The 144,179-nt window shown below is 47.2% G+C and overlaps 1 protein-coding gene across 1 annotated transcript; it reads right to left on the reverse strand.

Annotated features, from left to right (window-relative positions):
• Window positions 1-5,636: 5,636 nt before the first annotated feature.
• Window positions 5,637-115,757, reverse strand: LOC119957676 (solute carrier family 43 member 3-like). The gene is made up of 17 exons (XM_038785752.1): window positions 115,634-115,757; window positions 97,571-97,776; window positions 87,607-87,672; window positions 79,834-79,932; window positions 78,695-78,781; window positions 74,103-74,349; window positions 71,083-71,215; window positions 68,295-68,341; window positions 44,392-44,468; window positions 39,981-40,073; window positions 39,503-39,642; window positions 29,586-29,920; window positions 17,493-17,654; window positions 12,493-12,600; window positions 11,567-11,759; window positions 7,816-7,939; window positions 5,637-5,783 (listed from the first exon to the last, which is right to left on the reverse strand). Exons 1-17 carry the CDS (start codon window positions 115,755-115,757, stop codon window positions 5,637-5,639), a joined length of 2,388 nt encoding a protein of 795 aa, XP_038641680.1.
• Window positions 115,758-144,179: the final 28,422 nt, after the last annotated feature.

Here is a 144,179-nt window from a genome sequence, read left to right on the forward strand (position 1 = left end):
TACATCAACTATTGTTTCCCCCCCCCCCCCCCCACGCACCCCCCACGAACCCGGAATCAGAGCATCGAGACATCCAATTAAATCAATGATCCAATTTTATGTTAAGGTATTCAGGGAAGTTTAGAATAGCTTTCGGGTAAAGCAATTTAAGTAAATGTGTCTCATCTAGAATCGCAGACGGAATTGTTGAAACATGCACGAAATGTTAAAGATCACCTTGAACGCCTATTGTCAGATTACCAAGCGAATTGGGATATCGGAATTCAATTTGTGCTAATTGATATTGATACAAGAGGTTTTGTTTCAAATTAGTCAGATCCATGCAGATTTAAGCCACTGAAGTTGGCACAGGTATAAAAGGAGATTAAAAGCATGCTTCAGAATTATATCATTGAAATGACTTGCAATGGCTGGAGCTCACCAGTCATGATGGTAACAAAGCCACATGGAGCGCAACTTTCGTACAGAGCACAGAAATGTCAATGCAGCAGCAAACTCACATACGATTTATGCTTTAAAAGGCGGTATTAAAATGTTTGTGCAATAAAATTGCATTACTCTGATTGACATACGTGAGGAACGCTGTCAGACACCTTTATCAGGAAGGTTGACGGTAGCTTTGGCTTTTGTAACGCCAAATCGTCAATTGTAGTTTAAAGATATGCCATTTAGTATGCGAAATGTATCCTCGAAAGACAATAGGTCAAGTGAGGACCAGTGCTCCACAGACTTCAGGCGTTGCTATTCTAAGCTGTCAAGACAGCAGCAAGTGGAAGTGTGGCCTCTAAATCCACATCTCGGACTGGCAACCCATGACCTTAAGACATGCAACTCATTACCTAATGACAATCTGTAATCATGTGCGCAAAGTATGGATTGCAGAAATGCAAGTTACTGTGCAAAGAATTTATAGCTATATATGGAATGGACTGCGATATTAAGAGAATAAGAATTTATAGCTATATATGGAATGAACTGCGGTACAAAGAGAATTGACTGGATCAATGTTAATGAGAATGCCAACAAATTCTGTTTTCGAAAGGGTATATTAACCCACTTTAAGCCACAGCTCAATAAGAAAGTGTACCGGCAGGGTCGAAGAGTCCAAGACTTTCTCACAGAGCTCTGTAAACAATAAATAGATTATTTTGCTCATGTTAAGGTCTACTTGCGAACATTTTCACCCAATACTGGTGTTTTAATGCGCATACATGTATATATAACGAGATATGTTTCATACGTATTAGTAATGTTTATTAGTGTTTGGTAATAAATTTGAAAAGCCATTGGAAAATAAGCCCGCTTTTTAACTTGCTTATTAATGTGTGATTGTATTTATAGAACATAGAACATAGAACAGTACAGCACAGAACAGGCCCTTCGGCCCTCAATGTTGTGCCGAGCCATGATCACCCTACTCAAACCCACGTATCTACCCTATACTCGTAACCCAACAACCCCCCCTTAAGCTTACTTTTATTAGGACACTACGGGCAATTTAGCATGGCCAATCCACCTAACCCGCACATCTTTGGACTTTGAACGTTTATGTTGTATACATGTTGCTCTAATGTCATTCAAACGAATTTAAGATGCATGCATCACGCCTATCTGCCAAAACTGTGTTATAACAATGATTCTTGATTTGCATCCTTGATTTTGCAGGACGAGTTTTCTGGATCGATTTGGGAAGCAGCTACTTGTTTGCAGATAGGTGGCTAACGGAAGGTTGTTTTGGTCTGGAATTCCGGAGGGTGCATGTTATTTAAAAGATATATATTTTATGTTGTCCTGGCTAATCGGATCCTGGGGCATCTTGTGTGAGACGACAGAATGAGGCCTTATTGAGGGATAATTAAAGGGAGGAGCCAGGTTTGTCTGTATTTTTCAGAATGCCATGAGATTTTCATATAGAACATAGAGCCCTTCGGCCCTCGATGCTGCGCCGACCCGTGAAACCACTCTAAAGCCACCTACACTGTTCCCTTATCGTCCATATGTCTATCAAATGACCATGTGAATGCCCTTAGTGTTGGCGAGTCCACTACTGTTGCAGGCAGGGCATTCCACGCCCTTACTACTCTGAGTAAAGAACCCTACCTCAGACATCTGTCCCATATCTACCCCCCTCAATTTAAAGCTATGCCCCCTCGTGCTAAACATCACCATCCAGGGAAAAAGGCTCTCACTGTCCACCCTGTTAACTGATCATCTTGTATGCCTCAATTAAGTCACCTCTTAACATTCTTCTCTCTAACGAAAACAGCCTCAAGTCCCTCAGCCTTCCCTCATAAGATCTCCCCTCCATACCAGGCAACATTTTGGTAAATCTCCTCTGCACCCTTTCCAATGCTTCCACATCCTTCATATAATGCGGTGGCCAGAATTGCACGCAACACTCCAAATGCGGCCGCAAAAAGTGGCCTCCTGAAAGATTCTCTCCAACATCCTTGCACAGAGAAAATTAATTAAACTTGATTGCTAACGTTTTTGATCTGTGCCAATTGAACTATATTTGTTTATTTAATGCGTAACATTCGTCACAATTAAGAAATGCATTGTGATGTCCTTCTTTCATTTAAGAACTGTTAACTGTAAGCTATTTCGTTGTTGTTAATGGTGGTGTCAATTCTGTGTTTAAATTAATGTTGTTTTATCAAAAAATATTCCCGGAGGTCATTGATTAAACTCGCCCATAGTTTTAGCGATTCCATATAGTAGAGTTCTCACCCTGCATCCCACAACAATCCTTCAGAGTACCGCATACAATCTCTCACAACTCTACCGTAGTTACCCGACAGAGTTGAACTGTATAAAACCTATCAGACTTCAACCTTAGTAAACCCATCACAATGCGAGTGGCTAAAACCCATTGCAGTTCAGTCCCATACAACTCATTAGACATTACGTGTATACAACTCATCACAGTTCATTCGCATTCAGCCTTGTATAATCCATCTCAGTGCAACCACAGACAACCTATTGCAGCTCAATGGTATATAAAAGATCACCATCCAATAGCATACAACTGATCGCATCTCAACCACATTGCGCCATGACAGGCAAACCACATAAAGCCCATCACAATTTAAACGCATGCAATCAATCACAGCTGTGCCGCATACAACCCACCAAATCTCAACCACACAACCAATCAACCTTGCCCTCTCTTCAGCACTCAAGACGAGTCAAAGGAACTCAAAACGTTACCTGTGCTTCCCTCTCCTCAGATGCTGCCAGAAATGCCGAGTTTTTCCTGAATTTCAGGTTTTTATTACAAAGTGCAATGTTTCATAGCTCTCAGCCACAAAGAAGAATTTAGAAATAGAATCCCTGCCGAAATATTATTTATTTTAACAACCAGAAACAAAAACGTCATTTCATTTCAATACTCTAACAAAGCAAACATTATTTTTAAACACAAAAAAACACTACAAATTAATTTATATATCCCAAACCAACATTTTTATTCGGTCACTCCTACAAGGATTTCAGTTTTCTCCATTTTGACCCTGAAGATTAAAATTGATGTAATGGACTGCAAATCGATATCCACAAATAATAAATACAATTCATACCTAAATACTGCAACATTTTCCAGCGACAATATCCAGTATGGCAGCCTTCGAATGGAAATATACTCCCGCCGAACAGCAATAGAGTCGGGCTCTGCAAATTTATACTCATTAAAAGGGAAATACTTTCAAGAAGCACAGTATAGTGGCACCGTAGCTACCAATACTTCCTCACAGCGCCAGGTTCAATTCCGGCCTTTGGTCGCTGTGTGGAGTTGCATGTTCTCCCCGTGTCTGTGTGGGTTTCCTCTGGATGCGGCACGGATTAGGTGGACCGAAAGGCTTAATTCTGCCCTGCAGGGATTCTATTGTAAAGATTTTTAATTTCAGGGAGGCACGGTAGCATAGTGGTTAGCACAAATGCTTCACAGCCCCAGGGTCCCAGGTTCGAATCCAGGCTTGGGTCACTGTCTGTGTGGAGTCTGCACGTTCTCCCCGTGTGTGCGTGGGTTTCCTCCGGGTGCTCCGGTTTCCTCCCACAGTCCAAAGATGTGCAGGTTAGGTGGATTGTCTATGCTAAATTGCCCTTAGTGTCCAAATTACCCTTAGTGTTTGTTAGGTGGGGTTACTGAGTTATGGGGATAGGGTGGAGGTATGGGCTTGGGTAGGGTGGTGCAGACTCGATGGGCTGAATGGCCTCCTTCTGCACTGTAAATTCTATGTCAATTCTAATTCCATGTAACAGTTGGCAAAAGCATATAGCAGAAAAATCACTGGTGGACTATGAAAGGACAAGTGAGGGCAAAGGGAAAAGGGAGAGAGAGAGGAAGAGAAACAGACTCTAATTTTAAATAATGAATGTGAAGGAGTCAATAGAAGTGTACGAATGGGATAGCGGATACGATGAGAAAGGGGGAAATAAGAAAATAAGACAGGAGATTAAAGAGGGGAAATAAACGATATCAAGTAGAAAAGGGCCAAAGGGCGAGTGAGGTAAGGAAGAAGCGAGCGCATGGGAAGTGAGGAAAACTGAAAAAGGAAGGATAGGGAGCAATAGGCAATTTAAGAACCGGAGTGTGGAGAAAGAGTGAGATCGGACAATGTGGGGGTTGGGTTGAAACATCTGAGGTAATGGAGTCCAGGCATGTCGGTACCATAGGAAGGTTATGCCGAAGGGGCCTTGGTAAGTTCCTGCAGTGCAGATTAGATATGCTAATAACGGTTATCACTGTGTGCCAATGGTGGAAGCGCTGCATAGTTGTTGAAGGGACAGCAATTCAGAGGGATGATTTGTCCTGTCAGATTTAGAGCTACATGGGTGTTGTTAATACTGCACTCTTCCAGGAAAGGGAAGAGTATATGGGGGACATTATACGATAACATTATTGACTTGAGCCTGTTAGATGATGGACAATCTTTGTGGAGTCTAGAATAGAGTTGTTTGCCGGAAACGTCCGTCCTTTAACCTGCTTTTATACACAATCTATTGACATGACGGGTCTAGTTAAGTTTCTGGTCAGTGGTAACCACCATAATATTTATACTGGAAGGGTCAGCGATCGCCCTAGTGTTCTGTGACACTCCTTTGTAGCTCTGTTTGCTCCCGGGGATCCCTGGAAAGGGAGAATGTGGGCTTCGTCGGCACGATGGATTCCTTCGGCCTGGCAGCAGACCCAGCAAGAACTGGATAGTTTTATCTACTCCATGGATCACATTGGTGTTGATGTTTTAAGTTTGCTTCGATCATAATAATAATAATAATTGCTTATTGTCACAAGTAGGCTTCACTTAAGTTACTGTGAAGAGCCCCTAGTCGCCACAATTCCAGCGCCTGTTCAGTGAGGCTGGAACGGAAATATGAACCGTGCTGCTGATCTTGATCTGCATTACAAGCCAGCTTTCTTAGCCCACTGTGCTAAACCAGCCCCTTATACCGTTGCCTTTGATGCAATATCTAATTATTGGTCTGCCTTGTATATTTCACCCCTTGATTTGTTGAATTAGTTTATTCAGTTAATGCAAAATGCGCCAACCCTTCTCAGTCTAACCCTAAACACACCCTTCACAAACCCAGCTCAGTACACTCACACTTCAACTAATACCATTAGTTGAATCATTTATTCATTCGTCCTGCTTCCCTGGAACTGGAACTGCGCCGAGGGGTGCCGTGAGCTCACTTTTCTTCTTTTTCTCTTGTCGACAGTACAGGTAAACGTTGATGGGATGGATGCAGGCCAGAGATAAAAGGACGATGAAGCCAATGTTCAGCTGTACAAATTGAAATAGTTTATATTCAGAAAATGAATATTTTCTGATAGATTCATCGATTCATACAGTGTAGACTGCAACCATTCAGTCCGTAGTGTTTGTGTGATATCCGGGGAGGAGAAATCCAATTGGTCCCGCGCTCAAGCTTTATGCTCACACTCTTGCATCGTAATTTTGAAACAATTTGGCTTTGCAATTAAGTTACCTTATTGGAATCCCAATCAGGTAGTAATTTATAAATCCCAAGCATTCGTTGCATGAGGGTTTCCTAATTGCAACTCGACATCTATTTCCCAGTAAGTAAATGGTGGCATCTTCTTATCCAGACAATGATAACAAAATAAATAGGAGCAGAATTAGGCGTTGCAGCCCACTGAGTCTGCTCCTCTATTCCATCATGGCTGATTTGTTTTACATCCCCATTCTTCTGTCTTCTCTCATAATCCCTGATCTACTTGGAACATAGAACATAGAACAGTACACCACAGATCAGGCCCTTCGGCCCTCGATGTTGTGCCGAGCATTATCCGAAACCAATATCAAGGGTATACCACTCCCTGTCATTCTGAAGTGCTCCATGCGCCTATCCAATAACCGCTTGAAAGTTCCTAATATGTCCGACTCCACTATCACAGCAGGCAGTCCATTCCACATCCTAACCACTCCCTGAGTAAAGAACCTACCTCGCACATCCCTCCTATATCTCCCACCCTGAACCTTATAGTTATGCCCCCTTGTAACAGCTACATCCTCCCAAGGAAATAGTCTCTGAACGTCCACTCTATCTATCACCCTCATCATCTTATAAACATCTATAAAGTCGCCTCTCATCTTCCTTTCCTCCAATAAGAAAAGCCCTAGCTCCCTCAACCTTTCCTCAAAAGCCTACCCTCCAATCCAGGCTGCACATTATTAATCAAGAACATATCGATGCCTCTCTTAACTAGAAAAAGACAAATTATGTATTGCTCTTGGGCTGAAAGGAATCTACGTGGGGCAGGCGGCATCACAATATTGAACTTGATGGTCAATCATGATCACAATGAATGACGGAGCAGGCTTGAAGGGCAGAATGGCATCCTCCTGCTTCTATTTTCTATGTAAAGTCATTCAGTGACTTGGCCTCCCCAGACGTCTGCGACAATGATTTTATGGTATCTCGAAACCTGGCTAAGACATTCTCCTCGTCTCTGTTTTAAGGGATCGTCCCTTGAGCCTGAGGTGGTGCCCTTGGGTTCTAGTCTCTCCTGCTGTTGGAAAAATTCTATCCACGTCCACCCATTCATTTATCACTTCTCAGACGAAACAGCATATGATTAGTGTCCCTAAATAAAACAGCCTTATTTTGAACACGTCCATGAAAAAAGCTCGTTCAGTTTATGCCACCCACAGAGAGTAATAACCACTCAAGGGTAATAATTCCTCACAGGGGCCATTCCAGTATATCTGCAATTCTAAAGACTTTAAAATTCGTCCCAATATTGGCTATATTGACCACATACTTAACTATTGAGTAGAATTTGTGCAGGTATCAGAAATAAAAGCTCGCTGCCTTTTTTTCGTTATTACTTCATGGGATGTGGGCGTCACTGGCTGGGCATTTATTGCCCATCCCTCAGGCCATTTAAGAGTCAACCACATTGCTCTGGGCGGGGGGTCACGTATTAGCCAGACCAGATGAGGAGTGCAGATTTCCTTCCCTGAAGGACATTAATGAACAAGTGGGTTTTTAACGTCATTAGACTTAATCAAATTGCAGATTTTTAAACATTAAATAAAAGTTCCACCAACTGCCGTGGTGGGATTCGATTACTCTGGGTTTCTTGATTACTAGTCTAGTGACCACGCCACTACGCCACAGCCTATGTAGTAGCCGCTGAACCACCTGCTCAATCTCAATTCATATATCCCTCCATCCAAAATTGTAGCCGGAAATCTGTTGTATGGTCCAGAAACTCCTCTCGCTGAACCTATGACTTTTAGGTATATTTATCTGATCGATGGGAAATGTTCAATATCAGCTGATACTCACATACAGAGGATCGTGTTGCAGAGGTCTCTGAAGGAGAGCGAAACAGGCATACTGCAACAAATTGACAAATGCTGCGATAGCCAGGTCCAGACCATATATTTTCCCAAAGTGGCAGCGTGGAAACCTACAGGAAATAACACGGCGCAAAAAGCAGGGGTTTTAGTGAATTGCATTGGGTCATTGATTCAGAAACTGTTTCAGCGTCACATATTTACATCCCGTCCAAATATTTCTACCTCAAATAGTCTTCCAATATTCCGAATAACTTTCAGAACTCGTCCTTTTCTGAATTACTAGTTTTCACAATATATTCGATCCCACATTATAAAACATAGAACAAACAATGCAGCAGAGCATTCGGCCCATCGAGTCTGCACGGATCCACTTAAACTCTCACTTTCACCCAACCCCGCAACCCCTCCTAATCTTTTTGGACAGGAAGGGTAATTCAGCATGGCTAATCCACCCAGCAGAGTGCAGCAGAGCAGAGCTACGGATTGGTTGTTCCGGGGAGATTTGCATACGTGCAGTGCGGTCAGCCTAATTTGGAGGTGTACCTGCGATAGAGACCCAAGGAGTTCGAGTCCAAGCAAGCATCCGGAAGAGGGCAGCAGAGCTGAGCTACTGATTGGTTATTCGGGGAGATTTGCGTACGAGCAGTGCGGTCAGCCTAATGTGGAGGTGCGATAGAGACCCGAGGAGTTCGAGTCCAAGCAAGCATGCAGCAGAGGGCAGCAGAGCGGAGGTACTGCTTGGTTGTTCCGGGGAGATTTGCATCCGTGCAGTGTGGTCAGCCTAATTTGGAGATGTACCTGCGATAGAGACCCGAGGAGTTCGAGTCCAATCAAGCATCCAGCAGAGCGGAGCAACTGATTGGTTGTTCGGGGGAGATTTGCATACGTGCAGTGCGGTCAGCGAGCATGAAGTAGAGGTACAAATATGCAGAGAGATTATAGAAAAATGTAGGAGCAATAGGGTGGTTGTGATGGGAGATTTTAACTTCCCCAACATTGAATGGGATTCGTGTAGTGTTGGAGGCGTAGATGGAGCAGAGTTTGCATCCAGGAGAGTTTTTTAGAGCAGTATGTAAATAGTCCAAATCGGGAAGGGGCCATACTGGACCTGGTATTGGGGAATGATCCCGGCCAGGTGGTTGATGTTTCAGTCGGTTATTACTTTGGGAATAGCGATCACAATTCCATAAATTATAGAATACTCATGGACAAGGACAAGAGGGGTCCGAAAGGAAGAGTATAACAACATTCGGCAGGAGCAAGGGAATGTGGATTGGGAGCAGCTGTTTAAGGGTAAATCCACGTTTGAAATGTGAAAGTCTTTTAAGGAAAGGTTGATTAGAGTGCAGGACAGACATGTTCCTGTGAAAATGAAAGATAGAAATGACAAGATTAGGGAACCATGGATGACGGGTGAAATTGTGAGACGAGCTAAGATGAAAAAGGAAGCATACATAGGATCGAGGCAACTCAAAACTGATGAAGCTTTGGAGGAATATCGGGAAAGTAGGACGAATCTCAAACGCACAATAAAGAGGGCTAAAAGGGGTCATGAAATATCTTTGGCTAACAGGGTTAAGGAAAATCCCAAAGAATTTTATTCATATGAAAGGAGCAAGAGGGTAACTAGAGAAAGGATTGGCCCACTTAAAGACAAAAGAGGGAATTTATGCGTGGACTCGGAGGAAATGGGTGAGATTATTAATGAGTACTTTGCATCGGTATTCACAAAGGAGAGGGACATGACGGATGTTGAGGCTAGTGATGGATGTTTAAATACTCTCAGTCAATTTGTCATACGGAATGGGGAAGATTTTGGTATTCTAAAAGACATTAAGGTGGACAAGTCCCCAGGACCGGATGGGATCTATCCCAGGTTACTGAGGGAAGCGAGGGTCGAAATAGCTGGGGCCTTAACAGATATCTTTGCAGCATCCTTGAGCACGGGTGAGGTCCCGGAGGAGTGGAGCATTGCTAATGTTGTCCCTTTGTTTCAGAAGGGTAGCAGGGATAATCCAGGGAATTTTAGACCTGTGAGCTTGACGTCAATGGTAGGCAAACTGTTGGAGAAGATACTGAGGGATAGGATCTATTCATATCTGGAAGAAAATAGACTTATCAGTGATCGGCAGCATGGTTTTGTGCAGGGAAGGTCATGTCTTTCAAACCTAATAGAATTCTTTGAGGAAGTGACAAAGTTAATTGATGAGGGAAGGGCTGTAGATGTCGTATACATGGACTTTAGTAAGGTGTTTGATAAGGTTTCCCATGGCAGGTTGATGGAAAAAGTGAAGTCGAATTGCGTTCAGTGTGTAATAGCTACATGGATAAAGAACTGGCTGGGCAACAGGAGACAGAGAGTAATGGTGGAAGGGAGAGTCTCAAAATGGAGAGAGGTGACTAGTGGTGTTCCACAGGGATCCGTGCTCGGACCACTGTTGTTTGTGATCTACATAAATGACCTGGAGGAAGGTATAGGTCGTCTGATTAACAAGTTTGCAGATGACACTAAGATTGGTGGAGTTGCAGATAGCGAGGAGGGCTGTCAGAGAATACAACAAAATATTGATAAATTGGAGAGTTGGGCAGAGAAATGGCAGATGGAGTTCAATCCAGCAAATGCGAGGTGATGCATTTTGGAAGACCAAATTCAAGAGCGGACTGTATGGTGAATGGAAGGGTCTTGGGGAAAATTGATGTGCAGAGAGATCTGGGAGTTTAGGTCCATTGTACTCTGAAGGTGGCAACGCAGGTTGATGGAGTGGTCAAGATGGCATACAGCACGCTTGCCTTCAGCGGACGAGGTATTGAGTACAAGAGTTGGCAGGTCTTGTTACAGTTGTATAGGACTTTGGTTCGGCCACATTTGGAATACTGCGTGCAGTTCTGGTCGCCACATTACCAGAAGGATGTGGATGCTTTAGAGAGGGTGCAGAGAAGGTACACCAGGATGTTGCCTGGTATGGAGGGTGCTAGCTGTGAAGAAAGGTTGAGAGGATTAGGATTGTTTTCGTTGAAAAGACGGAGTTTGAGGGGGGGACCTGATTGAGGTCTACAAAATTATGAGAGGTATGGACAGGGTGGGCAGCAACAAGCTTTTCCCAAGAGTGGGGGTGTCAGTTACAAGGGGTCATGATTTCAAGGTGAGAGGGGAAAGTTTAAGGGAGATGTGCGTGGAAAGTTTTTTTACGCAGAGGGTGGTGGGTGCCTGGAACGCTTTACCAGCGGAGGTGGTATATGCGGGCAAATACCATCATTTAAGAAGCATCTAGACAGGTATATGAATGGGCGGGAACAGAGGTAAGTAGACCTTGGAAAATAGGAGACAGGTTTAGATAAAGGATCTGGATCGGCGCAGGCTGGGAGGGCCAACGGGCCTGTTCCTGTGCTGTAATTTTCTTTGTTATTTGTTCTTTAACCTGCACGTCTTTGGACTCTGGTAGGAAACTGGAGCAACCGGAGAAAACCCACGCAGACAATGTGCAGACTTCGCACAGACAGTGACCCAGCGGGGAATCGAACCTGGGATTCTGGTGCTGTGAAGCCTCAGTTCTATCCGTCTGTACCGTGCTGCCCGAAACGAGCATTGTTTTTCGGAATGAATCGTAATTCCTACATTGAATCTCCAGGATATGATAGGATATGAATCTGAATCGGCTCAATGCTATGACAATTCCAGTCTAAGCATCTGAATTTAGCTGCATGAAATGAGGTTTCCTCTGTGGGTATCGACTTACGCAATGGCGATGAATGAAGCGTTTCCCCCTAACAGGAATGAGCGATCGATCACCTGCAGGGCGAAAGTCAGGTACTGAACCTCTGTCACAGGGATCGAGGCGGTTATTGTGTACACAACACACAACATGACAGTGATGGCGAGAGACAGCACCGCTGATTTCATATCAGCCAGTCTTTGGGAAATGGGCGAATCTGAAAAATAATTAAAGAGAAATTCAAACATTTTAACGTCTCAACATGGCCGAATGAATCGATCAAAATGCATGGGGCACAAAAAAAAGTCCATTGAGACAAAATAGACTACCACACCACAGCCTAACCAGGCCCAAAATCACACATTCAATTCCATTGTTCAATGAAATCCAGCACTATTTAATCCTTGTGTAATGAAAGACACAGTTACATTCTTGAATATCAACGGAGTCAAAGGTTTGCGTTTGGCGCAATCTGGAACTGGAGCAATAATCAGATAATAAATCAATGTGGGTGAAAGAACAGTTTCATGCTCCGACTTAATTTCTCACTTTCCGAATCCATACATTTTCCATACAGTTCCTTTGTTCATAGAACCGTAGAATTTACAGAGCAGATCAAATTTACATTCAGCCCATCGAGTCTGCACCGGCCCTTGGACAGAGAGCTCGATCTCAGCCCACACCCCAACCTATCCCCGTAACCCTACCTAAACCTTTTGGACACTAAGGGCAATTTATCATGGCCAATCCACCGAATCTGCACATTTTTGGACTGTGGGAGGAAACCGGAGCACCTGGAGGAAACCCACGCAGACACGGGGAGAACGGGCAGACTCCGCACAGACAGTGGCCCAAGCCGGGAATCGAACCTGGGACCCTGGATCTGTTAATTAGATTACCGATTTTGGAGAGGAGCTGACTGTTAAAATGCAGATTACCTGACAAGACGCCTGACGATTTTCCTCTGCGTTTGTGTCGGTCCATGATCAGACCATTCCAGGGAGCACATAAGATGCCACCCAACTGGGCGAAGGCAAAGGCATTGGTCAGACTGCTGACTGTTAAAAACAGAGAGAGTGAGGGAATTAGCATTATCCAGGTATACACATGACTTTTCTTTATTTCTCCTAAAGCTTCTCATGAAACGTTAAGTAAATGGTTCGGTGACTACCTCTAAAGTGTTTCACTGGGACAGGAATATTGGTTTCCATGTGCATCAGATTATGAATATTTGTACAGATCTCAGTATGAAGTTTGGCAAATTATACTGGGAGTCACGTCAAGTTTGGGATTCCCACAAACAAACAGACTGACAAATAATAACTCAAGAAGCGTATGCGGATATCTGCAGATGGGCAAAGAGAAAGATAATTCATCAAGCATGCTCAAATAAATCGCAGGGAAAATTTTAAGCCTCAGAGACAGGGAGGCACAGAGGCAACTGGTAATGAAGACCGCATAATCCCGACAGTACAGAAGGAAGTCATTTGGTCCATCGAGTCTGCACCAATAGAATGAGTCGACAAACAACATGAATCAAGCAGACCAACTGTCTACCGGAGGAAAGAAGAAAAGCAAACACACAAGGATACGCAATGAATCGCAGGCATAGAGATTTTCAGACAACAACGTCGGCAGACGCATCGTCATAGAGGTGAGACAAGAGCCAGAAGGACTGTCAGAGAAATACGATAACAGGCAAAACTACAGACGGACAATTAAAAATATACCTGGATCTGCAAACTCGAAGACAGACAGAACAGTACAAAGGTGGAACCACAAATCCCCAATCAGAAACAAAGACAGTCAAACAAAGAGGCACGAAGAGGGAAATACCCACACATTGGCAGGCAATAAGGAACACCGAAAAGTACATGCAGAGGACATTAGACACAGAGAACCACAGATACAACAGATATCGGGAAACATCTCGGGCATTTCCTGTTCTGTAATTTAAACAACGTTGGGTTCCAGAAGTCTTCCTGTCTGACAAAATCCAGAATGTAGTAAGGGATATGAGCTGAACGGAATTATTGACGAAATTGTGCAGCATACAAGGGAAGCATATACAGAGAAGTAAAACTGTAATGAGGAGAGGATTGAGAAAATTAAGTCTTATGACTTATTTATTCCATATGATGGAGGCGTAAGTTATGAGGGGCAGAGACAGAGTAGACGTCACAGGCTATTTGCCAGGGTAGTGGGGTCAATTACTAGGGTCATAGCTTTAATGTGCGAGGGGCAATGTATAGTGGAGATGTACGAGGCATGTTTTTTACACATCGGGTAGTGGGTGCCTGGAACTCGCTGGCAGAGGAGGTGGTGGAAGCAGAGACGACAGTAACGTTTAAGGGGCATCTTGACAGTTACATGCATAGGATGGGAATAGAGGGATACGGAGCCCCGAAGTGTCGAAGATTTTAGTTCAGAGGGACAGCATGGTCGGCGCAGGCTTGGAAGGCCGTAGGGCCTGTTCCTCTGCTGTACTTTCCTTTTCTTTGATCTTTGTTAGGTAATATTATATTTCTCTGTGGGACACTGTGAAACGGGTTGTGATGTGTTTGGCATTTGTGCGTGTGTGTGTGTGTGATATATATACAGAGAGAGAGAGAGAGAGAGAGAGTAGAGGGGGGAGACAGAGAAAGAAAGGCAAAGATAGAGAGAGAGAGAGAGAGAGAGAGAGAGAGAGAGAGAAAGAGACAGAGACAGAGGCAGAGTGAGACAGATAGAGAGAGAGAGAGTCTATAATGTTTAAATTGTCAATCGGTTTTGTGTAAAATATCCGAGAACATTTAAGTTTAGTTGTTGTACTTGAAAAACGGAAAACTGACAACGATCATTATACATTAAAGAAAGTAGTAAATGTACTTCTACCCCAAACTGTACCCATAATGCAACATGAAATGTAATTTATATTCGAGGAAACTATACATCAAAAGGAGCTTACGTGCAATGAATTTAAAGATGAAATGGAACATCGTATTAACACGGATTGAACCACCCTGAGAAATCTATTTGTTTGTTTCATGAAGTAAAGTTTCATTCCAAGGCATAAAGTTCATTTCAGGAAGAAAGAAGCCTTGTGATGTGCCTTCACACTGGGGAGACTGTATGTCTTGTATTGTTACTGCTGGATGTTTTAAATAATAAAAAAGTATATCATTCGTTGCTTAAAATTATTGTTCATATGTGAGTTTAAATAAATAGATCAATTTGGAATCTAACCGTGTGTTTAAGGTTGGATTTCTGTTGTTAATCAGGGAGTAAATACACATTTTATAGTGGTATTGGGTTAATAGTGGTATTGGAATTTACACTTTTCATTTCAGTACATACACTTCTTGGAATTAAAAAATGCAAATTGTTGTGATATCTTGGCCTAGTTTCGCAGAAGGCATTGGTAGACTGGCAATTATCGCCGGCTGTAGTATAAAACTCTCCTTAGTCATTCTCCCATCATTAATTCGTAACAGACTTCAGGAAGCAAAGTACTGTACACACCCCTGTCAGCATCAACGGAGCCGAGGTGGAAATGGTTAGCAGTTTCAAATTCCTAGGGGTGAACATCACCAAAAATCTATCCTGGTCCACTCACGTCGACGCTATCACCAAGAAAGTACAACAGCGCCTCTACTTCCTCAGGAAACTAAGGAAATTCGGCATATCCACATTAACCCTTACCAACTTTTACAGATGCAATATCGAACGCATCCTATCGGGCTGCATCACAGCCTGGTATGGCAACTGCTTGGCCCAGGACCGCAAGCAACTTCAGAGAGTCGTGAATACCGCCCAATCCATCACACGAACCTGCCTCCCATCCATTTATTCCATCTACACCTCCCGCTGCCAGGGAAAGCGGGCAGCATAATCAAGGATCACTCCCACCCGGCTTACTCACTTTTCCAACTTCTTCCATCGGGCAGGAGATTCAGAAGTCTGAGAGCACGCACGAACAGACTCAAACCCAGATTCTTCCCCACTGTCACCAGACTCCTAAATGACCCTCTTATTGACTGACCTCATTAACACTACACCCTGTATGCTTCAACCGATGCCAATGCTTATGTAGTTACATTGTATATCTTGTGTTGACCTATTATGTAGTCTCACGTATTTTCTTGAATTTTGTTTAATTCCCTTTTCTTCCATGTACCGATTGATCAGTTGAGCTGCTTGCAGAAAAATACTTTTCACTGTACCTCGGTACACTTGACAATAAACAAATCCAAATCCTCGCCATTCCGTCTCTTTCTGCACTGTCGTTCGCTCCTACCTTACACTTTCCTCACGCCATTTATGTACATTTGTTCTTTCCCTGTCATCTGACACTCTCTCTTCCTTGACTCTTCCTCTCTTTCTCCACAGTCGGCAGCTGCGTAATCTTTTGCATTCAATATCTCTCCACAGGGATCCTGTACCCTCAATCCATCTCGCCTCACTGACAATATTGCTCATCAGAAACTCCCACTAATCTCATTCTGTCCTCACACTCGTTCTATCTCTTTCGCAGAAGCTCCGGCTTCACATCCAACGATTCTCCACACGTAATTATACGAAAATTCTCTTTTTTTGTGGATTTTTTCCCCAGTTGCAACCCACCCACACTGTGTCGGTATTCTCCAAGCTCATTCTCAAGGGGCTTCAAACGGTTAATGCTGAGATTCTGTTTCTCGAAGCGGAAGAATTATGGGGGGAATAGACGCATATCGAAGCAGTGTCATTTTAAGACTAGCATGAGGAGGAGTTTCTTCTCCCAGAAGGTTGTGAGTCTTGGATTTATTTTTAACACAGGCAGAAAACTCTATTTAAGGCTGCGATAGGTACAAATTGCTCATTAACGAAATTAGTGGTTACGGGAAAAGGACACAGATGTATAGGAGAGGAAGATCAGTCTCGAGGGACAGGAGAGTCTACTTCTGTTGCTATGTTTTATGGTCAATCTATTCCACACTTTTTCACTCGCTCTCCAGAATTCCGACCACCGTCAACAGTTCCACAGAACTCCCACAGAACTCCTGCAGTGCAGAATGGAGCCGTTGGGCTGATCTTATCTGCACCCACTCTCTGAATAAATACCAAGGTCGAGCCCCCACCCTGTCCCTGTAATCAAATATCCTTGGAAACCGACTGGCAATCAGCAATGGCCGATACATCTAAATTGCACATGTCTGGTCTCTGGGAGGAAACAAGAGCATCTGGAGGAACGTCACACAGACACGAAAGAACGCATAAACACCACACACTGTTATCAAAGTCAGAAATCGAACTGGATTGCGTGGGGCTAACCACTGTTCCACCGCAGCATCCTGCTCTTTCATTCGCTTCCCCACTCATTATCTGTACAAAGGCACACCCCATCCCGCCATCCATCTTTATTGATTGAAGTTATTCTCGTTTTCTCTAGTCAAGTCTCCCAACACAAGCATCCTCTCCCGGCTTTCCACTTCGGATAAAACGACATGTTTCCACTCCGTCTGAGACCTCAAGTCAGTCTCTTCTCCACATGAAGTCAGTCTGTTCTTCACATTTCCTTCCTCGCATTAATTTCGTCATGTATTTGTTAAGACTTTTCCTTAATTTTCCCCTTCATCTCTTTCCATTTAGCTCCCGTTTTTCCCTTCTGCTGGCCCGTTTCTTATCCCACCATCTACAAACCTTCTTACCCAAGCTCCCTCTCTCTGCTGCACTATCTATCTCCTCCTCTTCCCTCCAGTTCCCTATGCAGATCTCTAACGTCACCCCTCCCTTAATCACTTTCTTATTCAGTATCCAGAGTTCCCTCCATGTGCATCCATGACTTCCTTACTCACAGTAAATACACCCTTTGTAGCCATTAATAACAGTAACTTCTCTCTCCCTTCTCTTCGACATGCTTCTGCCACATTCCCTCTACTGTCACGGTCGTAAACGCTCCTCAGCAATCATTGATGCTGTTTTGTCCAGTTACCTTTTTTAGTATCACCGCCTGTGAGCTGTGTGATCATGGGGTTCAAGGTACCGATGAACAGATTGTTTCGGAGAAGCATCACAGAGAACCAGTACAGGTGTGTCAAGAAGATCTTAGAGGAGATACAGCTTCTGAAGGAGGGAATCTGTTGCTCAATCCACTCTGTGTTCAGAGAAAGAGAAAAAAACACAGAAATTTAGCAAAGTAGGTGGTGATTGAGAGCCAGGGCAGTGATGGAAACACGGGGTAAAAGAGCGCGTCGACAGTGCCGCAGACACAGGATAAAAGAGCACCAGGACAGAGGGGGAAACAGGGTAAAAGGGGATGAGGAGAGCAGCAGAAACACAAGATAAATGAGCAGGAAAAGAGCAGCAGAGCCACAGCGTAAAAGCGAAGAAGGAGAGCAGCAGGGACACAGGGTAACAGAGCAGGAGGGGAGCAGCAGGGACACAGAGAAACAGAGCAGGAGGGGAGCAGCAGAGGCACAGGGTAAAGGAGCAGGAGAGGAGCTGCAGATTCACAGGGTAACATGCAGAAGGGTAGCAGCAGAGACACAGGTTAAAGTTGCAGGATGGGAGCAGCAGCATACAGGGTAACAGAGCAGGAGGTTAGCAGCAGGGACACATGTTAACAGAGGGAACCAGCAGAGGCACAGGGTTAAGGAGCAGAAGGGGAGCAGCTGGGACAAAGGGTAAAAGAGCAGGACGGGAGCAGCAGGGGCGCAGGGTAACAGAGCAGGAGGAGAGCAGCGGAGAGACAGGGCAACAGAGCCGGAGGCGGCAGCAGAGACACAGGGTAACAGAGCAGAGGGGAGGAACAGAGACACAGGGTAACAGGGCAGGAAGAGATCAGCAGAGACAAAGGGTAAAGGGTCAGGAGTAGAGCAGTAGCAGAGACACAGGGGAGCAGAGCAGGAGGGGACCAGCAGGAACACAGGGTAACAGAGCCGGAGGGGAGCAGGAGGGACACAGGGTAACAGAGAAGGAGGGGAGCAGCAGAGACATCGGGTGAAGGAGCAGGAGGGGAGCAGCAGAGAAACAGGGTAACAGAGCAGGAGGAGAGCAGCAGAGACACAAGGAAACAGAGCAGGAGGGGAGCAGCAGGGACACATGGTAGCGGATCAGGAGGAGAGAAGCAACAGAGACACAGGGGAGCAGAGCATGCTGGGAGCAGCACAGACACTGCATAACAGAGCAGGAGGGGATCAGCAGAGACATAGGGTAACAGAGCAGGAAGGGAGCAGAAGGGACACAGCGTAACAGTGCAGAAGGAGAGCAGCATCGACACAGGGTCAAGGACCAGGAGGGAAGCAGCAGGTACACAGGGTAACAGAGCAGGAGGGGAGGAGTAGAGACATAGTGTAAAGGAGCAGGAGGGGAGCAGCGGAAATACAGATTAACAGAGCATTAGGAGAGCAGCAGAGTCACAGGGAAACAGAGCAGCACGGGAGCAGCAGGGACACAGGGTAACAGAGCAGAAGGGGAGCAACAGGGACACAGGGTAACAAGGCAGGAGGGGAGCAGCAGGGACACAGAATAACAGAGCAGGAGGGGAGCAGATGGAACACAGGGTAAAGGAGCAGGAGGGGAGCAGCAGAGACAAACGGTAACAGAGCAGGAGGGGAGCAGCAGAGACAAACGGTAACAGAGCAGGAGGGGAGCAGCAGAGACACAATGTAAAGGAGCAGGAGGGGAGCAGCAGAGACCCAGGGTAACGCAGCAGGAGGGGTGCAGCAGAGACCCAGGGTAACAGAGCAGGAGGGGAGCAGCAGAGACACAGGGTAACAGAGCAGGAGGGGTGCAGCAGAGACCCAGGGTAACAGAGCAGGTGGGGAGCAGCAGAGACACAGGGTAAGAGAGCAGGAGGGGAGCAGCAGGGACACAGGGTAACAGAGCACGAGGGGAGCAGCCGAGACACAGGGTAACAGAGGAGGAGGGAGCAGCAGAGACACAGGGTAACAGAGCAGGAGGGGAGCAGCAGGTACACAGTGTAACAGATCATGAGGGGGACAGCAGAGACACAGGGTAACAGAGCAGGAGGGAAGCAGCAGAGACACATGGTAACAGAGCAGGAGTGGAGCAGCAGAGACACAGGGTAAAGGAGCAGGAGGGGAGCAGCAGAGACATGGTAACAGAGAAGGAGGGGAGTAGCAGAGACACGGGGTAACGGAGCAGGAGGGGAGCATACGGGACACAGGGTAACAGAGCAGGAGGGGAGCAGCAGAGCCAAAGGATAACAGAGCTGGAGGGGAGCAGCAGAGACCCATGGTAAAGGAGCAGGAGGGGAGCTGCAGAGACAAAGGGTAACAGAACAGGAGGGGAGCAGCAGAGATACAGGGTTAAGGAGCAGGAGGGAGCGGCAGAGACACAGGTTAACAGAGCAGGAGGGGAGCAGCAGAGATACAGGGTTAAGGAGCAGGAGGGAGCGGCAGAGACACAGGTTAACAGAGCAGGAGTGGAGCAGCAGAGATACAGGGTAACAGAGCAGGAACGGAGCAGCAGAGACACAGGGTAGCAGAGCAGGAAAGGAGCAGCAGAGACACAGGGTAACAGAGCAGGAGGAGAGCAGCAGGGACACAGGGTAACAGAGCAGGAGGTGTGCTGTAGAAACACAGGTTACCAGAGCAGGAGGGGAGCAGCAGGGACAATGGGTAACAGAGCAGGAGGGGATCAGCAGCGACACAGCATAACAGCAGGAGGGGAGCAGCAGAGACACAGGGTAGCAGAGCAGGAGAGGAGCGGCAGAGACACAGGGTAACAGAGCATGAGGGGAGCAGCAGAGACATCAGGGTAACAGCCAGGAGGGGAGCAGCAGAGACACAGGGTAACAGAGCAGGAGGGGGAGGAGCAGATGCACAGGTAAACAGAGCAGGAGGGGTGCAGCAGGGACACAGGGTAACAGAGCAGGAGGGGAGCAGTAGAGACAGCAGGGTAACAGAGCAGGAGGGGAGCAGCAGAGACATACGGTAACAGAGCAGGAGCGGAGCAATAGGGACACAGGGTAACAGAGCAGGAGGGGAGCAGCAGAGCCACAGGGATACAGAGGAGGAGGGGAGCAGCAGAGACAAATGGTAAAGGAGCAGGAGGGTAGGAGCGGAGACACAGGGTAAAGGAGCAGGGGGGAACCGCAGGGACACAAGGTAATAGAGCAGGAGGGGAGCCGCTGGGACACAGGGTAACAGAGTAGGAGGTTAGTAGCAGAGACACAGGGTAACAGGACAGGAGGGGATCAGCAGAGACACAGGGTAACAGAGCAGGAGGGGAGCAGCAGGTACAAAGGGTAACAGAGCAGGAGGGGGACAGCAGAGACATAGGGAAAAAGAGCAGGAGGGTAGCAGCAGGGACACATGGTAACAGAGCAGAAGGAGATCAGTAGAGACACAAGGAAAGGAGCAGGAGGGGAGCAGCAGTGACACAAGCTAACAGAGCAGGAGGGGAGCAGCAGAGGCACAGGGTAAAGGAGCAGGAGGGGAGCAGCGGAGACACAGAGTAACAGAGCACGAGGAGAGCAGCAGAGACACAGGGTAACAGAGCAGGAGGGTAGCAGCAGGGGCACAGGGTAATGAGCAGGAGGATAGCAGCAGGGACACGGGTTAACAGAGCAGGAGGGGAGCAGCAGGGGCACGGGGTAACAGGGCAGGAGGTGAGCAGCAGAGACACAGGGTAACAGAGCAGGAGCGGAGCAGCAGGTACAAAGGGTAACAGAGCAGGAGCGGAGCAGCAGGTACAAAGGGTAACAGAGCAGGAGGGGAGCGGCAGAGACATAGGGTAACAGAGCAGGAGTGGAGCAGCAGAGACACAGGGTAAAGGAGCAGGAGGGGAGCAGCGGAGACACAGAGTAACAGAGCACGAGGAGAGCAGCAGAGACACAGGGTAACAGAGCAGGAGGGTAGCAGCAGGGGCACAGGGTAATGAGCAGGAGGATAGCAGCAGGGACACGGGTTAACAGAGCAGGAGGGGAGCAGCAGGGGCACGGGGTAACAGGGCAGGAGGTGAGCAGCAGAGACACAGGGTAACAGAGCAGGAGCGGAGCAGCAGGTACAAAGGGTAACAGAGCAGGAGGGGAGCGGCAGAGACACAGGGTAAAAGAGCAGGAGGGTAGCAGCAGTGACACATGGTAACAGAGCAGAAGGAGAGCAGCAGAGACACTAGTAAACGGGCAGTAGGGGAGCAGCAGAGCCACAGGGTAACAGCAGGAGGGGAGCAGCAGAGCCACAGGGTAAAGGAGCAGGAGGGAAGCGGCAGAGACACAGGGTAACAGAGCAGGAGGGGAGCAGCAGAGACACAGGGTAAAGGAGCAGCGGGGAGCGGCAGAGACACAGGGTAACAGACCAGGGGGGGAGCAGCAGAGATACAGGGTAACATACCAGTAGAGGAGCAGCAGAGATACAGGGTAACAGAGCAGGAGGGGAGCAGCAGAGACACAGGGTAACAGGGCAGGAGGGGAGCATCAGAGACACAGGGTAACAGAGCAGACGGGGAGCAGCAGGTACAAAGGGTAGCAGAGCAGGAGGGGGACAGCAGAGACACAGGGAAAAAGAGCAGGAGGGTAGCAGCAGGGACACATGGTAACAGAGCAGAAGGAAGCAGCAGAGGCACAAGAAAAGGAGCAGGAGGGGAGCAGCAGTGACACAAGCTAACAGAGCAGTAGGGGAGCAGCAGAGGCACAGGGTAACAGAGCAGGAGTGGAGCAGCAGAGACACAGGGTAAAGGAGCAGGAGGGGTGCAGCGGAGATACAGGGTAAAAGAGCACGAGGAGAGCAGCTGCGACCCAGGGTAACAGAGCAGGAGGGGAGCGGCAGAGACACAGGGTAAAAGAGCAGGAGGGTAGCAGCAGGGACACGGGGTACAGAGCAGGAGGGGAGCAGCAGGGACACAGGGTAACAGGGCAGGAGGGGAGCAGCAGAGACACAGGGTAACAGAGCAGGAGCAGAGCAGCAGGTACAAATGGTAACAGAGCAGGAGGGGGACAGCAGAGACAAAGGGTAAAAGAGCAGGAGGGATGCATCAGGGACACATGGTAACAGAGCAGAAGGAGAGCAGCAGAGACAAAGGGTAAAGGAGCTGGAGGCTAGCAGCAGAGACAGAGGGTAAAGGAGCGGGGGGGGGGAGCAGCCGGGACACAAGGTAACAGAGCAGGAGGGGAGCAGCTGGGACACAGGGTAACAGAGTAGGAGGTTAGCAGCAGAGACACAGGGTAACAGGGCAGGAGGGGAGCAGCAGAGACACAGGGTAACAGGGCAGGAGGGGAGCAGCAGAGACACAGGGTAACAGAGCAGGAGGGTAGCAGCAGGGACACAGGGTAAAATGGCAGGAGGGGAGCAGCAGAGACACAGGATAACAGTGCAGGAGGTTTGCAGCAGGGACACAGGGTAACAAAGCAAAAGGTGACCAGCAGAGGCACAGGGTTAAGGAGCAGAAGGGGAGCAGCAGGGACAAAAGGTAAAAGAGCAGGACGGGAGCAGCGGAGACACAGGGTAACAGAGCAGGAGGGGCAGCAGAGACACAGGGTAACAGAGCAGAGGGGAGGAGCAGAGACACAGGGTAACAGGGCAGGAAGAGAGCAGCAGAGACACAGGGTAATGGATCAGGAGGAGAGCAGCAGCAGAGACACAGGGGAGCAGAGCATGCTGGGAGCAGCAGAGACACAGGATAACAGAGCAGGAGGGGATCAGCAGAGACATAGGGTAACAGAGCAGGAGGGGTGCAGGAGTGACACAGCGTAACAGAGCAGCAGAAGAGCAGCATAGACACAGGGTAAAGGACCAGGAGGGGAGTAGCAGGGACACATGGTAACAGAGCAGGAGGGGAGCAGCAGAGACACAGGGTAGCAGAGCAGGAGGGGGGCAGCAGAGATATCGGGTAAATGAGCAGGAGGGGAGCAGCAGAGAAACAGGGCAACAGAGCAGGAGGAGAGCAGCAGAGACACAGGGAAACAGAGCAGGAGGGGAGCAGCAGGCACACATGGTAACGGATCAGGAGGAGAGAAGCAGCAGAGACACAGGGGAGCAGAGCATGCTGGGAGCAGCACAGACACACGATAACAGAGCAGGAGGGGATCAGCAGAGACACAGGGTAACAGAGCAGGAGGGGAGCAGAAGGGACACAGCGTAACAGTGCAGAAGGAGAGCAGCAAAGACACAGTGTAAAGGAGCAGGAGGGGAGCAGCGGAAAAACAGATTAACTTCAGTTGATAATCATTCAGGACCGCATGTTACTGTGAGGATGAAGGACAAGTATGGGATGTTTCGGGAACCTTCGATAACGAGAGATATTCTGAGCCTCATCAAAACCTAAACTAAAGCACTAGTAAGGCCAAGAAGTCTGGGAAGAGACAAATTCCTTGAGAAATATAAAGAAAGTAGGAAGAAACTTAAACAAGGAGCCAGGAGGTCTAAAAGACGGGATGGAAACTAATTGCCAAACAGGATTAAGGAGAATACCAAGGTTTTTTTAATATACGTGTACAAAGAGCAAGATGTTAGCGAGGGAAATAGTTGTCCTATGTAAGGACAGAGGAAGAAATCTATGTGTCGAGGAAGAGGAAATTGGAGAGGTGACAGATGAGCCTTTGCACCAGTTTTCGCCAAAGAGAAGGACGAAGTAAATGGTGAGTTTGGGGAAGGGTATAATGATAACCTGGACGTCTTGAAAAACATGAAGGTACTTAAGTCCCCAGGGCCTAACGGGATCTAGCGCTGAATAGTGAAAGTGCTAAGGTAGGATATTTATCTGGCCTTGACAGAAATCTTTCGATCCCCATTGCCTACACATGAGGTCCGCTTGAGATGGGTGGCAAGCATGATCCAGGATAATACAGGCAGGTGAACCTTACGTTGGTTCTATGAAAATTATTGGAATGTTTCTTTGGAACAGGATTCACCCCCGTTGGAAACAAATTGACTTATTAGTGAGAGGCAACATTGCTTTGTGAGGCGGAGTCCGTGCCTCATTAACTTGACCAAGTAAAATGTGATTGAACTTTTATTCATTGAGGAATATAAAGAAAGTTGGATGAAACTTAAACACGGAGTCAGGAGGTCTAAAGGAGGTCATGAAAGTAATTGGCGAACAGTATTAAGGAGATTCCCAAGCATTTTCTTTTATGTGTGCATCGCTGGTTACCACAATGTAGCCATTTAAAATGGCCACCTGCAAAGGACTATGGGAATTTTGGTCAGTTTGGTACACAGACAGGTACACAGCCTCTGTGTATTGTGCAAATACACCAGACCTCGTAAGAAACTCCGAGTTCATTAAAGGTCGATCACCATCTCCCCCAATACAATAACTTTTGCAATAAGTACCATTCAATGATAGCAGACTAATCAGCGTCACCCCACCTGATTTGGAAAGGCCTACGTTCCTGGGACAAGGATAGCAAGGACACGCCCAGCCATCGAGGTATCCCACGCCCAAATTGTCTCAGATCGATTTTTCAAAACTCTATCGATTCATTGGACCTGGAGTAAGGACCGCCCAAAAGGGTGCGAATGAGATGAAGGATAAAAAGCCCTGCACACCAGGGATCGGCCTCTTTTTGGACCGGCCTGTGTGCCACCAACTGTAGCAGAACAACCAAGTTCAAGGTCCCGCAACCATTTCCTGAAGGACGAGCCCAGCTGAGACGAGCCCAACAACTTCAACCGACCACGTGGACCCAGATAAAGGCCTTAACCCGCACAGTGCCAGTCACTCGAAGTCATCTGACTTGTTAGGTGTAGTTTAGTATGGAGCCGCGTATGTTATTGCATAGAGATACAAGTCCTGTGTTATTAATAAACTGTGTTTTTGAGCTAACATACTGGCTGTGTGGACATTTGGTCAATATAAGAAATAGCTTGTGATTCACCTAAAGGGTAAAAAGGCAACAGCAACATATAGTGCCGATCCCTAGTTGGCCTTCAGATTATGGTGGTGGGTTACCTTCTTGAACTCTGCAGTCCATAAGGTATGCATCAATTGTGCTGTTAGGGAGGGATTTCTAGGATGTTTGTCCTGCCCATGAAGGAACGGTGATATATTTCCAAGTCACGGTGGTGAGTGACGTGAATGGGAACCTTCTGGTGGTGAGATTCCCAGTATCCGCTGTTTGTGTCCTTCGAGATGGTTGACGTTGATTTGGAATGGGTTGCCAAAGGAAACTTGGTGAGTTACTGCAGTGCACCTTGTTGATTCTACACACGGCAGCCACTGTTAATCGGTGGTAGAGTGTTTGAATATTGGCAGAAGGGGAGACAATCAAGCGGGGTTGCTTTGTCTTGGATGGTGTGGAGTTGTTGTTGGACTTGCGCTCATCCAGACAAGTGGAGAGTATTCCGTTGCCCACCTAAATTGGGCCTTGAAGATGGTGGATAGGCTTTGGTGGGGGTGAGGAGGAGGTTTCAGGAGGTGAGTTATTCGCCGTAGGATTCCAAGTCTTTGAGAAGATCTTGTAGCCACATTACTATTCTGGCTATCACAGTTCAGTTTCCAATCAATGGTTAACACCGGGATGTTGATTATGGGAGATTCAGCGAGGGCAATTCCACTGAACGCCAAGGGAGGTGGTTAGATCACTCTACATAAAAGCAAATTACTGCAGATGCTGAAATCTGAAATCGAAAGAAAATATGCTGGAAAATATTAGCAGGTCTGGCAACATCTGTAAGGAGAAAAAGTAGCTAATGTTTCGAGTCCGGATGGCTCTTGGTCAAAGCTAAAAGACCTAGAAAGTGGGAGATATTTATATTGTATATTGACAGAATGAACGATCAGTCACAGCCTCATAAATCAATGGAAAAGAGTACTAATTGCTACAGAAACCAAGGGAATGACAGTACCGAGAGAATAAAAGATGTGAAAGGCCAAAACGCCTTTCCCTTGGTTTCTGAGATAATGGCTCATTTTTAGTTCCCTCACCCTACAGTATAAATATCTCTTACTTCCTACGTCTTTTGGCTTTCACAAAGGATCAGTCGAAACGTTAGCTAATTTATCTCCTTACAGATGCTGCCAAACCTTCTGAGATTTTCCAACATTTTCATTCATGTTTAAATCCCTCTTGTGGGAGATAGTCATTGACTGGCATTTGTTGGCGCGAATGTAACCTCCCAATTGTCATCTCAAGCCTAGATATTTTCAAAGTCTTGCTGCATTTCGACATGGACTACTTCATTATCTGAAGAGTCGCTAATGATCCTGAACATTTTGCAGTCATCCGCAAACATCCTCACTTCTGACATTATGATAGAAGAGAGGTCATTGATTAAATAACTGAAAATGTTTGGGCCAAGAACACTAACATGAAGAACTACTGCACTGATGTCCTGGGACTGAGTTGGTTGAACTCCAGTCACCACAACCATCTTCCTTTGTGCCAGATATGACTCCAAAAGGGGAGAGTTTTCCCCTGATACCCTTTGATTCCAGTTTAGCTCGGTTTCCTTGCTGTCACACTCGGTCAAAGCTGCATTGATGTCAATGGCAGTCACTCGAACCTCACCTTTGGCATTCAGCTATTTTGTCCATGTTTGACCAAGGCTGCCATGAGGTCAAAAGCCTGGCGGAACACAAATTGTGCGTCTATGAGCAGATTATTGCCGGGAAACATCAAGTGATGCTTGATAGCACTGTTTATGACTCCTTCCATCGCTTTGCAGATGGTGGTGAGTGGACTGATTGGACTGTAATTAACTGGGATGGATGTGTCTTGTTTCCCGTGTACAGGACACGCTCGGGCAATTTTCCACATTGCTGGAGAGATGCCACTGTTGTAGCTGTATTGAACAGCTTGGCTAGATGAGCGGCAAGTTTTGGAGCACAATTGTGCAGTACTATTTCTGCGGTACTGTTAGGGTCGTTAACCATTGTACTTCATGAAGGAACGGCAGTAGATGTTGACTACATGGACTTTGTAAAGCTTTTCGCAAGATCCCCCGTTGCAGATTAGTACGAAAAGTGCTGTGACACGGGATCAGAGGTGAGCTGGCAACATGGATACAGAAGTGGCTCGGTCATAGAAGAAAGCGGGTAGCAGTGGAAGGGAGCGTTTCTGAATGGAGGGCTTGGACTACAGGTGTTCGACTGGGACCTTTGCTGTTTGTAGTAAAAAAAAAGTTTTGGAGGAACATGTAAAAGCTCTGATTGGTATGTTTGCGGACTCATCTGTGTTGGTGGAATTGCAGATTTTGATGAGGATGTCAGAGGATGCAGCAGTATATAGATCGGTTGGAGACGTGGCAGACGTGGGACACATGTGACGTAATGCATTTTGTAATGTCTAATACAGGTGGGAAGGATACAGTAAATGTCAGGACCCTCAGAAGTACTGACAGACATAGAGAGAGCTGGGTGTATAATCCACAGATCACTGAAAGTGGAAACGCCGGTGTAGAAGGTAGTCAAGAAGGCCTACCTTCACAGGCCGGGGCATTGAATATAAAAATTGGTAAGTCATTCTGCAGCTTTATAGAACCTTAGTGGGTCCATACTTGGAATATTGCTTACGATTCTGGTTGCTACACTACCAGAAGACCGTGGAGGCTTTGGCGGAGTGCAGCAGAGGTTTATCAGGCTTTGCCTGGTCTGGAGGAACAGGCTAATATGAGGACAAACTCGTATTATTTTCACCGGAACAACGAAGGTGGTGGGGAGACCTGATAAAGGTTTATAAAATGATGAGTGGCATGGACACAGTGGATAGTCAGAAGCTTTTTCCCAGGGTGAAAAAGCTAATTACTAGGGAACATAGCTTTCAGCTGTGATGCTCACAGTTTAGAGCAGATGTGCGAGGCAAGTCTTTTACATAGAGGGTGGTGAGTGCCTGGAACGCACTTCCGATGAAGTTGGTGGAAGCAGGTACATTAGTGACTTTGAAGATTTATCTTTGAATAGAGGAATATGATTCGAATAGCGGGGCACGGGCTATAGAATTGCTGGGGATTTTAGTTTAGACAGGCATCGTGATCGACGAAGCCTTGGAGGGCCAAAGGGCCTGTTCCTATACTTTATAAAATCAAATTGCTGCGGATGCTGGAATTTGAAACAAAAGAAAATGCTGAAAAGTCTCAGCAGGTCTGGCAGCATCTTTAGGGAGAGAAAAGAGCTAATCTTTCGAGTCCAGGTGACCACAGCTTTGACAAAGGTCATCTGGATTCGAACCGCTAGCTACTTCCTCTCCCTGCAGATGCTGCCAGACCTGCTGAGATTTTCCAGCATTTTCTCTTTGGTTTCTGTTCCTATATTGTACTGTTCTTTGGCTTTTCTTTTCTTTCTTTGTGAACAAGAAAATAGATGGATACTTAATTCATAGAATCCATATGATCCCTCGAGCGCAGAGTGAGGTAATTCTACCCGTCATATCTGCACCGACGCACTGAAAGAACAGTCTACCTCGGCCCCCTCCTCCATCTTAACCCGAAATGCAATGCTTTGGGCATGGCCAATCCAGGTTTCTGGATACTAAGGGGAAACTTTAACATGGTCAATGCAATTCTTTGATTATCCAATGAATAATTTCAATAAACATAGTCTACTATCCATTATCTCACATTCAAGCATAGAATGAGACAGTCCGGCCATCATACACGATCTCCCAATGTCAAATAAGCTTTCTGATGACTTCCGAATCCGTCCCTCCTTCCCTACATCTATGAAAATATGTCTTCTGATTACGGTTAGCCCCACCAGTGATTTGACTTTCTTTGATATAAGAATGTCAGCACCAATCTCCTTTATTTGAAAGTTGCTGCCTCTCTTCGTAGAACTGCGGGCCCCAAATTCAAAGACAAGGGAGCAGCAGGTAACAGAGAGAAGGGAAGTCAGAGGGAATAAAGAGTAGGCAGAGGGATAATTCTGAAGTGACTGCGTGGGTATTTGGAGAGATAATTGGAAAGAGAATGTGGGAAAACGGAGCATTGATCAGAAGGTTATAAAGTGTATGACTGGAAAAGGCATTGAAAATAATGGCGAGAAGGAGAAAAGCGGGCATTCTAAAGTGAAAAGGTACAAACAAGGGGAGGGACTGCGATGGTAAGCATGCGCTGTGATACTACGAAGAGCAGACAACACGGAGGGAAGTAGACAAGCAAGGAAACGTCTGAGATAATCTCACCTTCTGATCCAACAGCTTGTGGATTTACAACATCTTCGTTCTCTGCATCGTGCTGTCCCTCGCTCCGCTCTTTTTCTTCCTCTTGGTTACTCTCTCCCGTGGCTCCTTCGGTCTCTTGCTCTCGTACCCCGCTTATTACGCTCGCCTCTTGCGACGTCTCTCGGGAGACCCCATCTGCTCCGGATTGTGGATGTGTCTGGCTCGCAATGTACGACTCACGGCAGAATGACACCAATTCTAACTTCGCGCAACTGAAACTGACCAAACAAGCAAGAATTTCCGTCTTTAAACACGATGGCCACTGGAACATCAGGAATTCGCCGCCCATGCAGCAACTGAGAAGGGGAACGAAGCAATGCAGCTTTTGCTTCGTTATGATCTGACGTGTGACTTGGAGATGATGGACAGGCTTCGGGGAGGGGGGGGGGGGTCAAGTGGTGTGTTGCTCCCTGTGTTATTCCAGGCATTTGAGCTGCACTGGTAGCCACAGTGTTGATATGGCTCGGACAGTTTAGTTTTTAATCAATAGTAACTCACCAGGATGTTGATTCGCCATCGGAAGAGACATTAGAGGCATGGTTGCACAATACAAAAGAGCAAATGAGAAATTTGGGACAGCCCAAATATGTAAGCACCATCTTGACTTGTCAACCCAAAGAAGTACCTTTCATCAAGGATTTCAATTATCAAAAATTGGACTTGAATCTAAGGGCCATGATCCGAAAGTTAGCAAATTACACCAAGGAACAAACGAACTGTTGAAAGAGGAGGACAGCTATAAACATCAAAGAGTTATCGAGAAGATTGAGAAGATGCATTTGCTGTGGCCAAAAACGGAAAAGAATAGAGAATAAAAGATAGATCCTTTATGTTTTCGATAAAGTCTGTGGGTTGCACGTCCACAATACAAAGCAGGATAGTTCAATGAGTTGCCTTCGGAAACATTTGGAACCCTTCCCTTTATTAATCTAGTATGAGGATAGTTTATGTGTTTGGGGAATATGTTATTATCCAGAGAAGAATGCTTGGTGTGTATACGTGCTTCAATTATTCTCGGGAAATATTAGGTTGAGACATGCTGTCGGGGACAATTAAGAAATCAAAACATTGGACGTGTTAACTGCATTTGCAACGAACCTATCGTAAAGCAGGTATAGAAATAAAGAAGAGTTCAAATATTTGCCTGAACAGATAGATAGATACATTATTTTTCAACTGGTGAGTAACGACCATTGTGAACTAGGAAACATTTCGTAGAAAATCAACTTGGACGCACAGTGACACAGTCGTTAGCACTGCTACCACACAGCTCCAGGGACCCAGGTTCGATTCCGGCCTCGGGTGACTGCGTGGAGTTTGCACTTTATCTCCGTGACTGCGTGGGTTTCCTTAGGTTGCGGAGGTTTCGCCCCAAAAATATGTGCATGCCATGTGGATTGGTCACGCTAAATTACCTTCAGTGTCCAAAATGTTAGGTATAGTGACCGAGATAGAGTGGAGGAGTGGGCTTAAGTCGGGTGTTCTTTCCAGCGCCCGGTGCAGACTCGATAGGCCGATTGGTTTCCTTCTGCAATGTAGGGATTCTATGATTTTGTGTAGAAAGAGTCAAACGTGAAATGTTTATTCACTTTCATTGTACCCTAAAGTGGCGGCATAGCAAAACAAAGATGATCGGCATCATTTGGAAATACTGAGTTCAAGCAGGTTTTAAAGACTATGGAATCAAAGATGCTTGGGAAACACGATGCATAAGTAGAGGTGTTGAGCTGACGTTTTTATGGCTTTGTGTATATAAAACAGTTTTTGTTGGTAGAACATGGAAAGTCTGAAATCTCCATCCAAAAAAATCGAAATTTAAATTGAGTTTCAGGAATCAATATTGCATATGTTCTTAGGTTTCCACATCAGGGCGAAGTAAGCTGTTGCAGTCAGCTTGCGCACCTTTAAAATCGTAACGTATTTGAGCAGTAGGTAATGTTACTGTTTTCTTACTTGCTATTTATTTAAAAAGGCGCATTGCCAGGACGGTTTTTACTCGTAAGCCTGACTGAGTATTTTTTACAACACCAGGCTAAACACCAGATTACTTTTAAACAGTAGCTTTCGGAGCACTGCTCCTTCCTCCAGTGAACAGTGGGCACAGAAGGAGAAGTGCTCCGAAAGCTAGTGTTTGGAAAAAAACCTGTTGGACTTTAACCTGGTGTTGTAAGACTTCTTACTGTGCTCATCCCAGTCCAATGCCAGCATCTCCACACCATAAGCACTTTTTGTGTGTGGAGAGTTGATGTTTTACGAGACTATTTAATTGTGTAAATACCTTCTTCTGTAGTTATGATTTATTCTGTGGTTATGACGAAATCTTTGTCTTGTTTCAATTCCAAAAGTGTTACTGTGACTCAACGCTCGGACGCTCGCTTTGGGACGGTTGTACAGGAGCCTCACCCAGGTTTGTGAATCTATGGAATTGCCTGCCCAGTAAAGCAGCTGAGCCTCCTTCATTGAACGTTTTTTAAGATAAAGAGAGAAAGTTTTTTGAAGAATTATTGGATTAAGGGTTGTGGTGTTCGGGCCGGAAAGTGGAGCTGAATCCACAAAAGATCAGCCATTATCTCATTGAATGGCGGAGCACACTCGAGGGGCCAGATGGCCTACTCCTGCTCCTAGTTCTTATGTTCTTTTGAAAGTGGAAAGAAACTTACGCAATGAGTCAGGAACCCTGAAAAGGTTCACGAAAAGCCCTCGGTTAGCTTCGAAGGCTTCTTATACATATATAAAGAGAAAGTGGGTAGCCAGTGAGAGGGTTGGCCCACTCAAGGATAGCAGATGGAATCGATGCCTGAAGCCACAGGAAGTGGACGAGGTAACACATGAGTATTTTGTGTCGGTATTCACCAAAGAGAAGGAACTTGTCAATTATGCGTCTGGGGTCTGTGTGCAGATAGTTTGGGTCACGGTGAGGTCATATAGGAGCATTCGGGGTGTTGAAAAACATGAAGGTAGACACATCACCAGGGCCTGATGGTATGTGCTTCAGAATAATGAGATAGGCAAGTGAAGTAATTACTGGACCTCTGAGATAAATATTTTTATCATCACTGGCTGCAGGAGAGGATTGGAGAGTAGCCAATGTTGTTCATTTGATTAAGAAGCGTAGCAAGTATAATTCAGCTAATTGCAGGCCTGTGAGCTTTACGTCAGTGCTGGACGAAATAATGGTGAGGATTCTTCCAGACAGGATTTACTCCCACTTGGAAATACGTGGACATATTGGCGAGATGCAGCACGGTTTTGTGAAGGGTAGGTCGTGCGTCAAAAATCTGATCGAGGTTTTCGAGGAAGACGATTGATGAGGATATGGCAGTGGATGTTGCTACTTGGACTTTAGTAAGGCCATTCATAAGGTCCCTCATGGCATTCTGGTCCAGAAGGTGAAGTCACACTGGATCAGAGGTGAGCTGGCATGGTGGGTCCAGTAGGCGGAGGGTTGTAGTGGAAGGGTGCGTTTCTGAAGAGCGAGCCATGCGTAGTAGCGTTCCTCAGGAATCAGTGCTGCGGCCCTTCCTGTTTGTAATATATCTAAATGATTTGGATGAAAATGTAACTGGTCTGCTTAGTAACTTTGAGAATGACACAAAGGATGGAGGAATTGTGGATAGCGATGAGGACTGCCAGAGGATAGAGAAGGATGTAGATCAGTTAGAGACTTTGGTAGAGAGATGGCAAATGGATTTTAATCAGGATGAATGCGAGCTGATGCATTTTGGAAGGTCTAATAGTGATAGAAATAAGACAGTAAATGGCAGAACTCTTAAGATGTTGATAGTCAGAGGAATCTGCGTGTACCGTTGCACAGGTCCCTGAAAGTGGAGAAGGAAGTCGAGAAGGCATACGCAATGCTGGCCTTCATCGACCAGGAAATTTAGTTTAAAAGTTGACAAATGATGTTGCAGCTTTATTGAACCTTAGTTTGGCCACACTTGGAATATAGTGTGGATACTGTTCGCCAGAAAAATGTGGAGGCTATGCAGAGGATACGGAAATAATTACCAGGACGTTGCCTGGTATGGAGTGCATTAGCTATGAGGAGAGGTTGGAGAAACTTGGTTTATTCTCATTGAAACGAGGGAGGTTGAGGGCGACCTGATAGAAGTATACACGATTATGGGATGCATGGACTGAGCGGTGGCCAGAAGCATTTTCCCAGGGTGGAATAGTCAATTTCTAGTGGGCATGGATTGAAGGTACGAGGGGTAGATTTCAAGAAGATGTACGAGAAATGTTTGTTACACAGAGTGGTGGGAGCCGCGAACTCGCTGCCAGGAGAGGCAGTGGAAGCAGATACGAAAGTGACGTTTCTGGTCGACTTCACAAATGCTAGAATAGGATCGGAATAGAGGGATATGGTCCACGGAAGGTAGCGGGTTTCAGTAGATATCTGGAACATGGTCAGTGCAGTGCAATTCCCTTCTTTATTTGTTCTTTGAATGTATATCAGAATGTCATTACATTAGAAATAATGCATTAATGAGACAATTGAGATTTCCAGGCTGATAGCAAATGGGCAGAAGTTCATCACATATTATTACCGATGGGTAGCAGCAAAAACGTTTTGCGGGTAATGTATGAGTTTACAGTGGGTGTAATTTGGGGATCAGAGCAACTCACTAAAAACGACATTAACCGTCTTACTGACCGGGAATGCATCAGGATACAATTGAAATAGACTGCACAGGTGAAGTGATAGCGGAACCTCAGGTGGTAATCAAACCAGCAGCTGTGTTACGCATTCCCGTTTTCGAGGAACCATTAGAGGACCTTATCAGATAGAAAGCAAACAGAGGGAAGTAAATGATTGCGAATAATGCCAGATCGAAGAAGGACTTACTTAGTGAGTCAGGTTACGATGCAAAAATGTATTTTGACACAGATGGAAAGAATGAGAGGTGTTGGTCCCTGTAACTTCGGGAGAATAGATACATGAAGACAATTCTGAATCCGGCAGACCTCAAAGTAAATTCGACATAGAGGACACATTACAAAATTGGGATAAAATGTTGAGCAACCTTTCAGATGAAAATCAAAATGAATTGAAAGTGTCATTACTTGTAAGGCTCAAAAGTATTTAAGCAAGATCTAGCTATCGGAAAGATGTTCCCGTGAACAACACCAATGCAAACTCAATCTACTAAGAAAGGTACAGGTACAAACAGAGATAGCTGATTTACGTGATTTAAAAATAGAACTGCATGCCAGAATGAATGGAGAACTGAAGGTGCAGAAGCAGCTGGCAATGGGAACTTTATCCAGAATAAGTCAGACATGATTGTTGCACAGAACAAGCATGGGGGCAGCACGGTAGCATGGTGGTTAGCATAAATGCTTCACAGCTCCAGGGTCCCAGGTTCGATTCCCGGCTGGGTCACTGTCTGTGTGGAGTCTGCACGTCCTCCCCGTGTGTGCGTGGGTTTCCTCCGGGTGCTCCGGTTTCGTCCCACAGTCCAAAGATGTGCGGGTTAGGTGGATTGGCCGTGCTAAATTGCCCGTAGTGTCCTAAAAAGTAAGGTTAAAGTGGGGTTGTTGGGTTACGGGTATAGGGTGGATACGTGGGTTTGAGTAGGGTGATCATGGCTCGGTACAACATCGAGGGCCGAAGGGCCTGTTCTGTGCTGTGCTGTTCTATCTATCTAACAGAAAGCTAGTACTGAAAAACAGATTGGGAAGAAAGCAGAGATCTGGCATTAGATTGCACAGTAACTCCTGCATACCAGCAATCATCTGCATAAGATCAAAGAGGAACGACAGCAACATCAACAAGGGCGAGAGATATTCACAAGGCAGCAGATAGTTAGTGAATAAACTGCGGGCACTGTGGAGCTCCATGAGCAGTACAATTCTTGTCATAATGTTTACACAGGAAGTAGTGGCACTAGGCTCTTGCCAGGAGGAACAGATGAAGGACTAAAATTGTCTCACCACTTCACAGAGAGCATTGGCCTTGACGTAATACAGAATTTGGAGGCTGAAGGGTTGGTAAAAATGTAACCAGAGTAGTCAGCCATATTCAACATGCAATGATGACTGAGACGGTCCGAATGCACCATCTGTTACCAATTATTTTGGCAATCTTCAACAGACAGCAAAAGTAGCGCAATACAAAACTCTCGATCAATGTGGCTAACAAAGCATGAATGATGCAACAATCTGTCGAACAATCAAAAGAAAACCCTTGTTGGTAAACTCAGATAATTGCATCTAACTGAATTATTATTAATACTTTACAATTCAGGGGCAATTTAGCGTGTAAAATCCATCTATCCTAAATAGCTTTGGCTTGTGGGATGAGCCCCAAACAAACACCGGAGAATGGGCAAACTCCACACAAACAATAACCCGAGTCTAGTGTCGAACCCGGGTCTTCGGCGCTGTGCGAAAGCAGTGATAACTACTGTGCCACCGTGCCTCCTCGTGCATGGCGACTGTCGTCAATGCCACTGGTAGGTTTGAGAATACCCGTACTACTTTTGCAGAACTAATGCAAAAGTGTTCAAAAGATAATGTGATTGCTGATTTCCTATCACGAGTGTGGTATGGGAAAAGACTACAACAGACTTTATAATTTGGTGTTTGCTTGCTTAACATTGAAAACGGTATGTACCGTGTCAGATGTAATCTGTGTGTAATCTTTGGAAGTATTTAAAACAGGAAAGCATTTTAAAATGAAGCCAGGTATGTAAATTGATGGATCTTTCTTTTTAATGAGGGTCGCACGATAGCAGAACGTTAGTCCATTAATGGGATCCAGAGAGGCTTTAAAAGCCAGTGATTTAGCCCGGTGAGCTAAACCAGCCCCTGGACTTCACTTGTTTCAATGGGTGTACCTCCTGCAAAACAACGGGTACTCCATTCAATCTACTAAGTTGTCCAAGTGATTGCGATCGATATATCACAAGACACATACACAGCGACAACTACTACCATACATGTGAGCAATGTGTACGTGCTAGAAAATGTAACTAAGGAACTTAGCAATGCTCATTCGACAGTCACGTTCCAAATTCGCCGAATTTGACCACCTATAATGACAAGTGCACGGGATGCGCGTGGAAACCAGCGACTAAACTTTCCTTCCAAACCACAGATCTAATTTCATACTAGACAGCCGTCCAGCCATTGCCCTTATGTTAGAATTGTGGAACCCGTCTGTGTAAGCACCTGCGTAAACATATTCCCCTGCCGGTATTTTATATTTCCCCAGCATCCTGTGGGTTTCCTGGCGACTTGGGTTGGCCATAATGTGAAATCCCATTGGTTGGTAGCAGGAATGGAAAATCCCACTGTCGGCCTGGGCCCCCGTCGAGGAACATGCGGTGGTCGGAGTGCGAATCCAGCCTTGCGCAATGTAAAAGATCAAGAAGGCAGCTCACCATGACCGTCTCTGGATTAATAAGAGCTGGGCAATAAGTGGTGTCGCAGGAATAAGGCGTTCACCCGCATACTAATAATAACTATACTAAAGCAAGTAATAAGAAGATGATGTGGAAGAAGCCAAAGAAAAATCAGGAGACCAGGGGAAGATGAAGGTGGAGAAGGAGAAGGATGAAAAGGAGGATGAGGATTATGACCAGTAAGAGGACAAGATAATGAACATCAAGAAGAAGAACGTTTTGTGTACGTACCGAACGTTTTAATTCTGCGAGTAGACACAATTTTGTATATTACCCCTCAATATTTTGCTACACCACATAAAAATCAAGATAACTCCGCTATTCAATTCCAGACTCGAAATCTGTCCACTTTGTTCTATAGATTAACCAACCCTGAAACCTTGCATTGCATTTTACCCTCTACCTTCCTCCTTGTCCGAAACTGACGGACAAGTTGAAGTAGGTTCGAGCATCTATGAAACAAATGATTAGTTTGTCAGTCAAACGTACCTAATGGCGCTGGGGGATCGGCGAGAAGTTGCCCTCTTCCTCTTCTTATTAAACCATCCAAACGCATTGACTGAACTTTGTCATGTGACTCATTCCCACGGATGTGTGACGACCAAAAGATATAGGAGCCGAAATAGGCTACTCGGCCCATCGAGCCTCCTCCGCCAATCAATCATACTGATATTTTTCTCTTCCCCATTCTTCTGCCTCCTCCCGATAACTCCTGACCACTTATTATCTGTTTAGTGTTGGGTGGGGTTACTGGGTTATGGGATAGGGTGGAGGTGTTAAAAAAAAGAAAAAAAGGGGCAGCACGGTAGCATTGTGGATAGCACAATCGCTTCACAGCTTCAGGGTCCCAGGTTCGAATCCGGCTTGGGTCACTGTCTGTGCCGAGTCTGTACATTCTCCCCGTGTGTGCGTGGGTTTCCTCCGGGTGCTCCGGCTTCCTCCCACAGTCCAAAGATGTGCAGGTTAGGTGGATTGCCCTTAGTGTCCAAAATTGCCCTTAGTGTTGGGTGGGTTTACTGGGTTATGGGGATAGGGTGGAGGTGTTGACCTTGGGTAGGGTGCTCTTTCCAAAAGCCGGTGCAGACTCGATGGGCCGAATGGCCTCCTTCTGCACTGTAAATTCTATATCTACCTCTGTCTCCAGACACTAAATGATCTAGCCTCCACTGTCTTCTGCGGCAAAGAGTTGCAGAGATCCACCACCCTCTGGCTGAACAAATCGCTCCTCATCTCAGTTTTAAAACATCGTCCCTTCAGTCTGAGATTGGGTATCTGCTTATAGTTCTTCGAGTCCACGTAAACTCTATCCAGGCCTTGCAGTACCTTGTATTATTCCAGTAAGATCCCTCCTCATCCTTCTGAACGTCAAGCACTGATCCAGACTCCTCAACAGTTCCTCATACGATAAGCTCTCCATTCCAGAGATCATTCTTCTGAAACTCCTCTGAACCCTTTCCAAGGCCAGCAGATATGTCCTAAGATACGGGCCCAAATCTGCTTACAATACTCCAAATGGTGCCTGACCAGAGCATTATATAACCTCAGAAGTACATTCCTGGTATTATATTCTAGCCCTCTCGATATGAATGCTAACATTGCATTTCACTTCCTAACAGCTGACTGAACCTCACTTTAACTGTAAGAGAATCATGAACAATGACTCCCAAGTCCCTTTGTGCTGTTGACTTCCTCAGCATTTCCGTATTTTTAAAATAGTCTGTGCCTCGATTTCTCCTTCCAAAATGCATAACCTCACACTTCTCCACATTGTGTTCCATCTGCCACTTTTCTGGACAACATAATAACACTCCCGCCAAAGCGATATCGTCCAAAGGATAATGATGTCAATTTCAGTCAAGCTTATCGACGACTGTATAGGCACTCACTAGCAAAAATGGATTTCATGGTAGGTTTTGAATGTTTCTGCTTTTTCACTGATAGTCTGCAAGAGACACCCGCATCCGTCAGTTTGTTTCCAGCCTGCACACTTTGTTACGATATTATTATGCATTAATCTTCCAATAGTGAGGGGATAAATTGAAGTTTGGAACTAATTCCAAGATGCCTTTCCACTAAACATACCTCTGGTGCATACGGGTGTCCATTATTTAATGTATTTTGTATTTTATTTAATGTAGAATATTTTGACACAATTGCAACCGGTAAATGACTCCTAAGTCTAACAGCGCGAAATCATTCTATTAAAGCTGAAAGGTCCCCCAAAATCTGTGTTATTCGCAACAGAAACAACACTCTGAATTCTTCGATTATCTTCCAAATTGAATATCACCCGATACACTTGATTATGGTCTAATCTACTCTGGATTCTCAATGGTCCTTATTCCATGCTAAGTCAACGAAAGCCGAAGCTTGGTTGTGTTAATTCAATATCGAAAAGCTTTTCTTATCTGCAAAAATATATACCCAGGCACCGAGATCAGATTTAATATGCAACTCTTCTCTTCCACTTACCCATATTTGTACCCTTCTGGCAGAGGGTAGGGAATGTGTGCCCGGGGAAGGAGCAAGAAGGTCCGCAACACATGTATGGAACTGAGGGAACTGATGAACAGGAACATGGACTTCAGTGAAAATCCAGCCTCGTATAAAACCTAATGTGACGGATTGGCGATGGAATTAAATGAAAAGATATGTTAAAAATAAAATTGTTGCTCCTGTCGCAGTTTTGAATAAGTATATCTCCGCTTCCTGCCCGAACAAATCCCCTCCCTCTTAAAACCTCAATCTTGATCCATCGTAGTCATTTATTGCTTTCTCCCCAACCTGTCTCTCTGCACTCGTTCTTTGTGCAGTCAATCAACCTCCTCTGCTATAGCTGTTCCTCAAGCTAACGGCAAAGTATCAATCCATTCTCCCTTTACTTGGTCACTACCTGGATTCGTGCACTACCTCTAACCCTTCCCACCTCTCTCAACCTTCCGACCTTTACCTTAACCAGCAGCAAGATGGCTGATGATGTAGCGAAGGCTCCATAGTACAGAGTGATGACTGTGGAACGTCGGTTTCCAAACAAGTTTCCAATCTGGGGATTAGATGAGAAAATCGTTGCTGTATGAGAAGTTGAGGAGAGAGAATAATAGTATTTGAACCATCTTTTATGTGAACGGAGAGCTGTCGAGCCCAAATGTACATCACTGCACCTATTCTGTAGTTCTGTAGCTTTTCTAACAGATATCAGGTTTTCATTAATACTAAAATTTTATAATGTGTTGACAGTTTCTGACAATAAAAATCACTCATCCACTGATTTTCAATTCCGTATTATGCTTTGAGTGAACAAATATTTGCCTCTTCAAATCTATCTCCTTACAACTTGGCATCTGAGCCCAAGAATTCTAATGGCTCTTCATATGCAAGTAGCACTTTGCTATTTAGCCTATCTGTGCCCGGTATTGCCTCCATTAAGTTGCTTACCAGATTACTCTGCTCAAAGCCAATAAATTAGTAATTTTTCAGCCTTTCCTCAGGAAAAATGCATTTGTTTAACCCTTGGCAATATTCCAGTTCACCTTTACTGCACAATACCCAGTGAAACTACGCTTTTCGTTGAGTGTGATGTGCAGAACTGTATGGATCACTTAAGACCTGGTCCGACTGCTGCAGCACACTGTTCCCCCATGACCTTGCTGATCTTCTTTTCTATGATGCTCCCATTAGGTCAACCCATCGAACCTAGGACCCTGGAGCAGTGAAGCAACAGTGCTACCCACTGTGCTTCCGTGCCGCAAATCATCATCAGTGTACAGACGGTTAAAAGCTTTTGCCACAAAGACGGGAGAAAAATAAAGGTTGAGTTGATTAGAAATGTAATTTATCCTCATACCTTGCGGCATTTCACCAAATAGACCAAAATACACCTTCAGTAATGAATGCCATGTGTAAAATGTTTGCTCAACTGAACATAAGACCAGAAAACCAGAAGACATCGGAGCAGAAATTAGGCCACTCGGCCGTCAAGTCTGCTCCGCCATTCAATCAAGTCTGTGTGGAACCAAAGGTAAATAGGGGGCAGATCGAGACAGGAAGAGGCAGCGGTCCCGGCCTGCACTGTGTTTGCCTGATCGAACTGATATATCACTGTTACACAGGAACAGGGCAAGCTAGCCTTAGGCGTAAAAAAAATATATTTTTCTATTTGTTCCACATCATCACTTAATTCCACCGAGGTAAGATAAATGTCAGACGTATCTAAAAAAAAATAATTTTTGCATGTTAATGATATTAACTAAATAATATAGTATTCTCAGACTTCGTTTCACCATCTCAGGACTTCCTGAAGTGCTTTATATCCAAATGAGGTACATTGGGAATGTTGGGATCGTCGTCATGTTGTAAATTCGGAAGCAAATTGGCGCGCATTAAACTTCTACCAACAAATAATTTATAAGTGACCACAGTGATGTGACCATCAATTCAAACGACACGTGGTTGGAACTGAACAGTGGTTTCAATAGTCTTTCAACAGAGCCTGCCTGCGAAGAGATGAACTGGCAGGCAGGCTCACGACTGCCAAGCTTTAAACTTCCGGATAGTGGGAGGAACCATGGGCGGAGCCAAGGGTGGAGCCCAGTACAAACTCATCATCTCCCCCTATGGGCAGAGCCGCGCAACTGCTCGTATACCGAGCTTACATGGACAAAGTACATCATATATAATAACAGTGTGAATTACACGGACTGTGATTCACCACATTCAACCCCTGTAAAACATTGAGTCCAGCGGGGGTGATGTGTCTACAAAATCCAAATTACGTGTTACAAGTTACAATTTACAGGTTATACGTCACAAATTAAGTCGATCCGGCGGCTGAGTCGTCCTCTGGGTTCGGCGAAGCACCGGGGTTGCAGCCTCTTCTGGTGGCTGGGCGTTGGCGGTCGGCAAGGGGACCATGGCGGACTCCGGGGGTGATTCGGTCAGAGGTTCATATCCGACTGGTTCGACTGGTGATGGGGAGCGCCGGAAACCCAAGGGCGCGGGGGCGCGGAGCACTGGGAGCAAAAGTGCAGGCATGGGGGCGCCGGGCGCGGGGGGTTGGGAAGGGTTGGGATAGTGCAAAGGGTATCTCAGTGGAGGTAGTGTCGGAGTTAGATCCTGCAGGCGCCAGGTCCCGGAGAGAAACAGTGTCCTGACGGCCGTCTGGGTACTCAATAAATGCGTAGTGTGGGTTCGAATGGAGCAGGAGCACTCTCTCTACGAGTGGGTCAATTTTGTGAGTCCGGACGTGCTTCCGGAGGAGAATCGGGCCCGGTGTCTTCAACAATGCTGGGAGTGAAACCCCCGTGGTAATGCCCCTGGAGAAAATAAATTGCCGTTCGTGAGGGGTCTGGTTGGTGGCCGTACCTAGGATGGACCTAATAGCATGGAGCGCATCGGGGAGGACTTTCTGCCAATGGGAGGTCGGAGTTTCCTGGACCGGAGGTTCAGTAGGATGGTCTTCCAGACCATCACGTTCTCTCTCTACACATTCCCTGGGGTTGTAGCTGGTAGTCCTGCTCGAGGCAATGCCTTTTTCGGGCAGGAACTGACGCAGATCGTCACTCATAAAGGACGAACCCCTGTCACTGTGTACGTAGCTGGGGAAACCAAACAGGGTGAAGACACTGTGCAGGGCCCTAATGGCTGTGTGGGAGGTCATATCGGGGCACGGGATAGCAAAGGGAAAACGAGAGAACACGTCGATGATGTTCAGGAAGTACACATTCCTAGTGCTCGAGGGAAGTGGCCATTTGAAATCGATAGCGAGGCGTTCAAAGGGGCGGGAGGCCTTGACCAGGCCTCTGTCTGGTCTACAGAAGTGCGGTTTGCACTCCGCACAGATCGGGCAGTCCCTGGTGATGGCTTTTACCTCCTCAATGGAGAAAGGCAGATTTCGGGCTTTGACGTAGTCGGCGAGCCGGGTGATCCCCGGGTGGCAGAGGCCATTGTGGATAGCTTTCAGGCGGTCGTCTTGCACGCTGTCGCACGTTCTGTGGGACAGGGCATCTGTGGGCTCGCTGAGCTTCGCCGGTTGGTACATAATGGCATACTTGTAGGTGGAGAGTTCGATCCTCCACCGTATGATCTTATCATTTTCGATTTTACCACTTTGAGAGTTGTCGAACATGAAAGCAACCGATCTTTGGTCGGTGATGAGGGTGAACCTCCTACCTGCGAGGTAGTGCCTCCAGTGACGTATAGCTTCCACGATGGCTTGTGCTTCCTTTTCGACCGAGGAGTGTAGAAGTTCCGAAGCAGAGAGGGTTCGGGAGAAGAAGGTGACTGGTCTCCGTACTTGGTTAGTGTGGCTGTGAGGGCGACCTCTGAGGCATCGCTCTCGACCTGAAAGGGGATGGATTCATCCACCGCCTGCATGGCCGCTTTGGCGATGTCCTCCTTGATGCAGATGAAGGCCTGAAGAGCCTCATCCGATAGAGGAAAGAGTGTGGCCTTAAATAGTGGGCGGCTTTGTCCGCATACTGAGGGACCCATTGGATATAATAAGAGAAAAATCCCAGGCACCTTTTGAGAGCCCTGGGACAATGAGGGAAAGGGAGTTCTAAGAGTCCGGTCCGGACTCAGCATACGGTCCGGGACGGGGCCCAGGACTCCGTTCTCCACGACTTAGCCGAGGATGGCTAGCCTGGTCGTGCGGAAAACGCATTTCTCCGTGTTATATGTGAGGATGAGCAGAAATCGATCGAGGTTAGCGTCGTGGTCCTGCTGGTCGTGGCCGCAGATGGTGACGTTATTCAGCTACGGAAACATGGCCCACAGCCCGTACTGGTCCACCATTCGGTCCATTGCTCGTTGGAACACCGAGGCCCCATTAGTGACGCCAAAAGGAACCCAGAGGAAGTGGAAGAGGCGGTCGTCGGCCTAAAACGCCGTGAAGTAGCGGTCTTCTGGGCGGATTGGGAGCTGGTGGTATGCAGACTTCAGAGCCACCGTGGAGAAGATTTTATAATGGCCGATCTGATTCACCATGTCTGCAATTCTGTAGAGGGGATACGCGACAAGGAGCGTGAACTGATTAATGGTCTGACTACAGTCCACTGCCATTCGGAATTTCTCCCCGATGTTGACGACCACCACCTGAGAATTGGTAGAATTGTAGAGGTCTGCGTTGATCTTAGGATAATTTATTTCATTTTAACGTTTCAACGAGCAGAAGGAAATTCGGAAAGTCTGGCAGAGGAGTCATAACTGAACGACGCACCCAACCACTTACAACTAACCCCCCCCCCCCCCCCCCGCGCCCGCCATCCACCTCAATAGTGCAAATTAGCCTATGAACAAAGCCTCCAACAGATCAGCCTGCCTCGAGTATAGTTCTGACTGTATCACACTTCTGATTACATTACCTGAATGTTTGTAATGACCAGGATGTTTCCTCCCACGGCCAGTAGAGAAACCGCCGGGAACAAGAGGCCCGCAGAAGCTATAGCGTTAGGAGAAAATCAGTGTGAAAAAGTTGAAATATCTTACATTTATCAAGCTCATCACCAGTATATTTACAGCCACTTAAGCTACTTCTTTGAACCGTATTCACTACTGTAATGTCAGAACGATGGGAGTGGAAGTTCCCACAAACAGACGCTGTCATAAATCCAATGGACCAGTTCTTCCCCTCAGCCATGGTCGCCGGAGACCATATTCAGACACACTGTCACCGGGCTTTAGCTATGGATCTTCCCGCTTCAGGGCGAGCAGAATAGGAATTGTGGGAAGGTCCCAGGTGGAGCATTGGACAGTGAGGAAACGTTCTCAGTTTAGCCACAGGTAAGTATCTCCCCTCAACATCACGGTGTTCCCAATTTTGGAAAAAAGAACAAACAAAGAACAAAGAAAAGTACAGAACAGGAACAGGCCATTCGGCCCTCCAACCCTGTACCGACCATGCTGCCCGTCTCAACGAAAATCTTCTACACTTCCGGGGACTGTTTCCCTCTATTCCCATCCTATTCATGCATTTGTCAACATGCCCCTGAAACGTCACTATCGTCACTTCTTCCACAATCTCCTCCTGCAGCAAGTTCCAGGCACCCACTTGCCTCGTATATCTCTTCTAAACCTTGCCCTTCGCCCGTTAAACCTATGCCCCCTAGTAATTGACTCATCTACCGTGGGAAAAGTCTCTGACTATCCAACCTGTCTATGCCGCTCATAATTTTGTAGACCTCTATCAGGTCGCCCCTCAACCTCCGTCGTTCCAGTGAGAACAAACCGAGTTTTTTCAACCTTCACCCATAGCTAATGCCCTCCGTACCAGGCAACATCCAGGTATATCTCATCTGCTCCCTCTCTAAAGCATCCACATCTTTCTGGTAGTGTGGCGACCAGAATGGAACACTATTCTCCAAGTGTGGCCGAACTAAGGTCCTATACAGCTGCAACATAACTTGCCAATTTATATACTCAATGCATCGGCCAATAAAGGCAAGCATGCCGTACGCCTTCTTGACTACCTTCTCCAACTGTGTTGCCCCTTTCAGTGACCTGTAGACCTGTACACCTAGATATCTCTGGCTGTCAATACTCTTGTAGGTTCTACCATTCACTGTATATTCCCTTCCTGCATTAAACCTTCCAACATGCATTACCTCACATTTGTCCGGATCAAACTCCATCTGCCATCTCTCCGCCTATGTCTCCAAATAATCTACATCCTGTTGTATACTCTGAGAGTCATCATCACTATCTACAATTCCGCCAATCTTTGTGTCATCCGCAAACTTGCTAATCAGCCAATTTACATTTTCCTCGAAATCATTTATATTTATTATGAACAGCAGAGGTCACACCACTGATTCCTGCGGAACACCACTAGTCACGGCCCTCCAATCAGAAAAGCACCTTTCCATTGCCGCTGTCTGCCTTCTTTGACCTAGCTAATTCTGTATCCATCTTGCCAGCTCACCTTTAATACCGTGCGACGTCACCTTTTGTTACAGTCTGCCACGAGGGACCTTGTCAAAGGCCTTACTGAAGTCCATAAAGATAACATCCACTGTCCACCCTGCATCAATCATCTTTGTGACCTCCTCGAAAAACTGTATCAAGGTAGTGATACACGACCTCCCCCTCAAAAAACCGTGCTGCCTCTCCCTAAGACACCCATTTGCTTCCAAATGGGAATAGACCCTGTCTCGAAGAATTCTCTACTGTAATTTCCCTACCACTGAGGTAAGCTCACCGGCCTGTAGTTCCCTGGACTATCCTTGCTACCCTTCTTACAAATAAACAAAATTGGCTATTCTCCAGTTCTCTGGGTCATCACATGAATACATTGAGGATCCAAAGATTTCTGTCAAGGCCTCAGGCATTTCCCTTATTGCCTCCTTCAGTATTCTGCGTTAGGTCCCAACCGGCCCTGGGGATTTATCTACCTTAATTTTTTTCAGGACGCCCAACGCCTGTTCTTTTTGGATCTCAATGTGACCCAGGCGACCTGCACACCCTTCTCCAGACTCAAAAAGCACCATTTTCTTTTCTTCGTTTTCTTCGATCTTAAGTTTTATTGTTAACTGCTTCGGCTGTTTGAGAATTTGAAATTATGCTGTGAGATTTCGCAGAAGACTTAATGGTTCTTGGGCCTCGATGAAAGGAAGGAGGGATAATGGATGTTGTGCTGGTTTTTTAATTTTCCAGGCGAGGTGAGCGCTGATAGGACAGTTCAACGCCATGTTTGGTCCTGTTGCTCCAAGTGAAAAGCCGGCGACATTCCCAGTGGCCAGAACGAACATGTGTGCAGGGATTATCTTCAACCATACCTCCTGGAAACCCGCGTTTCGGGGCTGGAACGGCGTTGGGGACACTGTGTAGGGTGTTGTGGATAGTACTTATGGAAAGGTGATCTCAGACTCAGACTCCACAGGCATCAAGGGAATGTGTATTCAAAGCAAGAGAACTAAATAGGGAGTGTGGCAATCTCCTTGTTTCAATTCCCGTGCATGGCACATGTGCGGCTTTGGATGCTATTCAGGGGCATGACCTCTCAGGGAAACAGAAAGGGCCAAATTAGTTGCCCCACGTTTCGTTGTGCTGCAGATGGAAAGAGCAAACGTTGTGGGAGTGCAGTAATCATAGGGGATTCAATTGTCGGGGAATAGATAGCCGTACTTGTGGCTGCAAGCAAACACCAGTATGGTATGTTGCCTCCCATGTGCGAGGGTCAGGGCTATCTCCGAGCAGTTACAGGACATGTTGGGCAAGAGTCCCTGGTCATGGTACAAATCGGTAGCAACTGTTCAAGGAACATGTACTGCGTGTCTTTGATATGTATGTCCCTGTCAGGAAGGGAAGAGATGGTCGAGTGAGGGAACCATGGTTGACAAGAGACGTTGAATGTCTTGTGAAGAGGAAGAAGGAGACTTATGTAAGGCTGAGGAAACAAGGTTCAGGCAGGGCGCTGGAGGGATACAAGATAGTCAGGAGGGAACTGAAGAAAGGGATTAGGAGAGCTAAGAGAGGGCATGACAAATTTTTGGCGGGTAGGATCAAGGAAACCTCCAAGTCCTTTTACACATATGTGAGAAATATGAGAATGACTAGAGCGAGGGTGGGTCCGATCAAGGACAGTAGCAGGAGATTGTGTATTGAGTCTGAAGAGATCGGAGAGATCTTTAATGAGTATTTTTCTTCAGTATTTACAAACGAGAGGGGCCATATTCGGGGGCCTCACGGTAGCATGGTGGTTAGCATCAATGCTTCACAGCTCCAGGGTCCCAGGTTCAATTCCCGGCTGGGTCACTGTCTGTGTGGAGTCTGCACGTCCTCCCCGTGTGTGCGTGGGTTTCCTCCGGGTGCTCCGGTTTCCTCCCACAGTCCAAAGATGTGCGGGTTAGGTGGATTGGCCATGCTAAATTGCCCGTAGTGTAAGGTTAATGGGGGGATTGTTGGGTTACGTGGGTTTAAGTAGGGTGATCATTGCTCGGCACAACATCGAGGGCCGAAGGGCCTGTTCTGTGCTGTACTGTTCTAAAAATATTGTTGTGGAGGACAGTGTGAAACAGACTGGTAAGCACGAGGATATACTTGTTAGGTGTTGGGCATTTTGAAAAACTTGAGGATAGACAAGTCTCCCGCGCCTGACGGGATATATCCAAGGATTCTATGTGAAGCAAGAAATGAAATTGCAGAGCCGTTGGTAATGATCTTTTCGTCCTCACTGTCACCAGGGGTGGTACCAGGGGATTGGAGAGTGGCGAACGTTGTGCCCCTGTTCAAAAAAGGGAATAGGGATAACCCTGGGAATTACAGGCCAGTTAGTCTCACTTCGGTGATAGGCAAAGTAATGGAAAGGGTACTGAGGGATAGGATTTCTGAGCATCTGGACAGACACTGCTTGATTAGTGATAGTCAACATGGATTTGTGAGGGGTAGGTCTTGCCTTACAAGTCTTATTGACTTCTTTGAGGATGTGACCAAGCATGTGGATGAAGGTAAAGCAGTGGATGTAGTGTACATGGATTTTAGTAATGCATTTGATAAGGTTCCCCATGGTAGGCGAATGCAGAAAGTAAGGAGGCATGAGATAGTGGGAAATTTGGCCAGTTGGATAATGAACTGGCTAACCGATAGGAGTCAGAGAGTGGTGGTGGGTGGCAAATATTCAGACTGGAGCCCAGTTACCAGTGCCGTACCGCAGGGATCAGTTCTGGTTCTTCTGCTGTTTGTGATTTCATTAATGACTTGGATGATGGAGTTGAAGCATGGGTCAGTAAATTTGCAGATGATACGAAGATTGGTGGAGTTGTGGATAGTGATGAGGGATGTTGTCGGCTGCACAGATACGTAGATAGAACATAGAACATTACAGCGCAGTACAGGCCCTTCGGCCCACGATGTTGCCCCGTCCTGTGAAACCCTTCTAAAGTCCCTCTGCACTATTCCCTTATCGTCCATATGCCTATCCAATGACCATTTGAATTCGTTTAGTGTTGGCGAGTCCACTACTGTTGCAGGCAGGGCATTCCACGCCCTTACTACTCTCTGAGTAAAGAACCTACCTCTGACATCTGTCCTATATCTATCTCCCTCAATTTAAAGGGGGGCTGGTTCAGCTCACTGAGCTAAATCGCTGGCTTTTAAAGCAGACCAAGCAGGCCAGCAGCACGGTTCGTTTCCCGTACCAGCCTTCCCGGACAGGCGCCGGAATGTGGCGACTAGGGGCTTTTCACAGTAACTTCATTTGAAGCCTACTCGTGACAGTAAGCGATTTTCATTTTTTCATTTCATTAAAGCTATATCCCCTCGTGCTGGACATCACCATCCGAGGAAAAAGGCTCTCGATGTCCACCCTATCTAATCCTCTGACCATCTTGTATGCCTCAATTAAGTCACCTCTTAACCTTCTTCTCACTAACGAAAACAGCCTCAAGTCCTTCAACCTTTCCTCATATGATCTTCACTCCATACCGGGCAACATTCTTGTTGATCTCCTCTGTACCCTTTCCAATGCTTCCACATCCTTCTTATAATGTGGCGACCAGAACTGCACACAATATTTCAAATGCGGCCGCAACAGAGTTTTGTAAAACTGCAACATGTCCTCATGGCTCTGAAACTCAATTCCTCTACCAATAAAAGCTAACACACCATATGCCTTCTTATCAACCCTCTCAACCTGGGTGGCAAATTTCAGGGATCTATGGACATGGATACCGAGATCTCCCTGCTCGTCCACATTACCAAGCATCTTACCATTAGCCCAGCACTCTCCCTTTCTGTTATTCCTTCCAAAAGTAATCACCTCACACTTTTCTGCATTAAACTCCATTTGTGACCTGTCAGCCCAGCTCTGCAGCTTATCTATGTCCCTATGTAACTTCTGCACTGTCCACAACTCCACCGACTTTAGTGTCATCTGCAAATTTACTCACACATCCTTCTACGCCCTCCTCCAGGTCATTTATAAAAATGACAAACAGCAAAGGCCCCAAAACAGATCCTTCTGGCACACCACTAGTAACTGGATACCAGTCAGGAGAATTTCCCATCAACCACCACTCTTTGTCTTCTATCAGCGAGCCAATTTCTGATCCAAACTTCTCAATAACCCTGAATCCCATGCCTCTGTATTTTCTGCAAAAGCCTACCGTGGAGAAACTTCTCAAACGCTTTACTGAAATGCATATACACCACATCAATTGCTTTACCCTCATCCACCTGTTTGGTCACCTTCTCGAAGAACTCAATGAGGTTTGTGAGGCACGACCTACCCTTCACAAAACTATGTCTCTAATCAAATTATTCATTTCCAGATGATTATACATCCTATCTCTTATAAACCTTTCCAAGACTTTCCAAGATAGTATGCAGAGCTGGGCTGAGATGTGGCAGATGGTGTTTAACCCTCAAAAGTGTGAGGTTGTCCATTTTAGAAGGACAAATATGAATGCGGAATACAGGGTTAACAGTAGGTTCTTGGCAATGCAGAGGAGCAGAGAGATCTTCGGGTCACTGTTCATAGATCTTTGAAAGTTGCCACTCAAGTGGATAGAGCTGTGAAGCCGCACTATGGTGTGTTAGCGTTCATTAGCAGGGGGATTAAATTTAAGAGCCGTGAGGTGATGATGCAGCTGCACAAAACCTTGGTAAGGCCACATTTGGAATACTGTGTGCAATTCTGGCCACCTCATTTTAGGAAGGACGTGGAAGCTTTGGAAAAGGTGCAAGGAGATTTACCAGGATGTAGCCTGGAATGGAGAGTAGGTCTTACGAGGAAAGGTTGAGTGTGCTAGGACTTTTCTCATTAGAACAGAGAAGGATGAGAGACGACTTGATAGAGGTTTATGAGATGATCAGGGGAATAGATAGAGTAGAGCGTCAGATATTTTTTCCCCGGGTGGAACAAACCATTTCAAGGGGAAATAAATTTAAGGTAAATGTTGGAAGATATAGGGGGGATGTCAGAGGTAGGTTCTTTACCCAGAGAGAAGTGGGGGCATGGAATGCACTGCCTGTGGAAGTAGTTGAGTCGGAAACGTTAGGGACCTTCAAGCGGCTATTGGATAGGTACATGGATTATGGTAGAATAATGGACTGTAGATTAATTTGTTCTTAAGGGCAGCACGGTAGCATTGTGGATAGCACCATTGCTTCACAGCTCCAGGCTCCCAGGTTCGATTTCGGATTGGGTCACTGTCTGTGTGGAGTCTGCACATCATCCCCATGTGTGCGTCTGTTTCCTCCGCGTCCTCCGCTTTCCTCCCACAGTTCAAAGATGTGCAGGTTGGGTGGATTGGCCATTATAAATTGTCCTTACTGTTCAAAATTCTATGATCTATGATTAACCTCGGACAACAATTCGGCACAACATCGTGGGCCGTAGGGCCTGTTCTGTGCTGTATTTCTCTATCTATCTAACGGCACAGGTAAAAATATGGATATGGTCCTAAAAGCAGGATATTGGGCTATGGAAGTAAGTTGACAAGTCCGATCTCAAAGGTAGCAGTGCCACGTGCAAGACAGAGTCGAAACAGTGGGATATATGGATAAATACGTGACTGAAATGATGGCCTGAAGATTCGGGTATCAGTTTCCTGGTTTATTGGTAACAAGAGTGGGGTAGGTAGACGAGTTGGGCGGGTTATGCCTGGGCAGAACAGGACTGATATCCAAGGGCTTAAACTAAAATGGCAGGTGGCGGGAAGATACGCAATGAGTCAGAGGATGAGGAAGAAATGGTGGAAGCAACACACAGAAAAGGAATAATAGAGGTGATCAGCAGAGATACCAAGGACCAGTTTCAAGCAGCGCCACGATGTCAAATAGTGGATACAAGTAATGTAAAATAGACGAGCTCAACGGTTTTGTGCGTTAAGGCGCAGTGTATTCACAATAAAACGGATGAACTAATCACGAAAATAGACATAAACTGATGCCTTCTGATTGGCAATACAGAGATATAACATAGAAGTTATAGAATACAGTGTAGTAGGAGGCTATTCGACCTTAATTAGTGTTCGCAATCCACCTAACGTACCTCTTTGGACTGAGGGAGGAGACCGAAGCACCCGGAGGAAACCCATGCAGACACGGGGAGAACGTGCAGACTCCGCACAGACAGTGACGCATCAGGGAATCGAACCTAGGACCGTGGTGGTGTGAAGCCACAGTGCTAACCACTATGATACCATGCTGCCCACTCCGATATGGAATATGGCTGCAGGGTGACCAGGGTAGGGAACTGGATGTCCTGGGATATTCTGTATTTAGGATGAACAGAAGGACAGAGACTAAAAGCAGACTGTTAGCTTTGGCAAAAACATTGCAGTTAACATTACCTGGCAAAATGAGAAAAGATGAGGAAATTGTTGCGATGGCTAAGCATTTAAAGTTACCTGAGATACAGTTTGACTCATTGAAAATAGCAAAAATTCAGTTGCAAATTAAACAAATGGAACATGAGAAAGAACTAAAGGAGCTTGAATACGAAAGAGAGCGAGAGGGGAAAAAAGAGAAAGAAAAAGAGAGAGAAAGGAAAGAGAGAGAGAAGAAAGGAAAACAGAAAGAATACCCCGACCAGAACAAAAAGAAAGATAAAGGGAGATACAGATCATGGAAAAAGATAAAGTGAGAGAGTCTGAACTTCAGAAAATGGCCATGAAACATGACAGTCAGTTAAAATTGGCAGACGTAAAGGCAAAACGTACAGTTGGATGATAGTGATGAGGATAGTGAAAAAGAGCGTCAAGGGCGAAGGCTTGGTGCAAATCTGTTTAAATATGGCCCAGCATTGCCAATGTTTGAAGAGAAGAAGATAGAAGCCTTTTTCATTTCATTTGAGAAGGTAGCTAAAGAAATGAAATGGCACCGGACATTGGGTATTACTGATTCAAACAGATGAGTCAGGTAGTGCTCGTGAAGTGTTTGCACTACCGGACGATGTATATTGGAAGTATGAGGAGGTGAAAAAAGCCATCTTAGATGCATATGAATTAGTGCCTGAAGCCTACAGACAAACGCTTTAAGGAAATAATTTGGTCAAGCATACATGACGTTTGATAGGACCGAACACAGTAATTTTGATGGGTGAATAAGGGCTTTGAATATAGACCAAACGTATGAAGCTCTCAGAGCAATTGCACGTTTGAAGGAGTTTAAAAGTTCAATTCCTGATGCAGGGAGAACTCATGTGGAAGGGCATAGGCTTAAACCTACGAGATTAGCAGCAGAAATGGCAGATGATTATGAATTAGTTCATGAATCAGAGCTTGGGTTCCGACATCAGTTTCAGCCTATGACGGTTAGAAACTGGGGACATGAGAAATACTCAAGTGATGCCGGCAAATGCGATCTGATGGCAGATAATAAAGAGAGTGCACCTCAGATTAAAAATGAAATCCCCGAGGGTGGAAAAGAAATGAACAGTTTCAAATGTTTTTACTGTAATAAACTAGGCCATGTAAAGTCACAGTGTTGGCGCTTGAAGAAAGGCACTGAGAAGGCTGATGTGGTAAAACAGGATAAGACAACGGGGGTTGTTAAAATGGGCAAGGAAACCCGAATTGAAGCGAAGGAGGTGCAAAAGATTGCACAACCTGATCAAGAGGTGATTGATAAGATTGTGCCAGATCTCTTTAAATAATTCACTTGTGTAGGTAATGTTAACTAATGTCTATCAGGAGGATCAGGTAAAGAAGTCACAATTTTATGAGATATGGGAGCTGGTCAATCTTTAATGGTAAGAGATGAGGAGTTATGTAATTTTGGAAGAATGTTGCCACAAAAAGATATGTGGAATTCAGGGTGAGAGAAGCAGTGTTCAATTATATAAGGTAAGGTTGGAATCTCCAGGGAAGAGTGGTGACGCTGTAGCAGCTGTAATTGAAAAACTATCATGTGCAGGAATGCAGTTTATCTTGGGTAATGATATATCTGGATCGAAGGTGGGAGTGATGCCTACTGTGGTTGATAAGGTAGTGGGAAATCAGACAACCGAAGTGTTAAAGGACGAATATCCTGGGATTTTTCCGGATTGTGTAGTAACAAGGTAGCAAAGTCACAGGTTAAGACAAGAGGACAAATCAAAGAGCGAAGTTGAAGTTGAAGTGCAACTGTCAGAAACGATTTTTGATCGGATAGTTGGAAAAGAACAAGAAAATGTGGAGGAGAGGCGGATATTATTAATTCAGGAAAATTGGCGGAGTTACAACATAAAGATGTAGAAATAAAACGGTTGTATCAGAATGCATACACGGAAGAGTAATCTGAATGTATACAAGAGTTCTATTACCGTAAAAGTAATGTCTTGATCAGAAAATTGAGATCTTTACATATGCAGGCGGATGAAACGTGGGCAGAAGTTCATCAAGTAGTATTGCCGGTAGGGTATCGAAGGAAGGTGTTGTGAGTTAAACATGAGATACCAGTGGGAGGTCATTTGGGAATCTGGAAAACTCAAGCTAAAATCCAGAAACATTTCTATTGGCCTGGACTACATTAATATTCATTCCAGCATTTGAGGAACCTTTTACAAGGGTCCTAATTGATTGCGTAGGACCGCTTCCTAAAACGAAAAGTGGGAATCAATATCTTTTGAATATAATGGATGTGTCTACTAGGTTTCCAGAGGCCATTCCAGTGCGTAATATTACAGCTAAAAAGATTGTGGAGGAGATACTTGAATTCTTTACTCTATATGGACTTCCACAGAAATACAATCGGAGGAAGCATTAAATTTTACCTCAAGGTTATTAAAAGACGTAATGGACATCTTAGGAATAAAACAATTTAAATCAACTGCGCACCATCCAGAATCGCAGGGAGCGTTAGAAAGGTAGCATCAGACATTAGGGACAATGTTGAGGGCGTATTGTCAAGATTATACAACGGATTGGGATAAAGGAATTCTATGCGTACTGTTTGCAATTAGGAATGCACCTAATGGATCAACCAAATTTTAGTCTTTTTGAACTAAGTTTTGCTCAAGAGGTAAGAGGACCATTTAAATTGATAAAGGACGAATTGCTGAGTGAGAAATCAGAAATTATATTATTGGATTACGTGTCAATTATTAGGTAATGGTTACATAGAGCATTTGAATTGGCTAGACGACATTTGAAAGTTGAACAACATGTGAACAACCGGGTCACGGACAAGAAATCCAAAGTTTGTAATTTTGCCAGTGGAGATACAGTTCCAGTGTTGTTACCAGTGGTAGGTGAACCTTTATAAGCAAGGTTTTCTGGACCTTATCAGATTGAAAGGAAAATAAGTGAGGTGAATTACGTTAAAAACACCAGGTAGAAGGAAGACTCACCGAGTGTGTCATGTGAATATGCTTAAATGGTACTTAGAAAGGGAAGGATAGAAAAAGGGGGTTTTAATTATTCTAACACAAAATGACGAACCAAATGCAGATGCCTTGGAATTTGACATACCTCAATTTAAATTGGAAAACGAGGATGTTCTTAAAAATTGGGGTAAATTGTTGAATTACCTTCTAGAGGAAAAACGAACTAACCTTAATGAGTTTTTGATATCACGTGGGCAACTTGTAGAGATAAATTGGGAAGTGCTAAAATGGCTATACATGATGAAGATGTGGGAAATAATGTTTCAATCAAACAGCATCCATATAGACTTAACCCTTTAAAATTGGCATAGGGCAACAAGGAAAGTGAGAGCATGCTTTAAAATAGCATAATTGAAGTTTGTTGCAGCCAATGGAGCTCACCCAGAGTGATAGTACGGAAACCAGACGGTACCCAGCGGCTGTGTGTGGACTATAGAAAGGTTAATGCAGTTACAAGAACGGACTCTTATCCTATACCACGGTTGGAGGATTGCATTGAGAAATTGGGACAATCAGCTTTTGTTTCCAAACTGGTTTACTTAAAGGTTACTCGTTATCCGAAAGGGCGAAGGAGATTTCAGCTTTTTTGACTCCAGATGATATATACCAATTCAATGTAATGCCATTTGGCATGACAAATGCACCAGCCACATTTCAACGGTTAACTAACAAAGTTATTTCAGGACTACCGAATTGTGCGGTATACATCGATGATCTGGTACTTTTCAGCCCCCCTATCCCTGCCCCGCTCCAAAACCACCCTTCTCACCCTCGGGGTCCCGTGTGCCCATACAAACCCCGTGATGCTCCTGTTGACCCTCAAAAAAATGTCCTTCGGGATAAGGATGGGGAGGCACTTGAACAGGAACAAAAACCTCGGGAGCACCGTCATCTTGACGGACTGCATCCTACCCGTCAGCGACACCGGTAACATATCCCACCTTTTAAACTCCTCCTCCCAGGTACCTAAAGCTCCTCCCTGCCTGCTTCAGTGGGAGCCCACCAATCCCCTCCTGCTGATCCCCCGGGTGCAAAACGAACAGCTCGCTCTTTCCCAGGTTGAGCTTATACCCAGAAAAGCCCCCAAATTCGCTGAGAATCCTCATCACCTCCGGCATTCCCCCCATCGGGTCCGCCACATGCAGCAACAGGTTGTCTGCATAAAGCGACACTCGATGCTCCTCCCCACCCCGCACCAGGCCCCTCCAGTTCCCCGACACCCTCAGCGCCATGGCCAGGGTCTCAACTGCCAACACAAAGAGCAAGGGGGACAGGGTACACCCCTGTCTCATCCCCCGGTGCAGCCGAAAGTACTCCGACCTCCTCCTATTCATGGCTACACTCGCCATCGGGGCCTCATAGAGCAGCCTCACCCAACGGACAAACCCCTCCCCAAACCCAAACCTTTCCAACACCTCCCACAGATACCCCCACTCAACCCTATCAAAGGCCTTCTCCACGTCTAATGCCACCACTATCTACGCCTCTCCTTCCACAGCCGGCATCATAATGACATTCAGAAGCCTTCGTATGTTGGTATTCAACTGCGTTCCCTTTACAAACCCCGTCTGGTCTTCGTGAATGATCTCCGGCACACAATCCTCTATCCTTGTAGTTAAGATCTTCGCCAACAGCTTGGCGTCTACATTTAGCAGCGAGATAGGCCGATATGACCCACACTGCAGGGGGTCCTTGTCCCGCTTAAGGATCAAGGAAATCAGCGCCCGTGACATAGTTGGAAGCAAAGCCCCCCCCCCCCTCCCTTGCCTCGTTAAAGGTTCGAACCAACAGGGAGCCCAACAGGTCCGCATACATTTTATAAAATTCGGCCAGAATCCCATCCGGCCCGGTGCCTTCCCTGACTGCTTGCTGCCAATCCCAGTGACCAGCTCCTCCAGCTCAAATGGCACCACCAGTCCCTCCACCTGCCCCGCCTCCACCTTCGGAAATCGCAGCTTGTCCAAGAAGCGCACTATTCCCTCCCCCTCCACCGGGTGTTCAGACCGGTACAATTCCCCATAAACGTCACGAAAGTCCCAATTAACGTCTACCCCCCTCCGCACTACCTTCCCATCTCTATCCTTCACTCCCACAAACTCCAATGCCGCGTCTCATTTTCGGAGCTGGTGTGCCAGCATCCTACTTGTCTTCTCCCTATCTTCACACACCGCTCCTTGTGCTTTCCTCCACTGAGCTTCTGCCTTTCTGGTGGTCAGTAGATCGAACCTGGCCTGAAGGCTATGCCGCTCCCCCAGCAATCCCTCCTCCGGATCCTCCACATATCTCCTATCCACCCTCACCATCTCCCCCACCAATCTCTCCCTCTCTCTCTGCTCTCCCCTCTCCCTATGGGTTCGGATGGAAATCCACTTCCCTCTAATCAGCGCCTTCAATGCCTACCAGACCGTCCCCACTCGGACCTCCCCGTTATCGTTGGCCTCAAGGTACCTCTCGATATACCCCCGAACCCTCCCGCCCACCTCCTCATCTGCCAGCAGCCCCACCTCCAAGCGCCAGAGTGGGCGCTGGTCCCTCTCCTCCCCCAGTCCGAGGTACACCCAGTGCGCGGCATGATCCGAAATGGCTATGGCAGAGTATTTGGCATCCTCTTCCCTCTAAAATAGCCCCCTGCGTAGGACAAAAAAAATCGATCCTGGAATAGGCCATATGCACGTGGCCAATTCCACGAGTACTCCCTGGCCCTTGGCCTCGCAAACCTCCAGGCATCCACCCCTCCATTCTGATCCATAAACCCCCTCAACACCTTAGCTGCCGCCGGCCTCCCACCCGTCCGGGACGTGGATCAATCCAATGGGGGATCAAGAACCGTGTTGAAGTCCCCCCACCCCCCCGATTATCAGGCCCCCTGCCTCCAGATACGAAATGCGGCCCAACATAAGAACATAAGAACATAAGAATTAGGAGCAGGAGTAGGCCATCTGGCCCCTCGAGCCTGCTCCGCCATTCAATTAGATCATGGCTGATCTTTTGTGGACTCAGCTCCACTTTCCGGCCCGAACACCATAAACCTTAATCCCTTTATTCTTCAAAAAACTATCTATCTTTACCTTAAAAACCATGTAATGAAGGAGCCTCAACTGCTTCACTGGGCAAGGAATTCCATACATTGACAACCCTTTGGGTGAAGAAGTTCCTCCTAAACTCAGTCCTAAATCTACTTCCCCTTATTTTGAGGCTATGTCACCTAGTTCTGCTTTCACCCGCCAGTGGACACAACCTGCCCGCATCTATCCTATCTATTCCCTTCATAATTTTAAATGTTACTATAAGATCCCCCCTCATCCTTCTAAATTCCAACGAGTACAGCCCCAGTCTACTCAACCTCTCCTCATAATCGAACCCATTCAGCTCTGGGATTAACCGAGTGAATCTCCTCTGCACACCCTCCAGTGCCAGTACGTCCTTTCTCAAGTAAGGAGACCAAAACTGAACACAATACTCCAGGTGTGGCCGCACTAACACCTTATACAATTGCAACATAACCTCCCTAGTCTTAAACTCCATCCCTCTAGCAATGAAGGACAAAATTCCATTTGCCTTCTTAATCACCAGTTGCACTTGTAAACCAACCTTCTGTGACTCATGCACTAGCACACCCAAGTCTCTCTGAACAGCGGCATGCTTTAATATTTATCGTTTAAATAATAATCCCGTTTGCTGTTATTCCTACCAAAATGGATAACCTCACATTTGTCAACATTGTATTCCAACATGCGCTGCATAAACCCCTCATCGTCCCAGTACAGGGCGTACACATTCACCAGCACCACCCGCTCTCCCTGCAGCTTACCACTCACCATCAATTCCTCAGCCACCACATTTGACACCTCAAACGAAACCCTCTTTCCCTCCAGGATCGCCACCCCCCCCCCGATTCTTCGCATCCTGGCCTGAATGAAATACTTGGCCCACCTCAGTCGAACCTGGTCCGCCACCTTCAGGTGTGTCTCCTGGAGCACGGCCACATCCGCCTTCAGCCCCTTCAAGTGCGTAAACACCCGGACCGGCTTGACTGGCCTATTCAGCCATTCCAAGTTATCAGCCGGTTCAGAGGGCTCCCTGCCCCCCTCCCCTGCTGACTAGCAATAACCCATCCTCTGCCCGCCACTGGCCAGCGCCCCCTCCCCCCCACGCTCGGCCTGTTTCCCATGGCGGAAACTCCCCCCCAGCTCCCACTGCATACTCCAGCTTCTTCCTGGCCATTTTAGCAGCAACCCGGTACCCCCCACCCTGGCAAGGACCCCTCCCAGCTGCCCTCCCACTCTCCATAGCACTCCCGTGAGCCAGCTAACTTCTGCTGACCCCGTCGACTCCCGCCACACCTCCGACCCCTCCCCACGTGGGGCTACTCCTCCTCCCCCGTGACCATCAGCAGGCCCTCCTCCCCCCCCCCCCCCCCACGCTCTTGCACGGGAAAATAAAAACAAGCAAAGTCCCTCGCTTCTAAGCCCTGGCCCGCCCCCATCACCCCGCAGCACGGGAAACAAGAGGAAAGCCCGCGCTTTCGTCCTGCCCACTCCCTCGTCCTCTAGGACAGCTCCCATTGCCGGTCCCCACCACCAGCTCCCAACACTCCCAGTGTACCACCCTGCCCGAATCCGTCCACCAGACCCATACAAAATGACATCGCCCCACCCACCCTGAAGCCAACACACATCCTGCATGAAACAGAGAACCCCCCCTCCAAAAAATAGACAGTTACATTTACATACAAAACCCCCATCCCTGACTCTCAGTTTGAGACAAATTTCTCGGCCTGCACAAAGGCCCACGCCTCCTCCGGGGACTCGACATAATCGTGACAGTCCTTGTAGGTGACCCACAGATGCGCCGGCTGCAACATGCCAAACTTCACACTCTGTCTGTGGAGCACCAACTTCGTCCGGTTGAATCCGGCCCTCCGCTTTGCCACCTCCGCACTCCAGTCCTGGTAGATCCGCACCACCGTATTCTCCCACATGCTGCTTCGCTCCTTCTTGGCCCACCGAAGCACGCACTCCCGGTCAACAAACCGGTGGAACCGCACAAGCACCGCCCGCGGTGGCTCATCGGCTTGGGCCTCCTGGCCAGTATTCTGTGGGCCCCCTCCAGCTCCAGGGCCCCCTGGAAGGATCCAGCTCCCATCAGCGAGTTCAACAAAATGACCACATAGGCCGCCAGGTCCGACCCCTCCAGCCCCTCCGTGAGGCCCAGGGTCCGTACATTTTTCCGCCTCGACCGGTTCTCCATCGCCTCGAACCGCTCCTGCCACTTTTTATGGAGCGCCTCGTGCATCTCCACCTTCCCCGTGAGGGCCGCGGCCTCATCCTCTCTTTCGGAGGCTTGCTACTGCAGCTCCCGGATTGCAGCCCCCTGGGCTGTCTGAGTCTCCAGCAGCTTACCGGTGGTAGCCTTCAGCGACTCCAGCAGCTCCACCTTCAGCTCCTGAAAGCAGCGCTGCAGAGTCTCCTGCTGCTCCTGCGCCCACTGCCTCCACTCCTCGAGGGCTCCGCCGGCCGCCGTTTTGTTTTCCTTCCACCGCTTTTCCAGAGGCGCTGCCACCGCTTTTCTGCTCGCCCCACTCCTGAGTCGGACCATAGAACCCTGGGGATCTACTGCAGACCTCTTCCACACGTCCGGAATTGTCGATCAAGCACCGCCGGACGCCCTAAAAAGAACCCAAATGTCCGTTTCTAGCGGGAGCTGCCGAACGTGGGCTTAGCTCCGCATAGCCGCAACCGGAAGTCACAAGATATGAAAAGTTGTGGGTCAGGTGAACTCCATGATACACTTTGGGGTTGTCCAAACCCTGGCCCATAACTAATGGACGATTGATTGGTGGTGCTGGTTACTGAGGAAATTAACGCAACAGTGAGAAAATATATCACCTCAGGTAATGTGGACAATTTATGGGTAGAGCAGAGAAACAGCACGGGCAAAATACATGTGTGCGGCATATATAGACCCGCAAACTGCATTGGTGATGTTCGGAATAGCATTAATCAGGGAATTAGGGGTGCATGCAATAATGGCACTTCTGTAATTATGGCTGATATTAATCTGCACGTCGACTGGGAAAATCAAATAGGCACAATTAAAGCAGAATACGAATTCTGGAGTGTATCGGGATGTTTTCTCGGCCACACATTGAGGAACCAAGTGGAGAATATCCCAGTCTAGTATCTGGACTGTGTAATAGGCCAGCCTAAATTGGCCAGCCGAGACTGGGAGCTGTATAAAATAAACGTTATGATTGCCAAAAGTAGGCTTATATTAACACTGCAATGAAATTAAGTTGAAATGTCGCCACATTTCGGCGCCTGCTCGGATACACAGAGGGACAATTCTGGATAGACAATTCACCTGACAGAACGTTGGAGGAAACCAGTTCACCCGGAGGAAACCCACGAAGACGGGGAGAATGTGCAGACTCCACACAGACAGTGACCCAAATGTAATAGGGCAGCCGAGATTGGGGACTGTGTAATAGACCGGTCTCGATTAATAACTGTTTAATGAAAATGGCGTCATTGGTAATCTATTTTTACATGACCCATTCGAGACGAGTCAGTTTATTCGTAGACGAGAGTCCTGAATTTTAATAAAGTACCCTACGATGATATGAGTTGTGCGTTGGCTTGCTGAATTGGGGAACGTTACTTAAAAGGACAACAGTGGATATGAAATGGAGAACTTACAATGAGCGCATGGGGCAACTGTATACGGGTACAACCGCCGGTGCAGACGGCAAATGGGATGGTGGCCTTCATTGCGAGATGAATCGAGCACGTGCAATTATACAGGGTCACATAGAAGCTGTAACTGGAATATGGTGTGCTGTTTTGGTCTGCTTATCTGATGAGAGGCAAAGTAGCCCGATAGTTAGCACTGTTGCTTCACATCGCCAGGGACCTGTGTTCGATTCTCGGCTTGGGTCTCTGTCTGTAAGGTGTCTGCATGTTCTCCCTGTTTCTGCCGTGGGTTTCCTCCCACAAGTTCTGAAAGACGTGCTTGTTACATGAATTGGACATTCTGAATTCTCCCTCCCAAAGCAGGCTCCAGAATGTAGTGACTAGGGGCTTTTCACAGTAAATGTCACAGTGTAAGTGTAAGCCTACTTGTGACCCTAATAAATAAGTGCTGTTATGATAATGATTTTCCTGCTCTAAAGGGAATGCATTTAACGTTGATCAGACTCATTCTTGGGATGTCGCGACTGACGCATGAGGAGTGTTTGAATCGGTTAGGATTGTACTTGCTTCAGTTCAGAAGATTAAATTGGGGATCTTATCACAACCTACATAATTCTAGCAGGACGAGACAGAGTAGATTCAGCAAGGATGTTCCCAATGGTGGGTTTATCTATTGCCTGGAGTCACAATCTGAGGATCCCCGAAGACCATTTAGAACAGAGACGAGGAGAAATCTATTGATTAAGTGAATGATGAGTAGGTGGTATTCGTTACCACAGGAAATGTTGAGGGTAAAATTGTATCTTTTCAAGAATTTGGCTCTTAGGCCGGAGGGTAACAGAGGATATTGGGGGATAGCGAATGGAGGTTATTGAGTTGGACGATCAGTTGGATTGAACGGCCGAGCGGGCTCGAGAGGCTGAATGACCTCATCCCGCAAATATTGCCATTTCTAAGAGCACTGGTGTGATCTATAATCAAAGAATCATAGATTCCACAGTGCAGAAGGAGGCCATTAAGACCATTGTTTCTGCATCGGCCCTTGAAAAGAGCACCCTACTCAAGCCAATGCCTTCACGCTATCCCGTAACCCAGTAACTCCACTTCATCTTTTTGGACACGAAGGGCAATTTTGCATGGCCAAACGACCTAACCTGCAGATCTTTGGACTGTGGGAGGAAACCGGAGCACCCGGAGGAAACCCAAGCAGATACGGTCAGAATGTGCAGACTCCGTGCAGATTCGAACCTGGGAGCCTGCAGCTATGAAGCAACAATGCTAATCCCTGTGCTACCGTGCCGCCCATTCTAAACTGCCATCCTGTTGGCTATTAAGCCAATATAATATTACATTATTGCATCCGATATCATTCCTTCATGGACAGAACCCGATACTACTGCAGCTGAACAACTTTCACAGTGGTATTAACCCATCGCGAGGTAGAGACTGCTACTATTCTGCCACAAAACCTCCGGTACCAGGGCTTAATCCAACAATGTAACATCTGCCCCACCGGCCGCGGTGTTTTAAATACTTTACCTTCATCCAAGCACTAATACAACTGGATGACGTGGCCATTAATGTGAGCACTGCCAGACAGTAGCGTGCAATATTGGCCCAGTAACATCAGCATTAGATAATATTACTCTTCCCTTTTGGGCTTAGTAATATGTACACATAGTTTACCCTATATTTGATTTGTAGTAACGTTACATCTGAACTATAGGTAAGAAATTTATGTATGCACTGCCATAACAAAGGCGCTACAGTCCCTTGAATTATTGCACGATCCTATAAATCTCCTTGTTGACCCAGAGAGTTAGTCGTGAGAAAAGAACCCGAATGATGTTTCAAATAGCAACATAGCTAATACGCTGTCGTGCTTTGTATCATGGAATCATTTACTCCATATTGCGAAGAAGGAGGTCATTCAGGCTGTCCCAAAATTCTGAAAGAGTACGATAACCTGCATTATTCTGATTATTATCTATCCCTGCAAACCCTTTGCCTTACTTTTTAAAAAATAAATTTAGTGTACCGAATTATCTTTTTTCCAATTTATGGTGCAATTTAGCATGTTCAATCCACCTAACCTGCACATGTTTTGTTGTGATGCCGAAACCCACGCAAACACACGGAGAATGTGCAAACTCCACACGGTCAGTGACCCAGAGGCGGGATCGAACCTGGGATTTCGGCGCCGTGAGGCAGCAGTCTATCCACTGCCAATGTGCTGCCCTTCTTTGCCTTACTTAACACGTGCATTCCTGGACACATATGGGCAAGTTAGTATGGCGAATCCACGTAAATTGTACATGTTTGGACGGTTGGAGGAAACCGGAGCAAACAAGTGGAGAATGTGAAAACTCCACAAGTCACCTAAGGCCGGATCCTGGCGCAGTGAGACAACAGTGCGAACGAATTTGTCACAATGATATCTGGTTACACCGATAACGTAAATGTAGTTGTTGATTGTTAACATAGCTGAATTCTCTCCGCATCATGAATACCTTGTAAACCTCGTCTATCATTGTTCACAATTTACATTGATGATTTGGAGTTGGGGACCAAGGGCAATGTGTCCAAGTTTGCAGATGACACTAAGATGAGTGGTAAAGCGAAAAGTGCAGAGGATACTGGAAGTCTGCAGAGGGATTTGGATAGGTTAAGTGAATGGGCTCGGGTCTGGCAGATGGAATACAATGTTGACAAATGTGAGGTTATCCATTTTGGTAGGAATAACAGCAAACGGGATTATTATTTAAACGATAAAATATTAAAGCATGCCGCTGTTCAGAGAGACTTGGTTGTGCTCGTGCATGAGTCACAGAAGGTTGGTTTACAAGTGCAACAGGTGATTAAGAAGGCAAATGGAATTTTGTCCTTCATTGCTAGAGGGATGGAGTTTAAGACTAGGGAGGTTATGTTGCAATTGTATAAGGTGTTAGTGCGGCCACACCTGGAGTATTGTGTTCAGTTTTGGTCTCCTTACTTGAGAAAGGACGTACTGGCGCTGGAGGGTGTGCAGAGGAGATTCACTAGGTTAATCCCAGAGCTGAAGGGGTTGGATTATGAGGAGAGGTTGAGTAGACAGGGACTGTACTCGTTGGAATTTAGAAGGATGAGGGGGGATCTTATAGAAACATTTATAATTATGAAGGGAATGGATAGGATAGATGCGGGCAGGTTGTTTCCACTGGCGGGTGACAGCAGAACTAGGGGGCATAGCCTCAATATAAGGGGAAGTAGATTTAGGACTGAGTTTAGGAGGAACTTCTTCACCCAAAGGGTTGTGAATCTATGGAATTCCTTGCCCAGTGAAGCAGTTGAGGCTCCTTCATTACATGTTTTTAAGGTAAAGATAGATAGTTTTTTGAAGAATAAAGGGATTAAGGGTTATGGTGTTCGGGCCGGAAAGTGGAGCTGTGTCCACAAAAGATCAGCCATTATCTAATTGAATGGCGGAGCAGGCTCGAGGGGCCAGATGGCCTACTCCTGCTCCTAGTTCTTATGGTCTTATGTTCTTATCTACATCACGCTTATCATCACTCTGCGCCCATTTCTACTAAACAAGGTGTTTTTTAGGCGAACTCTCATTCAGGCAAGACGTAGAAATTATTACAACAGTTGAATCAGCTGTAAATATATGTCTCAGTACTCATTAGTGCAAGTGAAAAACACACACACAAGGGCACACAACAGGGACACACACATACCTGATAAAATAAAACTCCGCATACTCGCAACCAAATATTTAAATCATATATTAGAAATGTTTTCCGAGGTGAAGTTATCCGATTCTCAGTCTCCGATGTCACTGCGATTCTTACTGGAAGTGTTGAGTGGTTGATTCATTTACTACTTGGCTATGGGGCAGTGCCTCAATAATCCTCCAGATGGAACTCACGCTTCTCATTAATGAGGCCCTCTGGTGGATTTTCAAATCGCTGATCAGTCAGGTTGCATGAAAGTTTTCAGAAATTACAAAAACGGTGCGTCTACCGCCGTGACAACTAGTTTCTGATTATTAGTTGAGATCAAGAATGGTTCATAGGACAGATCGAGTTCTGTGGCATTCTCCCTTTTCAAACTGTGCTCTCCTTAGCGGCTGCCTCGGAGGGCTCCCTTTACATAGAATTTACAGTGCAGAAGGAGGCCATTCAGCCCATCGAGTCTGCACCGGCTCTTGGAAAGAGCATCCTACCCAAGGTCAACACCTCCACCCTATCCCCATAACCCTCGGCAATGTGTCTATTATAAGAAACTTGACTTCTTCATAAAGACAAAGCAACAATTGCCAGTGGCCAGTATCCTTTGCTGTGCAAAAGAGTTATTTTCAGACATTTCTATACATGTACAGAATACAGTAAACCATGCAAATGTTCATCCCAACACATTCCTCTGAAGAAACTGTATCAGAACTGATAATCCAGAGATATACTCAGCCTCGCCCTGAACTGTTTAACAGTGAGTATTCGAGCAGAGCAAAAGGGAACAATGTTCCAGGTGAGCTTCGGCATGAGCGAGCCATGCGAAGATCAAAGTCGGTGACAATTACAACAATAACTGAGAAAAACGGAGGACAACGGCTAGGAATTAGTAGTCTTAACGTTTACAGTTGCAGTTGATCATGAAAATGCCCAGAGTAATAGATTGGAGGAAACAATCATTCTTGGAAAGAATGGTTGTCAAGTATAGCAAATTATAACGAAAGGAGAATGAAGAAGGAAGAGGGGTGACTTGATAGAGATGTACAAGGTGATGAGAGGCATGGATAGTGGATAGCCAGGGGCTTTGCCCCAGGGCGGAAATGGCTGTCACGAGGGGACATAGTTTTAAGGTGATTGGAGGAACGTATAAGGGAGATGTCAGAGGTATGTTCTTGACACAGAGAGTAGTGGGTGCGTGGAATGCACTGCCAGCAGAGGTGGTGGAGTCAGAGTCATTAGGGACATTTTAGCGACTCTTGGACAGGCACGTAGACAGCAGTAAATTGAAGAGGTGTAGGTTAGTTTCACCTCAGATTAGGATACATGGTCGGCACAACATTGTGGCTGAAGGGCCTGTACTTTGCTGCTCTATGTTCTGTGTTCTATATAATCTGAATGGAGCAACACGACAAAGGAAAATGCGAGAAAGATTCAACGCAAATCAAAACACAAATAAAGAAGCAGAATCCGGAGAGGGATAGCGATAAATGAAGTCAGCAAATGATCACAAAGCATAAAATGACACAATTAAGCCTTCCATAAAAAAATGAAAAAATAATTAAATTCTGATCATTGTCCCTTGAAGCACATCCAGTATAAAACTGCCGCAAATATTGTGAAATCGCAGAAACAGTTAATAATTAATAATTGTTTCAGGATTTGTAAAATAGAATTGGTGGACGTGATACGGAATTATGACACTTCAAAATTAGAACAACATTTCAAATGCCATACCCTGTTACCAACAATCTAAATAGTTTAATGAGATTATAATTACAAAATAAACTGAAGAACTACGTAGCATTTCTCGAGGGATTAAATTGAAACGTTAAAATAGCTAAATAACTTTGGCAATCAGTAGAGAGCGCTACCTTACTCTGAAAAGTGGCCCGACCAAATAGAATTACCATATAGAAAAAATACCGTCTTAAATTTAGAGATAATACTTTTGCCCAGTGGACGTACAGGTGGGTCAATGTAATGAAAAATTAACTTGTTCAATAATGAACGATTCATAAAATCATAGAATCATAGAAATTGTAGTGCAGAAGGAGGCCAATCGTACCATCGAGTCCGCACCAGCCCCTGGAAAGAGCACTCCACCCCCACGCCCATACCTCCGTCCTATCCCCGTAAACCCACCTAAGCCTTTTTGGACACGAAAGACAATCTAGCGTGTCCAAGCCACCTAACGTACACTACTTTGGACTGTGGGAGAAAACCAGAGCATCCGGAGGTAACCCACGCAAACACGGGGAGAACGTGCAAACTCCTCACATACAGTGATCTGAGACGGGAATCGAACCTGTGACCCTGGAGCTGTGCTGCACGATTTGGGGAGATTCACGCGAATAATAGCTGCTGCCTTGGACAGGTTCAGCCAAATGGTCTTCATCAGTGCGTTATATTCCAAATTTGTGAATGCTGACGTTGATGGTGCATCTCTCATCCTCACTCTCGCTCCCTTTTCCTCTCCTTCTCCATGACATTCTCTGATTTTATCTTCCTGTTGATCCATCTACCAATTGTTCATAATATTTTTTAGACTGATTTTAACTCACCAGCAGTTGAGAAGGCGATCATCAGCGTGGCTGTGGTATACATTAAGCTGTGAAGATAAAATACAACTGATATTAATCTGTCTGTCCATTGTCAGCCCCTCCTAACCACCCCCACCCCCCGCCACCCCCGCCCCCACCCACACACACACCTTCACTCCCATCCGTGAAGTCAATTAAGTTATCCAGTGCATTTCAAGGAAGCGGAACTTCCACAAAACGTCAGAGTCCACACAATTAATAGAAGGGACATAGTCGATAGATTAAGTACTAATATGTGTGGCGCTTAGGAGTTGCTTCCAATTTTGAGCAACTCACTCTTGGAATGGTATCACTGCCTCCGGGAGGACACTAGGCAGGGTTTGCCCTTTAAAAAAAAACACATGACGGCCTTTTATTCAGGGAATGGGGGGATGGATGTTCTGGAGCATGGAAGAGGAATGATATAGTTCACAGTGGTGTTCACATTGAGGAGGTTCTTTGATGGAAGGCAGTATTCAAACGCAACGTTCTTTCACTCCAAATTTTTAAATTTTTTCATAAATTTAGAGTATCCATCAATTTTGTTTTCCAATTAAGGACAATTTAGCAAGGCCAATCAACCTCACCTGCACACCTTTTTGGATTGTGTGGGTGAAACCCACGCAGACACGGGGAGAATGTGCAATCTCTTCGTGGTCAGTGACCCAGGGTCGGGATTCGAATCCGGGTCCTCAGTGCCGCAGTACCAGTGCCAACCACTGCACCACCCTTTTGCCCAAACTGTAATAAATATGACAGAGACTGTCAAAGAGAGACTGGCTCTTCAACTACATCAAATGATCATAACACAGAGCAGATCGCACAGAACAAACTGTCCCTTCCAAGGGGAAAGATTTGGAACAGACGGCCAAAGAAAGGAGATGCTAATTGAATGGCAGGCTGGAGTAAGGCAGTTGACAGAAATGTATAATACTTGACAAAAATAGAATCATAGAACCCTTACCATGCAGATGGAGGCCATTTGGCCCATCGAGTCTGCACCAACCCTTTGAATCCGTCAGGCCCTCGCCATTTCCCCGCAACCCAGTCACTCGATCTCACCTTTGCGTACTAAGGGGATATTTAGCATGTCCAAACCACCCAACCGACAAAGATGTGGGACAAAACAGGAGCACCCGGAGGCAAATAACTGGAAGCAAAGCAAGATGAACTGTATGAAGATTATTGTGACGGTTTGGAACCTAATGCATAAAAAAGCGAGGAATGAACTTTCTATAGAAAAACTGAGTTGGAGGAATAACTTTCTTAACTAATTTTCAGAGTATGATGTGGGTTCGTCAAATCTGGGGACGTCTTTGCAACAACCAAAGAGAATATTTCTCCTGTTACCATGATTTAGCGTAGAATGCTCCTAGTGAAATCATGGTGCCAGTTAGATGCGATGTAGAACACAATGGAATTGCTCTGAATGTGTGCCCGAAGACGACCACCCTCGACCCTACGCACAGCCATTCACAAACACAACATATGCACGCACACACATACAGTGTATATCCTGTGGCGGGATGGTCGGTTAGCTGAAAGGTTGATTTGTGATGCATAGGAATGCCGACCGCATAAATTCACTTTCCGTGCATGTTGAGGTTACCATAACTGGTTATGGCGACAAATGATTTTTCATATCCATTGGCAGCACCGACTAGAAGCCATACCAGATATGTATCATAGTTATCCTGTTACTTCATAGGTTTTTTTCCAATATACTTCTATTGCTGTATTCTTATTTAGTAAGATATTTTATTTCACAGACTTCCTCAGGTGCCAACCCTAAACTCTCATAAATTGTGATCATCTACCCACGCCACCATGCTGCCACAAACTTCTGCAAACAATACTTCCTGGTGTCCCTGCTTCTCCTTGTAAATCGTCACAACACATTTCGCACTTAATCACATTAAGTTGCACAAGCGCCAAATGTGGAGATTTCAGCAAACTACATTGCCCCCCCCCAAGTCTACTACTGACCTACTCACTCTCTACCATACTGAGTTCTTTGTAATTATGCCCAGTCTTCAGTTTTCTACTGCTTATCGGTAATTTATATCTAGATTAAATGCGCCTAAAATAATTTTGCGACACATTTTCATTGTTTAAGATGAGCCCCCTATCACTGATCGGACCATCAAAGCCAATCTTTTATTTCATGACTTTCTGTGAACGGAATGGCTTAATTACTTGAATAAGATATGTCTCAGATATTTACGTGCAAACTGGGCTCCAAAACTAATTACAAACTTTCCCTTCCTCAGACATCTGTCTGTCTCATCTCTTTTTACTGACAATACCTTCGTTATCCTCGATGCCTTTCCGCAGCAGCACACTCGACTCCCTCTGTTCCTTCTTCCTCTATGTATGTCCTACCACATCCTCCCTCTGCCCTCCATGGGTACTCGTCGCTCTCCCATATACCACCAGGTACATCACCCATTATTAGTTACACCATGGCATCACGCTCTGTGCGCATCTCCCATCCTACTGCACCCCCCCCCCCATACTCGCTTCTTCAGCACCAGCCTCTGGATCTTAACACTTTCCCTTTTTGTTGCTCTAACTCTCTCGCACCATCCTCCTCCAACTCTTTCCCATCCTACTGCTTTCCCCGACCAACTGTTCCACCACCATGAACTTGTTTTTTTCCTGTATATCTTCCTTATGCTCTCACTCGACATCATGTCCACACTGCTTTCCCCTTCCGCCCCTCACGCGAACTCGAACCGGCAGTGGCCAAGAAAGCAAAGGGAGGACTTACATGGCCACGAGGCGGGTGATCCACGTCCCCAAGCGATCAAACAGAACCCCAACGGGGAAGGCCAAGACATTGAAGGCGAAAGAGGCAACAGTGAATACCAGAGTGAAACGTTGGTCCTGTGGATCACAGCCTGCTATCAATGAAATTGGAAGAACAAGGAGGAGATGATAAGGGAGTAGAAAATGCGGAATAAAACACTCTGCACATTTCACTACTTCAATAAATCCGCGGTGTTTTACATCAGATTAAACACTTACCACGCATTGTTAGTGATGAGGGAGTACCTGCAGTCCTCTCCTTCCTTCTCTATCTCATCACTCAGTATGGTCCTGCCTGAACCTTTCCCTCTTTCACCATCCCATGCTATAATTTTCCAATCCTTTTCTCTCTCCCTCTATCTTCCCTTCGCATCATGATAACTCTCTTTACGACGTTCCGATGTATTAATCGTTGTTTCTGCCTCCTTCCGCCTTGTACAATATTGCCCCACTTCCACGACTTCCTGTTGAAAACTCTCCCGCTGCACGACATGTCTTCCTTTTCTGTGTCCCATTCAACTCGGTATGCTCCTCCCTGTCCTCCTACTTTTTCGCCGTTTCTTTCTCTCCTTCTCTCGCTCCCCTCCTCTTTCCCCCTCTGCTGATCTATTTTGTTGGGCCATGTTACTTTACATTTTCCTTCATCTGTCTTGCTCCCGGTTAGTATCCAGATCTCTCTCAGTCAGTAACTTGTCTCAACTCATTGTTCACTGGGTTTTTGTTCCTTTCCGCTCACAGTCAATATATTTTCAGTTGATTCCATTCTCAGTTTTCATATTCTCTGCACTCGTATAATTTATATCCCAAATTTTCACATTTAGCTCATTGATCTTCAATTACTAGCTCTCTCAATGCCACAGCCACCCTTCCCTCGTTCAATTCCTCGCTCGCTTTTCTTCCTATTCAATACTTCCACTCCATTTTTGTCTCATGCGTGTCTCTTTTCCAAGCTCTGTTCATCCTTTCCCTCATTTGGTTTTCTTCACTGGATGAGTTATAAAGTGAGATTTGATACGCAAGGATCGTTTATTCTTGGATTAGACTAGGCTGAGGGGCACAGGATTGAAACGATTAAAGTTATGAGTGGCATCGATAGAGTAGACAGGGATCAAAATTTCCCCTTCGTGGGGAAAGGCGTTGATCAATGTTTAGTGAACATATATTTAAGGTAAGGGGCAGGAAGTTGTGAGGAGATGTGGAGGAAATACCTGTTCACACAGATGGTTTTTGGAGTCTGGAACTCCCTACCTGAAAGGGTGCTGGAGATACAGGCGCAGTTAAGATGTATTTAGATATTCAGTTTCAATGTGCAAGATATGCAAGACTATTTGCGAAGTTCTGGAAATTGGGATCAGTATATTTCGGTGGTTGTTTTTTACTGGCAGAGACGCAATGGGCCGAAGGGCTTTTTCTGTGCTGTAGACTTCAATGACTCAATAGATCCTTCTTTTGTTTCTCATTCTCGCTCATTCTATCCCAATGTTTCTCTGTAAAACTTCTTCGCCTTTTTGCAGATAGGTGAATCCTTCCTGTTATCTCCCAACTCACTGTCTCGTTTTCAATCTCCATCCCAAACTTTCCGCCCACTTCTCCACGGAATTCCAATTGTTCAATTTCTGTCTCTATCCCAAACTTTCTTTTGGAACTATACTGTCGTATCTCCCGATGCATACTTAACTTGACCTTCAACTATCTGTGAGTCTCTTTTCTCCATCTTCATTTTCCCCTTTTCTTCACTGATTCTCCATCTCACAGTAACTCTCTATCATGAAATCGCTGAAGTGGCCATCGATTCTGAACAGAATCTGCGAAAGAACAGCCAACACAGTCCCACTGCACCACCCTATTCCCGTAGCCCGATCTAACCTTTGGACGCTGAGGGAAGGACAGTGTGGCAAATCCACTATTAGACAGTGGACCGAAACCAGACAGTCAAACAAGATGGAAACTGAAGCCGGTCCCTCGCGCTGTGAGGCAGCAGTTGTTATCACTGTTCCACCATGAACAGGTTATTGGTGAGTAAGGGGTTGTCCATAATCCATCACTTTACTTATGATGTGGAGGTGGCCATTGGACCGGTGACTGTCTGCAGCGCCGGGTGAAATGAGATCCATCTGGGCTCAACAGGCCGACATCACGCTCCGCAGCCTCACTGTCTGAACTTCCTTATTCCATCCTTATCCATCACTGCTCCTGTACTCCCACCACCAGCCATTCACATATCACACCCGATACAAATATCTCACTATCCACCTCTTTTGCTCTGCAGATTTCTCACCCCCGTTATCTTCGCCTGCCTCTTCCACCTCATTTTATATGTCCAATTCTCTTAGTCTCTCTCTTTGTATCGCCTTTATTCGTGTTCCCTTCCTCTCTCTCCCTCTTAGTCCCTCCTTCCCCCTCTCTCTCTATCCCTCATTCTTTGTTTCGTTCAATCAACATATCAACTCGCTTCCTTTTGGGCGGCACGGTGGCACAGTGGTTAGCACTGCTGCTTCACAGCTCTAGGCTCCGGGGTTCAATTCCATCCTCGGGTGACTGTCCCTGTGGAGGTTGCACTTTCTCGACGTGTCTTCGTGGGTTTCCTCCGGGTTATCCGGTTTCCTCCCACAGTCTGAAGATGTGCAAGTTCCGTGGATTGGCCATGCTCTATTGCTCCTTAGTTTCTGCCAGGTTAGCTGGGATTGCTGGGTTATGAGAATAGGGTGGAGGCCTGGGATTAAGTCGGGTGCTTTTTCCAAGGCTGGTGTAGATTCGATGGGAGGGGGGGGAATGACCTATAAATTGCATGATTTCGTCCTATTTTAATTTGCATCCACTTCCCAATAGCTGATGCCATTACTCATGCAGCATTCATGTATCTTGTTTTGTTCTCTCTTTCCGCTCTCCAGCTAATTGCGTCCTTCCTTTCTTCCTCTCTCAATGGCTTTGACTTTCCATCCTCCTCTCTCCTACACTATCACCACATGAATAAACACTAACTTGTTATATTCCTCTCCCCGGAATCGCTGGAGTTGTGCAAGGGAACACAGCTGTCCAGGAAATAATCTTCCTTCTTCAACACGAGGACGAGTGAGGCCCATCCGAACGCCACACCAGCGAAGCCCAAACATTCAAATAGCCCCGTGGCAAAGGACAAATACAACTTGAACTTGTTGGAAACAAATCCCATTCTTGCCGCCTGCTTGAAAACTGTATTTAATAACTTGCAGACTTCCTCTTCCTTTGGCTGAAATAAAAAATAAATTCCGTTGGTACAGTATTTTTCACCATGAATTTATAATGTGCCGCAATTATTATTATTATTATTTTTTTAAATTTAGAGTACCCAATTATTTTTTCCAATTAAGGGGCAATTTAGCGTGGCCAGTCCACCTAACTTGCACATCTTTTGGGTTGTGGGGGTGAAACCCACGCAGGCACGGGGAGAACGTGCAAACTCCTCACAGACAGTGACCAAGGGCCGGGATTCGAACCGAAGTCCTCATCGCCGTAGGCAGCAATGCTAACCACTGCGCCACCGTGCTGCCCTAAGTGCCACAATTATTATACAATAGATACCCAACACCTGGTTCAACAAAACCCAGGTCCACAAACATTATTATAATGGCAGGTAGTCTGCTTTCCCGAAATGTGACTGGAAGATTGAAATGAAATGAAAATCGCTTATTATCACAAGTAGTATTGAAATGAAGTTACTGCGAAAATCTCCTAGTCGCCACATTCCGCCGCCTGTTCGGGGAGGCTGTTACGGGAATTGAACCGTGTTGCTGGTGTACTTTGGTCTGCTTTCAAAGCCAGCTCTTTAGCCGTGTGCTAAACCAGCCCCGATTGCCTCCGTGATCAGCTCTGCATCATAATTGCAGCAGGGTGGCGCAGTGCTGCTTCACCGTGCCGATGACCAGGTTTGATCGCGGCCCCAGGTCACTGCCGTCTGGATTGTTACATTCTCCTTGAGTCTCAACCCCAAAAGATGTGCAGGATAGCTGGATTGGCCAGGCGAATTTGCCCCTTAATCGGAAACAAATAATTGAGCATTCGAATTGTTATTTTTCCAAAGAGTGAGCACCTGTTCACCTTCCAGTAGAGAAAGAGGAATCGTACTTCTAACGTAACAGTTCGGCAAGTCTACGTTTAATTGCATTGCAAAGGCAGCACTTCCAGCAGTGCAGCCTAATCTCAGGTCTGACCACATCAAATGCACAGTTCCTTCAGCACTGACAATACAATCGTGCAGTTCAGACCCTCTGTGAATTCAGCACTACTTTTCTACTGGGCCGGAAAAATGCTGCATTCCCTGAATTCTGATGCTCAGCCTTTCCCGCGCAGTCACTCTGCTGAACATGCATTCACGGACTCACCTGGGGACTCACACTCTGCCAGTTCAGCAACGAGGCAGTACTGACAGCAGGCACGGCAGCATCGTCTCAGCGCTGAACAACTATATTTGTACGCATTCGTTTTTCTGCAGGAACTCAGATCGGACCACTCTCTCTCAGTACAGAATTTCTCGAGTGTTCGCTCGTCGAGGAACTGCAAATTATCTAACTGTCATGAGAATCATTACACCGAAAGGAACGCAGTTTTTCTGGTTTTCTCAGCTGCGCAAACCAATGCAGCCTTTGGGAGAGGGTAGGCCGCAGGCCATGGGCTGTGAAAGAAATTGGTTGAGATCTTTGAAAGGGAAAACATGAGCTGAAATAAGGGAAGGAGTCGAGATAAGGCGAAGACAGTCAAATAAATACATAAAAATAGAAAATGAGACGGACTTGCGTTCATGAAGAGACAATAATCAAACCTGTAAATCCAGAACCGCGGAATAGTAGAATACACAATTCATGACATGTACTCTTTCTTGTAATATAGAGGGTGTCATGCTGTTTGCGCAAATGAAGATCACACAAACAACAAAACAGGGAAACCACCTAAACTAATTGATGTTCTATTCTTGAGTGACAAATGAACACTGTGTCAGGACACGTGGTGAATATACCCTGATTAATTTCAATGGTGTAATTGGAATCTATCTTCTCACTGAAAAGTTCAACGAATCTGGCATTATTAATTAATTTATTATTCATTATGTTCTGTATACAATCTGCAGGACAATGCCAGACTGAGTAATCGCCGCAATAGGCGACACATTTCCATGGTGAGCGTCATGGCCCGATATGCTTTCCACAACGTGATCAAGCCACACTCTCTGGAATAACTTGCTGAGCAGAGCTCAGTTTGGGTTTCACAACGGCAATCCGTCTCCAAACCTCATTATTTGTTCTTTAAAAAAAAAACTACGGAGGTAAATGTCAGTGGTGTTCCTTAACATCAAGTAAGGTTAGTGCAACGTAACATTAACAGTCCAGGGCAAATCTGAAGATTTGGGTGTCGGAAAGTAAGTCTGCGACATTTGTGGTGATATATTGCAAATATAAATGGACGTGGGTTCTGAGGCTATTCATCTCACAAATATATGCAGAGGGGCAGGTAGCATTGAGGCAGCATGGGGGATGCTGGAGGATTTGGGCAGGCTAGGAGAGAAGGCAAAGAAGTGGCAGATGGAATACAATATGGAAAAATATGAGGGTGGAAGAAAATAGACTTATCAGTGATAGGCAGCATGGTTTTGTGCAGGGAAGGTCATGTCTTACAGACCTAATAGAATTATTTGAGGCAGTGACAAAGTTAACTGATGAGGGAAGGGCTGGAGATGTCATATACATGGACTTTAGTAAGGCGTTTGATAAGGTTTCCCATGGCAGGTTGATGGAAAAAGTGAAGCCGTATGGGGTTCAGGGTGTACTAGCTAGATGGATAAACAACTTGCTGGGCAACAGGAGACAGAGAGTAGTGGTGGAAGGGAGTGTCTCAAAATGGAGAAGACTGACTAGTGGTGTTCCACAGGGATCCGTGCTCGGACCACTGATGTTTGTGATCTACATAAATGACCTGGAGGAAAGTATAGGTGGTCTGATTAGCAAGTTTGCAGACTATACTAAGATTGGTGAAGTTGCAGATAGCGAGGAGGACTGTCAGAGAATACAACAAAATATAGATAGATTGGAGAGTTGGGCAGAGAAATGGCAGATGGAGTTCAATCCAGGCAAATGCGAGGTGATGCATTTTGGAAGATCAAATTCAAGAGCGGACTATATGGTCAATGGAAGGGTCTTGGGGAAAATTGACGTACAGAGAGATCTGGGAGTTCAGGTCCATTGTAGCCTGAAGGTGGCAGCGCAGGTTGATAGAGTGGTCAAGGAGGCATACAGCATGCTTGCCTTCGTCGGACAGGGTATTGAGTACAAGAGTTGGCAGGTCATGTTACAGTTGTATAGGACTTTGGTTCGGCCACATTTGGAATACTGCGTGCAGTTCAGGTCGCCACATTACCAGAAGGATGTGGATGCCTTGGAGAGGGTGCAGAGGAGGTTCACCAGGATGTTGCCTGGTATGGAGGGTGCTAGCTATGAAGAAAGGTTGAGTAGATTAGGATTGTTTTCGTTGGAAAGACGGAGGTTGAGGGGGGACCTGATTGAGGTCTACAAAATTATGAGAGGTATGGACAGGGTGGATAGCAACAAGCTTTTCCCAAGAGTGAGAGTGTCAGTTACAAGGGGTCACAATTTCATGGTGAGAGGGGGAAACTTTAAGGGAGATGTGCGTGGAAAGTTTTTTACGCAGAGGGCATCTGGACAGGTATATGAATGGGCGGGAACAGAGGGATGTAGACCTTGGAAAATGGGAGACAGGTTTAGATAAAGGATCTGGATCGGTGCAGGCTGTGAGGGCCGAAGGGCCTGTTCCTGTGCTGTAATTTTCTTTGTTCTTTGTTCTATAGTAGGAGGATACGAGGCAAAGATTAGTTTCCAAATGGGAAAAGGCTTTGGAAATCAGAAGCACATGGGATTTAGCAGCCCAACTTCAAGATTCTCTTAAGGTTAACCTGCAGGTTCAGTCAGTAGTTAGGAAGGGAAATGTAATGTTAGCATTCATGTCGAGAGGGCGAGAACTCAAGACCAGGGATGTACTTCTGAAGCTGAATAAAGCTCTGGTCAGACGTCATTTGGAGTATTAGGAGCAGGTTTGGAAACTGTAACTAAGGAAGGACGTGCTGGCCTTGGGAAGGTTCCAGTGGACGTTCAGAAGAATGATCTCTGGAAGGAAGAGCTTGTCGTGTGAAGTATGGTTGTAGACTCGGGGTCTGTACACGGAGTTTAGAAGGATGAGAGTGGATCTCATGGAACTTATATTACACTACGAGGCCTGGGTAGAGTAGACGTGGACAGAACGTTTCCACTTATACGAAATACTAGAACCAGAGGTCACAATCTCAGGCGAAAGGGAAGGAAACTGAGGTGAGGAAGAATTCCTACAGCCAGAGGATGCTGAATCTGTGGAACTTTTGCCGCAGAAGGCTGTGGATTCCAAATCACGGAGTTTTGTTTGGACAGGTATAGATAGGTTCTTGATCAATACAGGGATCAGGGGTCATGGGTAGCAGGCAGAACAATGGGAATGATTGTCGGGCAGAGCATTGGCGATGGGCCGAATGCCCTAATTCTGCTCCTATGTCTTACCGATTTACCTGTGCATCTTTCGAGCAGTTCATCAGGCTGATTGGGCACAAATACTTCAATGCTTTCAATGACATCACTCATTATAATCTAAAGGAATAGGTCAAGATGCTCACTCTTGATTAGAGTTCAGCGATATTTCTTCATCAGGAAATGCAATCGTCCCTGGGTAATGATGCAAGCGACACAGAGGTTTCTGCTTTCACATACAGAAGCCCACTTCACTTGTCCTCGGCCACGTAAAACAGGCTCGATGTGGGCACAGCGGCAGAAGTTCGTGCAATGTACACGATGCAGTGAAGTGACGCACAGGTCGCGTTCTTCAGCAAATTCCAATGACAGGATTTTGAACGTTAGCACTATGATACTTACATAGTGTTACATAGAACAGTACAGCACAGAACAGGCCCTTCGGCCCTCGATGTTGTGCCGAGGAAGGATCACCCTACTCAAGCCTAACGTATCCACCCTACACCAGTAACACCCCCCCCCCCACAAATTAACCTTACTTTTGACACTAAGGGCAATTTAGCATGGCCAATCCACCTAACCCGCACATCTTTGGACTGTGGGAGGAAACCGGAGCACCCGGAGGAAACCTACACACACACGGGGAGGACTTGCAGACTCCGCACAGACAGTGACCCAGCCGGCAATTGAACCTGGGACCCTGGAGCTGTGAAGCATTTATGCTAACCACCATGCTACCGTGCTGCCCACAAGAAGACATTCAAAAGGAAATTGGGAGATGGTCTAATGTCGGACATGGAGATTTGTATCACGGAGATGGTACCGTAAAGTTATGAACTCAAGACTCAATGTTGGACAATTTCTGAACCAGGAACGCAACACATGCCTTAAAATCTCCAGGGATAATGGATCTTAACTCTGAAATACTGAGTGTACTTGGCAATTATATTTGGCATTCCCCACTCCACACTTCCCCCCACTACCTGTTGTTGTCCTGCATTTTCAAGCTCTCCCTCCCGACTCCATTTATGCAATTCCCTCTTTAGCAATAGCTTGCTGGGCGCAGAAAACGTAGAAACATACACAGAAAATAAAAGCAGGAGGAGGCCATTGGGCCCTTCGAGCGAGCTCCATCATTCATTATGATCACGACAGATCATCGAGTTCAATACCCTGATCACTCTTTCCGCGTATCCCTTGAATCCTTCAGCCTCAACAGTTATATGTAAGTCATTCTTGAACTTCCACAACTTTTTGGCCTCAACTCCTTGCTGTGGTAGTGAATCACTTATTATTGTTATCATTAATGTATGCCCACTCAAAGTGGCTTGAAGTAGACCGGGTCACCACAGCGACCATACAAGCAACAACGGAGAGACTGAGGGCTATTTTTAAAACGCACGGACGTTCCGAGGTGTCCGACAATCGGGCGGTATTCACCAACCAGGAGTTGGCTGTGTTCACGGACCAGACTGGCATTAGGCACGTGCGGGCGGCCGGTAGCACTCCCGTATCCAATGACCCTGCCGAACGAGCGGTACAAACGTTCAAGAGAGCCATGATAATGATAACTTAGTGGTGATGGGAAACGTGGTTGCGACGGGTTATTTTCAGCTTTCATACGAAGCCCCATGCCACAACCGCCATTGCACCGGCAGAGCTGCTCTGTCTGCATCACAGCCTCATCCTGCCTGACATTGGGTAACGGGTCTGTCAGCGGACGGAGCAATCGGAAAAGGCCTCTCACCGCCACTCACCAGTGCGCACCTTCATGCCAGGTGACGCGGTTTATGTGAGGTACTTCGAGACCGGAGCCACGTGAGTCCCTGGCAGGAGGCGGTGCCTGTCACCCAGGCGGCGGGGCGTGTCTGCCAGACGGCGGCGTTAATCCACCAGGCGATATAGGTGCAAGGCGCAGAGACACATTGCCACCTGGACCAATTATAACTCCGCAAACAGGAATCACCGGAAGGTTGCCCGGAGGCGCCACACACAGGGCACGGACTCCATCCCCACACAGGGCACGGACTCCATCCCCACACAGGCCACGCACTCCAACCCCACACACAGGGCACGGACTCCATCCCCACACAGGGCACGGACTCCATCCCCACACACAGGGCACGGACTCCATCCCCACACAGGGCACGGACTCCATCCCCACACACAGGGCACGGACTCCATCCCCACACAGGGCACGGGCTCCCTCCCCACACAAAGGGCACGAACTCCATCCCCACACACAGGGCACGGGCTCCCTCCCCACACACAGGGCACGGACTCCATCCCCACACAGGGCACGGGCTCCCTCCCCACACAAAGGGCACGCACTCCATCCCCACACACAGGGCACGGACTCCATCCCCACACACAGGGCACGGACTCCATCCCCACACACAGGGCACGGACTCCATCCCCACACACAGGGCACGGACTCAATCCCCACACACAGGGCACGGACTCCATCTCCACACACAGGGCACGGACTCCATCCCCACACAGGACACGGACTCCATCCCCACACACAGGGCACGGACTCCATCTCCACACACAGGGCCGGGACTCCATCTCCACACACAGGGCCGGGACTCCATCCCCACACAGGGCACGGACTCCATCCCCACACACAGGGCACGGACTCCATCTCCACACACAGGGCACGGACTCCATCCCCACACACAGGGCACGGACTCCATCTCCACACACAGGGCACGGACTCCATCCCCACACACAGGGCACGGACTCCATCTCCACACACAGGGCCGGGACTCCATCCCCACACAGGGCACGGACTCCATCCCCACACACAGGGCACGGACTCCATCTCCACACACAGGGCACGGACTCCATCCCCACACACAGGGCACGGACTCCATCTCCACACACAGGGCCGGGACTCCATCCCCACACAGGGCACGGACTCCATCCCCACACACAGGGCACGGACTCCATCCCCACACAGGACACGGACTCCATCCCCACACACAGGGCACGGACTCCATCCCCACACACAGGGCACGGACTCCATCCCCACACAGGGCACGGACTCCATCCCCACACACAGGGCCGGGACTCCATCCCCACACAGGGCACGGACTCCATCCCCACAAAGGGCACGGACTCCATCCCCACACAGGCCACGCACTCCAACCCCACACACAGGGTGTGGACTCCATCCCCACACAGGCCACGCACTCCAACCCCACACACAGGGCACGGACTCCATCCCCACACACAGGGCACGGGCTCCCTCCCCACACAAAGGGCACGCACTCCATCCCCACACACAGGGCACGGACTCCATCCCCACACACAGGGCACGGACTCCATCCCCACACACAGGGCACGGACTCCATCCCCACACAGGGCACGGACTCCATCCCCACACACAGGGCACGGACTCCATCCCCACACAGGGCACGGACTCCATCCCCACACAGGGCACGGACTCCATCCCCACAAAGGGCACGGACCCCATCCGAACACACAGGGCACGGACTCCATCCCCACACAGGGCACGGGCTCCCTCCCAACACACAGGGCACGGACTCCATCCCCACAAAGGGCACGGACCCCATCCGAACACACAGGGCACGGACTCCATCCCCACACAGGGCACGGGCTCCCTCCCGACACAAATGGCACGCACTCCATCCCCACACACAGGGCACGGGCTCCCTCCCCACACACAGGGCACGGACTCCATCCCCACACACAGGAAACGGGCTCCCTCCCCCTACACAGGGCACGGACTCGATCCACACACACAGGGCACTGACTCCATCCCCACACACAGGGCACGGACTCCATCCCCGCACAGGGCACGGACTCCATCCGAACACACAGGGCACGGACTCCATCCCCACACACAGGTCACGGACTCCATCCCCAACACACAGGGCACGGACTCCATCCCCACACACAGGGCACGGACTCCATCCCCACACACAGGGCACGGACTCCCTCCGAACACACACAGGGCACGGACTCCATCCCCACACACAGGGCACGGACTCCATCCCCACACACAGGGCACGGACTCCATCCCCACATACAGGGCACGGACTCCATCCCCACTCAGGGCACGGACTCCATCCCCACACACAGGGCACGGACACCATCCCTACACACAGGACACGGACTCCATCCCCACATACAGGGCACGGACTCCATCCCCACACACAGGGCACAGAATCCCTCCCCACACAGGGCACGGACTCCATCCCCACACACAGGGCACGGACTCCATACCCACAAAGGGCACGGACTCCATCCCCACACACAGGGCAAGGACTCCATCCCCACACACAGGGGACGGACTCCATCCCTACACAGGGCACGGGCTCCCTCCCCACACACAGGGCACAGAATCCCTCCCCACACACAGGGCACGGACTCCATAGCCAGACAGGGCACGGAATCCCTCCCCACACAGAGGGCACGGACTCCATCCCGACACAGGGCACGGACTCCATCCCCACACACAGGGCACGGGTTCCCTCCCTACACACAGGGCACGGAATCCCTCCCCATAAAGGGCACGGACTCCATCCCCACACACAGGGCACGGGCTCCCTCCCCAGACAGGGCACGGACTCCATCCCCACACACAGGGCACGGACTCCATCCCCACACACAGGGCACGGACTCCATCCCCACACACAGGACACGGACTCCATCCCCACACACAGGTCACGGATTCCATCCCCACACACAGGACACGGACTCCATCCCCACACACAGGTCACGGACTCCATCCCCACACACAGGACACGGACTCCATCGCCACACACAGGACACGGACTCCATCCCCACCCACAGGGCACGGACTCCCTCCCCACACATAGGGCACGGATCCATCCCCAGAAAGGGCACGGACTGCATCCCCACACAGAGGGCACGGACTCAATACCCACACACAGGGCACGGACTCCCTCCCCATAAAGGGCACGGACTCCGTCCCCACACACAGGGCACGGACTCCCTCCCCAGAAAGGGCACGGACTCCATCCCCACACACAGGGCACGGACTCCCTCCCCACACACAGGGTGTGGACTCCATCCCCACACACAGGGCACGGACTCCATCCCCACACACAGGGCACGGTCTCCATCCCCACACACAGGGCACGGACTCCCTCTCCACACACAGGGTGTGGACTCCATCCCCACACACATGGCACGGACTCCATCCCCACACACAGGGCACGGACTCCATCCATACACAGGGCACGGACTCCAGCCCCACACACAGGGTGTGGACTCCATCCCCACACACAGGGCACGGACTCCATCCCCACACACAGGGCACGGACTCCATCCCTACACACAGGACACGGACTCCATCCCCACACACAGGACACGGACTCCATCGCCACACACACAACACGGACTCCATCCCCACACACAGGGCACGGACTCCCTCCCCACACACAGGGCACGGATCCCTCCCCAGAAAGGGCACGGACTGCATCCCCACACAGAGGGCACGGACTCCATACCCACACACAGGGCACGGACTCCATCCCCACACACAGGGCACGGACTCCGTCCCCACACACAGGGCACGGATTCCATCCCCACACACAGGGCACGGACTCCCTCCCCACTCACAGGGCACGGACTCCATCCCCACACACAGGGCACGGACTCCATCCATACACAGGGCACGGACTCCAGCCCCACACACAGGGTGTGGACTCCATCCCCACACACAGGGCACGGACTCCATCCCCACACACAGGGCACGGACTCCATCCACACACACAGGGCACGGACTCCATCCCTACACACAGGGCACGGACTCCATCCCCACACAGAGGGCACGGACTCCATCGCCACACACACAACACGGACTCCATCCCCACACACAGGACACGGACTCCTTCCCCATACACCGGGCACGGATCCCTCCCCAGAAAGGGCACGGACTGCATCCCCACACAGAGGGCACGGACTCCATACCCACACACAGGGCACGGACTCCATCCCCACACACAGGGCACGGACTCCGTCCCCACACACAGGGCACGGACTCCGTCCCCACACACAGGGCACGGACTCCCTCCCCAGAAAGGGCACGGACTCCGTCCCCACACACAGGGCACGGACTCCATCCCCACACACAGGGCACGGACTCCCTCCCCACACACAGGGTGTGGACTCCATCCCCACACACAGGGCACGGACTCCATCCCCACACACAGGGCACGGACTCCATCCATACACAGGGCACGGACTCCAGCCCCACACACAGGGTGTGGACTCCATCCCCACACACAGGGCACGGACTCCATCCCCACACACAGGGCACGGACTCCATCCACACACACAGGGCACGGACTCCATCCCTACACACAGGACACGGACTCCATCCCCACACACAGGACACGGACTCCATCGCCACACACACAACACGGACTCCATCCCCACACACAGGGCACGGACTCCATCCCCACACACAGGGCACGGACTCCCTCCCCACACACAGGGTGTGGACTCCATCCCCACACACAGGGCACGGACTCCATCCCCACACACAGGGCACGGACTCCATCCATACACAGGGCACGGACTCCAGCCCCACACACAGGGTGTGGACTCCATCCCCACACACAGGGCACGGACTCCATCCCCACACACAGGGCACGGACTCCATCCACACACACAGGGCACGGACTCCATCCCTACACACAGGACACGGACTCCATCCCCACACACAGGACACGGACTCCATCGCCACACACACAACACGGACTCCATCCCCACACACAGGGCACGGACTCCCTCCCCACACACAGGGCACGGATCCCTCCCCAGAAAGGGCACGGACTGCATCCCCACACAGAGAGCACGGACTCCATACCCACACACAGGGCACGGACTCCATCCCCACACACAGGGCACGGACTCCGTCCCCACACACAGGGCACGGACTCCCTCCCCAGAAAGGGCACGGACTCCATCCCCACACACAGGGCACGGACTCCATCCCCACACACAGGGCACGGACTCCCTCCCCACACACAGGGCACGGACTCCATCCCCACACACAGGGCACGGACTCCATCCCCACACACAGGGCACGGACTCCCTCCCCACACACAGGGTGTGGACTCCATCCCCACACACAGGGCACGGACTCCATCCCCACACACAGGGCACGGACTCCGTCCCCACACACAGGGCACGGACTCCCTCCCCAGAAAGGGCACGGACTCCGTCCCCACACACAGGGCACGGACTCCATCCCCACACACAGGGCACGGACTCCCTCCCCTCACACAGGGCACGGACTCCATCCCCACACACAGGGCACGGACTCCATCCCCACACACAGGGCACGGACTCCCTCCCCACACACAGGGTGTGGACTCCATCCCCACACACAGGGCACGGACTCCATCCCCACACACAGGGCACGGACTCCATCCATACACAGGGCACGGACTCCAGCCCCACACACAGGGTGTGGACTCCATCCCCACACACAGGGCACGGACTCCATCCCCACACACAGGGCACGGACTCCATCCACACACACAGGGCACGGACTCCATCTCCACAAACAGGGCACGGACTCCATCCCCACACACATGGCACGGACTCCATCCCCACACACAGGGCACGGACTCCATCCCCACACACAGGGCACGGACTCCATCTCCACACACAGGGCACGGACTCCATCCCCACACACAGGGCACGGACTCCATCCCTACACAGTGGACGGACTCCATCCCCACACACAGGGCACGGACTCCATCCCTACACAGTGGACGGACTCCATCCCCACACAGGGCAGGGACTCCATCCCCAGTACGGACCAAGATAAGATCCGAGGTACGAGTGGAACCACCACCTGCCCGTTCTGCCTCCCATTGAACGTATAGTCGCCAGGAGGCCAGTGTTACCAGTGGACCTGGTCAGCGATGGCGGAGGCAGCAAATGGATTCCGATATGGATAATGGCCGCCGGCGATGATTCATCGGCACCGATTGTGCCAACAGCCTTACCGCTGAGCCATGCCAACTGCGACATTCCTCACGGATGTGGCGGTTGCCGGTGGGCTATACACGTTCCAGGACGGCTTTACCACCCCTGGAACTCCGCCCACATGCCAAGCGGTCACGGGACCTACCGCCAGGAGACATGAACATTTCTTGGGACAGAGGAAAGGGATGTTACAACCCCGTTCAGTGATAATGTTTTCCAGCATCCACTTCCCTCCCGATACCTCAGAGTATGAAGTACTCAGGTGACTCGGAGAATGAGCTTCCTTCCAACTGTAGGAACTACTCCCAGGACGTAAACCCCGCCCGAGAAGCAGTTCAGGAAGGAAACCCTGCGGGGAAAGGAGAGGAATGATTATTGAGACTAGTGTGGAATAAAGTGAGTTGTACACCGTCAGCCTGGCCTCTCGTTGGATATTTGCCTCCGTAGACAACTTGTTTCTGGATGAAGAAATTCCCCCTACTGAGAGGCCTATAATTTTGAATGCTTATCGCAAACTATAAACCCGAGTTCCTGAATCTCCCACCATCGGAACATGTTTTCTCAAACTAACCTGTCTGGTCCTGTTGGAATTGTATCCGCTTCAATGAGATCCCCTCTCAATCTGAAAATCAGCGAAAAATGACTTTCGTTCACTCGTCCAAATCATTAGTGTATAACATTAACAATTGGAGTCTAAGCACAGATTCCTACGGTAACTAATAGTCACTGCCAATCTGAAAAATAAGCATTTATTTTCACATTTTCCCCTGTCTGCTAACCAGTTGTTTATCCAGCAGAAGACACCACACTTTACAGAGTAACCTGATATTAGAGACATTGTCAAAAGCCTTCTGGAAGTTTGAATAAATCAATATCCACAAGTGCTTCCTGATCAACTCGATGAGTTATATGTTCAAATCATTCGAGCAGTTTTGTCAATCATGGTTTACCTTTCGTAAATCGACGCTGAATTTTTCTGATTCCACAACTGCTTTCCGAATGCTGTGCTTTGAAATCTTTTAAAAAACAAAATTTGGAGGACCCAATTTATTTTTTCCAATTGAGGAGCGATTTGGTGTGGCCAATCCACCTACCCTGCACATCATTTAGGTTGCAGGGGTGAAACTCACGCAAACACGTGGAGAATGTGCAAACTTCACACGGACAGTGACCCAGAGCCGGGATCGATCCTGGGCCCTCGGTACCGTGAGGCAGCAATGCTAACCAGGAGAATCAATTTTGACATCGAAATCGGGGACTGCACCTATTTTAGGGTGCTCCGCCCCCTCCAAAATGGCGTCATCGGGCACAATGCCACACGCTATTGGGACGGCCTCAGGATGGCACCTGGTGCCTTCCCCGGATGTTTGGCAGCTGATGGAGTGTCCGATGGCGTGGAAAACATGTGTTCTTCGTTTCATCAAACTCATGTGGCGGCTGCGGAGTGTGTCATGTGGAGCCATTCCGCTGACCGGGGTTGGTGGGGGGGGGGGGGGGGGTTGGTAGCTTTAACAACAGCTGGGGGATTGGTCAGGAGGTGGTGATCTGGAGTACAGGGGGTGCACTACCTGGCAGGCCAGGTCCGCAAGCGGCGAGCACCATGTGGTGAAGCGCGACCGCTGCAGGACCCGGCAATTCTCCTGCCGTGTGGGTTGGGAAAACGGGGGGTTCGCATGGCATGGCTGTCTCGCCCCTCACAGGGCGGAGCGTCTGTGAGGCGTGACGTCGATTTTTTCATTGTAAAACTAGACACTTCCTCTGGACGTAGCATCAAAATCAGAGACTCCAGCCCTAAGTGTTGACTGCAGGGCAGGGTTCGTGGACTTCTACGACAGCAACACTGGTGCCACACCTGGACCGATTATGTGAACGTTGAGGGGCTAGCACTGGCACCAAGTGGAAGACAAGCGTTTCCAATGAGAAATGGTCCATTACTCACGGGGTTGGTGTTGTCTCTCATAATGCTGACAAGCTGCAGCCACACAGCCACACTTTACTCCCAACACACACAGTCCCAGCCAACAAGATGTGCGGCACTAAGGTTCTCAGATGCTGTACTCGAGGTGACTTTGCCAAGCCACGGTAGCATGGTGGTTAGCATCAATGCTTCACAGCTCCAGGGTCCCAGGTTCGATTCGCGGCTGGGTCACTGTCTGTGTGGAGTCTGCACGTCCTCCCCGTGTGTGCGTGGGTTTCCTCCGGTTGCTCCGGTTTCCTCCCACAGTCCAAAGATGTGCGGGTTAGGTGGATTGGCCATGCTAAACTGCCCGTAGTGTAAGGTTAATGGGCGGATTTTTGGGATACGGGTTACGTGGGTTTAAGTAGGGTGATCATTGCTCGGCACAACATGAAGGGCCTGTTCTGTGCTGTACTGTTCTATGTTCTATGCTGCTTCGATGCATTTTGGCAGGTGCAGCGACTCCGGGTGGGAAGTCGGCTGCCGTTCGCCAGGACTGGGCGCAGGTGGCACCAATGGTCAGTACAGTGGGCAACAACACGAGGACTGGCGTAAAAACTGGGTGGGCAGTGGGACGAGACTGCATTATGCCCTGTTATAATCTGCCTCTTTGTCACTGGCTGGGGACGAATGGCAATCCCGCACACCTTCGGGAGTATGAGCTTCCCAATGAGCAGGTCGGTGAAATCATTGGCAGATTCCCTGCGTGAATATAGCTGGCCAGTATGGAACCAGATAGAGAGGAATGGGCATCAAGGGATTAACTGCGGCTTCTGGTATTGTATATATATATATATATATATATATATATGTTATTGCAAATAAATGTTATTATTTTTCTATTCTGCCACATGCTGGATTCTACGTGGCCCTCACAAAACGCCCCCAGCACCAATCACCGCCCCACACACCCATGTCCCGAGACACCCCTCCCCCCCACCCCCGGAGTACAGACAGGAGCGGAAGGAGATTGGAGGGAGTCGATCGGTCAAGCGGCCCTTCCCTCAAGCCGAGGACGTGATTTGCAGGTCCAAAGGAAGGACAGTCGCCAGGTTGCAGATCAGCAATGGGCGAGGAAGTGAGACCCCGGTTGCGGTTACTCTTGGCAGGTATGTCACTCCCTCACCACACCAAAACACCCTCACACCCACAACTAACCAAACACACACAATCACCATCAGAACACCAACACCGAGGAGAAGGAATATCAGAGAGCGGTCCGGCCCCAGTGACTAGATGCCCTCCAGACGGGTTTTGGGCTTCTGGAATAGATCGGTGCACATGTTGGCGAAGGAAGGGACTAAATGATGAGTTGTCGGAGAGTATCCTACACTGGAGATGTAGATCTGGAGACCAACAGTGCGCCGACCATCCGTGCTACCCAGGTGAACACTGCTCTGGTGGCGTTCACATTGGTGCCCTTGGGGGCGCCGATCTCAGCGATGGATCAAGATGCCCAAGGCCTGGGGCACCCTATGCACGCCGTGGCCGCAGTCCAGGGCAGAGCTGCCATCTCAAAGGCAACCATGTGCAAGAGCAACCTAGTGGTTGCAGCGGCGCTCCAGAACGTGGCCCAGTCATATTAGGCCACGACTGAGATTGTCGGCAGCGTTGCCCACGGGCTGGGAGGCGTGGAAGAGACATAGAGGGAACTCAGAGTCCCAGAGGGAGCTGGTCCCAGTCCCAGAGGGAGATGGCCTAGTCCCAGAGAGACAAGGCCCAGTCCCAGAGGGAGAAGGCCCAGTCCCAAAGAGACATGGCCCAGTCGCAGAGGGAGCTGGCCAAGTCCCAGTGGGAGACGGCCCAGTCGCAGAGGGAGATGGTCCAGTCCCAGAGTGAGATGGCCCAGTGCCAGAGGGAGATGGCCCAGTCCCAGATGGAGATGGCCCAGTCCCAGAGGGAGATGGCCCAGTCACAGAGGGAGCTGGCTCAGTCCCAGAGGGAGCGACCCCACTCCCAGAGGGAGGTGGCACAGTCCGAGAGGGAGATGGCCCAGTCTCAGCATGCTGTGGCATAGTCTTCGGTGGAACTGGTCCAACCCTTTTACTCCAGGGCAGCACACTTTGGGACACCGGCCGGGACGGCAACGGGCCTCCGGGATTCGCAGCAGCAGATGGTGGAGGGGTCTACGCATTACACTCTGCATGCACCTGCATCCCATGCAGTAGCCCGGGAGGAACGCACACAGAAGCTGGTGGGAGCAATGGGGCCCATGCTGGTCACTCGTGCACAGGAGTAGCCAGAACACGGGGCAGCACGGTAGCATTGTTGATAGCACAATTGCTTCACAGCTCCAGGATCCCAGGTTCGATTCCGGTTTGGGTCACTGTCTGTGCAGAGTCTGCACATCCTCCCCATTTGAGCGCGGGTTTCCTCCGGGTGCTCCGGTTTCCTCCCACAGTCCAAAGATGTGCAGATTAGGTGGATTGGCCATGATAAATTGCCCTTAGTGTCCAAAATTGCCCTTATTGTTGGGTGGGGTTACTGGGTTATGGGGATAGGGTGGAGGTGCTGACCTTGGGTAGGGTGCTCTTTCCAAGGGCTGGTGCAGACTCGATGTGCCGAATGGTCTCCTTCTGTACTGTAAATTCTATGAAAACACGCAACACCTCGTACTCCTATGGTCCTTCCCCTGAAGACGTGCATCGCCAACGGGCGGAACACGGCGGCACCAAGATACCTAGTATACAGCAATCGGGCCGATCCAGGCCCTATCACCACAGACATCGGCCACCACAGCGCAATCATGTCACAGGACGGGAATCATATTGCGACAATCACAGCAGGCTGCCTCAACTCCTGACATACCGCATGAGAACCCACGTGACATAGCAGTGGGGCCTATAAGTATAGAAAGATAGACACCAGCGCGATTGTCATGGGGTCAGGGCAGAGTGTAGCAATAGCAGTTGAAGCAGAAATCTGTACCTCTGCAATCAGAGTAAATACGTGCGCACAATGTTCCAACATGAATTGGTGTACTGTTAAATGGCTTTAACGGGTGGGCTGGGTTGCTCTGGGCCAGCCGGAGAGGGAGCAGGAGTAGGTTACAAAGAACAAAAGAACAAAGAAAATTACAGCACTGGATCAGGTCCTTCGGCTCTCCCAGTCTGCGCCGATCCAGATCCTTTATCGAAACCTGGTGCCTTTTTTACCCGCCCGTTCATATATCTGTCCAGATGCACCTTAAATGATGTTATCGTGCCGGCCTCTATCACCTCCGCTGGCAAAGCGTTCCAGGCACCCATCACCCTCTGCGTAAAAAACTTTCCACACAAAAATCCCTTAAACTTTCCCCCACTCTCCTTGAAATCGTGACCCCTTGTTATTGACACACTCACGCTTGGAAAAAGCTTGTTGCTATCCACTTTATCCATACCTCTCACAATTTTGTACACTCAATCAGGCCCCCCCTCAACCACCGTCTTTCCAATGAAAACAATCCAAATCTACTTAAGCTTTCTCCATAGCTAGCACCCTCCATACCAGGCAACATCATGGTGAAACTCCCCTGCACCTTCTCTGAAGCATTCACATCCTTCTGGTAATGTGGCGACCAGAACTGCACGCAGTATTCCAAATGTGGCCGAACCAAAGTCCAATACAACTGTAACATAGAACATAGAGCATAGAACATAGAACATAGAACAATTCAGGCCCTTCGATGTTGTGGCGAGCAATGATCACCCTATTCAAACCCACGTATCCACCCTATACCCGTAACCCAACAAACCCCCCCCCCCTTAACCATACTTTTTAGGACACTACGGGCAATTTAGCATGGCCAATCCACCTAACCCGCACATCTTTGGATTGTGGGAGGAAACCAGAGCACCCGGAGGAAACCCACGCACACACGGGGAGGACGCGCAGACTCCGCACAGACAGTGACACAGCCGGGAATCGAAACTGGGACCCTGGAGCTGTGAAGCATTTATGCTAACCATCATGCTACATGACCTGCCGACCCTTGTACTCAATACTCCGCCCGATGAAGGCAAGCATGCTGTATGCCTTCTTAACCACTCTATCGACCTGCGTTGCCAACTTCAGGATACCATGGAGCTGAACTCACAGATCTCTCTGTACATCAATTTTCCCCAGGACTCTTCCATTGGCCATACTTTCCGCTCTTGAATTAGATCTTCCAAAATGCATCACCTCGCATTTTCCTGGATTGAACTCCATCTGCCATTTATCTGCACAACTCTCCAATCTATCTATATTTTGCTGTATTGTCTGACAGTCATCCTCACGATCTGCAACTCCACCAATCTTAGTATCATCTGCAAACTTCCTCATCAGACCACTTATACCTTCGTGTATGTCACAAACAACAGTGGTCCGAGCACGGATCCCCGTGGAACAGCACTAGTCACCTTTCTGCATTTTGAGTCACTCCCATCCACCACTACTCTCTGTCTCCTGTTGCCCAGCCAGTTCTTTATCCATCTAGCTAGTACACCCTGAACTCCATACGACTTCACTTTTTCCATCAACCTGCCATGGGAAACTTTATCAACCGCTTTACTGAAGTTGGACTGGGAAAGTTTTGGAGGTGGGTTTGACCGAGGATCTTTGGTGCAGTCAGGGTCTCATCGCTCGCGTGTCGTTGCGCCCCCCCCCCCGTAACTCCGCCACACCAGCGACGTGTTCTGGAATTGTCAACTCGCATGTTGGGATCACCCAGGTGAATGGTGTGCTTGCTACAATTGACAGTAGACAGATATCGTCAAATGATGGTGAGCAGCACAGCTCATCGCAGAGCGGGTCGTCATCATTCTCCCTCCCGTGGACCACACCCGCTGTTACAGCCAACACAGGAGCTATACCCCATAGTGACGAAGGTAGGAATCACAAAGGGAGTTACACGCGGGGTGGTAGAGTAATGGTCAAGGGAGGGGTGTGGTGGTGGGATACAGAGCCCATGCCCCAGGCGAGTACCCCCCACCCCCCCCCACCCTCCCATAGCCGGTGAACTTTGAAGCAATCAGAGTCTCCCTTTCGATTTCGCCCTGGCACACACGGTGAGTAGCCTGCCCGTCCCGTGGCCTGTCCACCCCGGACGTCCCCCGCATCCTCCTGCAGCACATTGCCCCTCTGACAGACGCTACCAGCACACACAAAACCTCATCTACCAACTAATTTGCATCTCCCACTCCCCCTCCTCCTCTCCGAACTGTTGGGCAGCCGGCTATCCATCCTCAGTGGTTATCTGCTGTTCCCCTTGTGCAGGCTCCGCTGCTGCATGGTCCTACTCCGTGAGGAGATCCAGATCGTAACGCAGTTCGTTCTGCCGTGCTGTGGCGACTCGGACGTAAGTCAACATTGCTGGTTGAGCACGGTGGCCTAGTGGTTAGCACAACCGCCTCACGGCGCTGAGGTCCCAGGTTCGATCCCGGCTCTGGGTCACTGTCCGTGTGGAGTTTGCACATTCTCCCCGTGTCTGCGTGGGTTTCGCCCCCACAACCCAAAAATGTGCAGAGTAGGTGGATTGGCCACGCTAAATTGCCCCTTAATGGAAAAAATAATTGAGTAATCTAAAATTTAAAAAACAAAAAAAATTGCTGGTTGTATTCCGATATACAATATCTTCAGGGGTTGAAGAGCAAACATGGCAGCATGATGCTTTTCCCCCGTTCCCAACCAGCTGAAACTGGCTATGTGGTATGCATAGATGTCAGCCCGGAGTTTTCCCCCAAATGTCCCTCCTTCCCCCATCTCAGCAGCCTTGGCCCCGTCGGTTCCTGGCACCATGAAGGCCCCTGGCCATGGGGCCAGTCCCTGCGTAAGGAGCACCGTTGTCTGGCATGATGCTTTCCAGCGGTTTGCTCCGTCGCCCCCTTTCATTTCCGCTGAAGGGGCTGCTGTGGCACTGTCCCTGGGTAACCTATGTGTCGGATCCCCGGCCGATGACAGCCGGTTGAGGGTTGGTAGTATGGTGGGTCGTGCGGGCTTTGATGCGGGTGGCGAGGTTGGGGCACACATATGCCTGTTGGCGCTCGGCAGAACCGTAACCGGAGCAAGATGGATCCCAAGAAGGCTGCAGAATTGGGGGTCCATGTCTGGCCACTGCCCAGTCCCGAGGGGGGGGGGGGTTCACCCAGCTACACGCTGGCTCCACCAACATCCCCCCTCCCGGCCCGGCACCGCCAGCAGCCCCAATCCAGTGTCAGGGCTGACGGGTCTCGATCGTGTCTCTGCACAGCGTACCTCCTCGCTGGCCCAATTCAGCCACTGTGCCTGTTTCCCGATTAAGCTCAAATGAACCGCCCCACTAGGAATTACTCCTATTGGAGACGGAGAATCATGTAGGCCCTGGAAAATATTGGGTTGGGCCAGATAGTAATAGGCAAATTGTGTTTACTGTACATGCAAATGGGAATGCATTGACTCCGCTTTCGAGGCAGCAGAGCATTGCTATTAGGCGTGAACGTGGCATCTGCCCCGATATCAGCATCACAACTTAGTCTCTGTCCAATCACCTTTCCTGATTTCCGCGTTAAACCTTGTGCTGGATTCTATGTCCTGCCACAACCATTTTCCGGTGCTGCGTGCTCCAGCCGGCAGCAGGCTGCTCCTCACCCCCCTCCCCTGGACCGCCAATGGGGTTTCCCATTGTGGGCGCCCCCACTACATTGAGAAATCCGCAGACTTGAATGCACTGCCGCAAAATGGAGGATCCCGGATGGAGAAGCCAGTTCTTTGAATTTCAATTGCTTTTGTAGCAAGTGCAAAGTGGTACATTGATTCGCACTATTGCCTCTAAGCACCAGGGACCCCGCTTCGATTATGACCTTGGGCAGCTGTCGGTGTGGAGTTCTCCATAAGGCAGTTATCCCTCCGGGAGTGCGTTCTCCCCGTGTCTGCGTGAGCTTCCTCTGGGTAAGATATGCAAGTTCGGTGGATTGGCCTTGTAAATTGCCCCTTATTGTTTCGGTTGCGGCGCAGAGAGGACAGTGGACACGGGGAGAGTGCTCTTTTGGTTCATGCTGTTTTGACCGAATAACCTCCTTTTCCAGAGCAGAGATTCTATTCTGTTATTTCCTATATCTCCCCCTGCACCTTCTCCTGGAGGTCGCACTCAGTATCCCGTGCTCATAAACCAATTCAAAATATGTCTGGGAAAGAACGTCGACTTACTCTACCAAGATACGGGTTGTGATGTTCGAAATGGACACTGGGCGAAATCTGTGAAGTGCAAGGCAGAAGAGGCATTCGTGAAGATCGGTAAAATTTTCCTCTTGCAGATCGCAACCAACAGTAGTGAAATAGGAAGAAAGAGAGATCTTTAAACACATCAGCCATATTTCATAATTTCCATTAATACCAAACTGTTTCACATTGCGTTAAACACGTATAAAGTGTACTCAACGATGTGGGAGGCTCCGAAATCTCTTTCATTTTCTCTGACCACTGCTGCTCTATGGCAACCACTTCCACTTTTGGAGCGCCCCATTTTCTCATGCTCCCCAACATCTCGTCTCTCTCCCTCACTCCGCCTCCCATTTACTCTCACTGCGTCGTTACATCATATTTAGTCGCTGTTTCTGTCTCTCACTTTTGCTCTCCAGTGCCTGCTCACTCCCCCGCCAGCTCCTTTCAAATATAACGCCATACCCACGCCCACATCGTTCGCACTCTTACTGTATCTCATTCTCTCCCATTCGAATCCTTGGCTTCTCCTTGTCCGCTCACATTCTTTTGGCTGCCCGCGCCCCTACCACTCCCTTTATTGCCATTTGCTATTCTATCCCATATCAATATGGGAAGCATGGGAGCATGGTGGTTAGCATCCATGCTTCACAGCTCCAGGGTCCCAGGTTCGATTCCCGGCTGGGGCACTGTCTGTGCGGAGTCTGCATGTCCTCCCCGTGTGTGCGTGGGTTTCCTCCGGGTGCTCCGGTTTACCTCCCACAGTCCAAAGATGTGCGGGTTAGGTGGATTGAGCAGGCTAAATTGCCCTTAGTGTCCTAAAAAATAATGTTAATGGGGGTTGTTGGGTTACTGGTATAGGGTGGATACGTGGGCTTGAGTAGGGTGATCATTGCTCGGCACAACATTGAGGGCCGAAGGGCCTGTTCTGTGCTGTACTGTTCTTAAAAAAAAAATTATCTTTTCATTTCCCCCAAAATCCATCCTTCGCCAAACGTATCATCAGATCTCCCTCAGCCAATAAACGCCCTCGTCCTATTCAATTCCACTTGCTTGCATTCTCCAATTTACCTCCGGCTCTAGATATTTATTTTATAATCACTTACTGCACCCGGTTCCATATTTTGGACGGTCGTATTCTTCTTAAAATACATAAATAGGATGGGAATAGAGGGATACAGACGCCGGAAGTGAAGGAGATTTCAGTTTCGATGGACAGCATTGTCGGCACAGGCTTCGAGGGCAGAAGGGCTTGTTCCTGTGCTGTACTTTTCTTTGTTCCTTGTTCTTTGTTCCATTCGCCAAATTTTCCCTTTTCGCTCAATCTCGTTTCAATTATTTTTTCTCCTTATCTCAGCCACTTATACATTCGTGTTCCTTATTGTCTCTTGCACCAATTGAATACATTCTCTCCAGCTTAGTCACTTATCTAGCTCTCGTCCAAGACTTTCCTCCATGCAGTCCTTTCTTTCTCCTGGTCCCGTGGTCTTCCCTCCGGCATGCCTTATGTTGTTCTCCGTCAGGATCATTCTGTCACTAACTTCGCATCCAACACTCATTTAAGTTTGCAAGGAGCATCTCTCCCTTTTAATACATCCGGATGTACCATTAGATTTCTCCCATCCTTCATCTCAACTTCCCCCAAAACACTTTTCTCCTTAAGTATTTTTATGATCTTACTCTGTCGCTCACTTCTTCTTTCACCTATGTTCTACTCTTTGTCCCTCTGCCTCTTTCGCCTTTCTCTCTCTCAAATCTTAATCCGCTGGTCCCGCCCACTTCTCTCCTCAGTTTCACTCCACCTGTGGCTTCTCATCCCTCCAAGATTTCCATTCCTTCTCTCTGCTATTACGTTCTCTGATAACCATTACTTCCTCAAAATGAATGTCCTTGGAAATATCTTTCCGTGCACCTTTCACACTTTCCTTCTCTTCCCCTTCTTCAGCCAACGGACGTTCTTCAGTACAAATAATTTGCTCATCTCCTGGTGTTTCTCCGTATTTATTATCTTGTCAAAGGTACTTAACGAATATAGGAATACAGGTGTTTCACTGCAATTATCAATCCATTGGTGATCATTTACAGAATTTATTGGACTCTTGAATGGTTCTCACAGACTGAACGGTAGCGAATAGGGCAGCACGGAAGCATTGTGGATAGCACAATTGCTTCACAGCTCCAGGGTCCCAGGTTCGATTCCGGCTTGGGTCACTGACTGTGCGGAGTCTGCACATCCTTCCCGTGTGTGCGTGGGTTTCCACCGGGTGCTCCGGTTTCCTCCCACAGTCCAAAGATGTGCAGGTTAGGTGGATTGGCCTTACTAAATTGCCCTTAGTGTCTAAAATTGTCCTTAGTGTTGGGTGGGGTTACTGGATTATGGGGATAGGGAATAGGTGTTGACCTTGGGTGGGGTGCTCTTTCCAAGAGTCGGTGCAGACTCTGTGGGCCGAATGGCCTCCTTCTGCACTGTAAATTCTATGATAAAAATTCTATGAATGTAACCCCACAATTTAAAAATGCAGGTAGAGAGAAGACAGTGATCTATATACAGTGAGGCTAACGCTGGTGGTAGAGAGGTTGCTGGAGTCCATTATCAAGGATTTAATAACACAGTAGTTGAAAAGCAGTGGTGTAATCAGATAAAGACAGCATTTATTTACGAAAGGAAAATCATGATTTACAAATCTACTAGAATTATTTGAAGATGTAGCTGGTAGAGTTGACCACGTGGAAACAGTGGATCTTGTTAATTAAGGCATTCACAAGGCATTCAACAAGGTCTCATATTCCAGAATAATATCGAAAGTTAAAGCGCATGGGATAACGTGCAGTGTTTTGAGATTGATGAGAAATATGTCAATAGACAGGAAGCGATCAGTTGGGATCAATGGATCTTTTTCTGATTGGCAGGCAGTGACGAGTGGGGTATTGCAGGGATCTGTGCTCGGACCCCAACTCATCACAGTATATATTAATGATTTGGACGAGGAAACTAGATGTTTTCTCTCCAAATTTGCAGATGATACAAAATTGAGCGGATGGGTGAGCTGCGAGGAGGATGCAGAGATGCTTAATCATGATTTGGGCAGGCTGAGTCAATGGTAACATGTATGACAGATTCAGTATAATGTGAATAAATGCGAGATTTTCCGTTTCGGGAGCAAAACATGAAGGCAGATTGTTTTTTTTTCCAATTCGTGTAAATTGAGATAAGTGGATATCCGCTGAGGCCTTGGCGTGCCCTGGCATCAGTCGCTGAAAGTAAGCACACAGGTACAGCAAGCATTTCACAGGCCAATGGTACGTTGGCTGTCATAGGGAGATGATTTGTAGATAGGAATACAACTGTTTTATTGCAATTCGTCAGGGCATTTGTGAGGCCAAAAGGATTATGTTCAGTTTTGGTATCCTTACCTGAGGGAGGATTGTCTTGCAGTGCGAGGAGTGCAGCAAAGATTAGGGGCTGTTTTAGCTCCCTGGGCTAAATCGCTGGCTTTTAATGCAGACCCAGCAGCACGGTTCGATTCCCGTACCAGCCTCCCCGGAATGTGGCAACGAGGAGCGTTTCGTAGTAACTTAGTTGAAGTCTACTCGTGACAATGAGCGATTTTCATTTCATTTCATTTCTCATTTTCCAGGCTGTTTCCAGGGATGGAGGGGCTGTCAAATAAGGAGAGATGAAATCGGTTAGGATTTTATTCATTGGAGTTAAAAAAGTGAATGGAATCTCATGGGAATTGCTAAATTCTAACAGGATTAGACAGGGTACATGAAGAAGAATGTTCCCAGTGGTAGTGGTGGATGTGGGGGGGGGGGGTGTTTGGGGGGGGGGGGGGGGTTGTCAAGAACTAGGGGTCATTGTTTGCGGATAAGTGGTAAACCTTTTATGACTGAGATAAGCAGACATTTATTCACCCAGTGAGTGGTGAATCTGGAATTCGCTGTCACAAAAAGTAGTTGAGGCAAAAAAAGTTCTGTATTTAACAAGCTGGTTGATGGATTGGCCATTCTAAATTGCCCCTCAGTGAGAAAGAGTTTAGGTTGGGTTATTGGCTTAGGTATTGGTTGGGGTGTTCATTCCAAGGGCAGGTGCAGACTCGATGAGCCGAATGGCCTTATTTCGTACTGTAAATCTTATGATTCTATGATTAGAGAAAGGAAGTAGAATTGTTTTAAATATTCACTGCTATTACACTGATGACACCCAGCATGCAAATTAATCACAAACAGATCCACACATATCCATGTCTAATGGACTGACATTGTTTCATTAGAGCTGAATAAGGGATACATCTTGGCAACAGATTACTTGGAGACATCGACTGTGTGTCCTCCAGTAGTGGGAATTCTATCGGTCAGTCCACATCAGATGTCAGATTCTGTTAATGCAGTAATGATGCTGGAAAATAAAATATTTCCCAGTGCAAAGCATTACCTCGGTTCTGAACATGTAAAAAAACAGTATACCCTCTGTGGTGAATGGACAATGGGTAATATTTTTTTCCAGACGGGAACCTATGTCACTTCAGGGCTCCTTCTTTAGCGAACATGAAGCATTGCTGAGTTCCCAGAGGCCTGATTTTCAGCCCATGCAGCACAAGTTCACGAGTGAACAGCAACAGCTACTACCGCCCAAAAGGTGAACATTCTTCCTGTTGAGCTGCCAATCGGTACTGATCCGAGTTAGGGCAGCAGCCCATGTGGGCTGAAAGACAAACGTTGCGTACCTCCTTCTGTGCTTAATTTCACAGGGGACAATTCTATTTCAGTACCAAAATTCCCGTGTGTTGGAAAATTCAGTCTCTGGAACTACGTCCAAACGCCAGACTGAGAAAAATGACAGAAATGCAGTTTTTCTGGGTTTCTTATACTCATGTAAAAACTAGGACAGCATAAAAAGTGGAAAGGCCATGGACTGGTTAAAAATATATTTCGGTATCTCGATGGGCACGAGAGTTAGAGAGAAATAAATGATAACAATAAAAAGAAAAACAAGACAGTGAGACAGACTTGCGTTTGTAAAGAATCTGCAATCAAATCAGGGCGTCACAAGTTCTGCACAGAATCATAAGTATGTTATGCCGCACTCCCAATTGTAATTTGAAAACCTGTCAGACAATTTACCTGCAGCAAGCTCACAAAAACAACTATACAACACCCAAACTGGTTTAACTTTGCGTGGCTGAATCAGAATGAACAATAGACCAGGACAGGTGGCTGTACATTCCTTGTTTTGATTTCAACAACGCCCATCCACTTGCGTTTATTTGCTCACTGCAAAGGGCTGAATTCCTGAAAATATTTCTTTTCCACTCTGTTCTCCCCACAACCTGCCGGTCTCATCCAATCCCTCCAGTCTCGCCCTCTGCACCTATTTTCAAGGGTCAGCTTCGTGACCCAAAGTCTGTTCCAGAATGCTACCAGCGGCACTAACTGGAATAACCTGCTCACCAGTGATCAGAATGGGGTGCGGGAGGGTCAGGAGTCTCCAAACCTCATTGTGACCTTGCTCAAAAAATGGGAAATATAAAGAAGTTAATATAGGAGGCGAGTGGATTCCATAACATTAAAGCGAGTTCAGTACAATATTCTCAAAACCTCTGAGTAAAATTGAAGTCTGGACTCGGAAGAAGGTGTTACATCCCACAACATCTTTGAAACACTACATTGGAGAACGAGGCAGTTCGGCAAATCGGTCTGTACTACCCCTCCGAGAGAGCATGCTAAACTGTGTCCACTCTATCCCTGTCATCCTACTTAACCTTTGGACACTAAGAGACAATTTAGGATGGCCAGTCCAGATAATCTGCACATCTTTGGCCTGTGTCAGAAATTACCTGAATGAAACCACTGGGGAGAATTACCTGAATGAAACCACTGGGGAGAATGTCCAAACTCCACACAGACGTTAAAAAACGTACCTTGTAGGAGAAGCGGCCTTCAGATTTTCGGCGGGAGCAGTGTCCAGGGGCCTGTCGGGAACGTAAGTTTAACTTTTAAAAAATTACCTTGCAGTAGAAGCGGCCTTCAGATTTTCGGCGGGAGCAGTGCCAGGGGCCTGTCGGGAAGGTAAGTTTACCTCTTTAAAAACTTACCTTTAGAGCTGCAGGAGGTCGGCTGTGGGATTTCTGTGAAGATTTATTAGTACCTGTATACAAGTTGGACGGTTGCTAAACCCGAGACACAACACTTTAGTGTCCCCAACCCTTCCACCTCCTCTGACCTAAGGCGTTGAGTGAATATTAGGTAAGCTCTTCCTTTCATTTTCTTGTTTTATCTAGAGCGGATGGCAGAGAAGGCAGTCGAATGTTCCTCCTGCTGACTGTTTGAGGTGAAGGACGCCGTCAGTGTCCCTGCTGATTTCACCAATGGGAAGTGCAGCCATCTCCAGCTCCTCAGAAACCGCGTTAGGGAACTGGTGCTGTTGCTGGATGAACTTCGGATCATTCGGGAGGCAGAGGTGGTCATAGATAGAAGCTTCAGGGATGTAGTTACCCGAAGAATAAAGATAGATGGGTGACGGTGGGAGGGGCTAGGATGAAGCAGTCAGTACAGGTATCCCCTGTGGTCATTCCCCTCAGTAACACGTATACCGCTGTGGATACTGTTGGGGTGGGAAGACTTACCAGCGGTAAGCCATGGGGTACAGGTCTCTGGCACAGCGTCTGTCCCTGTTGCTCAGAAGGTAAGGGGGAGAGGTGTAGATCATTAGTCATTCGAGACTCCATAGTTAGGGGGATAGATAGGAGATTCTGTGGGAACGAAAGAGACTCGTTGTTGGTATGTTGCCTCCCAGGTGCCAGGGTCCGTGATGTCTTGGATCGTGTTTTCGGGATCCTTAAGGGGTAGAGGGAGCAGCCCCAAGTCGTTGTCCACATAGGCACCAACGACACACGTAGGAAAAGGGATAGGGATGTAAGGCTGGAATAAAGGGAGCTACGGTGGAAACGTAGATGTAGGACAAACATAATTATTTTCTCTGGGATGTTACCCGTGCCACGTGCTAGCGAGACAAGAAATAGGGAGAGGGAGCAGTTGAACAAGTGGCAACAGGAATGGTACAGGAGGAAGGCTTTCAGATTACTAGATAATTGGGGCTCATTCTGGGTTGGTGGGACCTCTACATACGGGATGGTCTGTACCGGGACCAGAGGGTTGCTGGTCGTCACGGAACAGATATGTAAACCACCTCGGGTAGGCAGTCTTCTGGTACCATGTCGTTTTAAGCACACTGAGATAACACGGGCTGCAACTGGATGCAGCAATAACTGAAATATACTCCAGAGCTTGAAGTTAGTTCAATTTGATATGTTGAACCTGTCACACAGTTAGCTCAGTTCTCTGTGAGGTCGACTTTCTGCTAAACTAAGTGTGATTATTCTGTCTGACTGAATCAAACTAACTCTTCGGCACGTGCTGTACGTTTTATGTAATTCACTCTGACTCCCTCTGTGGAGGTCCCCAGTGGAAAGAGGCGGATTGTGAGTGTCTGATGCTTTTATAGTGGGAAACCACTCCCAACTGTTCTGCCTGCTGATTGTTTGTGTCCTGGTTCTGTGTTCATTACCTGCCTGTCTGTATCTCATTGTGTGCATGTCTGCATGTGTGCTACGGAATGTGAATGCCTCCACCTCGTTTGCAAGGTTGCGATTATACAGCTGAAGTTGTTATATACCTCACAAGGGCGAGGATGGCCTTGTTCTTTGAGGGGTAGAAGATGTGTGTGAAGGTTGCTGGGGAGGCCCCACAAACCTGGTTCATATGTTTTTGGCCTGTCCAAAACTGGAGGATTACTGGAAGGAGGTGTTTAGGGTAATCTCTAAACTGGTGCAGGTGAAAATGGGAGGCCATATTCGCCGTGTCGGACCATCCGGAGTTTGAAACTGTCACGGAGGCAGATGTTGTAGCCGTCACCTCGTTGATCGCCCAAAGGCGGATCCTGTTAGGGTGGAGATCAACCCTGTGATCTGGCGTGGTGGGGGGGGGGGGTCTGTTGGAATTCTTAACACTTGAAAAGGTCAAATTTGAACTGAGGGGAAGGATGGAGAGGTTCTACAATTCATGAGCGTTATTGATTATGCACGTTCGAGAATTTCATCACATCGAACAATCGGTGGGTTTGGGGCTGGGAAGCTTGTGGGGGGAGGTGGGACTGAATCTGTTAATGGTGACTCTTGATGATTCCTGATTCATTTTTGTCAATTGTTTATGTTAACATGCGTGCCAATGACTGGGGTATGGTGGGAGAATGGGGTCTTTGTCATTGATATGGGGATTGACGTTACATTTGTTATTGATTATTGTTTATTGTTAAGTGTAAATTTGGGGAAAAATGTGAAAAGGAGGAGGATAAAAATAAAGTAAAACAATCGTGACAGGCACAAAGCAAAAAGTTGGAAGAAATTGATATTTATCTGATTGGCAGGCAGTGACTAGGGGGGCACCGCTCTGATTTGTGTTCGGACCCCAACTGCTCAAAATATATATACATGATTTAGACGAGGGAACAAAATGTATTATCTCCAAATTTGCAGATGATACAAAATTCAGCAGGAGTGTGTGCAGTGGGGGTGGGGGTGGGAGGGATGGAGCGATGCTTCAGCGGGACTTGGACGGGCCAAGTGAGTGGGCACAAGTATGGCAGACACAGTATAATGCAGCTGAATATGAGGTTATCCACTTCGGTCGCCAAAATAGGAAGGCAGATTTTGTTTCAATAGGTGTAATTTGAGAGAGTTGGATGTCCGCTGAGACCTTGATGCCCTCTTGCATCATCGCTGAAAGGAAGCCCGCAGGTACAACCGGCAGTAAAACAGGCCAATGGTACATTTGTCTTTATAGCGAGAGGATTCTAATATATGAATACAGGTCATTTACTACAATTCTTTTGAGCATTGGTGAGGCCAATGTGCAGTTATGGTATCCTTATCTGGGGAGCATGGTCTTGCTTTGCAGGGAGTAGAGCAAAGGTTTACCAGGTTGATTCCTGTGACGGCAAGTCTGTCATATGATGAGAGATTAAATCGGTTAGGATTATATTCATTGGAGTGTAGAAGAGTGAGTGGGAAGTTATGGATATTCCAAAATTCTTACAGGATTGGACAGGGTAGAATCAAAAAGAATGTCCCCGATGGTGGGGGTGGTCGTGCTGGTTGTGACGGTGGTGTGGAGGGGGAGTTCGAGATATAGGGGTCATCATTTGAGGATAAAGTCCTTTTACGACTGTGAGGAGAAATATATTCACCCAGAGAGTGGTGAATCGATGGAATTTATGGCAGTTGTGTAATTTCAAAGATGGCTTGCTGGATTTGCAAATCGAAATTGCCAGCTAGCGACAAAGCGGTCAATAATAATAACCGCTTATTGCCACAAGTAGGCTTCAATGAAGTTACTGTGAAAAGCCCCGAGTCGCCACATTCCGGTTCCTGTTCGGGGAGGCTCACGGGAATTGAAACCGCCGCTGTTGGCTTTGTCAGCATTGCAAGCCAGCTGGTTAGCCCATTGTGTTAAAGGTATTGGGTGGGGTTCTCATTCCAAATGCCGGTGCAGTGTTGATGAGACGAATGGCCTTCTTTTGCACTGTAAATTTTATGATTGTATGGTTAGAGAAAGGAAGTAGACTTGTTTTAAATTATCGCAGCTTTTACACTGTTGAAACATACCACGCGAATTAATCAAAAACAGATCCACACATATCCATACCTAATGGAGTGAGATTCTTTCATTAAAGCTGATAAGGGATAGTTCTTGTTTCCAGATTACTTGGAGACATCGACTGTGTGTCCCCCAGTAGCGAGAATGCTATCGTTCAGTCCACATCAGGTGGCAGATACTGTTAATGCTGTCACGAGCACTGAAAATGCAACATTTCCAAGTGCGAAGCTTTACCTCGGTTCTGAATATGTAATAAAGCAGTCTTCCCTCTGTGCTGAATGGACAATAAGTGATATGTTTTCACACGGGAACCGATGTCACTTCAGGGCTCCTTCTTTCGTAAACCTGAAGCAATGCTGAGTTCCCATACGCCTCTTTTTCAGCCCGTGCAGTAGAATCTCACGAGTGAACTTGCAACCGCTCAGACCACCCTGAGGATTAACATTGTTCCAGTTGAGCTGCCAATCGGCACTGATCCGAGTCAGGGCAGGATTCCCTTTGGGCTGAAAGACAGACTTTGCGTTTCTCCTTCTGTGCTGAATTTCACAAGGAACAATTTTATCGAAGTACAAAAATTTCGGAGTGTTAGAAAATTCATGCTCTGTACCATGTCCAAACGTCAGGCTAAACAATTTACAGAAAGGAATGACATTTTTCCTGGTTTCTTATATTCATGTAAAAACCACGGCAGCATAATGAACAGTACAGGCCGCAGGCCATGGGCTGGGTGCAAATAGTTAGATAAGTGAGAGGAAGGGCACAAGAAGGAGAAAGAAATGAGACACGAAGAGGACAGTCGGAGCTGGATTAGCACAGGGCTGAATAATTAGCTTTTCATCATTGTGGGTTCAATTCCTGTACCACCCTCCCCAAACAGCTCCGGAATTTGGCGACTAGGGGTTTTTCACAGTAACTTCATTTGAAGCAGACTTGTGACAATGAGCGAGTTTCAGGAGCATAAAAGCAAAATCAAGAAAGTGATACGGAGTTGCATTAGTTAAGATTCTGTAATCAAATCAGGACGTCACAGGTTCTGCACGGAATCATAAGCATGTTATGACCTACTCTCAATTTTAATCTGAAAACCTGTCAGATAATTTACCTGCAGCAAGCTCACGCAAACAACCATTAAACCGGCGAAACTGGTTTAACTTTGCGTTGCTAAGTAAACAATGAACAATAGACCAGGACAACAGGTTGAACATTCCCTGTTTCCATTTCAGTAACATCCCTGGCGGATATTGTCTCACCGCAAAATTCTGAGTGCCAGACAATACATTTTTACACACTCCACAACCAGCCGATCTAATCCAGTCTCTCCAATCCTGTCCTCGGTGTCTGTTTCCTCTCTCTCTCCTTCTTCTTCCCTGTCCTTTAATTTCATTTCCAGCCTCTCACATTACATATATCTCCCTCCCTATATCTTCTTCCCTCTCTCTCACTTCATTTCTCTCTCTCCCCGACATTCTCTCGCACTGCCCCTCCCTCTCTCATTTTACTTTCCTCTCTCTCTCTCTCTCTCTCTCTCCCTCTCTCTCTCTCTCTCTCTCTGTCTCTCTCACTCACTCACTTATCTCTCCTTCAATCGCCATAACCTCCTCTCTTCCTCCCACTGTTTACCTCTCATCGACAACTTTGCATTTGCAAATGTCATTACTCATGGTATATCTCTCTATCTTGCTGTTTTCTCTCTTTTCCCACCCCAGAAGTCGAGAAAGAGACGTGTACTGCTATCATTCCCCTTGATTCCTCTGTTTTTCTGTCTCTCTCCCTCTTTAGCTACATCCGCCTTCACATACTACGCATTGTGCCATTACTCTCTCTGGCATCATTAGAGTTGTGCAGGGAGACCCAGAAGTGGAGAGAATGTTATTCCTTCCTCAGAACGAATACAAGTGCGGCTCATTCGAGGATCACGCCCATAAAGCCCAGACATTCGAAAAGTCCCATGGCAAAGCAAAAATCCTACAATAACTTGTCAATTAAAAGAAAAATCCATTCTCCCGAATCGAAGACTATCGTGTTCAATAAGTTCGAGCCGACCTGCCCAAGTGGTGAAAATACATAAAACAATTCACACCCTAATGTTTCACACAAGGGCAAAACTTTCCACATAGGCATGATTGTGCACTGGTTAGAACTGTTGCTTCACAGCTCCAGAGTCCCAGATTCCATTCTATACTTGGGTCACTGTCTGTGTTGAATCTGCACGTTCTCACCGTGTCTAGGTGGCTTACTCCTCGTGCTGATGTTTCCTCCCACAGTCCAAAGATGGTTTGGTTGATTGGCCATGATAAATTGTCCCTTCGTGTCCAAGAAAGAGGTCAGGTGGTGTGACTGATTTGGTGCGGGCTTGGGTGGGATGCTCTTTCCAAGGGCCGTTGCAGACTAGATGAGCAATTGGCCTCCTTTTGGACTATAAATGTTATGATTCTATGATTAGAGAAAGGAAGTAGAATTGTTTTAAAATGTCGCAGCTCTGACACTGTTGAAACTCAGCACGCGAATTGATAAAAAAAACCCCACAGATGTCAATATCTAATGGAATTACATCATTTTATGGAAGGTGAATAACGGATAGATTTTCTCCCCCAGATTACATGGAAACATCGACTGTGTAGCAGTAGTTATATAGTTCAGTCCACCCCCGGTGGCAGATACTGCAAAAGTTGTCATGAGCCCTGAAAATAATTCATTTCCAAGTGCGAAGCATTTTCCTCGGTTCTGAAAATCTGAATGTGCAAGTTAGCTTTTTATTCAGACGGGGACCTCTGTCATTTCATACTCCTTCTTCGGCGATCCTGAATCAATGCTGAGTTCCCATAGCCCTGATTTTCACCCCGTGCAGCACAAGCTGACGAATGAACTTGCAACTGCAACGATCGCTTAAAAAGATTAAAATTCTTCCAGTTCAGAAGCCAATCAGTACTGACCCGTGTTAGGATAGCATTCCCTCTGGGCTGAAAAACAGACGTTACATTGCTCACACGGAACAATCAGGACAAAAATACCCTTGTGTTCGAAAATTTAGGCACCGAAACCATGTACAGACATCAGGCTAAGCAATTTACAGAAAGGAATGCAGTTTTTCTTGGTTTCTTAGACTCGTGTAAAATCCACGACGCTCAAGGAACAGTACTGGCTGCAGGCTGGGTCAAAATATATTTAGATGTGTGAGAGGAACGGCACACAAAGTAGAGAGAAATAATTGAGACAAGAAGTGGAAAGTAAAATAAAAACAAAAACAAGAAAGGGACTTGCATTTATCAAGAATCTGCAATCAAATCCGAGCGTCCAGAGATTCTGCAGATTGGTAAGCATTTATGTACCAGTCAACCAGGACAGGTGGGTGAACATGCCCTGTTCTGATTCAAACAACGCCCCTTGTGTTTATTTGATCACAGCTAAGGGTTGTTCCTCAAAATATATTTTTTCCACTCTGTTCTCTCCACAATCTTCCTGTCTCATCCAATCCCTCCAATCCCGCCTCTGCGCCAATTTTCAAGGGTCAGATTCGTGACCCAAATTATTTTCCAGAATGCTACCAGCGGCTCTATCTGGAATAACCTGCCCACTAGTAATCAGGGGTACGGGAGAGCCATGAGTCTCCAATTTTCATTGCGAACCTAACCTAACCTACACATCTTTGCCCTGTGTGAGGAGACCGGAGCACTCGGAGGAAACCACCGTGGAGAATGTGCAAACTCCACACAGAGTGTGATGCAAGATTGGAATCGAACCGGGGTTGAGGACGCTGAGAGGCAGTAGCACGATCAGCTGTGCCACCTTACCACCCATCTGTGGTGGTATTTCACAAATGTAAATAGCTGTATTCTGTAGGTTGTTAATCTTACTCAGACATCCGAATAGCAGGTTTTTCGGGTCCAACGGTCACAGCGCGTCAGTTAGAATTCAAGGTAAGAATCTCAAATGTTCACCCAAGTGAGATGTATTCATTTGGAAATGAAACAGACCACATCTCTCTTCCCAGTCCCTCATTTAATTTATCTACCCCACTCCCTCTATCTCTCTCCCTTCCTGTCTTTCTCTCCCTCCATCTCATTCCAATTCTCTCTCTCCCTCTCTCCGCTTTCTCCCTTCCTATCTCTCTTTTTCTCTATCCCTTATCTCTGTACATTATCTGGGTCTCTTTCCTGCTTTTGATAATGTGAAAACATTCTCTGCCAGGTTTTTTTTCCAATCTGAAGATAGAATCTGGATTAAACGCTCTCTGAAAGGTTTCTGTCTCAACATTCTCATTAACGATGCACTGAGAACTTGTGAATGTAATCGATGAATTAGACCGATAAGTTGGGATGTGAGTAAGTGATGAGAACGATCGACAATTTGCTCGTCAGTGAAATGAATTTGGGAAATTAAGCCACGGTTGCTATGAAGGAAATGCTGCGGCCAAAATACGCACAGCAGGATCCCACAGGCAAGGCTGATTGTTGGTGTCAGATCCCAATAACAACCTGGGATGGACCCTAGAGCGGAAATCCGAGATTCTATGTCTCTCTTCACTGCCCCCGGCCAGACACACAAACACATCAACGGATCTGGCCCCCGCCCCAATAATAAAATAACCACAAGTCCCATTGCTTTTTTATTTTTATAATTTAACTGTGGAAATTGTAGGCGTAACAGTAGCACAGTGGCTAGCACAGTTGCTTCGGGGCTCCAGGGTCCCAGGTTCAATTCCTGGCTTGGGTCAAAGTCTGTGCGGAGTCTGAACATTCTCCCCATATCTGCGTGGATTTCCTCCGGGTGCACCAGTTTCCTCCCACAGTCCAAAGATGTGTAGGTTATGTGGATTGGTCATGCTAAATTACCCTTAGTGTCCAAAATGGTTCGGTTGGATGGGGTTACTGGGTTACCCGTTTAAGGGGATAGGGTGATGGCGTGGGGTTGGATTGGGTGCACTTTCCAAAGGCCAGTGCAGTTTCGATGGGCCCACTGGCTCCTTCTGCACTGTAAATCCTGTAAATGACGAGACAGGGAAAACACAGCACAACCTTTGCATTGGATAAACGTCCAGGTAAAACCTCTCTGGGTTCAGAGTGACAACAAACAAATCATTATTTAAATAGAGGCATAGCAAATACCCAAGATCCCAGTACTGCAGTCACTCAGAGATATTTACAATTTCAGGGTTGGGGGGGGGGGCGGTAAAGCAGGAGCCCACATTTTATAAACACAGCCTCCCCATCATTAACCCCAAACCAACATGGGGACAGACTTCAAATGAAATTAAGGTGCAAATGCCTCTGGACAGTCACAGAGGCTGGACAGTTTCGAAACACTGAAGATCGCTCCCCCTCACCACCCCCTCTCCCTTCCACACACACACAGATTCCCAGAGCCAGTGGGTGGAATTCTCTGTCTGCCAAATCCCAAATTTTGAAATGCGTTTGGGCGGTTCTGCCGCTGAATGGGGGAAAGCAGAGATTTGACGCCAAATCGGTATGCTCTGGCACACCAATAATGGCGTGAGTGTGGGCTCCAATAGGCATATCATGAGCGAGCCTGACATCCGATGGTCAGGAGCCTCTGTGATTCACCGCCTCCAATGGCCGGATTTCCCGACGCCTTTGTTCACTTGTGCTCACATAAATCGTGAACCTGACGTCCAAGCAGCAGAGCGATAGAGTGACGGATGCGAATGACGCGGAGTGACAGAGGGCTGCTGGCGAGGAAACAGCCTGGCTGGCTCTGTTGGGTATCGGTGCTCTGCCAGGCGGAGGGAGGGGAAGAGGAGTGAGGGGAGGGTGGGCCGAGGCGCCAGTGTGCACTCCTCACGGTTTTGGGGCAATGCCCAAGCACTAAAGAACAAGGAACAGAAGAAGAAAGAAAAGTACAGATCAGGGATAGGCCCTTCGGCCCTCCAAGCCCATGCCGACAATGCTGCCAGACTAAATTACAATCTTCTATACTTCCTGGGTCCGCTTCCCTCTATTGCCATCCTATTCATGTACACGTCAAGATGTCCCTTAAATGTCACTCTCGTTCCTGCTTCCATCACTTCCTCCAGCAGCGAGTTCCAGGCACTCACTATCCTCGGACTGTTACTCGTTCTGGGTGAGTGTGCTTTACACTCAATTTGGCTCTGTTTCGTTCCTTAGCTCTAGAGTCTCCAGGTATCGTTAAGATACTGCCACAAGTTTCAAGTTCAAGTTCAGACCAATAACTCAATACACCACTTACTAAGTTCAAATAAAACACGTTTATTATTATACAGTTATCTACTAATTCTGCATATAAAACTACAAGACTAGTCTAATCCTACCACTAACAGGCCAATATTTATCTGGAATAAGGGAACTGCCAGATCAGGGAACAACGGCCTCTTACTTTGTCCTGGATCCGCAGGCTTCCAGTCGGTGTGGACAAAAGGGGTCAGGAGTGTCTACTCTCGTAGCGTGCGTTGTATGACACTTACTTAATGGCGGCTGCTGACCAGGCCTCTCCTTCTCAAGGTCTTCTCCTGCAACTGTGTTCTGCTTGGAGGACTGGCTGGTCAAGGAGAGGCTGGCTAAGAGGTCAAGAGGGCGAATCAGTTATGTGACCTGACTTTTATAGGTCCCAGGGGCTTCGTGTCCTTCAGGGCGGACCCTCTATAAACCTGCAATCGATTGGGTCTCTTCCCAATCGATTGATTTGAATTTACCCAATAACGAGGCTGTCCCTCGATCACCGGGAGGTTCCTTACACCTTATTGGTGCCCTTTGTCTTCAACTCTACTGGTGCCGGAACGTCTGGCCTGCCATAGAATTTTTAACTGTTGTGTCCATTGTGCCTGGGAATCACCGTAAATTGCATAATTAAGATGCGCAGCTTGTTAGTTACAATTCTGTCATGTTTCTGTTGCAGCTAGAATACAGGGGACTCTGCGGACTGCTGGCTTCTTTGCCAATGTCCATTTGATACTGCAATCTTTGCGTTCTTCCATTTTGTGTGAGAAAGTGGCCAACCCAGGTGGCAACAGTACATCTACTTTTAACATTGCTGTTCGCACATTAAACCTATGCCCGCGAGTAATTAACCTCTCTACCCTGAGGAAAAGCATTCTATCCACCCTGTCTATCCACCCTGTCTATGCCCCTCATAATTTTGTAGAACTCTATCAGGTCGCTCCTCAAAATCAATCGTTCCAGTGAGAACAAACCGATTTCATTCAACCGCTGTTCATAGCTAATTCCCTCCATACCAGGCAACATCCTGGTAAATCTCTTCTGCACACTCTCTAAAGCCTCCACATCCTTCTGGTAGTGTGGCGACCAGAATTGAACACGATACACCAAGTGTGGCCTAAATAAAGTTCTGTACAGCTGCAATATGAGTTGCCAAATCTTATACTCAATGCCCCCATCAATGAAGGAAAGCATGCCGTATGCCTTCTTGACTACCTTCTCCACCTCTGTTGCCCCTTTCAGTGAGCTGTCGACCTGTACACAAGGATATCTCTGACTTTCAATATTGTTAAGGGTTCTGCCATTCACTGTATATTCCCTACCTGCATGCGACCTTCCAAAATGCATGATCTCACAATTGTCCGGATTAAATTCTCCGCACAACATCTCTCCGCACAAGTCTCCAAACGATCTAAATCCTGCTGTATCTTCTGACAGTCCTTATCGCAGTCTGCTATTCCACCAATCTTTTGTGTCGCCTGCAAACTTACAAATCAGACCAGTTACATTTTCCACCAACTCATTTATATATTATCCGACCAGCAAAGGCCCCAGAACTGATCACTGCGGAACACGACTAGTCAGAGCCCTCCAATTACAAAACCATTGCTACGCACTGCCTTCTATGACCGACCCAGTTCTGTTTCCACCTTGCCAGCTCATCCCTGATCCCGTTTGAACTTCACCTTGTGTCCCAGTCTACCATGAGGGACCTTGTCAAAGGCAGTACTGAAGTCCATGTAGACAACATCCACTGCCCTACCTGCATCAATCACCTCTGTGACCTCTTCGAAGATTTGTACGTGTGAAAAGCCTTGAGATTTTCCTTAACCCTATTTCCCAACGAATTTTCGTAACCCCTTCTAGCCCTCTTGAATCTTTGCTTAAGTTCCTTCCTACTTTACTTATTTTTCACACAGGCTTTGTCTGTTCCCAGCCTTCTAGCCTTGACAAATGCCTCCTTTTTATTTTTCACGAGGTCTACAATATCTCTCATTGTCCAAGGTTTCCGTAATTTGTCATTCTGCTGAACACCCACTGACCGACCACCCATCACGGCCTGTGGTTATACAGTGGCACCAACCGAATGGCTGCTCTTATGGGCCAGGGATTAAAGAACACAAACGTATATCATGAAGTTCACCTGACCCAAGTTTATGTTAATAGTTTGTGTTTATGGGGAGCACAAGGACCGAATTTACAGGTGTGCTGCAACAGAGATCTCAAGGCCTTCTAAAACAAAAGCATTTTTATTTATGAATCTAGTCAACACTTTATAAACCAATAGTAAACATCGTAACAACTATCAACAGCAATAATCGCCACAGATACCATATTCTATAAGTAACCCTTCATAACTTTCCTAACAACATCCAGAAGACCAGAATACCCTTTTTACAGATAGACAGGAGGTATAAATTATCTGCAGAAACAGATATTACTTTGAAATCCTCAAAAGATCTGGAGACAGTCTTTAGACTGCAGAGAGAGATTGATGCACCTTCTTACTATGACTTTAAATTCTTCAACTCCAAAACGAAAATAAAATACACAGAAACACACCAGTTGTTTTGCCCAAAGCGAAAGCAAAGTCACAGCTCAGCTCCACCCTCACACTGACATCACCACAGCTATTTGACAAACATCCATCTCTTAATGGTACTCTCCCATGACAGTGCACAGCCCCCCCCCCCCGGCCACAGCGCCACACCCCGCCACCGAACACCGTGCCAACAGGAATCCACTCAACGGGGCACCACCCAGGGCACTCAGACGACAGCCCCAAGTGAGGCCAACGCCAGCCAACGATGCCCCTGGCAGGAGGAACGGGCGCCACGACCGGGGGCACTGGCTGATAACAGACCGGGGTGAGGGGGTGAGTGGGACAACGGTGAGGTCGTGAGGGATGGGGATGCAGGGTGCGAGCAACCAAAATGACCGCCAACACAGATCGACGGGAAATTGTTAAGCACAGAGATACAGTCAGGGTGCAGCTTCCAAATATACAAGGGCTGCAGCCCAGACTTTGCAGCAACTAACACAGGGAAAAAGACCATTAAAACGTCATCCCGGAACAATGGACTCCAGGTAGAAAGTAACAATATGTAGCAGATTTGGTGGGTCGGTTTCATTATTTGGGAAGGCCTGCTTGCCTCTGATACTAACGGACATGGTCCACTGGGACCCGCCCCGCCATCGAGCTGTCCAGGGTAATCGAATGATGATCAATCTATTCGACATCGATCTGGGACCACCTAAAAGCACGCAAAACCTGCAAGGTACAAAAGGTGCTGCGCAGCCTACAATGCGCTCACTCGACCACCGAAGACAACAACGTTCATACCTGCATCAGTCAAGGCGAGAACCATCCACGCCATTCACAGAGGGCCCAGGGCCGGGGACACTGACGACCAGCAATAGTCACCCAGCACTGCCAGACGACGGATTTCGGATGTGGCCATGATCTGCTCTGTCCTTGCCAGTCACGTGGACGTGACGTGAGGGTCATTCTTGTGTCTTAGTGCAGAGTGCAACTTGTACGTGTGTCTTCACTTTGTTTGCGCGCAATAAACTATTGCTGTTTTGAACAATTTGTGGTTATTTGTCCACCGTATGCCGGTTACAGACATAAACGTTGATTTAGAAGGTACAACAGGATCGGGGAGGTGTAGGCTGTTGGGGGTGGCGGTGAGGGAGATGGGGAGGGGCTGCGCGGGTTGTGGGGGAGGAGGGGGATGTCCACACATATGTCATGGGGATGGCAAGTAGTCAGGGTTCACTTTGTTTGCCTGCCACCGACCTCCGCATCAGTGTCCACCCTTTCCTCGAGCCACCAACAACGTCCAGTGTCCACTGCTCGGGCATGGTGAGCGGCCGCAGGGCTGGTGGTCCTCCTCCAGTCGTTACGTGCTTCCAGAAGTTGTGCGCAATCGTTTCCTGGGGAGGGAGGTGTCGGGGGTTGGTTACTGGTTTGTGGTGGGGGGCGGGGTTGGTGCTGCCGGCACGGAGCTGCCGACTCACATTGGCCGCAGGAGGTCGTGTAGTCTCTTGCGGCACTGCAGGCAGTCCGGACGACTTTGTTCACGGTGCTGACCACGTCTTCCACCTGCACCCAGGCACAGAGAATGCTGCACGTGGCGGCCATCGTCCGGTGCCTGGTTGCAGGCTCATCTGCCTGTTCTCCACTGTGTCCAGGATGGTCTCTGGCTCGGCATCCTTGAACCATGGTGCAGATCTCTTTTCAGCCATTCTGTTGAGTGGAACAGTGGGCAGCGGGGAAGGATTGTTAATTGTGGCGGCGGCGAATGAGCCTCAACACCATAATCACCATATTCTGTATGCAACACCATAATCCCAGCCAGGCTCATATCAAAGCTCCAAAAGTTAGGACTTGGCTCCCCATTCTGCAACTGGATCCTCGATTTTCTGACCAACAGACCACAATCTGTAAGAATGAACAACACCTCTCCACAATAACCCACAATCCCGCGGCGCCACAAGATTGCATAGGTAGCCGCCTACTCAACTCCTTTACACACAGGTGCATGGCAAAATCTGCTTCCAACCCCATCTACAGGTTTGCTAATGATACAACCATAGTGGGCCGGATCTCGAATAACGATGATTCAGAAAACAGGAGGGAGGCTGAGAACCTATCACAATGCTACCACCAAGAACGCACAATAGTGCCTCTACTTCCTCAGGAAACTAAGGAGATTTCGCATGCCCACAGACACTTTTACCTAATTTTACAGGTGCAACATAGAAAGCAACCTATTTGGCTGCATCACAGCCTGGTATGGCAACAGATCGGCCCAGGACGACAAGAAACGTCAGAGAATCGTGAGCACCGCCATGTCCATCACACGAAGCTGCCTCTCATCATTGCCTCCATCTACACGTCCCGCTGTCTGTTGACTGCGGGCAACGGAATCAACGCCCCTCCCATCCGGCTTCCTCACGCTTCTACGGTAACATAGTGGTTAGCACAATTGCTTCACAGCTCCAGGGTACCAGGTTTGATTCCCGGCATGGGCCACAGATTGTGTGGATTCTGCACGTTCATAGATTATAATAGAATTTACAGTGCAGAAGAAGGGCATTCGGCCCATCGAGTCTTCACTCGCTCTTGGAAAGAGCACCCTTCCCAAGGTCAACACCTCCACCCTATCCCCATTACCCAGTAACCCCACCCAAAACTAAGGGCAATTTTGGACACTAAGGGCAATTTATCATGGCCAATCCACCTAACCTGCACATCTTTGGAATGTGGAAGGAAACCGGAGCACCCGGAGGAAACCCACGCACACACGGGGAGGATGTGCAGACTCCGCCCAGGCAGTGACCCAATCCGGAATCAAACCTGGGACCCTGGAGCTGTGAAGCAATTGCTCTATCCACAATGCTACTGCTGGGTTATGGGGATAGGGTGGAGGTGTGCGGTTGGGTAAGGTGCTCTTTCCAAGAGCTGGTGCAGACTCGATGGGCCAAATTGTCTCCTTCTGCACTGTAAATTCCATGAAATTCTAACTTCTTCCATCGGGCAGAAGATACATAAGTCTGAGAACACGCATGAACAGTCTGAAAAACAGTTTCTTCACCGCTGTTACAAGACTCATTAATGACCCTCTTATGGACTGACCTGATTAACACTGCACCCCTGTATGCTTCATCCGATTCTGGGGCTTGTTTAGCTCACTGAGCTAAATCGCTGGCTTTTAAAGCAGACCAAGCAGGCCAGCAGCATGGTTCGATTCCCGTACCAGCCTCCCCGGAGAGGCACCGGAATGTGACCACTAGGGGCTTTTCACAGTAACTTAAATGAAGCGTACTCGTGACAATAAGCAATTTTCATTTTTTTCATGCCGGTGCTTATTTATTTACATTGTATATCTTGTGTTGACCGATTATGTATTTTCTTTTCTTCCCATGTAATTAATGATCTGTTGAGCTCTCGCAGAAAAATACTTTTCACTGCACCTCGGTACCCGTGACAATAAACAAGTTCAATCCAATCCAATCCAAATATGTTCGCCAATTACAGGCCCAGTGAATCCGGCGCAGGTTCGCATTGAACCGGTTGTTTCCCACGTGGTGATGGCACGAGCTCATTTAAGGTTGCTGAATCGATTCAGCTGACGCTAGATTCTCAATTTCGGAGACTAAATGCTGATACCGTCATGAAAACTGTGGACTTTTACCACGTCAAAAACGGCGTGCCAGAGCCACATGGAGATCAAAGTGTCGTTCCTCATCATGGCCCAGTCACAGCAGGCCATTGCTAATATCATGGGAGGCATTGCCAGGTGCAGGCCGGCGTGGCGTAGACACATAAGGGGGTAACCCAGTCGCAGAGGGACGTGGCTTAGTTTGAAAGGGACGGTGCCAGTCCCAAGGGGTCGTTTGCCACTCCCAGAGCGATGGGGCCCACTCGCACGATGATGTGGCGCTCACCTTGAATGACGCGGCACACTCACTGGCTATGTGGCACAGACCAGAGGGACGTGGCCTACTCACTGGCTGATGTGGCACAGACCCACAGTGGCACAGTTGCACCGCGATTTATTGCAATCGCGCAGAGAGGTGGCCCACTACCTGTGCTCCATGGCCACGCAAACAATTTAGAGGCCAGAGCGGGTCTCCAGGACTGGAAGATCCAGGTGTTGTGGGGGAAGGGGAGCGGGGGTCTCAGGTGATGGTTCCGCGCCCACCCACGTCCCATGGAATAGCCTAGGAATAATCGGGCACACCAAGGGAGGATGCTATGCTGGGGCCAGATCCGGTGGGTCCTGCAGGCGAGGTTCCGGAACAGCGCAGTACATCAGACACTTAGCTCCTGTCCCTAGTACATATCTGGTGGGCACAGTGGCGTGCAGAGGCCTGGTGATGCCCGGGGAAAATCTTGATTGTATGCCCCAAAGACACAAGTATAAGGCCTAAAATACTGAGAAATATTATGAGAAAGGAAAACATTGTAAATATATAAACATGGAATAAACGCTTTATTCGATTTTAATATTAATCAATCAAATTTATTAAGTTATTTTCCCCAAATGATACCTCCTGTCACAAAACACCTGAACTACTTCACGTTTTACATCAGCTGTGAGAAATTCTTTTTCAATGCTTATTGACGCCAGGTTAGTCAGTCGCTCCTGTGACATAGAAGACCTCAGATATGTTTTTATTAATTTAAGTTTTGAAAATGACCTTTCACAGCTTGCGACTGAAAATGCGATTGTAAGCATTAATCTGTATGAAACACACAGCGTCGGAAAGACATCCCTCCCATACTGCAGTAAAGACTCCAGAGCATCTTTAGGATCAGGGGGAACTCTATTTCCTCCAGCTCGAAGGAGCATCACATAATCAATAATTTCGTCATTAACTGAATTGCAACCACATCATTGTCATAATAATTTGCAAAGTCTGAACATTCCTTTTTTTAATTTATCTCTTTCTTGTTCATCTTCAATCACTACTGAATTCAAGTTCAGAAGAAATGAAAATCGGTCACTGAGTCTTTGAAGACGGACACTGCGGTCTTCAATTTCAGTTTTTAATCTGTTCACAATCCCTACCATTACTCTATTCATTTCTTCTTGTGCCGTCAGTCCACTATCTCTTGCTGACTCTCCAGGCATTATTCTTCTTCTCCTTGTTCGTGCAATAGGTATTCCCCAATTTTCACAATATTCATTGGCTAAATCTATTGCATTGTGGATAATTTCGTCATTCTTTAAATCCAAGATATGAATAAGTCCTCTCAGATCACAAGAAGCTTCATGGAACCCCATTTTCGGATCCTCCACTGATGATAAAACTGAGTACCAAAAATTTAATAAAGCTATAAACGGGAACTGTTGAATAGAGTTCAGTAGCGATCCTGCATCAGATTTAGTTTCCCTTGAAAATGCTCCTTCCAGCAGGTGTTGAAGGCTTGCAATAACGTTGTCACACTCTTCGTGGATTACTTGCACAGCATCATGGCTGGAACTCCATCTTGTGTCACACTGTCTTTTCATAGTCCGAGTGACAAATGAGTTTAACACTTCCCAACGAGAAGTAGATGAAGAAAAAAAAGTAAAGAGTTTTTCTAGAATGCCAAAAATGTAACAACAACAGGTTGCACCTCACTTGCATGGACACAGGCCAAATTGAGGCTGTGGTTCTCGCAGTTCACAAACACAGCTTTTGGGTTAACTTCAAGAATTTTTTGTTGAAGACCTCCTCTCACTCCAGCCATAACTGCTGCGTTATCATATGCTTGACCACGACAGTCATTCATGGAAATTTTGTCTTCTTCCAATTTTTCCTGAATTTTATTTACCAGGCTGACTGCATATTTCTTGTTGACTTGACAAAATCCCAGAAATGTCTCCTTTATTTCTACTTTTCTGTTTTCATCAATATGAACGTAACACAGAATTTCAGAAACCTGATCTTCATAGGCAATATCTGGAGTTGAATCCAGCATTATGCTAAAATATTTTGCGTCCTTAATTTCGGAAATTATATTTTTCTTGACAGTTTCACCAAGAAGATTGATTATTTTGTTTTGAATTCTGTTGGATAAGTAGGTGACACTTTTTGGTTTCTCTTACCCTCTCTGCAAGTGTTTTGCTAAGATGTCATCTTATTTGGCCAAAAGTCTGATTGTTGCTTGAAAGTTTCCTATATTTTCACTGACTGTCTCCCCTGGCTCTGATAAGCCAGATATTCCTTCTCCTCGATGTCCACGATCGGCCAGATTCTGTTTTGCCAGAAAGGATATAACCTCGACAATCCGTTCAGTTACAGTTTCCATCTTTTCTTTTCAGCAGACATTTGCTGTTGAAGTTCAGCATCTATCGTAGTTGAGTGATGGAGTCGAACTACGGTTTCTTCAAACAGCCAAAATCGCTTCTTTGCAAAAATATGCTAAAATCTTCTTTTGTTTCTTCACATGGATCATCATCCTGACAACGAGACTGAGGAGAGAGAGTATTATGTTCTGACCGAGCTGAATCCGTATCAGAAAAATCCTTCTCTGCTCCCACATCATCTTTTACTTCTCCAGGTTCTTCTACTTCTTCTTCTTTACTTCTTTTTAACCATGCATCTGATGCCCCTCTTTGATGGGACTCTTCTTCGACTCTGGCCCTCTTTTTTTCCTGTTCTGTGCTCCACTCGGTTGTACATGAAATACTCGTCACATTTCATTTTCTATCTCAAAAACCGTAAGACGCATGAGAAAATGGGAAGAAAATGGTAAACAATCGGTCAGTTGCTGACGGATAAACCATATTTCATTTCTTTGTTCCTTCGTATCAAATTATTTCACACTGATTCTCAACTGATAATTTTGTGCAATTTATATCATAGACTTGCAAATTAGTGGTATCTGTATTCGAAAATTAGCATGTTAAGGTATAATGTCTCCTATTCCGAGATTAAATGCCATAGCAGTCCTCTGATCATCCAGGCTTCACTCTTACTACATCCCACGTAAATATTTCATTAAATATCACCAAAAAACCTATAAAAAACGGAGTTGCACCCGTTCTAGAGCTATTCACTGACCTGAGTAGGTAAAAGAACTAATCTAGATGCACAAAAAGCTGAAGAAAAGACAAGTTATGACTCGAGGAAAGGCAGGAACGAACCGCCACGTCTGCTTGTTGCTTTTGATGATTGCACCACGTACATCACACGCATGCGTGTGGGGGGATGGGGAGAAGCACCATTTTCTCGTGACAGAAAGGGTACACCATGTTAAAGGAATAAAGGAATAAAGGGCAAACAACTGCCTCTGCAGTGCGGTGAGCCTGCAAAAATTGATTTATCACCGCTGAAATTTTAAAATTACTATCTTATTCCCTTCTCTGGGGCAGTACGGTGGCCTAGTGGTTAGCACAACCGCCTCACGGAACTGAGGTATCAGGTTCGATCCCGGCTCTGGGTCACTGTCCGTCTGGAGTTTGCACTTTCTCCCCGTGTCTGCGTGGGTTTCGCCCCCACAACCCAAAAAATGTGCAGAGTAGGTGGATTGGCCACGCTAAATTGCCCCTTAATTGAAAAAAATAATTGGATAATCGAAATTTTAAAAAAAAAATTTAAAAAATAAATAAATAAAATGATTTCCTTCTCTGATTGGATGCCCCCATCAGCTGGTGGGCAGCGAACAGAACAGGGCGGCACCATGCCACCCTGTGCGCCCAAAGAACTGCTGGGCCCATCAAGGCCGGACCGACCTCAGAGAAGTGCGCCAACTGGCACCCTTGCCACAGGGCAGAATCACAGAAGGTCGTCTCACCTCCGGCTGTACCGATGGGGATCCAGCTCGTGTTAGAGCCCGTAAGTTACACACCAGTTAATTTGGCACGGATGCAGAGTATAATTAAGTTATCGGTGCTAGGGAACATAGGAGAACACGAAGCAAATCGGGAAATGCAATTTATATTTGCTGTTGGCTGCGAGGACATTCACCTCGAAACTCTTTTGGACTGGGAGGAGCAGTACTTTAGAACATAGAACACTACAGTAAGAAGTCTTACAACACCAGGTTCAAGTCCAACAGGTGTGTTTCAAACAGTAGGTTTCGGAGCACTGTTCCTTCCTCAGGTGAATGAAGATGTTTGTTCCAGAAACATATATATCGACAAATTCAAAAATGCAAGACAATGCTTAGAATGCGAGCATTTGAACACAGAACATAGAACATACAGTGCAGAAGAAGGCCATTTGGCCCATCGAGTCTGCACTGACCCACTTAAGCACTCACTTCCACCCTCTTCCCGTAACCCAATAACCCCTCCTAAACTTTTTGGTCACCAAGGGCAATTTAACATGGCAAATATGCCTCAGCTGCATGTTTTTGGACTGTGGGAAGAAACCACAGCACCCGGAGGAAACCCACGCAGACACGGGGAGAACGTGCAAACTCCGCACAGACAGTGCCCCAGTGGGGAATTGAACCTGGGACCCTGGCGCTGTGACGCCAAAGTGCTACCACGTGCGCTACAGTGCTGCTTTGAAAGTAATTAAGCCTCTGTAGATCCAGAGATAGGGTTAACCCCACGTTAAAGAACTGTGAATTGTCTCAAACCAGGACAGTTGGCAAGATTTTGCAAGCGACTGAACAGACATCACGTGACAATCACCAATCGGGGAACACTTCAGCAGTCAAGGGCATTCAGCCTCTGATCTCCAGGTAAGCGTTCTCTATGGTGGCCTTCAGGACGTGCGACAACGCAGAATCGCCGAGCAGTAACCTATAGCCAAGTTCCACACACATGAGTGCAGCCTCAACCGGGATGTGGGATTCATGTCGCATTACATTCCTCCCCCACCATCTGGCCTGGGCTTGCAAAATCCTACCAACTGCCCTGGCTTGAGACAATTCACACCTCTTTAACCTGGGGTTACCCTATCTCTGCATCGGTAAAGACTTAAGTACGTGCAAATGCTCGTGTTCCAAGCATTGCCTTGCATCTTTGAATTTGTCTACATATATTTTTCTGGAACATGCCTCTTCATTCACCTGAGAAAGGCGCAGTGCTCCGAAAGCTAGTGTTTGAAGCAAACCTGTTGGAATGTCATCTGGTGTTGGAATACTTCTTCCTGTGCTCACCTGAATCCAACGCCGGCATCTCCACCATCATAGAAAAATACGGCACAGAACAGGAACTTCAGCCCACGATGCTGTGCTGAACTTTTCCCCCAGATAAAGAATGAATTAATCTACACCCCATCATTCTACCGTAATCCATGTATCTCTCCAATAGCCGCTTGAAGCGGGCAGCACGGTAGCAGCGGGCAGCACGGTAGCATGGTGGTTAGCATAAATGCTTCACAGCTCCAGTGTCCAAGGTTCAATTCCCGGCTGGGTCACTGTCTGTGCGGAGTCTGCATGTCCTCCCAGTGTGTGCGTGGGTTTCCTCCGGGTGCTCCGCTTTCCTCCCACAGTCCAAAGATGTGCAGGTTAGGTGGATTGGCCATGCTAAATTGCCCTTAGAGTCCTAAAAAAAATAAGGTTAATTGGGGTGGGGGGGCGGTTACTGGTATAGGGTGGATACGTTGTCTTGAGTAGAGTGATCATTGCTCGGCACAACATCGAAGGCCGAAGGGCCTGTTCTGTGCTGTACTGTTCTATTTTCTATAAGTCTCTAATGTTTCTGAATGAACTACTTCCACAGGCAGTGCATTCCATACCTCCACTACTTTCTGGGTAAAGATCCTACCTCTTACATCCCCCCGACATCTTCCACCATTCATCTTCAATCTATGTCCCCTTGTAATGATGTGTTCCACCCTGGGAAAACGTCTCTGAATGCCTACTCTATCTATTGCACTGATCATCTTATATACCTCTATCAAGTTGCCCCTCACCCTTCTCCGTTCTAATGTGAAAAGGCCTAGCGCCTTCAACCGTTCCTCGTAAGACCTACTCTCCATTCCAGGCAACAGCCGTATAAATCCCCTTAGGACCTTTTCCAAAGCTTGCACGTCCTTCCTAAAATGAGGAGACCAGAACTGCACCCAGTACTCCAGATGTGGCCTTACCAAGGTTTTGTTCAGCTTCATCATCACCTCAGGGCTCTTGAATTAAATCCCTCTACTGATGAACGTTAGCACACCATAGGCCTTCTTCGCTGCTCTACCACTTGTGTGGAAACTTCCAAAGATCTATGAACATAGCCCCCAAGATCTCTCTGCTCCTCCACATTGACAAAAGTCCTACCGTTAACACCGTACAACATAGAACATTACAGCGCAGTATAGGCCCTTTGGCCCGCGATGTTTCCCTGTCCTGGGAAACCCCTCTAAAGTCCCTCCACACTATTCCATTATCGTCCATATGCCTCTCCAATGACTTGAATGCGTTTAGCGTTGGTCAATCCACTACTGTTGCAGGCAGGGTATTCCACGCCCTTACTACTCTTTGAGTAAAGAACCTATTTTTGACATCCGTCCTATATCTATCTCCCCTCAATTTAAAGCTATGTCCCCTCGTGCTGGACATCACCATCCGAGGAAAATGTCTCTCAATGTCCACCCTATCAAATCCTCTGATGATCTTGTATGCCTCAATTAATTAACCTCTTAACCTTCTTCTCTCTAATCAAAACATCCTCAGGTCCTTCACCCTTTCCTCATATGATCCTCCCTCCATACGAGGCAACATCCTTGGAAATCTCCTCTGTATCCTTTCCAATGCCTCCACGTCCTTCCTATAATGTGGCGACCAGAACTGCATGCAATATTCCAAATGCGGCAGCAGCAGAGTTTTTTACACCTGCAAAATGACCTCAGGGCTCCGAAAATCAATCCCTCTACCACTAAAAGCTAACACACCGTACTCCTTCTTAACAACCATCTCAAACTGGATAGCAACATTCAGGGATCTATGGACATGGGCACCGAGATCTTTCTGCCCGTCCACACTTCCAAGAATCTTACCTTTAGCCCAGTACTCCGTCTTCCTGTTATTCCTTCCAAAATGAATCACCTCACACTTTTCTGCATTAAACTTCATTTGCCACCTGTCAGCCCAGCACTGCAGCTTATCTATGTCCCTCTGTAATTTGTAACATTCTTCTGCACTGTCCACAACTCCACCGACTTTAGTGTCATCTGCAAATTTACTCACCCATCCTTCTACGCCCTCCTCCAGGTGATTTATAAAAATGACAAACAGCTGCGGCCACAACACAGATCCTTGTGGTACACGCCTTGTAACTGGACACTGGTCATAACATTTTCCAACAAACACCACCCTTTGTCTTCTAATAGCTAACCAATTTCTGATCCAAACTGCTAAATCACACTGAATCCCATTACTCTGTATTTTCTGCAATAGGCTACCGTGGGGAACCTCATCAAAGACTTTACTGAAATCAATATACACCACATCAACTGATTTACCCTCATCCACCTCTTTGGTCACCTTCTCGAAGAACTCAATGAGGTTTGTGAAGCACGACCTACCCTTCACAAAACCATGTTGACTATCTCTAATCAAATTATTCCTTTCCAGATGATTATACGTCCTATCTCTTATAAACCTTTGTAAGACTTTTCCCACAACAGACGTAAAGCTCACAGGTCAACAGCTACCGGTGTTGTCTCTACTCCCCTTCTTGAACAAGGGGACAATATTTGCTATCTTCCAGTCCTCTGGCACTATTCCTGTAGACAAAGATGACTTAAAGATCAAAGCCAAGGCTCAGCAATCTCCTCCTTAATTTCCCAGAGAATCCTAGGATAAATATCATCCGGCCCAGGGGATTTTCACACTTTCCAGAATCGCTAACACCTCCTTCTTATGAACCTCAAGTCCTTCTAGTCTAGTAGCCTGTATCTCAGTATTCTCCTCGACAACTTTGTCTTTTTCCTGAATGAATACAGACGAAAAATATTCATTTAGCACCTCTCCTATCTCCTCGGACTCCACACACAACTTCTCACTACTCTCCTTTACTGGCCCTACTCTTACCTTAGTCATTCTTTTATTCCTGACATACCTATGGAAAGCTTTAGGGTTATCCTTGATCCTACCAGCCAAACACTTCTCATGTCCTCGCATGGCTCGTCTTAGCCCTCTCGTTAGAGCCTTCCTAGCTGAACCATCACGTCTCATCTTCACATAAGCCTCCTCCTTCTTCTTGTCAAGTGATTCAACTGCTTTAGTAACCCATGGTCCCCTCGCTCGACGACTTCCTCCCTGCCTAACAGGTACATACTTATCAAGGACACCCAGTAGCTGTTCCTTGAACACGCTCCACATTTCCATTTTTCCAAACCCTGCAGTTTTCCTCTCCAGCTGATGCATCCTAAGTCTTGCCTCATCGCATCATCATTGCCTTTCCCCCAGTTATAACTCTTACCCTGTTGTATATACATATCCCTTTCCATCGCTAAAGTGAACGTAATCGAATTGTGGTCACTATCGCCAAAGTGCTCACCTACCTCCAAATCTGACACCTGTCCTGGTTCATTACCCAGTGCCAAATACAATACGGCCTCGCCTCTTGTTGGCCTATCGACATACTCTATCAGGAAACCCTCCTGCACACATTTGACCGATCTAAAGTCCTCGAAGTATAGTGTTTCCAGACAAAGACCCCATAACAAGTACCCTGTTATTTTCGCTCCTATCCAGTATCAACTTTACAATACTTTCCTCTACATCTCTGGAGCTTTTCAGAGGCCTACAGAAAAGCCGTAACAGTGTGATCTCTCCTTTCCTGTTTCCTAACTCAGCCCATACTACCTCTGTATTCGAGTCTTCATCAACTGCCCTCTTAGCCACCGTATGACTAACAATGCCACCCCTCCCCCTACCTTACCACCTTCCTTGAGCTTACTGAAATATCTAAACCCCGGCACCTGCTCCAACCATTCCTCGCCCTGCTCTATCCATGTCTCCGAAATGGCCACAACATCGAAGTCCCAGGTACTAACCCATGCCGCAAGCTCACCCACCGCATTCCGGATGCTCCTGACATTGAAGTAGACGCACTTTAAACCTCCTTCCTTCCTTACGGTACACTCCTGCAACTTTGAAACCTTACTGATGACCTCACTACTCTCAGCTGCTTGAGTACTGGAGCTACAATTCAGGTTCCCAATCCCGTGCTAAACTAGTTCAAACCCTCCCAAAGAGCATTAGCAAACCTCCTCCTAGGATATTAGTACCCCTCTAGTCCAGGTGCAGGCCATCCCGTTTGTAGAGTTCCCACCTACCCCAGAATGAGCCCCAATTGACCAGGAATCTGAAACCCTCCCTCCTGCACCATCCCTGCAGCCACGTGTTCAACTGCTCTCTCTCCCTATTCCTCGACTTGCTAGCACGAGTAACAAGCCAGAGATAATTACTCTGTTTGTCCTGGATCTAACTTTCCATCCTAGCTCCCTGAATTCCTGCCTTACATACATATCCCTTTTCCTACATATGTCGTTGGTACCTATGTGGACCACGACTTTGGGCTGCTCCCCCTCCCCCTTAAGGATCCCGAAAACACGATCAAAAATGCACAACCTCTCACTTTTCAGGGTGTTCTCAGCCCATCTCCGCATCCTATCTGTGTCTCTTTGCAGCGACACAACAGCCCTCCTCACCATCCACAACATCACCAATCTTCATATTGTCTTGAAATTTACTGACCCACACTTCAACTACCTCATGCAAGCCATTAATGAAAATCACAAACAGCAGAGGACCCAGAACTGATCCCTGCCGTACTCCACTGGCAAACTTGGCTCCAGGCTGATTATTTACCATCCACCACCACTCTCTGACTTCAATCGGTTAGCCAGTTCGTTATCCAACTGGCCAAATGTTCCACTATCCAATGCCTCCTTACTTTCTGACTTAGCCTACCATGGGGAAACTTATCAAATGCCTTACTAAAATCCATACTTTACATCCACTGCTTGACCTTCATCCACGTGCTTCGTGACCTCGTGGAATTTAAGGAGACTTGTGAGGAAAGACCTACCCCTCACAAATCCGTGCTGTCTATCGCTAATGAAGCAGCGACTTTCCAAATGCTCAGAAATCCTATCCCTCAGTACCCTTTCCATTACTTTGCCGACCACCGAAGTAAGACTAACTGGCCGATAATTCCCAGGGTTATCCCTATTCCCTTTATTGAACAGGGGCACGACATTCGACACTCTTCAATTCCCGGGTACCACTCCTGTTGACAGTGAGGACGAAAAGATCATTGCCAACGGCTGTGCAATTTCATTTCTTGCTTCCCATAAAATCCTTGGTTATATCCCGTTAGGCCCGGGGGACTTGCCTATGCTCAAGCTTTTCAAAATGCCCAACACATCTTCCTTCCTAACAAGTATCTCCTCGAATGTGCCATTCTTTTCACACTGTTCTCTCCAACAATATGGCCTCTGTCATTCATAATTATGGAAGAAAACAATATACCCAGAAATGTCTGGGGCTGCAATGACCCGTCTTGATTCTGAAGGTTTCCTAGATTTCCAAGTCGAAGTAAATTTTACAGGGCGCGTTGCGTGGCTTCTGAAATCAACTTCAGCTTCGTCTTGGATAATATAACTGCGGTTTAACAGTTAAGCATCCAAAGGGAGTGTTTATTGAAACGTATTTACTTTTGATTCTGGTTAGTCCTTTATCGTGGGCGCGATATTTTTGAAGGGAAACTTTATCTGTGTAACTCTAATCTTTAGTGCTTTACTGTTAGAATGCACATATAAAAGTATAAAGTACTGTTAATAGAATTCTTAATTGAAATTTGAAAATATTAGAAGTTTTACTGGAATTCCTGCTGCTGCGATAAATAGGATTTATTCCGTTTATCAAACCAATTATCCTTCTTCGATTTGTTTTTCAGATCAAATTACATCTGCTGTGGTCATAAGTATGTTACTTCAGTGTACTTGTACCATACAGTGTGAAGTTGCCAGTGTTCGCAACTCCTTCCTGGAGTGCTTCATGTGTGCCCATTGAACCATAAGCGGTGGGGTCGTTTTGATCCCTAAATCCCCAACTTAAAATGCCACACCCAAAAATTTAATCAAGAGATTCCCAAAGCTGCAAACTGAAAATAACATTCCACATTGCCATTCTATACCTCAACAATCTTATGTTCCTTGGAAATACTGCAAGACTCTAGAAGAAATTTTCAGACGGAGAAGTCAATTAAATTTCAAAATATTTTTAATTATTTTTTGTTTCCAGGCTATTTCTCGTCGTCCACGAACATTCTTGTCTTAAGGAGATTTGTTAGTGCTCTTTGGGGGGGGGGTTTAAACTAATTCAGCAGGGGCATGGGAATCTGGATTGTAGTTTTGGGGTACGGGAGATTGAGAGTATAGAGGTCAGGAGCACAGATTTGACTTCGCAGGAGGGTGCCAGTGTTCAGGTAGGTGGTTTGAAGTGTGTCTACTTCAATGCCAGGAGTATACGAAATAAGGTAGGGGAACTGGCAGCATGGGTTGGTACCTGGGACTTCGATGTTGTGGCCATTTCAGAGACATGGATAGAGCAGGGACAGGAATGGTTGTTGCAGGTTCCGGGGTTTAGGTGTTTTAGTAAGCTCAGAGAAGGGGGCAAAAGAGGGGGAGGTGTGGCGCTGCTAGTCAAGGACAGTATTACGGTGGCGGAAAGGATGCCAGATGGGGACTCTTCTTCTGAGGTAGTATGGGCTGAGGTTAGAAACAGGAAAGGAGAGGACACCCTGTTGGGAGTTTTCTATAGGCCACCTAATAGTTCTAGGGATGTAGAGGAAGGGATGGCGAAGATGATTCTGGAAAAGAGCGAAAGTAACAGGGTAGTTGTTATGGGAGACTTTAACTTTCCAAATATTGACTGGAAAGCACTTTGGAAACAGTGACCACAATTCGGTGACCTTTACGTTAGTGATGGAAAGGGATAAGTATACCCCGCAGGGCAAGAGTTATAGCTGGGGGAAGGGCAATTATGATGCCATTAGACATGACTTAGGATGTGTTGGTTGGAGAAGTAGGCTGCAAGGGTTGGGCACACTGGATATGTGGAGCTTGTTCAAGGAACAGCTATTGCATGTTCTTGATAAGTACGTACCAGTCAGGCAGGGAGAAAGGGGTCGAGCGAGGGAACCGTGGTTTACCAAAGAAGTGGAATCTCTTGTTAAGAGGAAGAAGGAGGCCTATGTGAAGATGAGGCGTGAAGTTTCAGTTGGGGCGCTTGATAGTTACAAGGAAGCGAGGAAGGATCTAAAGAGAGAGCTGAGACGAGCAAGGAGGGGACATGAGAAGTCTTTGGCAGGTAGGATCAAGGAAAACCCAAAAGCTTTCTATAGGTATGTCAGGAATAAAAGAATGACTAGGGTAAGAGTAGGGCCAGTCAAGGACAGTGGTGGGAATTTGTGTGTGGAGGCTGAGGAGATAAGCGAGATACTAAATGAATACTTTTCGTCAGTATTCACTCAAGAAAAGATAATATTGTGGAGGAGAATGCTGAGACCCAGGCTATTAGAATAGATGGCATTGAGGTGCGTAGGGAAGAAGTGTTGGCAATTCTGGACAAGGTGAAAATAGATAAGTCCCCGGGGCCGGATGGGATTTATCCTAGGATTCTCTGGGAAGCCAGGGAAGAGATTGCTGAGCCTTTGGCTTTGATTTTTAGGTCATCATTGGCTACAGGAATAGTGCCAGAGGACTGGAGGATAGCAAATGTGGTCCCTTTGTTCAAGAAGGGGAGTAGAGATAACCCCGGTAACTATAGGCCGGTGAGCCTAACGTCTGTGGTGGGTAAAGTCTTGGAGAGGATTATAAAAGATACGATTTATAATCATCAAGATAGGAATAATATGATTAGGGACAGTTAGCATGGTTTTGTGAAGGGTAGGTCATGCCTCACAAACCTTATCGAGTTCTTTGATAAGGTGACTGAACAGGTGGACGAGGGTAGAGCAGTTGATGTGGTGTATATGGATTTCAGTAAAGCGTTTGATAAGGTTCCCCACGGTCGGCTATTGCAGAAAATACGGAGGCTGGGGATTGAGGGTGATTTAGAGATGTGGATCAGAAATTGGCTAGTTGAAAGAAGACAGAGAGTGGTAGTTGATGGGAAATGTTCAGAATGGAGTTCAGTTACGAGTGGCGTACCACAAGGATCTGTTCTGGGGCCGTTGCTGTTTGTCATTTTTATAAATGACCTAGAGGAGGGCGCAGAAGGATGGGTGAGTAAATTTGCAGACGACACTAAAGTCGGAGGAGTTGTAGACAGTGCGGAAGGATGTTGCAGGTTACAGAGGGACATAGATAAGCTGCAGAGCTGGGCTGAGAGGTGGCAAATGGAGTTTAATGTGGAGAAGTGTGAGGTGATTCACTTTGGAAAGAATAACAGAAATGCGGAATATTTGGCTAATGGTAAAATTCTTGGTAGTGTGGATGAGCAGAGGGATCTCGGTGTCCATGTACATAGATCCCTGAAAGTTGCCACCCAGGTTGATAGGGTTGTGAAGAAGGCCTATGGTGTGTTGGCCTTTATTGGTAGAGGGATTGAGTTCCGGAGCCATGAGGTCATGTTGCAGTTGTACAAAACTCTAGTACGGCCGCATTTGGAGTATTGCGTACAGTTCTGGTCGCCTCATTATAGGAAGGACGTGGAAGCTTTGGAACGGGTGCAGAGGAGATTTACCAGGATGTTGCCTGGTATGGAGGGAAAATCTTATGAGGAAAGGCTGATGGACTTGAGGTTGTTTTCGTTAGAGAGAAGAAGGTTAAGAGGTGACTTAATAGAGGCACACAAAATGATCAGAGGGTTAGATAGGGTGGACAGCGAGAGCCTTCTCCCGCGGATGGAGGTTGCTAGCACGAGGGGACATAGCCTTAAATTGAGGGGTAATAGATATAGGACAGAGGTCAGAGGTGGGTTTTTTACGCAAAGAGTGGTGAGGCCGTGGAATGCCCTACCTGCAACAGTAGTGAACACGCCAACATTGAGGGCATTTAAAAATTTATTGGATAAGCATATGGATGATAAGGGCATAGTGTAGGTTAGATGGCCTTTAGATTTATTCCATGTCGGTGCAACATCGAGGGCCGAAGGGCCTGTACTGCGCTGTATCGTTCTATGTTCTATGTTCTAAGTGGACATATGCTATGAATTGGAAAAAAGCAAGCAAGCTATAAGGCGATTGGCCTGTTTGCCGTTATTGAAACGAGGAGGGAGGAACTGAAGACATCAGCATTTCTCAACACTGCAGAGCAGTGTTGTGCGATGTTTTAGTCTTCAACGATACATCAATCGCATACTGGCCTCCCCGAACAGGTGCCTGAATGTTCCGACTAGGGGCATTTTACAGCAACTTCGCTGAAGCATCCATGGGACAATAAGCGATTATTATTATTTTTATTGTCAGTAAGAAGTGAATAATTTCACTAAATGTGTCGTTGGAATTACAATGCGCAGTTGAAACAAAATGTCTCTATTTTCCAGTGTTCAGTGAATAAGTGATTACATAATTGAAACGTATAATATTCAGATTGCCGTGGCAAGGTAGGCACCGGTAGATTGCTTCCACAGGCTAGGACGTCTGGAACACGGGGAACATGCTCATCATAACAGAATAGCAATAATGAAAAATATCTCTACTCCAAGGAATCTGAATCGTTCGAATTTTCAATGGTACACGGGATATTGCGGCAGTGAATGTGTTTAAAAATTAGGGGAAAGTGAATTGGTCCCCAGGGAGTCGGAAGATATCGGAAGTTGTTAGGAAAGTGGTACTGACACAGAATATCAACATGGATTTATGTGAATATCCAATTCGAATCATATTTTTCGTCCCTGTGTTCCATATGTTATTCTGCCCCTTCACGTCAATTCATGCATTTTGGGGGCAGCACGGTGGCACAGTGGTTAGCATTGCTGCCTACGGCGCTGAGGACCTGGATTCGAATCCAGGCCCTGGGTCACTGTCCGTGCGGAGTTTGCACATTCTCCCCGTGTCTGCATGGGTTTCGCTCCCACAACCCAAATATGTGCAGGGTAGGTGGATTGGCCACGCTAAATTGCCCCTTAATTGGAAAAAATGAATTGGGTACTCTAAATTTATAAAAAAAAACAAAATTCATGCATTTTGAACACATCCTCCACCTCCGTTCTTATCTATCAGCTACACTCGGTATCCAGGTGGAAGAGCGAGTCAGAAATATATGCAGTGACCCAAGACTCTTCGGTGTGTGATACAGAAGTAATGTTTAGAATATTTAGCAGGAGATTTTGCATTCTCTAGGTGGGAATATTCTCCGCCACCTGTTTCAGTGGCTGCTATTCGGTGGGTACCAACCGTTTGCCCGTTGTCTGCAGTCTCCACCGCCGGTAAACCCGTGGCAGGGTTCGTTGTGGGAGGGACCAAAATATCCCTCTGGAGGATAATGACTGAGTTTACCAGATTTTTACTTCGGTCAGAACAAGTTTATTTTATCAGAACAAATGATTTGAACTCAGAATCAAACCGGTGGAGGCGATTAAACGTCTGACATTACTTCTCTTAACCTGCAGGATGCGCTCTGACGCTGCTCATTCCACGATTCACCACATCACCCTACAGTCCCCCGTGAATTTATGTCAATATCCTGAATGTGCACTGCCCGTTCATTATTTAGAGTTTGGGGATGAACAGTCTAGGAACAATGGAACATGCCATGCGCATTATCTCTGTTGCTTTTTTTATTAATTATTCGAGTAATTGATGTAATCGGATATTTTACTGCTCTTTTGAACTGTTCTCTGAACTGTGACTGAGTCGCAGCATAAATAAATGTATTTGTGCAGCTACTTAAATTCCTCAGCATGAATGCGACTTGTGCAAATACATATTCAGTGTCATTGTAATCCCCAGTGTCTTTCCCAGCAATTGTATAATATAGATAATGGATAACATACAGCAACCATAGAAGGATGAAGCTGCCGGATATTGTGAAGAGTAAAATCACAGATTTCCTTCTGCTCTCCATCTCTGGGTCACTGCGATTATCTCCCTTATTCAAACCCTTCAGTCCCTTTCTGACTCGACTCGCCATTAAAATATGTCTAACCGTAAGAGCGTTGAGCACTACAATTAAAGCAAAAGGCAGCAATGGAGTTAAAATGGTATCCAGTGAGTCGAAGCCCACCCAACCATGCTCAGTAAAATAGGTTGGCTTTATATGACAGAACCATGGTGCATTGTTGATTATCTGACCAGGCTCAAAGACAAAGTAGAAGGGGATGTTTTTTAAACAGAACAGAATGCAGGTTATTCCTAGAACTACAGCCGCGGTTTTCACGGTGCAATATTTTGTTTTCAACTTCCGGTAACAAATAGCCACAACACGATCAAAAGAAAAAGTGACGGTGAACCAAACAGAATTGTCTGTCGCTGCACGATTCAGGACATAGAGAACACTGCACACAGAGGTAATGTCTAGGAAATAACCCGGGCAATAGTAATATCTTAATCTGAACAGTATGACATCAGTGACAACGACCAGTAGATCCGCCGTTGCCATGGCTACCAGGTAGCGAGTGGTGCAAGTGGAGAGGCCGCATTTCCCTCGGGCCAGGATCAGAACCGCCAGCGAATTAACTGTGAATTAGATAAATAAATGAAATAAATGCTTGAAGTGGCGAATCAATTATTCAAAACATGGTTTTGTGAAGGACGGTCGTGTCTCACTGACTTGATGGAGTTTTTTGAGGAGGTCGCAACGACGATTGATGCAGGCACTGCAGTAGATGTTGTCTCTAGACATCAGCAATGCCTTTGACAAATTGCCTCATGGCAGACTGGTACAAAAGTTGAAGTCACACGGGATCAGAGGTGAGCTGGCAAGATGGATGCAGAACCGGCTCGGTCATGGAAGGCAGAGAGTAGCAAGGGAGGAATGTTTCTCTGAATGGAGGGAAGTGCCGAGTGGTGTTCCGCAGGGTTTCGGTGCTCGGACCTTTGCTGGCCGTAGTATATAAATGACTTGGATGAAAATGTAACTGGTCTGATTAGAAAATTTGCAGATGAGATTGCTGGAATTGCGGATAGCCATGAGGACTGTCAGAGGATACAGCAGGATTTAGATCATTTGCAGACTTGGGCGGGGAGGTGGCAGATGGAGATTAATCCGGACAAATGTGAGGTGAGTCATTTTGGATGCTCTAATACTGGTAGGGAATATGCAGTGAATGGTTGATCTCTCAAGTGTAAGGACAGTCAGAGAGCTCTAGGTGTACAGCTCCACAAGTCATTGAAAGGGGCAGCACAGGGGGAGAAGGTCGTCAAAACAGCATACGGCATGCTTGCCTTCATTAGCCAGAGCATTAAGTATAACATTTGGCAAATCATTTTTTAATGTATAATTTTAGATTACCCAATTCATTTTTTCCAATTAAGGGGCACGTTAGCGTGGGCTAAATAGCTGGCGTGTAATGCAGAACAAGGCAGCAGCGCCGGTTCAATTTCTATACCGGCCTCGCCGAACAGGCGCCTGAATCTGGTGACTCGGGGTTTGCACAGTAACTTCATTGAAGCCTACTTGTGACTATAAGCTATTGTTATTATGTATCTGTTCTCCTGAGTCACAGCGAGTTACGCATCAATTTTCTTCCCTTCTCGCTCAAAATACGTAATGAGCATATTGGCGTGACACACTTTTTAAGTTGCCTTATGTGGCTTTCCTATTTCCAACATAACGTGGGCAATCCACCTATTCTGCACGTACATGGGTTCTTGGGTGATGTCCACGCAGAAATGTGGAGACTGTGCATTCCCACACAAATAGTGACATGTGGACCGGATGAAATCTGGGTCCTTGGCGCCGTGAGGCAACAGTGCTAACCATGGCGCCACCATGCCATCCCTATCTGGCGTTCTTATCAAGTAATTAATTTCGCACCATGTCCATTCAATTGGATCATATCCACTAAGTTTTGCTTTTGAATTTCAGCGAATTTGGCAAGAATACAAAAACAACAAAATCATATATTTTTGATTCACGATTTCATATCATCTTATTTTATATAGTCATACAATCGCTACAGTGCAGAAGGTGGTCATTAGGCCCATCGAGTCAACACCGATCCGCTGGAAGGGCACACTATCAAGGAAGAATTTAGCATGGCCAGTCCACCGAAGCTGCACATCTTTGGACTGTAGTGGAAATCTAAGCACCCAGGAAGAAAGTGCAAACTTCACACAGACAGTCGCCCGATTTCGGAATCGTACCCGGATCTCTGGCACTGCGAGTCACCAGAGCTAACCAGTGTACCACAGTGCTGCTCCCACACCACCGTGCTACCCTCATATTGTGACCATTTTAAATACTTTCTCGCCAAATCACCAGCTCTCTTTAATCTCTCCCTGAACATCGACACATAGTCCAACAGCGTTAACTCGAAACGCTGAGTCGCCATTTTTTTGTTTTGGTTAATTTAAGAGGTCATTATTTAAACATGTATTCAAATGGACTGAATGTTTTTGATTTGTTCGATGCGTCACTAATTGGGAATAGTACAGACATCCCATGAGGGAATTAAAAAAAAAACATATCTAACTCTATCCAGCAGGTATATTTTTTGTCTCTGTGATTGCACAGACGTGAAGTAGCGTTTGAAAACGGTCAGAGGATTAAATTGTTCGTGGGGACCGATTTACGCTTGGTTTAACATCAAAATCCATGTGAACAGAGCTAGTAAGATGCAGACAAAGCATTCGAGTTCATTTCCAGACGAATGTGTTTGGAAATTAAGTTGTAAGCTGGCCTTGAACAACTGCAGAATATTGGTTACAAGATAACATAGAACTGTGCAGCACTGTACAGGCCCTTCAGCCCACGACGTTGTGCCGAACTAGTCTGAAACAAGGATGAAATCAATCTACGCTCAATCATTCTAGTGCACTCCATATGCCTATCCAATAAGCGCTTGAAAGTTGCTAAAGTGTCCGTCTCCACTGCCATAGCTGGGAGTGTGTTCCACGCCCCAACCACTCTCTGAATAAAGAACCTACCTCTGACATCCCACCTATATCTTCCACCACGAACCTTATATTTATGCCCCCTTGTAACAGCTACATCCACCGAGGAAAAAGCCGCTGAAAGTCCACTCTATCTATCCCTCTCATCATGTTATATGCCCCAATTACGTCACCTCTCATGCTCCTTCCCTCCAATGAGAAAAGCCCAAGCTCCCTCAACCTTTCCTCATGAGACCTACCATCCACTCCAGGCAGCTTCCTGTTAAATCTTCTTTGCACCCATTTCCCATACTTCCACGTCCTTTCTATAATGAAATGACCAGAACTGCACACAATACTCCAAATGTGGTCCAACCAATATCTTACACAGTTGCAGCATGATCTTAAAACCAACCCCCTTGCGAATAAATGCTAACACACTGTCCGGTTAATCCACGGCTCTGTGTCTGGCTTGCAACTTTCAGAGATCTGTGGACATGAACTCCGTGATCACTCTGCTCCTCCACATTCTTCAGAACTCTGTCGTTGACCCTGTAATCCACAATCAAATTTGTCCTACCTAAATGAATCACCTCACGCTTATCAGAGTTAGACTCCATCTGCCACTTTTCAGCCCAGCTCTGCGTCGTATCAATGTCTCTTTGCAGACTGCAACAGACCTCCAAATTATCCACTACTCCACCAAACCTGGTGTTATCAGCAAATTTACCAACCCACCTTCTACTCCATTGTCAAAGTTATTGATAAAAAGCACAAATAGCAGAGGACCCAGCACTGATTCCTGTGGTACACCGCTGGTGATTGGGCTCCATCGTGAATATTTACCATCTACCACTGTCTTCTATGTGATAGCCAGTTACTGATCCAATTGGCCAAATTTTCCACTATGCCATGCCTATATACTAACTGCATGAACCGACAATGGGGCACCTTATGAAGCGCTTTACTAAAATCCAAGTATACAACATCAACTGCTCTACCTTCATCTACACACTTAGTTACCTCCTCAAAAATACAATCAATATTGTGAGGCAAGACTTACCCCTCACAAATCCGTGCTGACTGTCCTGGATTAAGTTGTTTCTTGCCAAACGCTCATCAGTCCTATCGCTCAGGACCCTTTCCAATAATTTACCTGTGACCGAAGGCTCACTGAGGCTAACTGCCTTATAATTCCCAGGTTTATACCTATTTCCTTTCTTGATCAAGGGGACAACATTCGCCTCTCTCCAGTCTTCTGGCACCATTCCTGTAGACAGTTAGGAAATAAGGATCAAAGCGAAAGGCTCTGCAATCTGAAACCCTCGCCTCCCAAAGAAAATGACATCCATTCACTGAACAATATTCAATTATTTTCATCAATACGATACCAGCAATAAGAGAACTGCTCTCATAATCTCACCATTGATGGTTCATTGAAGTCATTATTTCCCGCCCTGGATGTGGCTACTGCATTACGAAAATTGAATATACGTGATCCTTCGTAGTATGTGTCTCTCCTCGCATGGACTCACCTCTCTGAAGAAATCTCAGAGAATGCTGAAAAGGCATGTGCAGACGCCGCAACATAAGATTGAAATCATCCACCAAATCTCATCACTCCGAGAAGTCGTGAATAAAAACAATAAGCACGACCAAAGGGACCATCAAGTGCATGAAGCATTCATAAGCCACACTTTCTCAGTATGGAGTTCGAAGAAGGTAATTAACCAAGACTAAACAAAAGGGCTACTTCTACTGACTATACTTAGTCGAAGAAACGCCATTACATAGATGATGGGAATTCTGTAACTATGCCTGCTGCTCTTTAAATATCAGGCAGTAGTTAACATGTTTCTGCCCAAGCAGTGTAAAACCACACATAACAAAACCAATACAATTGATTACCTGGCAAATCTCCTTAACTTTCCACCTATTTACATCTCTAAAATAGGGATTTAGCTGACGGGACTGGAGTGATTTATCATCTGAAAATGATTTAAAAATACAAAGTGCTTGTTTAGTTTTATTTACTTCCCCACAGTAGGCAAAATTCTACATTGACAGACACTCCCAGTAATATATATTCATTCGTGTTAATACGTTAACTTGTATTAACCCGAGACTCAGTTAAACCCACAAATATGTCTAATAATTTAACCTCATTGTCGTTCAGTTCGCAATTACCGTTGGTTATTACGAAGAATATAACTCAGCAGCAACAGTAAGACCGATTAAAATGTGGTTAATCGTGTCACTTGGACCAGCAACCAACACGGAGAATATTTCCACTGGGAGAGATAGACCAACTGACATATGAAATTGGTGTCAGGTGATGCAACCGGTTGCTGACCGACACACAGATAATGCTGCACGGAAAGCTGCTCCCAGTAATGCAAAACCACTGGGGTTATATGTTAATCTCTGTTTAGTTACCGACACTAAACACACTCTGCAAAGACTTATACTCTTCTAAAGACACGGTCACGAGAATCCACTGCTCTGAGCCAAAGACATTCAGCATGATGTTACATCCATCATAATCTCCCAGACGTTTTTATGCAATCAGTTGGCTGTGGTGAGTCTTCTTTGCAAAATACAGGACACTGCACGGAGAGTGAATTGTTAATTCAGAAATCCGGTTGTTCGAAATAGAGGTCTGCTGTTCGTCGAATGAAACAAAAATTAAAACAAGTCATTTGACGTTTGCTCACTATGTTACTGAGAATTTATCTGTGTAAAGGATTCGTGCAATAAATCCAACACAAACTCACACACGTAAACTTAGACAATGTCGATGGCTATAGTGACTTACCAGGAACACCAATAATTGCGACAGTTGTGTAGAATGACTTCCTCACAGTGTAGAATGATTGGCGCATGTTTTAAGTGAAGTGATCTGCAGGGAAACTTACTGCTTTATTAAATGAAGGGGCATAGTCTCAGATCCTTTAATTTATACCTTGTGGGATCGCCCGGTGGATGCCAAGATTGCGACATCATTCAAAGTGGTTTTGAATAATTTCAAAAAACAAATTGCGACATTCTACTGGTTTTACTTTGTGATAGACGTTTATTACTGAGGTTGAAATGAAAAATTCCAAAACAAGACAGTTACGATCGCATGTCTCAACTGAAACTTACTCTTTCAATTAAAATGTTGTTCTTCTGAAAGTTACAGATTTTGCACGAAAACAATCGTCGCTGGAGTGGCAGGATATTAGGAGGACTGTTTAAAGATCGGTTGACCTCGGTGGTAATTTCAGCTCTCAAACGGGCGTGACCGGTAAAGCCCACCCTCTCAGTCCCATCTCTATTCTTCATTTTAGTTCTTTCCTTCAATCTTTCTCTCGTCTCTTCCAATGATTAATTACATTTGGACCTGTGTGTGTTTTTTAGAATCATTAGGGGCAGCACGGTAGCATGGTGGTTGGCATAAATGCTTCACAGCTCCAGGGTCCCAGGTTCGATTCCCGGCTGGATCACTGTCTGTGTGGAGTCTGCACATCCTCCCCGTGTGTGCGTGGGTTTCCTCCAGGTGCTTCGGTTTCCTCCCACAGTCCAACGATGTGCGGGTTAGTTGGATTGGCCATGCTAAATTGCCCGTAGTGTCCTAATAGAAGTAAGGTTAAGGGGGGGGGGTTGTTGGGTTACGGGTATAGGGTGGATACGTGGGTTTGAGTAGGGTGATCATTGCTCGGCACAACATCGAGGGCCGAAGGGCCTGTTCTGTGCTGTACTGTTCTATGTTCTAACTAGGCTTACATTAAGACTGCAATGAAGTGAGTGTGAAACTCGCCCAGTCGCCACAGTCTGGCACCTGTTTGGTTCACAGAGGGAGAGTTCAGAATGTCCAAATTATCTAACAGCACTTCTTTCGGCACTTGTGGAATGAAACCGGAGCACCTGAAGGAAACCCATCAAACACAGGGAAAACTCAAGCTTGGAATCGTATCTGGGATCCTGGAGCTGTGAAGCAACTGTGTTAATCACTGTGCTACTGTGTTGTCATCTCCACGTTTACTTCCAAATAGTAACACAACAAATTCGGAGTGCATCGCCACTCCCTGACTGTATTTGTAACGAAGCGCTCCTCACCCTCGGCACCATCCCTGCCCTCACAAACTCCGACATTAGCGCATTCACCTTCCGAAAAGCAGTCATGGGGTAGAAAGTGAGGAGCGTCTGAAACAAGGGATGGAGCCATGGCAGAGCGTTAATACTTATCCCCTGCACCAGATCCTCCAATGTCAGGTGCAGCGTATCCAGGCTTTTTAGGTGCCGTTTAACCTCCTCCACCAACCCCGTCAAGTTCCACCCGAGACAGGGTTTCCCCACCCTTCCACCTCCTCTAACCTAAGGGTTTAACGGGATATCAGATAAGCTCTTCCTTTCTTTTTCTTGTTTTTTATCTAGAGGGGATGGCAGGGAAGGCAGTACAATGCTCCTCCTGCAGAATGTTTGAGGTGAGGGACGCCGTCAGTGTCCCTGCTGATTTCATCTGTGGAAAGTGCAAGTCAAAAACCGTGTTAGGGAACTAAAGCTGGAGCTGGATGAACTTCGGATCATTCGGGAGGCAGAGGGTTGATAGATAGAAGCTTCAGGGAGGTAATTACGCCAAAGAATAAAGATAGATGGGTGACAGTCAGGGGGGCTGGGGATAAGCAGTCAGTACAGGGATCCCCTGTTGTCGTTCCCCTTAGTAACAGGTATACCGCTTTGGATACTGTTGGTGGGGAGGAGTTACCAGGGGTCAGCCATGGGGTACAGGTCTCTTGCACCGAGTCTGTTTATGTTGCTCAGAAGGGAAGGGGGGAAAGGAGTAGAACATTAGTCACTGGAGACTCCATAGTTAGGGGGATAGATAGGAGATTCTGTGGGAACGAGAGAGACTCGCAGTTGGTGTGTTGCCAGGGTCCGCAATGTCTCAGCTCGTGTTTTCGGGATCCTGAAGGTGGAGGGGAAGCAGCCCCAAGTTGTGGTCAACGTAGCTACTAACGACATAGGTAGGAAAAGGGATTGGGATGTAAGGCAGGAATTCAGGGAACTCGGGTGGAAACTTAGATCCAGGACGAACAGAGTTATTGTCTTTGGGTTGTTACACGTGCCTCGTGCTAGTGATTCAAGGAATAGGTAGAGAGAGCAGTTGGACACGTGGCTGCAGAGATGGTGCAGGAGGGAGGGTTTCAGATTCCTGGACAATTGGGGCTCATTCTGGGGTAGGTGGGACCTCTACAAACGGGATGGTCTACACCTGGACCAGAGTGGTACTAATATCCTGGGGGGGGGGGGGGGGGGGGGAGAGGTATGCTAATGCTGTTTGGGAGTGGTTAAACTATTTCAGCAGGGGATTGTGAACCTGAATTGTAGCTCCAGTACACAGAAGCTGTGAGTAGTGTGGTAATGACTAAGTTCCAAAGTTGCAGGAGTGTACCGGCAGGAAGGAAGGTCGTTTAAAGTGCGGGTACTTCAATGCCAGGAGCATCCGGAATAAGGTGGGTAAGCTTACGGCATTGGTTAGGACCTGGGACTTCGATGTTGTGGCCATTTCGGAGACATGGGTAGAGCAGGGCGAGGAAAGGTTGTTGCAGGTGCTGGGGTTTAGGTATTTCAGTAAGCTCAGGGAAGGTGGTAACGGAAGGGGAGGGATGGCATTGTTAGTCAAGGACAGTATTACGGAGGCTGAGAGGACATTTGATGAGGAATCGAATACTGAGGTAGTATGGGCTGAGTTTAAAAAACAGGAAAGGAGGGGTCACCCTGTTCGGGGTTTTCTATAGGCCTCCGAAAAGTTCCAGAGATGTAGAGGAAAGGATTGCAAAGATGATTCTGGATACGATAGAAAATAACAGGGTAGTTGCTATGGGAGACTTTAACTTTCCAAATATTGACTGGAAACCCCATAGTTCGAGTACTTTAGATGGGTCCGTTTTTGCCCAATGTGTGCAGGAGGGTTTCCTGATGCAGTATGCGTATAGGCCAACAAGAGGCGAGGACGTATTGGATTTGGTACTGGGTAATGAACCAGGACAGGTGTTAGATTTGGAGGTAGGTGAGCACTTTGGTGATAGTGACTACAATTCGATTACGTTTACTTTTGCGATGGAAAGGGCTAGGTATGCACCGCAGGGCAAGAGTTATAGCTGGGGGAAAGGCAATTATGATGCGATGAGGCAAGACTTAGGATGCATCGGCTGGAGAGGAAAACTGCAGGGGATGGACACAAATAGAAATGTGGAGCATGTTCAAAGAATACTTACTGCGTGTCCTTGATAAGTATGTACCTGTTATGCAGGGAGGAAGTCGTCGAGCGAGGGAACCATGGGTTACTAAAGCAGTTGAAATACTTGTCAAGAGTAAGAAGGAGGCTTATGTGAAGATGAGACGTGATGGTTCAGTTGGGCCGCTTGAGAGTTACAAGTTAGCTAGAAGGCTCTAAAGAGAGAGCTAAGAAGAGCCAAGCGAGGACATGAGAACTCTTTGGCAGGTAGGACCAAGGATAACCCTAAAGCTCTTATTGGTATGTCAGGAATAAAAGAATGACTAAGGTAAGAATAGGGCCAGTCAAGGACAGTAGTGGGAAGTTGGGCGTGGAGACCTAGGAGATAGGAGAGGTGCTAAATGAGTATTTTTCGTCTGTATTCACACAGGAAAAAGACAAAGTTGTCGAGGAGACTACTGAGATACAGGCTGCTAGACGAGAAGGGCTTGAGGTTCACAAGGAGGAGGTTTTAGCGATTCTGGAAAGTGTGAAAATAGATAAGTCCCCTGGGCCGGTTGGGATTTATCCTAGGATTCTCTGGGAAGCTGGGGAGGAGATTGCTGAGCCTTTGTCCTTGATCTTTAAGTCATCTTTGTCTACAAGAATAGTGCCAGAGGACTGGAGGATGGCAAATGTTGCCCCCTTGTTCAAGAAGGGGATAGAGATTACCCCGGTAACTATAGACCAGTGAGCCTTACTTCTGTTGTGGGAACAGTCTTGGAAATGTTTATAAGAGATAGGAGGTATAATCATCTGGAAAGGAATAATTTGATGAGAGAGAGTCAACATGGTTTTGTGAAGGGTAGGTCATGCCTCTTTTGTGTTCTTCGAGAAGGTGACCAAACAGGTGGATGAGGATAAGGTAGTT

This window comes from Scyliorhinus canicula, chromosome 27 (assembly GCF_902713615.1).
Source record: "Scyliorhinus canicula chromosome 27, sScyCan1.1, whole genome shotgun sequence".
Taxonomy (NCBI): Eukaryota; Metazoa; Chordata; class Chondrichthyes; order Carcharhiniformes; family Scyliorhinidae; genus Scyliorhinus; species Scyliorhinus canicula.

What these genes read in the sequence shown, in the direction of transcription:
- LOC119957676 (XM_038785752.1), bottom strand. Translation starts at nt 115,757, where the DNA reads ATGGCCGCCACGTGCAGCATTCTCTGTGCCTGGGTGCAGGTGGAAGAC. An exon ending in TCAGCGTCGATTTACGAAAG is followed by an intron (nt 79,933 to 87,606) that starts GTAAACCATGAT and finishes TCACTACCACAG; the next exon opens with CAAGGAGTTGAGGCCAAAAA. An exon ending in GCTTCATTCATCGCCATTGC is followed by an intron (nt 7,940 to 11,566) that starts GTAAGTCGATAC and finishes TATTTCCTGTAG; the next exon opens with GTTTCCACGCTGCCACTTTG.